The sequence below is a fragment of the Bubalus bubalis genome, chromosome 8 (assembly GCF_019923935.1).
Source record: "Bubalus bubalis isolate 160015118507 breed Murrah chromosome 8, NDDB_SH_1, whole genome shotgun sequence".
Lineage (NCBI taxonomy): Eukaryota > Metazoa > Chordata > Mammalia > Artiodactyla > Bovidae > Bubalus > Bubalus bubalis.
In genome coordinates this window covers 46146810-46250017 of record NC_059164.1, presented here as the reverse complement: position 1 = coordinate 46250017, position 103208 = coordinate 46146810, and the positions used below count along the sequence as shown (strand labels likewise).

General features: G+C 40.5%; 3 protein-coding genes and 1 long non-coding RNA gene across 7 annotated transcripts; 3 read left to right on the top strand and 1 right to left on the bottom strand.

Moving 5' to 3' along the window:
- The first annotated feature begins 1949 nt into the window (after window positions 1-1949).
- Window positions 1950-24839, top strand: EFCAB10 (EF-hand calcium binding domain 10). 2 transcript variants are annotated; one of them, XM_044947161.2, is made up of 4 exons: window positions 1950-2146; window positions 14683-14847; window positions 14955-15042; window positions 24773-24839. In XM_044947161.2, exons 1-4 carry the CDS (start codon window positions 2038-2040, stop codon window positions 24822-24824), a joined length of 414 nt encoding a protein of 137 aa, XP_044803096.2. In that variant the 5' UTR covers window positions 1950-2037; the 3' UTR covers window positions 24825-24839. The 2 variants fall into 2 exon arrangements, with proteins under 2 accessions (XP_044803096.2, XP_006070200.1); XM_006070138.4 differs by lacking the exon at window positions 24773-24839 and adding an exon at window positions 16146-16223 and having other exon boundaries at window positions 1966-2146.
- On the bottom strand, window positions 16315-40358 carry RINT1 (RAD50 interactor 1). Of its 3 annotated transcripts, none has more exons than XM_006070137.4 (15): window positions 40176-40358; window positions 39686-39731; window positions 33895-34079; window positions 32140-32381; window positions 29745-29918; window positions 29497-29646; window positions 28792-28948; window positions 26860-26970; window positions 26538-26763; window positions 25663-25800; window positions 23413-23612; window positions 19385-19599; window positions 17939-18119; window positions 17747-17865; window positions 16315-16528 (listed from the first exon to the last, which is right to left on the bottom strand). In XM_006070137.4, exons 1-15 carry the CDS (start codon window positions 40215-40217, stop codon window positions 16336-16338), a joined length of 2379 nt encoding a protein of 792 aa, XP_006070199.3. In that variant the 5' UTR covers window positions 40218-40358; the 3' UTR covers window positions 16315-16335. The 3 variants fall into 3 exon arrangements, with proteins under 3 accessions (XP_006070199.3, XP_025146856.3, XP_025146857.1); XM_025291071.3 differs by lacking the exon at window positions 40176-40358 and adding an exon at window positions 40028-40152; XM_025291072.2 differs by lacking the exons at window positions 29745-29918; window positions 32140-32381; window positions 33895-34079; window positions 39686-39731; window positions 40176-40358 and having other exon boundaries at window positions 28792-28953; window positions 29497-29619.
- On the top strand, window positions 40340-41725 carry LOC112586476. The gene is made up of 2 exons (XR_003110920.3): window positions 40340-40548; window positions 40729-41725. It is a non-coding gene; the product is annotated as an uncharacterized LOC112586476 (long non-coding RNA).
- Window positions 41726-47174: 5449 nt separating this feature from the next.
- PUS7 (pseudouridine synthase 7) lies at window positions 47175-102077 on the top strand. The gene is made up of 16 exons (XM_006070135.4): window positions 47175-47432; window positions 57253-57673; window positions 58550-58634; window positions 58768-58869; window positions 65940-66084; window positions 72229-72340; window positions 74423-74500; window positions 88601-88729; window positions 89395-89520; window positions 92900-92961; window positions 93817-93977; window positions 95242-95368; window positions 96561-96662; window positions 99192-99321; window positions 100292-100383; window positions 100971-102077. The coding sequence occupies exons 1-16, from the start codon at window positions 47306-47308 to the stop codon at window positions 101105-101107; spliced, it is 2136 nt and encodes a 711-aa protein (XP_006070197.3). The 5' UTR covers window positions 47175-47305; the 3' UTR covers window positions 101108-102077.
- Window positions 102078-103208: the final 1131 nt, after the last annotated feature.

The following is a 103208-nucleotide window of genomic DNA, read 5'->3' as shown; positions in this document are numbered from 1 at the left end:
GTTCTCAAGGAGATCATATATGTTGAGCTTCGAGCACAGAGCAGAATCCCTGTGTCCAGGACACCAACATGGAGTCCTCAGATTTTTTTTTAATGTATTAAGTACTGCTGCTGCTAAGTCATGTCAGTCGTGTCCGACTCTGTGGGACCCCATAGATGGCAGCCCACCAGGCTCCCCCATCCCTGGGATTCTCCAGGCAAGAACACTGGAGTGGGTTGCCATTTCCTTCTCCAATGCATGAAAGTGAAAAGGGAAAGTGAAGTTGCTCAGTCGTGTCTGACACTTAGCAGCCCCATGGACTGTAGCCTACCAGGCTCCTCCGTCCATGGGATTTCTCAGGCAAGAGTACTGGAGTGGGGTGCCATTGCCTTCTCCAGTATTAAGTACATATAAGGTATAAAAAATCATAATCCATTGAGCACCTGTGTACCCATGACTCAGGTAAAGAAAATTACCCTTATCTTCCTCAGGATATTGCTCTACAAACCCATTCCCTTTCCTCTCACCTCCAAGGCAAATACTAAGCTGAATTTTTGTGTATTCCTTTGTATTTCTTAATTCCTTTGTATTTCTTAATAGATTTCCTACATAGGCTTGAATCTGTAAACAACACATTGCTTTGTTTTGTATGTTTTTTAACTATATAAATTGATTCATACAGTTTATATTTTTGAGACAATATTATGTTTTTGAGACTCATCCATTTTGTTGCCAGTGGCTACAATCCATTCCTGCAAAGCTTTATAGTATTCCATTGTGACTCTATCCGTTTTTTTAATCCATTCTACTTTTGATGACCTTTGAGCTGCTATGTCTTCTATCATGAACAGTGCTCTTCTGAACATTCTTGTACTTATCGTGGTACAGGTGTACAAGAGTTGCTGTAGGTGTGGAATTTCTGAAGCATGTTTACACTACCAAGATAATTCCAAGGTGGATGTTCTACTTTGGAAAGCTCTGATCATCACTGGTTGTTTTGTTGCACTATAGCCTTACCAGCAGTTGATACTGTTCAGCTGCCGTATTTTTACCAGTTTGGTAGATGTAAAATGGGCGTAAAATGGCATTTTCTTGTAGTTTTGTTTACAGGATTGCTGGAGAGGCTAAGAATATTTTCATATGTTTATTGGCCATTTGTCTTTTGTCTTCTTGAAGTGACTGTTCTGGAATAACTCTCTGGTGGTAGGTAAGGGCACTGATCTCAGAGCCTGGCCCTCAAGAACAGAAGTCCAAGCCTAGAGTTTAGTTTCTCAGGTACTTCCATGGCTAAGTAGAGGCCTCTCCTCGCCACCTTACTTAGCGACTCTCTCTCAAAACCACTGTCAAGTGGTCTCTTTCTCCTTAAGACCAGCTCCAAACCATCTAGTGAAGCAAACAGATACTTCATGACCGCACCATCCCGTAGAGAAAACGGCCCCTTCCAGCCTCACCACCAGCACTGCTCTGCCGGCTGCTCACATCAAAGGTGCTGCTTAGGACTCTCCACTGGACACCCCTGTTATTACAGAAGTTTCCCTGGTGGCTCAGATGGTAAGGAACCTGCCTGCAATGTGGAGGACTAGGTTCTATCCCTGGGTCGGGATAGGGAAGGAACTAACAACCCACTCCAGTGTTCTTGCCTGGAGAATTCCACAGACAGAGGAGCCTGGCGGGCTACAGTCCTTGGGCTCGAAAAGGGTCGGACACGACTGAGCGACTAACACATTCACACACACTGTGTATTATTACCACATGAGGCCCTGGATCAACAAGTACTGAGCTAGGTGCTAAAGACAGAAACAGGAAAAGATCATCAGGCCCAACCCTCAGCCCAGATGGGGGACAAGGACATCTTTCCGCAAGGGGCTGTGCACTAATCTCCCTCCTGCCTCCGCGTCTGCCCCATCCCACACTTCCCGTCTGCCTCTTCTGGATGAGGTGTAGACTTGGTGCCCAGGTCTCTGCCAGTCGGGGGCGCGTCAAGTAACCTGGCGGAAGGGGCGGAGCCGAGCGGCGGCGACGCTGCCTGGTCGCCTAGCAACAGCCCAGCTAGAAGCGATGGAGGCCCGCAGCAGCAGGGAGCTCCAAGCCAGGAATTATTTGGAAAAACATCGGATTATGGATTTGCTGACCTATCTTACCAGCGCCCTCCTCTTTTTCCGGCCGGGTAAGTGTCTTGCAAGTGTCTTGCCTACCACTCGACTTTCCGTCCCACACCGAGCGGTCCTCAGAAATTCCTCGTGTAGCCAGCCATCCTTCCACGCGTGCGTCTCGGGGGACGAAGGATAGCTTCCTTCCCGGTTACCACCTCCCCCACTCCGCAAACACTCTTTCATGCCTCTCGGCTAGTTGAGCCCTCCTGCTGCCCGTTAACATTGTGGCTTTCAATTAAACAAGACTTAACGCAACGGCCTCTTTGTGCCTGCCTCTTGCCAAGTGTGGCGGGACTCTGGCCGGTGAGGGTTGTCGCGGGTGGAAGAGAGGCTCCGGGGTTCAGTAGTCTGGCTCCTGGCCCTATCCCTTAGTACTTTGTGACTGGGCAAGAGCCTGAATTCCTTTCCCCTCTTCTGGAAAATGGAGACTATAATAGTACCGATTTCATGGCAACGTGGAGAAGATTAAATTAATAACGTATAAATCATCCTTATGTCTGCAACCAACAGATGTTCCCAGTATTACCCCTGCCCTCAAAGAGTTTTTAATCTGGTAAAAAAAACAGTTGATAGGGTAGAACAGAAGGATGTTCTTGAGACAGATTTTTCTGACATTTTTAATACACTCGATCCCCATATAAAGTTTGAATCATTCATATAAAGTTTGAATCATTTCATAATTTTTATGTGGCCTGTAAATTTAAAAGTTATATGTAGGTGAAAGTGAGTTGATGTGCTTCTCCTCAGGGTGGAGAATGGTAGCTTGCCTCATATGGAGTTTCCAAAACGCCAAAATTGCCTATTTGCTTTTGTATAAGGAAATGTAAATAGCCAACATTCCAATTTTGTCAAAAACCACCCAACCAGTATGGTCATGTATAGGGTGATCAAGTTCTTTCTAGTTGTTTTAAGACAATAAAGCAGTAAGAACTCTGCAACAATTAAAAATAGATAGAAAATTTTTTAAAAATACAAAAGGAATGCACTTTTTAATGCACTGGGGAAAAGTTGCTATCAAACTAATTTTTAAAAACCTACTTTTTAAAAAAATGACTACTGTTTCTTGCTGGGTTTTAGTAATAGTGGTGAAAATAATCTTTTGCTTTTAGAGGCAGATGTGTGTGTGTGTGTGTGTGTGAAAACTTCAGAAAAAGCAGAAGTAAAACCAATAATCACCATTGTGCATACACCAAAAAGACAGTTTGTAAACCAGGAGGACTCAAACGAGAACAAGGAATGAGGCTCAGAGGTTTATTGTTAGAAAGCAGTGTATTGTGGTGAGAAGGCAGTGACTATTCTTCACAAAAATTGGTTAGAATATTAGCATCTTTGTAAATGATAGGGAATAGGTTAATGGTTACCTCAGATCAAACTTGGGAAAGTTTAAAGTTTATGCTTACGCTTGCCAGAGGCAGAAGCAAACAATGACCCAGGTCAAGATAATGTTGCAGAAAAAGCAAATTAAGCTTTGCTTGTATGACTTAATTGGTTTTGTCTGTCCAGGGAATTTTTCAAGACTGGTCTCCATTTAATCTTGATTTTAACAATCCACCTCCCCACCCTGCCTCCTGCTTTTGGTCGTTCTCTCTTTGGGCTTAAAAGTATGACCAGCCAACATTACATTATTCTCCGTTACCCCCATTAATGTAGTCAGGCCGAAGAATCTCATACACACCGTTTGCATTAGTTGAGTCCTTAAGTGGGAGAGCCATGTAGTCGTTGTGTTCATCTTTCACAGGGTTATTGTTGATTTTGTCTGGTTGTCGGTTCCTGATGGATGCCATTTGGCACATGAGTAGCTGGCACTAGAGTATACAACACACTAGAGAGGTCAATATGCTAACTATAAGGAAATAATAGCCGGGGATTGAAAAACTGTCCAGAGCAGAGATTCCCAGGAGCCAAGAATTTAACAAGTTAAATAATTCAAATGGGTTATAAGTTTTTTAAGTTTTACCTTTCTAAGTCTACCAACAGGTGTTTTTTGTATTATGTGCCATTAGTTTTAAGTTATTTATATAGGCACAGCCTGTGTATCAGCAACCATGTAGCCTCATGATCCCTCAAAACAGGATGAAGTGAAGATGTTTTATTTCAGGAGGCCAGTGTTGCAGGTCAGAGAAGGCAATGGCACCCCACTCCAGCACTCTTGCCTGGAAAATCCCATGGACGGAGGAGCCTAGTGGTGGGCTGCAGTCCATGGGGTCGCTAAGAGTTGGACACGACTGAGCGACTTCACTTTCACTTTTCACTTTCATGCATTGGAGAAGGAAATGGCAACCCACTCCAGTGTTCTTGCCTGGAGAATCCCAGGGATGGGGGAGCCTGGTGGGCTGCCGTCTAGGGGGTTGCACAGAGTCGGATGACTGAAGCGACTTAGCAGCAGCAGCAGCGTTGCAGGTGAACTTTCACCTCAATGAGGCCTCCCTGTGCTGTGAGCCATAAGGTAATTTATAATTTAACAAGACGCATTTCTGTGGAAACAAAAGAAAAACAAAGGCTAATAGTCTGAGCAAATTATACATTCAGTTTCTGTGTTAAAGAGAAGCCATTTGAGAACATTTTTAGATTTGAGTTCGAAGCATCTCCAGATGGTGTAATGAGGCTGGCAGTTACAGTCCGATGGATTTTCCTGGCTTGCAGTTTGAATGTATCTTGTGACCTTCTGGGTGGCCACATAACAGCAGGCCTGCAGGTTGCCCACATATGAGCTGTTGTGATTTCTCTGAGGTTTACATCAAGTTGTCCAGCTTATCCAAAAGATATATTCTATTTTCCTTACTACTTTTCATACACTGTTTTTTTCTTTCACCCTTATTGTTGCTAGCAGTTTTATTTTTACATATGAATTATAAATTTTAACTATTTGTAATCTTTGCTTTCCAGTGAAAACTAGGAAGCAGGCAATTGTGAACTATCATATGTTAATATCCTGTAGTGGATTAGCAAATTTATAAAGACATAATCATAACATATTTTTTAGAGACATGGTTTTTTACTATACCATTTGTAATGTGGCAGAAGACATATTAATAGACCCAAATATCCTCTGTCTCTGTGTAAAAATTAAAAAGCCAAAAGTAAATAAACTTATGTTTAGCAGTCAATGTCTTAGTACATTATCTTCTCTGGAAATGATCTAGATATTCAATGAATGTCATTATTTAGTTTAACTTAGTATAAACTTTACATTTATTTAAAACACTTGCCTTTAACAATTATACCTGGATTATCTTAAAGTTCAAAAGCATCAATTGAACATTAAGATAATCCAGGTATAATTGTTAAAAGCAAGTGTTTTAAATTGATGCTTTTGAACTGTGATTTTGGAGAAGACTCTTGAGAGTCTCTTGGCCTGCAAGGAGGTCAAACCAGTCAATCTTAAAGGAAATCATCTCTAAATGTTCTTTGGAAGGACTGATGCTGAAGCTGAAACTCCAATACTTTGGCCACCTGATGCAAAGAACTGACTCATTGGAAAAGACCCTGATGCTGGGAAAAATTGAAGGCAGGAGAAGGGGACAACAGAGGATGAGATGGTTGGATGGTATCACCAACTCAATGGACATGAGTTTGAGCAAGCTCTGGGAGCTGGTGATGGACAGGGAAGCCTGGCATGCTGCAGTCCCTGGGGTTGCAAAGAATTGGACACAACTGAGTGACTGAACTGAATTGATCTTAATGTTACTTGCTGGCAAATTCTGTAACAAATAGCATGAGCTTATTTGACTAGTAAACCTAGATAGAAAAAGTTGTATGTTTGCCTTACATTTAATATTGACTATTCTGAGAAGACATGCTTGTTTTTATTAAACCAACAAACTTAAACAATAGCTTTTATTTATCAAAGATCATTTTATTTATTCTAGATCATGTGAACTTTAAAATCATGTTTGTTTCTATATCTCTGAGAGTTTAGGAATGCTTAATTAATAATAAGCTCTAATTTTTTTAGGGCTTTCCTGGTAGCTCATCTGGTAAAGAATCTGCCTGCAATGTGGGAGACCTGGGTTCAGTCCCTGGGTTGGGAAGATCCTCTGGAGAAGGGATAGGCCATCCACTGCATTCTGGCCTGGAGAATTCCATGAACTGTGTATTTCATGTAGTCACAAAGAGTCAGACACAGCTGAGCGGCTTTCACACATTACATCAATCTTTTAAGCCAGTTAAATTGAATTTTTTTTAAATTAATCTTGGCAGTACCATCTGAAAGTAATAGAAAAATGCCACATTTACATAGACATACATATACATAAACAGGCAGACACAAACAGAGATCTTATAGCCTTCATTAAATTTTAGCCATATCTCAGGTACTGTAGGGGCTTCCATCATAGCTCAGTTGGTAAAGAATCCGCCCGCAATGCAGGAGACCCTGGTTCGATTCCTGGGTTGGGAAGATCCCCTGGAGAAGGGATAGGCTACCCATTTCAGTATTCTTGAGCTTCCCTTGTGGCTCAGTTGGTAAAGAATCCACCTGCAATGTGGGAGACCTGGGTTCAGTCCCTGGGTTGGGAAGATCCCCTGGAGAAGGGAGAGGCTACGCACTCCAGTATTCTGGCCTGGAGAATTCCATGGACATTATAGTCCATGGGGTCGCAAAGAGTCGGACAGAACTGAGCGACTTTCACTTTCAGGTGCTGTAGGGGCTTCTCTTGTGGCTCAGTGGTAATGAATCTGCCTGCCAGTGCAGGAGATGCGGGTTCATTCCTTGGGTTGAGAAGATCCTCTAGAGAAGGAAATGGCAGCCCACTCCAGTATTCTTGCCTGGAGAATCCCATGGACTGAGGAGCCTGGCAGGCTACATACAGTCCATGAATTACAAAAGAGTTGGACACAACTTAGCAACTAAACAACAACAAGTATTGTAATACAAAACTCCAAAGAATAGCTGGATCCACACTGTAATTCTGATAGATAAACTAAGATTACCTGCTCACATGGCCCAAGGTTTCTCACTAAAGAGTTTTGATTTGCATGCTATGCTATGCTATGTTATGCTAAGTCACTTCAGTCGTGTCAGACTCTGTGCGACCCCATAGACAGCAGCCCATTAGGCTCTTCTGTCCCTGGGATTCTCCAGGCAAGAATACTGGAATGGGTTGCCATTTCCTTCTCCAATGCATGAAAGTAAAAAGTGAAAGTGAAGTCGCTCAGTCGTGTCCGACTCTTAGTGACCCCATGGACTGCAGCCTACCAGGCTCCTCCGTCCATGGATTTTCCAAGCAAGAGTACTGGGGTGGGGTGCCATTGCCTTCTCCGTTGCATGCTATAAGGATCCTATTAGATTTTGGAGTCATTTTGTCTTTTAGAAGCTTCTGCATACCAACCAAAGAACACATTTTGTTGTCTCTGAGAGGTTTGGGATCCTCTCTTTTATGGGTGCCCCTTAAGTGGATTTACCTAAGTTAAAAATTTCCCACAGTAGCCACCACAGTTCCAGAAATGCACACACGTGCGTGCACACACACACATACACATTCACACCTGTTCCCAGTCATTCTCATCTTCCCAATAAAGTTAGAACACAATTTTGATATAATCAGTGTTCAGAATTTATATTATTAGTATTAGGCAGATATCCACAACTAATCCATGTAGTATGTTATGACTATATTTCCTTTGTTTTTTTTCCCCTCAAGCTAATAATGCTACATTTTAAATGTTTGCTTCAGTTTTCTGTGTAATTATCACTAGCTCACCCATATGCTCTTTTTTCACAAGTACAGATCTCATCTCATTACATTCATCTCATTTACATTCATCAGGTCATCACCATCCCCACCCCACCCCCTCAACCCCCCTGCTCCAGTCTGGACTGACCGCTCACCTGCCCTGCTATGCAGTAATTATCCAGGGATTTCCCTCACTCGCTGCATGGGTGTGCTCTTCAGTTTCCATCCAAGCCCTCCTAATGGCAGAAGAAAGGCAACTTGTACCCTTAGCGTCTGAGACCTCATCCTGATGCTGCATACCAAGCTTCTTTGAAGTCACTTGTTTTAGCTGAAATGAATGTTTTGTTCTCCTACAGATACATGAATGTCCTTCCTTATGCACAGTTTTGCTTTCAGCAGTTTTGGTTCCCTGCAGTAAGCTGCAGTATGAAAATATTGAATGGAAAATTTCAGAAATAAGCAATTGATAAATTATAAATTTCACACTCTTCTGAGTAGTGCTGATGAAACCTTGAACCATCCTGCCTCAGCCTCGAATCATCCCTTTGTCCAGCCTGTCCACCCTGAGTCACTTAGTAGGCATCTCAGTTACAGATTGATGGTCACGGGACTGCAGTGCTTGTGTTCAAGTCACCCTTTGTTTTACCAAAAAATATTTACAGATTTTACCGAATACTGGACCCAAAGCACCAGACCAGTGATGAAGCTAGTTTGGGTATGCCAAAGAGAAGCTATAAATGCTTCCTTTAAGTGAAAAGGTGAACATTCTCAACTTAATAGAAAGAAAAAAAGTCACAGAGTGCTGAGGGTGCTAAGATCTTTGGTAAGAATGAATCTTCTCTCCATGAAACTGTGAAGAAGGAAAAAGAAATTCCAATTTTATTGTTGTACCTCACACTAAAGAAGTTACAGCCACAGTACATGATAAATGCTTAGTTAAGATGGAAAAGGTATTTGTTGTTGTTCAGTCGCCAAGTTGTGTCCAACTCTTCGTGACCGCATGGACTGTATACAGCATGCCAGGCTTCCCTGTCCCTCACCATATCCTGGAATTTGCTCAAGTTCATGTCCATTGCGTTGGTTTGTATAATAAGGTATTTTGAGAGAGACCACATTCATATAACTGTTATTATGGTATATTGTTAAAATTGTTTGATTTTATTATTGTTGTTAATTTCTTACTCTGCCTTATTTATAAATTAAACTTTATCATAGATACATGTATGTATAGGAAAACACATAGAATATATAGGGCTCAGTACTATCTGGTTTCAGACATCTATCAGGGGTCTTGGAATGTATTCTCCATGGATAGGTAAGGGGGAAACTTCGTATATCCATTTCTTTTTCACTTTTTAAAAAATATTTTTTTTAGATTTTTTGGCTGTGCTGGGTCTTCATTGCTATGCCTGAGCCTTCTCTAGTTACAGAGAATGGGGGCGCTCTCTAGGTGTATTGCACAGACTTCTCATCGCAGTGGCTCCTCTTGTTGTGGGGCACAGGCTCTAGGTGCGTGGGCTTTAGTAGCTGCAGAACGTGGACTCAGTAGTTACAGTTCCCAGGCTCTGGAGCACAGGCTTAGCAGTTGTGATGCATGGACTTAGTTGCCCAGTGGCATGTGGGATCTTCCCAGATCAGCAGTTGAACTGTGTCCCCTTCATTGCCAGATGGATTCTTAACCTTGTGGCCACCAGGAAAGCCGCTCCATTTCTTAATGTTTCCTATTATTCACTGTTGTAAGAATGATGCTCCTACAATAGTGAATAATAAGAAGCATATTTACTGTTGTCTGAATGATGCTCGGGCTTCCTTGGTGGCTCAGATGGTACAGAATCCGCCTGCAATGCAGGAGACCTGTGTTCAATCCCTGGGTGGGCAAGATCCCCCGGAGAAGGGAATGGCAACCCATTTCAGCATTCTTGCCTGGAGAATCCCATGGACAGAGGAGACGGGTGGACTACAGTCTATGGTGTCACAAAGAGTCGGAGATGACTGAGCAACTTACACACGTATGAATGATGCTCAGAAAGAAATGGTGTATCTTTATCTTGGATTTTTGCAAAGCTCCTGGCATTATGATATGTATCTCAGTTTGAAAACCTTGGAATTGTAAGGGAGTTATGGAAAATAAGACAGGACAGCGTGGCTGGGCTGTTACTATTGTGACAACACATCCATGATCCCATATCCTTGATCCTCAAATTCTGGAATCTCTGAAAGCCAGTAGATTTTCATAACTCATTTCACAGCCAAATCTGACATAACCTGAATCATTTGGTAAGAAAATCTGGCCTTTCCTAGGCTGTATTGGGAAATACAGCCTCTAACTGGGCAGCCCTTCCCAGTGGCAATTCTAGGCTGTGGAAGGAGGGAGTGTGGGGGATAGCATTAAAGGGGATAGCATTAAAGAAATCAGAATTTTTTTTTAAAGTAGTTACCCAGGTAAGAGCTACTGCTTGGGAGTGGTGAAGATAGGATGAATTTGAGAACTATCGATAAAGACTTGGGAGAGAGCCTCATGACTGACTAGGTTTGGGTGTAGCAAATGCTTCTCATGTGCTTTAAGTGTGGTAGAGGCCAGGAGCTGTGGAAGCACACTGCCTAAGTTTATACAGACTGTGTGGCCTCGAGCAAATGACACTTGGGAGGAGGAAATGAAGTTAGCCACAGAAAATGCTTAGTGTAGTACCAGGCACATAGTAAGGGCTCAGTAAATACTATTAGTATTACAAAGTTGAGCTTGAAGTTTGTGTCCCTTGAAAAACTGATTGTCATCATCAACTGACATGTATGTAATTCAGGTGGTTAGTAACATTTGGCTCTTCCCTTTGTGTTTTAAAAAAACTTATATCTTATTATATATACTTCTGTTTACAAGCATTTTTCAAAACATTTTTAGAAGCAGGTGGAGTATAAATTATAGACTCCAAATATGGTGGTGCTAGTGGTAAAGAACCTGCTTGCCAATGCAAGAGATGTAGGAGACCTGGGTTCGATTCCTGGGTTGGGAAGATCCCCTGGAAGAGGAAATGGCAAGTCACTCCAATATTCTTGCCTGGAGAATCCCATGGACAGAGGAGCCTGGCGGGCTATAGTCCATGGGGTTGCAAAGAGTTGGACATGACTAAAGCAACTTTGCACTGTTAAGTGGAAAATTCTGAAAGAGATGGGAATACCAGAACACCTGATCTGCCTCTTGAGAAACCTATATGCAGGTCAGGAAGCAACAGTTAGAACTGGACATGGACCAACAGTCCGGTTCCAAATAGGAAAAGGGGTACATCAAGGCTGTATATTGTCACCCTGCTTATTTAACTTATATGCAGAATACATCATGAGAAACACTGGGCTGGAAGAAGCACAAGCTGGAATTAAGATTGCCAGGAGAAATATCAATAACCTCAGATATGCAGATGACACCACCCTTATGGCAGAAAGTGAAGAGGAACTCAAAAGCCTCTTGATGAAAGTGAAAGAGGAGAGTGAAAAAGTTGACTTAAAGCTCAACATTCAGAAAACTAAGATCATGGCATCTGGTGCCATCACTTCATGGGAAATAGATGGGGAAACAGTGGAAACAGTGTCAGACTTTATTTTGGGGGGCTCCAAAATCACTGCAGATGGTGATTGCAGCCATGAAATTAAAAGACGCTTACTCCTTGGAAGGAAAGTTGTGACCAATCTAGATAGCACCAACCTAGATAGCATGTATTAAAAAGCAGAGACATTACTTTGCCAATAAAGGTCCATCTAGTCAAAGCTATGGTTCTTCCGGTGGTCATGTATGGATGTGAGAGTTGGACTGTGAAGAAGGCTGAGTGCCGAAGAATTGATGCTTTTGAACTGTGGTGTTGGAGAAGACTCTTGAGAGTCCCTTGGACTGCAAGGAGATCCAACCAGTCCATCCTAAAGGAGATCAGTCCTGGGTGTTCATTGGAAGGACTGATGCTAAAGCTGAAATTCCAATACTTTGGCCACCTCATGTGAAGAGTTGACTCATTGGAAAAGACCCTGATGCTGGGAGGGATTGGGGGCAGGAGGAGAAGGGGACGACAGGATGAGATAGCTGGATGGCATCACCAACTCAATGGACATGAGTTTGAGTGAACTCCGGGAGTTGGTGATGGACAGGGAGGCCTGGCGTGCTGCAATTCATGGGGTCACAAAGAGTCGGACACAACTGAGCAACTGAACTGAACTGAAGCATTTTCAAAACATTTTTAGAAGCAGATAAGAGTATAAATTATAGATTCCAAGTATAAGCATTATAGCACCCCATGTAGTCTAAAGGATATACAGCAAGAAATCTTAGTAACACAGCAAGTTCCATCAGCATTGTTTATTCTATCCTTAAAAAGAAATATAATGAACTGAAATTCAAACATTGATGTTTTCTGATTTTGAAATACAGTTAAGAAAGAAATGACGTAGATTGCATATGTGATTGCATTAGTAGCCTATTTGCTGCTATAGTGTATTCAAAGTTGCACCAAAAGGCAGTATATTAGATTAAAAGTTCACCTACTTCTATTTTCAACACACAAATTCCAAGGAAGGAAATACATGGAGGAGAAACCTATGTAATTAAGAGAGATTAAAAACATAACCTATCACAGTGAGTGGACTTTATTTAATTAGTGATTTTTAAAGAGCATTTATAATTTATGAAATTTGTGAGACAACTGGAAATTTGCATAATGTCTGGCTATTTGCGAATGTTAAGAATTTTGTTAGATGTGTAAATTGTACCAAGATGACAGTATTGTAGTAACATGAAAAAGGAGTCCCTCTTCAAACAAATGGTGTTGGGAAATATGAGTAACCACATGCAGAAAAAGGAGACTGGACCCCTGTCTTAACACCATTCACATAAATTAACTTGAAATGGATTAAAGACTTAAACCTGATACTGTAAAATTCCTAGAAGAAAACATAGGGAAGAAGCTCTTCGACAATGGTCTTGGCAACGACTTCTGGATATGAATGACACCGAAAACACAAACAACAAACGCCAATATCAACAAGGAGATTAAATTAAACGGAAAAACTTCTGCACAGGGAATTCCCTGGCAGTCCAGCAGTTGGGACTCAGCGCTGTCACTTCCAGGGACCCAGGTTTGATCCCTGGGTTGAGGACAAAGATCCCATAAGCCACATGGCACAGCCAAAACAAACAGCGGAAGCCCTTCTGCACAGCAAAAGAAGCAACAAAATGAAAAGGCAGTCTGTGGAATGGGAGAAAATATGTGCAGATCATATAGATGATAACAAACGAACAATTTGATTTAAAATGGGCAGAGGAACTAGAGTTTTTTCCAAAGAAAGACATCCAAAGAGCAACAGGTACATGAAAAGATGCTCTGTATTATTACAAATCATCAGGGGAATGCAAGTTAAAACCTCAATAAAGTATCAACTCACACCTGTTAGAACAGCTGTCATGGGTGGGTACTGAGGACATTGGACTAAGTGAAATAAGTCAGAGAAAGACAAATACTGTATGGTATCACTTAAACGTGAAATCTAAAAAAGCCAAACTTATAAAAACAGAGAGTAGAATGGTGGTTCCCAGAAGCTGGCGGGTGAGGGACAGGAGAGATGTTGTTTAAGGGTACAAACTTGTAACTAGTCGATAACTATAAAGTCCTGGAGATCTAATGCACAGCATAGTAATTACAGAGAACAATGCTGTATTATAAGCATGAAACTTGCTGAGACTAGATCTTAATTATTCCCTTCACAAAAGAGCAGTGCTCACTGTGTGATGTGATGGAAACATTAACTAGTACTGCCATAGCAGCTTAGATGTACAACACCAACAAGTTGCACACCTTAAACTTACACAATATGTCAGTTATATCGCAACCAAAAAGAGGGGGTTCTAATCTTTTAGAAATGCACACGTACATATTCACTAATGAGAGATGATTACTGTGATTTACATAAACACAAGAAGAGGGAACTAGATGGGATCATGGTAAAATAAGACCAGCCACAAAATGTAACAGTTGAAGCTGGTGATGAGATCATTATGCTTTTCTGCTTTTATAGATGTATGAAATTCTTAATGACTTCAGCTTTCTTTTTTTAAGACTCTGTCTATCTCCCGGGATTGAATGCAGTGACGGGGCAGGGGAGGCATTCCTCTTCTGAGCCACACCATGTCTATACTTCTTTTAGATTTATTATCACAGCTTCCCTACATTATTTCTACAGAGTGAATTGATCTTGATTTTTCATATTTAATATTGTTTAGATGAAAGATAGCCTATGTATCTAAAATACTGCCCTTATATTAGGATTGAACATTTATGCTTTCTAACTGGAGGACCATATTAACCTAAATGTTTGTTTTTGAAAATCTATTCTTTACCCTTTCTTTTAGTTGATTTTCTTTCCTATGTTATGCACAAGTCTAATCTCTGGACATTTTTTTTTTTCTGTCTTTGGTTCCATCTCTTGATTTTTATTTTTTTAAATTATGAAAGTATGATTACATTTATAGAGACTTGGAAAATACAAAACAAGGTAACATATAGTTCCACTGTAACAACTATTAAGTAGATGAATTAAGTTTTTAGTTGGGAATTTTAATATCAAACTCTCAGAAATTACTAGAATGAATATACAGAGAAGCTGAAGGATACAGTAGACCTGAATGGGCATTTTTATTCAATCATCTGGAGTAGAGCACTTGTGTATATAATTATTTAATTGTTCAATGTCTTGCCTTTCCTGTAAGCAAGGCCTATATTCCCAGTGCCTAGTACAGTACTTCAAACATAGGTATTTAGTAATTGTTACACGACTATTTCCATTTATGACAGACATATTTTAATTTCTTATCAGAAAGCATTGGAACTATTCTTTTACAGAAAGACCAAGAGAGTATTTAATATCTATACTGGAACGGCTGAGAATTGCCAAACTATCAGGCGTGGCTCTCCCTTTCTTTATGGATAACTCTAATATTGCATCTATGTTTGAGATGCTGGACTCCTCGAATAAAGGATCCATATCATTCGTACAGTATAAAGAAGGTCAGTATCTTTTACAAACTGAGGTAATTTGTAGTCATTACATAAGTTTCCCTAGTTGAAACTAATTCTCACTTTGTAAAGTTTTCTTGTTTCATATTCTCTTACAGCACTAAAAACCCTGGGTCTGTGTACTGCAGATGAAGTTTTAAAAGATGATGGACATGGAGTAACTTTTGAAAAATTCAGGAATGAAGTGTAAGCTTATTTTTAAATGAGTTTATTTTATGTAAATAATGTGGCATGATGTTGACGTACAATTCATACATTTTAAAACAGAGGGTCCTACCTTTTGATAGAAGCATTTCATTCCCTGGAAACTTTCAGCTTTCTGTCTACAAAGTGAGGACAGGAAGGGCTGACAGCAGTCTCTAAGCTTGGGGGGAGGGGAGGAAGGGGATGCTGGGGTAAGGAGGTTCCAGAGGCCGCTTCATTCTGTTCTCAATGGGAACCCCCAGCAGTTCTCAGAGAATGAGATAGAGAAGCCTCAACCAGCCAGAAGAACAAACAGAAAAGCTTTAAGCACAATATACTAGTTGGAAAATCTCTGTATATAGAGTAATGAAATTTTTCTCAAAATGATTTCTCACAAAGTAAATGTTTATCAGCAGTACAGGCTGCATGCCAACCTGACAGTTTTGGATTTGAGGTATTACAGCATGAACAGTATTAACTAAATGCTAAGTCAGGAAATAAAAAACCATGGGAATGAAACTACTTACAGAAAGAAGCCTTTAGCTAAGCTAGCTCAATTTGTGTTTAAAAGTCTAATTTAACATAGTCCAAGGCCAAGGAAAAGCTGGAAGAAAGTTTTAAGGTTCTCATCTCATTACTTACATAGATATTCAACAAAAAATATTTAATTATATTCCCTACCTCAGAGCAGATGGCAGCAGCACAGTGCTGCAGTTAAAATGTTTCATCCACAAAGCAAAGGTTGCCCACTGTCACGTGGAATGGAGCTAGGAAGCATTCTAAATAGAAAGACATTTGTGGAAAGAGAGCAAATTCTATTTCAGTCACCATCTCTTGTGTTTTCTTATGGGAAACAGTGAATTTCCAAACTAGATACAGGAACTTCAATTAAAAACATACATTTTAAAGTGATTTTTAAAAAAATTTTGTTATGTTAGATTACCTGCAACAGTCTTCTCTAACTGGCAAAAGAAATTAAAAGTTGACTGTAATTTATTATCTCTGCTCCTGTATTTTATTCAACAGACATAGTCACTGTGTATATTTGTAAATGGAATTACTCTGAATTTTCGTGGCCTCTGAGCTTTCTGTTTTTGTTTTCTTAGGAACAAGAGGACTCAGGAAATATGGTCAGCATTTTAATAACACTCTAAGTCCCAGATAATAAATGATTCTATAAAGTTTTCAGTTGTCCAGTTTCATTAATTCAGAACTTCAGCATATAACTTGAAATCCAACTGGCTTCCTTTTTGTTAAAACAACAAAAACCAAAAATCCCAAACGAAAAAAGACCCTTTATTTTCCAGTGTTAGGCCAGTTTGTCCTCAAATTAAGTAGAATCTCAACATCTTGCTGAGCCAGTTTATAAATCCCAACTTCATTTAGTGCTGCTGTGGCAGGAGGTTGCCCTGAAGTTGACTGCAGGACATCTCTCAGAAGTAAGGCAGAACCAACATTCAAATTCAAAAGAATGCAGGCTTCTTTTACACTGTTTAAAAAAAAAAGAACAGGAAGGAAATGAGATCTCCATTATCTATATCATCCCATATTGTCCTGTAATGATGTCATTTAGAAAAACTAAACAGCTACCCTGCATTGCCAGATCATAAGCCCTCTGTAAAACTATGGATTAACTACTTGGCTCTTTCAACATGTGTGGACTGTATATGTACAGACTTTATATTTCATTAGATTACTATAAGGTAAAAGGATCATTGTTTTAACACATATTTATTACTTCCCCAAATATGATATTTGATATTAACAGTATATTAAATGTAGGTAAAACTTTAGGATATGGGAAAAGAGAAAATTAAGGGACAAAATATAAGCAGATAGGTATACAGAATAAAACAAAAAAAGCAGAAATAAGTATCATACCAAAATGAGCAAAAAACCTTTCATTTTATTCGTTTTAAAGGAATACTTTATAAGCTCAAAAATCTAAATAAGTTTTATACCAATTTCTAAAAATACTTCTAAGAATTCTTCATCTATCATGTTAGTTATGCTGCTACTGCTGCTGCTAAGTCGCTTCAGTCGTGTCCGACTCTGTGCGACCCCGTGGACAGCAGCCCACCAGGCTTCCCCGTCCCTGGGATTCTCCAGGCAAGAACACTGGAGTGGGTTGCCATTTCCTTCTCCAATGCATGAAAGTGAAAGGTGAAAGTGAAGTCGCTCAGTCGTGTCCGACTGTGCGACCCCATAGACAGCAGCTCACCAGGCTCCTCCGTCCACGGGATTTTTCCAGGCAAAAGTACTGGAGTGGGGTGCCATTGCCTTCTCTATAGTTATACTTAGAACCAAAACTAATATCAAATGTTTAAGAAAACAAATTTTAATTTTTCTTCAGGCCCGGCCTGTTGTTCAGTACTAAACATTTTAAATTTCTTCTATTTATTCAATATGACAGGAGTGCATTTGCTTTCATATTCTATTTATTTCCAAGTAATAAGCATTAAACCAAGTGTTAGAAAACAAAGCTCGACATATAATTTATATCCAACTCTGGTCAACTTTTGGAGGTCATGGGTCACATTTTATCATCACATCTTATGACTATTTTAAGCTGTTAATTGATGAAAAGGGATAGGCTACTCACTCCAGTATACGTAACATCACTGGAACCTTAAAGCTGTTTAAAAAGTAAACAACCTCCTCTAACAATTTGATAACATCAAAGTTAATTGTTAAATATTGTGCTTACTGTTTAAAGTAATTTTCTGGCCTCTTGCAATAGTGAGAAAACAAAGGGAAAAGATTCCGAGTCATGTCAAAATGCAGCTGAGCAGCTCCTCCTTCATTGAAGTGATTGGCAAGAATTATCTGAAAAAAAGGACAATTCATATAGGAGTTGCCTTTATCATCACAGCCCAAAATACAGTCTGCTCTTACTTACTTCTTGGTAGATGTATATGTCCAGCTTCTCTACAAGCATTTGCCAGAAAACTTTAAATAGGGAGAAGCAAAGCTGCTGCTCTAACTGAAGTAAACGGTCTCGTAAAGTAAGCAGCAAGGGGCAAGCTGAACTGGACAGGGACATCACCGCCTGTTCAGACTGCGATGGCAAGGACAACCACCTGGAAAAAGCAGAAACAGCACTGTCTGCAGCATATTCATTTTTATTATGAAATTTTTCATCATTCTATATGTTTAAGATTTTTTACTTATTTTAAATCTGGGGAAGTACACTTTTCTGGGGCATCTGGATAAGAAAAAGTGTACAGCCCAACATTAAAAGTGCTCTCAGAAAATAAATGTACCTGTTTGTTTATTTTATGTTATGTTATGTTATTTTTGGCCATGCCTCACAGCTTGCAGGATTTTAGCTCCCTGATCAGGGACTGAACCCAGGCCTCAGCAGTGAAAGCCCCAAGTCCTAACCACTGGACGGCCAGGGAGTTCCCTGTACCTATGTTTATACTTTTTGCTTCCCTTGTGGTTCAGCTGGTGAAGAATCTGCCTGCAATGCAGGAGACCCCGGTTCAAATCCTGGGTCAGGAAGATCCACTGGAGAAGGGATAGGCTACTCACTCCAGTATTCTTGGGATTCCTGGTGGCTCAGCTGATTAAGAATCTTCCTGCAATGCGGGAGACCTGGGTTTGATCCCTGGGTTAGGAAGATCCCCTGGAGAAGGGAAAGGCTACCCACTCCAGTATTCTGGCCTGGAGAATTCCATGGACGATACAGTAGCAAAGAGTCAGATACAACTGAGCAACTTACACTTTCTTTCATGTTTATACTTTAGTTCTCAATGAAACACTCTTTACTTAAGCAGGATGATAAAATTTGTAAACCTCCACATTTAACATGACTTACTGACATAAAACAGTTAAAATGTAAAATGCATTAACATTTAAGACATTAGTTAATTTTACACTGTTAATTTTCAGCAAAACCGCAGGGACTATTGACACTTCTAAACTGATAAGTCCTCTGTGTGACACGGCTGTGCTAGGACAGACACTGCCTGTGCTCAAGGAAGCCCGACATCACAAGGAATCGTGGGCAGTGACTACACGACAGTGCGGGCGTGCACAGGTGCCGCAGCAACACCTGGCTTTGTCAGTGGGTGACAGGCTAGGCCATTTAAGCCCCTATCAGACACCAGCCCTCTGGATTTACAGCCACATCTGAAGGTTAAGTTATTATCCATTTATTCTGATTAAGACTGTCAAAACATATTTTAGAAAGATTTCCATCAAAAACGGTTAAAAGTTGGGAGTGCAAAAGGCCAAACTCCGTGCTATCTATAGACACTTTGGAAATCTGACTGCATGTTATCTGTTAACTTCTATAAACTGGAGTTGAGAGTTGACTTATAAGAAAATACAGAGGACTTACCTCTCTTTTTTATACAGTTTTGCAGCATCTTTAACTTCTCTAAAAACATGGTCTACTTGCCGGGTCAGCATGTCATGCTTTAAACGCTCTAACAGGTTAATCATGTCATCAAAGACAGAGCTTTCCATAGAGGCTAGCTGTCCTAGCTGGAGTTTACTCAGAGTGTTATTCTCTGCAAAGACTTCCAGTGCTGCCTGTTGAAGCTGTAAGAAGAACTGAAAGCAAAAATATGTTAACATGTTTAAGATACTCTTTTTTTTTTAACAGCTTGAGATCTAACTCATATATAATTCATTCATTTAAAGTATACAGTCTCTTGGTTAAGACTCTATGCTTCCACTGCAGGGGGCACGGATTTGATCTCTGGTTAAGGAACTAAGATAACACATTCTGCGCAGTGTGGCCAAAAAATAAATATACAGTTCAGTGGCGTTTCATACATTCAGAGTTGTGCGTCTATCAGCAGTCAGTTTTACAATGTTTTCATTACCCTAGAAAGAAACCCCACTCTCTGCCATCATCTCCCAATGTCCTCCTCATCCCCCACCCCTAGGCAACCACTCATCTTCTGTCTCTAGATCTGCCTGTTCTGGACATTTCGTGCAAATGGACTCATATAATCTATGATTCTTTATATAACTAGCTTCTTTCACTCGGTATAATGTTTCAAGGTTCAACCATGTTGTAATATGTATCAGTTTTCATGCCTTTTCGTGGCCAAATGATATATCCTATTTATCCATTCATTAGTTGACAGACATTTGGGCTTGTTTCCACTTTTTGTCTTTTATGACTAATATTTCTATGATCATTTGTGTACAAGTTTCTGTGCAGATATATGTTTTCATTTCTCTTGGACATATACCGAGGAGTAGAACTGCAGGATCATATAGTAATTCTATATTTAACCTTTTGAGGAATTGCCAAACTATTTTCCAAAAAATAGTTTTGGAAAGCAACTCTACCATTTTACATTCCTATTGGTTGTATATAAGGGTACAAATTTCTCCACACTGCTTATAAATGATACTATATTATTATTATTATGGCCATTCTAGTTTGTATGCAGTGGTATCCCATTGTGGTTTTGATTGCATTCCCCTAATAGCTATGGAGAAGGCAATGGCACCCCACTCCAGTACTCTTGCCTGGAAAATCCCATGGACGGAGGAGCCTGGTAGGCTGCAGACCATGGGGTCGTGAAGAGTCGGACATGACTGAGCGACTTCACTTTCACTTTTCCCTTTCATGCATTGGAGAAGGAAATGGCAACCCACTCCAGTGTTCTTGCCTGGAGAATCCCATGGACGGAGGAGCCTGGTAGGCTGCAGACCATGGGGTCGTGAAGAGTCGGACATGACTGAGCGACTTCACTTTCACTTTTCCCTTTCATGCATTGGAGAAGGAAATGGCAACCCACTCCAGTGTTCTTGCCTGGAGAATCCCAGGGACGGGGGAGCCTGGTGGGCCGCCGTCTATGGGGTCGCACAGAGTCGGACACGACTGAAGTGACTTAGCAGCAGCAATGGCTAATCTTATTTTTTCGAGACACAGATTGATAGCTATAGTAAACCTAACAGATACATGAGTTAAAATAATTAAAATATAATTTTTTTACAGTGTTGTTTTAGGTAGAATTAATACTCTTTTTTCTGCCTTATAGGAAAATAACACTGTGGATAATTAGTAAAACATTAAAAACCAAAAACCTAAATGTCTATTAGTAGGGGACTGGGCATGGCTACTGGGGATTGTTCAAAGATAACATGTGAGAACCCGCCTTGGCATCTTTGCTCAAGCTGTCAGGGTAGTAGCACTGTCCTTTTGAGACTATTCATGGGCCGTGGGAGCCTAGAGCCACCTATGGCCACATTTACCAGAACCTGCCTATGAGTGAAGCCAGAAATGAACAACTTTAGAGCAGCCATGCCTAATCCTTCCAGTTACACAAACAAGTTCCTCACCTCATGCCACCCCACTCCCCAAATCAGGCCAGCATTAATCTGGGTTTCTGCCACCTATGACTGAAGAACTCCTAATTCTGAATGGGCTGGACATGTCAGGCTTGGCACAATCTGGCAATGGTCAGACAGCTGTTAGTACGGACTCTAATGAATGGAAGCTGAACTCTGTCTATTCTTCCTATTTTCGGGTAATTCAAGAGCTTACATGATTTTTATTTAGTGTATTCACAAGCTGAAGGACTATGAATGTGGTTAAATGATATTTGGTGTTAAACAGAATTTGTACCATAATAACATATCAGACACAAAATTCAGTCATGATTTGAAGAGTCAACTCTAAAATTTGATTATTTCTCTGTTGACAGAAGGAACCAGTTAATTCAATATCAGATTATTAATTTTCTAAGGACAGGGATGATAGCCAGTTCATCTCTGTTAACTGACTACAGCACTGAGTAAAGTAGTTAATGATGTTCCACAAATATTTCACTGAAGCTAAAAATGTGCCCCGGAATGAGTCTCTTATTAAAGCATTGGCACAAGAAGCAAAAATGACTGTTTTATGAAAAAGCTAAGCAGAAAATGGAGCACTGTGGGGGTTGGTGGGGGTGAGTGAATAAAGCACCTACTAAAATTAGGAACATGACACGTAAAAGTACATAATGAATATATTCTGACTAGGTGACTTTATAAAGACAAATGCATTGATCATTACATTCCACTAATATTCATTTTATGAAATAATTATTTTCCTTGCTCAGCAGAATGATATCATGCACATGTATTTCAGTTAACATTTCTGTAAAAAAGTCTTTAAATAATTACTAAGTCCCAGCCGAAAGGCCTAGATTAAAATAAATTATGATTGTGTTTATCAGCTATTTATCTTGTTTACATCTATTATTAGTATATTTGTTTCCTGTTTTTTGGCTGATTATCCTGGATTTAAGATAAAGACTTTCTTTTTTTTTCTCTCACAGTAAAGGAATACATTTTTTTCTATATGATATGCTAGCAGTATAGTATAATATTTTGTTATAAATTCATAGTATATTGGGGACTTCCTCGATGGTCTAGTGGTTGAGATGCCATATTTCCAATGCAGGAGGTGTAGGGTCAATCCCTGGTCGAGGAACTAGGATCCCCACATACCACGCTGCTTTTTTAAAAAGAGATTCTTATCTTTTAGAGGTACATATGGAAATATTTACCATGAAATATATCTGAGATCTACTTCAAAATAATTCTATATAAGCAGTAGAAGAAAGGCTTAAATGAAACAAAATTGGTACTAGAAGATGGGTGAGAGGCATATGGGAGTTCATTTTACCATTCTATTTACTCTTGAATATGTTTCAAAAAAACAAAATATTAAACAATATTTTAATGTATGAAATATTTAGGTTAAAAATGTTTCTATTTTTATGACTCTTCATAATCTGTCATGTTTGAAGGCACTCAATAGGGACTTTCCTGATGGCTCAGACAGTAAAGAATCCACCTACAATGCAGGAGACTGGGTTTGATCCCCAGGTCAGGAAGATCCCCTGGAGAAGGGAATGGCAACCCACTCCAGTATTCTTGTCTGGAGAATTCCATGGATTAGAGCCAGGCGGGCTGCAGTCTACAGGGTCACAAAGAGTCAGACATGACTGAGTGACTAATACTTTCACTTTTAAGAGGTATCAAATGTTATTCTTTTATTTTCCTGAAAGTTCTGAATTTTATTGATTTTGACGTCATTATACAAGCTTAGCTTTTTCTGAGATGGCAATTACCATTTAATATATTTCCCAAATTTAAAATCTATAAAGGAAAGATTTACTTTATAAACTACAATTTCATGAAAGGATGGCTTTCTTTTCCAATGATTAAAATATCAGTATGATTTAACTATACAAGACTTAGATGAGAAAAACATGTACTGTAATCATACCTCCTAAGTTTGGCCCAGTTTTGATTCTGTCTAACGTGTGTTATTTCTACTTGCTACAGATTCAACATTTCAAAAGGTAAAACTGTTCAAATTACTAATATATTACTTAATATAAAAGATTAACTTACAACATTGTCAGCCCAGTCTGCTAGCACTGTTGAGATATAGTTCACGGCATTAAGAATTGCACAGTACCGAAAGCCAAGGGAAGCTCTAGTCTCTTCTTTCATCACCTGAGTTAATCGTATCCTAAAATCATCTACTAAGTCCTTCTGTAACTCCAGGAACTGCAACTTTCTGGAAGCTGTGGGAAGATTTTTATACCTGTCTGTGGAGAAAATTAACAAGACATATGAAGGTTTATTGCCTTCCCAGGTGGCGCTAGTGGTAAAGAACTTACCTGCCAATGCAGGAGATGTAAGAGACATGGGTTCAATCCCTGGGTTGGGAAGATACTCTTGAGGAGGGCATAGAAACCCACTCCAGCTTGCCTGGAGAATTCCAAGACAGAGGAGCCTGGCAGGCTACAGTCCATAGGGTCGCAAAGAGTTGGACATGACTGAAGCGACTTAGCACACACGGCACGTGAAAGTTTATGGTATCAGATCGGATCAGATCAGTCGCTCAGTCGTGTCCGACTCTTTGCGACCCCATGAATCGAAGCACGCCAGGCCTCCCTGTCCATCACCAACTCCTGGAGTTCACTCAGACTCACGTCCATCGAGTCAGTGATGCCATCCAGCCATCTCATCCTCTGTCGTCCCCTTCTCCTCCTGCCCCCAATCCCTCCCAGCATCAGAGTCTTTTCCAATGAGTCAACTCTTCGCATGAGGTGGCCAAGGGTTTTCCTATTGGCTAGCTTTGGTGCCTTTGTCAAAAATCAACCAACCATTCAAGTATGGATCCATTTCTAAACTCCCTAAGGATATGTGTTTCACAAGTACTGGTATTTGTCAAAACTCATTGATCTATATATACTGATGACCTATGCATTTCACTGTATATAAGTTATGCCTCTAACACAATGTTGTAAATCAACTGTGCTTCAGTTTAAAAGTTATGACTCAATTTTTTTAAAAGGTATATGAGAAAATCATATACAAAAATTATTCCACTTCTTCAACAAACGACATTTTTTAAAAAAGGAAGGAGGAAGTAGGATAGGTTAAAAGAAACACGTAATTAAAGATTTATAGGTGAAAAGATAAGATGTCTAAAATGCTCTTTAAAATACTTCAGGAAAAAAATCTGTATTTTGGGGGGTGGGGGAAATGCATAATAGAAAAGCGATAGTTTTTAACCTTAGGAACAGATAACCTGAGGGTTTGTTATGCTGCTTTTATATATATATATATGAGAAAATTTCCATAATTAAAGATTTTTAAATCAGTTTTGCTAAATATTTTTGTATTGTAGTGTTTTTCATATTTTTCTTATGAATTATTTACTGACTGGGCTGGAATGACACCTCTTCTGGTTACCGCACAGGCCCAAGAAATGGACAAGACACAGAAGGACCATGGCAGTGACAGCTCAGTAGCACCTGGAGAACCAGCAGGTCTGCAATGCCCCAGGGGCAACATGGACAGGAACAGACCAACCAGGGCTAGAGACAGCTGGGCCACCCTCCAGCCAGAACATTCTTGGACCATAGACGTTCCTGTTACTATTCCGACTTTGCCTTCTCCAGGGGATCTTCCCGACCCAGGGACTGAACACAGGTCTCCTGCATTGCAGGCAGACTTTTTACCATTTGAACCACCAGGGAAGCCCCCATTCTTGTCCTTAAAGTTACTTTATTATTTTATTGTTCTATAAGCTCTGATAAATCAAGGTGAAGAAAATAATATTTAAAATTTGGGTCAATCACCATTTACTGAAGATACTTGAAAAGTTGAAAGACAAGGGAATTCAGGTAATAAAATTAAATTCTTATGTGTTTTTATGTAACAAATGAGGAATTTTCCCCTCATGTGAACTAATGTTTAAGGTCTTAAATTACAAAAAATCCAAAAGCTAAAATACTGTGCTAGAGTTTTGACCAAAATAGAAATTGAATTTGAAGATACTACAATAATCACTATATGGTATTTTGTCAAACTACTTCAAAAGTACTGAGTGAAGAGTCAGTACTTTTACTTACTTTTTAAAATTTTATTGAAGTAGAGTTGATTTACAATTTGTGTTTAATTTCTGCTATATAGCAAAGTGACTCAGTTATACATATATACATTCTTTTTCATATTCTTTCCCATTATGGTTTATCACCTAATGGACTCCATCCCTCCACTATTCCCCTTCCCCCTTGATAACCACAAGTCTGTTAAGAGTCAGTACTTCTAAAAAAAACAAAGTTATATCTTTAAGACTATACTTGCCAGTTATAACCAAGAGTAGTGTCATAAAAGTTTCTGCACAGTCTGGAACTTTCATCTCATCCACATCAGTGATATCCTTATATTGGGATATCCAGGCAGCTTCTGATGAGAGCATTGAGTCCATTTTTTGAAGAGCAACTGGCACACGAGAAAGACTATGTCAAAGAAGTAGCTACAGATTGTAATTCCTAATCTTTCAACTCATCATTTCTTAGGAATGATCATTTTTCTGTAAAAAAGTAAATGTACACCCTCCTACTAGTTGCACTATATATAACATGCTCTATTTTAAGGTTAAGTAAGATCTTTTACCTCTGCCCGCCACACCTACCCAGAATCTTCCAAATATCTTCACTGACTAGAAAAGCCACATCCAGAATGATTCCATAAGAGCAGAAATACTATATGTAAAATCCATAAAACAGTTAACTCTGCTGGCTTACATTTTTTTTTAGTATTTTTATTTATTTGGCTGTGCCAGTCTTAGTTGCGGCACTCAGTATCTTTTTAGTTGTGGCATGCAGCATCTTGAGCTGCAGCAAGCAAACTCTTCGTTGCAGCATGTGGGATCTGGCTCCCTGAGGAACAAACCTAGTCCCCCTGTATTGGGAGCACAAGTCTTAGCCACTGGAGCACCAGAGAAGTCCCTGGCTTGAATATTCTACCCTAGAAATACGTAGAGTACAATTGTGGGAACAACTGAAGCTTGATGGGGAGAAAAGAAGATAATCTCTGAAGGCAACTTGATAAACCTCAACCGAGAAAAATTTAGATGGCTCTAGTTTCTACCCAGAATTGGAGAAGAATAACACCTAAAATTTTGTATTCACAATAAGAGATATCTCTCCCCAGCCTACGGCCATATGAGCACTTACATTTTCTCTCCACAGTCAACCATCTCTGAAAACAGGTCTCCTCTGATAGAATATGCATACAATTAGCAAAAGTGCTAGGATAGCCATGAACGCTGTGTAGTTCTCTTTCAAACAAAAGCACCTCATCCACCAAATGACAGAAGAGATTGTCGTCATAGAGCAGACAAGGAATATCAGCAGCTAACTTCTCAAGAATCAGCATCATAAGGCCCCGAGAAAATTCAAGCTAAAAAAATATAGAAGCATAAGGTAATGAAAATGACAGCTTATTCATGGACACCTGCAACTCTGAAACTGAAATGCTTTGGACTGAATCTCTTACCCTTGCGTTTACCGAAGAGCCCACTTTGTCCAATATTGGCTGAATCTTCTCATCCAGAAACTGAGTGTGGTTCCCGATCCACAGAAGAACCTGAGCCAAGTACCATTCAGGCTAAGGAAGAATATGAACAGTTTGAATTCTTAAGTCATTCCAACTAGAAAGTTAGAGTTAGTTAAATGTTTGTATACATAAGAGCACAATTTTGACTCTGCACTTTACATTCATGGAAGGCTTAACAATCAAATGTTTCCCAATGTACTCCCAATAAATTTCAATAATGTGGCTTAAGTCAACTAATGAATTTACAATACCATAAATATTTAAAACCTAGCACTTTAGAAATATGTAAAAGATAAGTATCACAAAGAATGATGGCCTTTATATAATTTTTTTGGAAATAATTTTCCAAAATAATTTTTAAACATGACTTTCTTCTTCTTTTTTTTTTTTTTCAAAAGCTACATTAAGAAAAATTTGGCTGGTCTGCATTACAAAAAATATAAAGACTTAAAGCAGCTGCAATTATAGAAAAGTAATGTAAGTGTGCAGTTTTTTAAATTGTCACTAGAGGTGATTCTATAAACCTAAGTTTTGTTGGACAGGAACTCTAAAACATTTTCTGAAAGGTAAAACCCTGCTGGGTGCTAGATGCTGGGAATACAGAAATGAAAAAGGGGCAGGTAATCTCAGGGCCTGCACAGTTCAGGCTTTGTGTCCCAGTACTAGGACCACTGGAACTACAGTTTAAAAAGCAACCAACAGAACTAACAATTTTCTTACCTCAAATCATTACTGCCTCTCTACAGTTTAGACTTCTTTTGTGTCACTTACCACTTCCTAATTGGTTCTACTCTTCTTTCCACCAACACCCCATCCAAGAGAGGAAGACCCATGAAGTACAAAAGAACAAGCTGAATTTGAGAACCAGAAATTCACTGTCATCCCACTCTTCCCTACATAGATATAACTGCCTGTCCCTTGATTCCTTTACAATTCTATAAAGCCTGTAAACTCATTTATATGTGACATGTACAATGTCTGGTGTAATCAGGCATTTAAGATCATTTAATTCAAAACACTTACTGTAGGACTCCTTTGCTACTTGCACCGCATCACATGTAGGAAGACTTCAAGGATAAACAGTATCCACCCACTAGCAACTCCCAAGGTTATAATTCTCAACACATTCAATCAAATTTCACTGAAAACAGTTGTCTCTGATTTTCAGAGCAGATTAAAGAAAAAGTCTCAACAGGATGTCCAATACACATGGGTGTGGTCCCTCAACTAAAATGCTGGTGATAATTTCCTCAAAGTCATTCCTGTCACTTATCCCCATACTCTCTCTTGTATAGCTACAAATCATTTTATATTTTTTAAATTATTATTATTATTATTTATTTTTATTTTTTGGCTGTGCTGCATGGCACATGGGATCTTTGTTCCCTGACCAAAGATCAAACCCATGCCCCCTATGGTGGAAGCACAGAATTTTAACCACAGGCCCACCAGGGAAGTCCCACTACAAATCACTTACACATCAGCACTTCCATTCAAAAGCTAATGCTCTACTATCTTTTGACTCTCACTTCTCTTTCTGATGTATTTCTAAACCTGAAGGAGCAGTTTGCACAGTGGAACACATGTGGATCCAGTTGTAAAAAAGTACCACAGCAAATGCTACAGCACACCCCAGAAGAAACTTGAGGAAGAGGTCAGATGGTGTGTTAATGAGTGCACTGATTCTTAACAACATATCAACACAAGTCCCAAGTTATATCTGTAAAGGGCAGTGACAAAACTGGAATTTAGCTCTTTAGAGAAAAAACAGAAATGTGGATAGAATCAGAATTTAACTTAAGCCAGCAAAAGTACAGAAATCCTTAGTATTTGCTATTAATTAAAACCAGGGCAAGAAGCAGCAAAGCACACCTTGCTTATAACATTAGTCTGGCGGTTCCCTCTGAAGTGATACCTGAACCTCTTCTGAAGGGGAGTCAGCATAATCTGGATGGGCAGGATGACAGAAGGGGATACGGGAAGAGAGTATTTTTCTGGAAGCTGTTTTGGCTCAGTAAATAATTCATCTCTGACATAGTAAAGTCAAGGAAAAAGAAAAGCATATATGTATAGATATAGGTATGTATACACACAGAACATTTTTCTAGCAGATATATATGATACTGAGTAAAATTACAACAGATAATATGTACTCTCACTTTAAATTACATATGACTTAAGTAAAAAGTCCATTAGACATGTTATTAGAATTAATCTTTCCTAAGATAAAGGATAATAGGTAAGGAAACACATTTGAATAATCATTTTATTAAATTAACACTAAGTTACTAAGGCTTCCTTCCAATTTTGCCCAGTTTTTTGATTGTCCCAAGAGACCCATATATGATGCAAACTTGGGTCAATCATGTACTTCAGAACCCCTCACAGCCCTTCCACCCACACGCAGTTTATTTGGAAGGAGAACAGCACCCCCCACTACATAAGCACACACAGGTAAGTCCCAACCTAGTACTCCTCCGATTTCGCTTCTTGGCCACTTTCAGAAAGCTTTCTTTTTTGGTCCAAATCCACTCTAGAAAAAAGAAATTTCAGTAAGTTTTACCCCCCAAAAGATACGAGGTTTGTAGTTTCAGAAGCTGACAGAACAGTGTCTCCAGGTTACTGTGTATCTCAGGGGCACTGGCTGGTCGACTGATGCCAACAGTTTGAGACTGAGGGGGTGTGATGAATGGCCAGTGAAGCTGTGCTAAAATTTCCTCAAAATCACTGTAACAGAAAAGTGAGAGAAGTATTGCTATCAAACCCAATGAACATGAAATAGCCATCTGAAAGCAATTACCATGAAATACAGATAAATTCCTTGCCTTGTAAGCTTGTCCTTGAGAATTTTATGCCAGAATTTAACTGTGGCTCTCATGAAACCAAGAAGATGAGTACAGGACGATTCCTGAAGCTTGATGTCAAGTTCCGCCATAGACACCAGAGTAGAGGCTGCCTCTGGGACATTATTGGTCATCAGATATTGCTGAATGTTATCACTGAAAGACAAGGAATAACAAAGTTGAAAGACACTTTGTTCAGAATAATTCCAAATGTGGAAAACTGCTTCTTCCTCCTGCTTTACATAAAGCTACAACCAAAAGAAGAAGGAAGCACCAACTTAAAGTGTTTTGTTTTTTTTAACTTGATACCCCAGTCTTTAGGAGCCTGGAATCCTCAGCATCCTCCTAAGAGCAGTGGGCTGTGTTCAGGACATCTCCCTCCACCTTTGCCTGCTCAGCTCTCCCAATAGGACAGACTTGTCCTCTGTCACATTCCATCAGGCACCCCTCATTTCTAAGAAATCTATCAGGCACCCCTCATTTCTAAGAAATCTGTCTTTTATAGAATCATAATCCAAGGGGAGAATGTGGGTGGCATCTGGTAAGTCAAATATGCCAGTCTTCAATCTGTATCTACTTTGCCCAGATGAACTTGACTATAGGGAACTTAGGGAGGTGGCACCTCAGAGTCGAGTCCTTTCAAGTTACTGCCAAGATGCACATAAAATTTAAGGCAAGCTCTATAGCGAGGGTAGCAAAGTCAAATGCCTAGAAAGGCCTGACAGGCAAAGTAAATTAAGAAAAGCAAAGTGGGGCCAAGTAAAAAGCACATACCCCACCCTAAGGCTCTAGCCTAGGGCTGTCACACTGGAATGTAGGTCTAATGTGGCCAAATCTTAAACATTTTCAGGAGAATCAGAAATCAAGATTTCCATGTAAAATCAAACTATTAATCAAATTCTTTGAAACAAGCCAAATACAACATGTGTTCAGGACTAATTCAGCATATGACTACCATTTTGCACACTGGCTCAAAGAACATTTGAAAATAAAATGCTTCTTTTGATAAAAATCACATTCCATATCTTAAGCCAGAATAAGGAACAAAAGTTAACCTTTTCAAATCATTAATCTCTGTTCAGAGGTCATCAGGAAATTGGAAGGAAGTGCTCTCTCTCTAGGCAGCCTGTGTGCATTTTACCAAGGCTTGGCTGAGGAGCTGGAAGCTGACTATGAGCTGGGTTCCCGCAGCGCGTCAGTTCCGCTCCTGGGTGGGCACAGCGCCCTCTGTGGGAACAGGCATGCGCCGCCGTCACCCCGCCCAGCTCCACTAGGCACTAGTCCTTGCTCCACACCTTTGTTTTCCACTGGCTCTGCTTCAGGCAGTAGCTCACATTTGTATTGTTCTGTACTTTTGACAGCGCTTTGGCCTTCCCCTACTCTCATTCTCTCATTTTTCTTTCTTCCCCTTTTCTAATCATTAAGTTTCCTAACAGATTTTGTCTTTTATAGCTATTTTCATAATTGAAATTATGAAACCAAAACATCTGCAAAATGTAAGCAGAAATGTTAATTCAGCTTGTTTGAAAGGCAATACCAGACATAATCAATCAATGATATGTATTCAATTCAAAAAGAAGTACAACAGACCCTTGAACAACATGGGTTTGAACTGTAGAAGTCTGCTTATAGAAGTAGAAGTATGGGCTTCCCTTGTGGCTCAGCTGGTAAAGAATCCGCCTGCAATGAGGGAAACCTGGATTTGATCCCTGGGTTGGGAAGATCCCCTGGAGAAGGGAAAGGCTACCCACTCCAGTATTCTGGCCTGGAGAATTCCATGGACTGTATAGTCCATGGGGTGGCAAAGAGTTGGACACGACTGAGCAACTTTCAGTCTGCTTTTAAGATGCATGCAGACTTGCCATTGGAGGAGCTCTGGTGCTCCTAACCTCTGCTTTGTTCAAGGGTCTACCATCTTTTTTTTTTCTCCCTATTCAAAAGTAGGAGGGCTTGTTATTCATCTAATAATACACTATGTAGTTCTTCCTAGGTGATATCCACTAAAAAAAAAATTTGAATCATAGATAAAGCAATCCATTTCATTAAGTGACCACCTCTAAAAGGTAAAAAGAGGAATATTACTACTCTGATGAGCTGTTTTATTAATGTGGCATTATAATTTTCATTGTGTGTGCACAGTACAACTATGGGACTTGAATTTTTTACTTGGATTCCTTTCTTTTAAATGCAAATTAAGCCCCTGAAAAGTTTATGTTCATTCACAATAAAGGAATCATTATCATAATGCTATTTTCATAACTGGTAAAATCACATTATAATCTTTAATTAACTCAATTATTTAATGGCATCCATGTACTCTCTAAGACAGAGTCTCAAAGGAAAATAATAATTATGAGAACAAAGAGGCTTATTTTACCTTAGTTCTTCAATTTGTGAAATCCATTTAAGGTAAGCAAGATGCCGTTCAATCTCTTCAATTTGGTTAATCATGGCTCCGAGATCTTCCATCCAGGGCTGTGCAGTCAGCAAATGGCTGTTAATGGAACTGAAGAGATGGGTTTCTTGCTCCAGAAATTGATTAAGGAATTGCTTTGATTCTTCTGCCTTTTTTAAGGCAGTGTGAATTCTTTTAGGGATTTCTGATGAAAATGTAAGTACCTGACCATACCAAAAATAAAAACAATAAAAAACAGCAACTATCAGGTAAGATTCTCAAAACCTTCTTTATTAGTTACCTTCAAAATGCATGTATGTTCTAAACAGAAATAAAAATTGTCATTTAAAAGCTTTAAAAAAAATAAATAAATAAATAAATAAAAGTTTCAAAAGAAAGGCTGGATTTCTGCATCCTATACTACCCAAGCCTCAACATAAAATGCTGATGTGGAGGTGTGTAGGGAGGGCCCTGGTAAACAGTATGTATCTTTGGGTCTACCATCACAAAGCACTTTCAGAGGGTCCAGTGAGAGAACATTTACCTGCTTTCCCCACTAAAGATTTTCCTTCAAAAACAAATGAGACTGTGATGATAAAAGTCTGGGTTTCTGTATTTTGCAAAAGTTTGCCAGGTGATTCTGATTTAAGCCCCGGTTAAGAACGAACCATTGACATGCTTGGTAAGATAGCCAGGTAATGTCTTTAGAAATGGTACTTTATTAAATGGATTTTTCTTATAGTAGATAGAAACACATACAAATATCAGGCATCAGTACAATATGGTAAGAATATATTAGAGGAATTCCAATTTAATCAACACTGATGATACATTTATTCTACACCAGGCACTGTGCTAGGGACTGATAAATTAGACACAGCATCTGCCCTTAATCTCAGTTGTTATGAAAGAAAGATGCAGACACATCTTCAATAGTGGGATTAGTGCAATGAAAGAGATGCCAGGTGTAATGGTGTACTAAGGTGGTGTTTCCCAGACTTGAATGTGCATAGGAATCACCTAGAGATATACAGTGCAAATTCAGACTCATCGGGTCTGAAGTAGGGACTGAAATTCTGCACTTCTTACGGGGTTCCAGGCAATTGTACTTGCATGACTCATGAACAGACCTTCGTAGGCTGGGTGGAAATTTTTAGGAAAGTTTGGAAGGCAACGGCATTTCAGGCAAAAGAAACAGCTCAGTCATGATCAGAGAAGAGCAAAATGGGGAGGACAGCACAGAATCCAGTCCAGAGAAATGCAGAGAGATGAGCCGAAATAGGTAGGGGGCATCTTGGGCATTACAAGAATACCTGGCTTTTTCCAATAAGCAATGGGATGCCATGATGAGTTTTTAATAAAGGAATAATTCAGTGGGATTTATGATTTAATATAACCATGTTTATTTTCATATTATTTATGATAAAAACTGGGAATAGCAAAGAGATCAACCAATAAGGGTTAACTAAATTATGTACAGCCACATTTGAATACCATAAAACCATTAGAAGAGATCTATATGTATTGATATATTAGTTGTATTTACATTACATTATAATGTGTATCGGAGAAGGAAATGGCAACTCACTCCAGGATTCTTGCCTGGGAAATTCCATGGGCAGAGGAGCCTGGCAGACTATACACAGTCCTTGGGGTCATGAAGATTCAGACACAACTGAGCACACAGCACATAATGAGTATACTACTGATGTCATCTCAGTGGGTTTTAATACTTGCCTGTTCTTCTAACTGCATTTTATTTTCTGTCATCTGTTCTATGAGTTTATCAAGTTTCTTTAAAGATTTAAGGTCATTTCCGACTTCCTTTTCTATAAATGCTGACACACAGGAAGGGAGATCACCATTATCTGTATCTTCACAGACTTGTTCATTTTCAACAAGAGCTGCAATACTTATGTCACCTAAAATGAAAAGAGTAACAATTACTCAACACCACCAACTACTATAGAGTTAAAGGAAATGCAAATGATATATAAGGCAACATGTCTACTTTCAAAAGTTAATAAACACTATATATGGCATTTTGTTTATATACAGTATTTGTATGTATATGTGTATATATACATGTTCACAAAAATACCCAAATGACTATAGTGTGTATAAATGAATATGAATATATGTATATATATACACACTATATCTTATATATTTATATATACAATCAGCCCTCCACGTCCATGGATTCAACCAACTGCATATAAAAAAAATAGTAAAAAGAAATCCAGGAAGTTCCAAAAATCAACATAAATTTGCCATGCTCCAATAATTATTTACATAGCATTGACACTGTATTAATATGTACACTATTATTATTAGCATTAGGTATTATAAGTAACCTAGATGATTTCAGAGAAGGCAATGGCACCCCACTCCAGTACTCTTGCCTGGAAAATCCCATGGATGGAGGAGCCTGGTAGGCTGTAGTCCACGGGATCGCTAGGAGTTGGACACGACTGAGCGACTTCCCTTTCACTTTTCACTTTCATGCACTGGAGAAAGAAATGGCAACCCACTCCAGTGTTCTTGCCTGCCTGGAGAATCCCAGGGACAGGGGAGCCTAGTGGGCTTCCGTCTATGGGGTCGCACAGAGTCGGAAACGACTGCAGCGACTTAGCAGCAGCAGAGATGATTTAAGCATACAGAGGATATGTGTAGGCTATATGCAAATACTGTGCCATTTTATATAAAGGACTAGAGCATCCAGGGATTTTAATATATGCAAGGGTTCTGAAAGCAATGCCCCATGGATACCAAGTGATGACTCCATATGCATATATATATGTTGTTTAGTTGCTAAGTCATGTCCAACTCTTTGTGACCCTATGGACTGCAGCACATCAGGCTTCCCTGTCCCCCACTATCTCCTAGAGTCTACTTAAATTCATATCCATTGGGTTGGTGATGCCATCCAACCATCTTATCCTATGTCGCCCTCTTCTCCTTCAGTGTTTCCCAGCATCAGAGTCTTTTCCAATAAATCGGCTCTTCGCATCAGGTGGTCAAAGTATTGGAGCTTTAGCTAATTCAGGTATGATCTCCTTGCATTCCAAGGGACTCTCAGTCTTCTTCAGCATCACAAATATGGGTATATATATATATGTATATAAATATACACATAGACAAATACCCAAATGAATATCTATAAAGCAATTTATTGATCAAGTATACTACAAAATGCTTAAGAGATGAGGCAATTCAGAGTGAAGGAAAAATTACTAAATTCTGTCCTAGTAACCAGAGGTTTCAATAGATGTTGGCATGATAATGCAGTTACAAACACATTAAATGTTTCCAGACAACTGTATCTTAAGAATCTATTTTGTTACTGGAGAGGAAAGGTCAAATCTGATTCTACTGATGCAGTTTCTATTAAATTAGTAATATATTTTCAAAATTTGTAAAGAACCAGATGGTATAATCTAGAATAACATCAAAGGAAGACTCTGGTTTTAAAATGTTTAAAAAAGAAAAATGGCATTGAAAGATCTCAAGTGTATGAAAAAAATCTGAAAGGGAGACCAGTGAATAAAAACTCCTCCTTATGTAAAAGAGTTTTAAGTTTCAAATGCAGTTGTACAAAATTGACCATTTCAGACACAGGGAAAAAAGGAAATATGAGAGAAAACACAAATTACCAGGAAAAACTAAAAATGGCTAGCATAACCACTAAATTGTACGATCTGAAATGAGATTGTTTCCATGGCAAAAAAAGTCAATGATGTCCTGTATTTCACAAGCCAGTTTTTCACTATGCAAGACTCTATACCTTCTTCTATTCAGAATATTTAAGGCATAATTAAGCAAGTTACCTTGAATCTTTGTAGAATGAAGGAAGATTCAAGTATTTCAGTTTTAAAATTCTGATTTTTATTTAAACAAAACACTGAAGAAAACAAATTTCTAGTTAAACAATTCACTTCAAAGGCAATTGTTTTCCTAAATTTCTGGACCAACAGCACGGCTCCTCTTTTCCAGATGATGTCTAGCTATACCTTTGTGATGGTCTACACCAGGACGGCTTTCTGAATGTGCCCTGAACCTGACAAACCCAAAGGCCCAGAGCAGCTTCTTGGCAAAGAAGGTAGGAGCGTCACCACCCACAGCTGATACCCTTCTCCTCCTCCACCCCCGTGTGCTAAGATGAACTGTTTCCCTTTGAAGTGTGTTTCCATGTGTAAGCGTCTCCTTTTGGTTCCTTGTGGTTTCCCTCTTGCAGAAGCTTAGGAAACCCAAAGTTTGGGTCAGACTTTATACTGGTTAACACCATCATGTCACTGTGCAGCCATTAAGCTCCCTGATACTAAACACACTCAACTCTACTGAGTCCACAACTTGAATTATTTCATTTACAGGGTTTAATCTCTCTAGATATAAGTTGTACCTAGAAATTTAAAAAACAAAACCCAAGAAATGAAAAAATTTAGAGGACTAGCCATTGAACTCCAAATGAAAATAAATACTATAAAAGAAGGCCCCAGAGAAAGAGAGAATGGACTTCATGGAAACCAAACATTAGAATAAACCTGAACATACCGTGCATTTCTTTACTCCAGGTTTGCCTGAAGGATTTGGTCTTCTCTAAATAAACCATTTATGGTTTGTTAAAAGCTTGATTGTACTAGCACATATTTCATTACAAAGACTATGGCAATTTCTTAAAAAGCAAAACCATAAAGCAAACAAGGTATGCGCATAAGATAAAGCTGGGGGAACAACACAGAGCCTCCTGGGAAGCACTCCTGGTTGGACTTCACCTGTTCTTCCTTGGAGTTTAACCTTGTAGAACTGGGCTCTTTACCAAAAATAAAGTGTTCTTCTTTTTTTAAGTATAGTTAGTTGCTGTACAGAAAGTTACATGTGTACAGTACAGTGATTCACAATTTTTAAAGGCTACATTCCATTTATAGTTATAATATATTGGCTATATTCCCCATGTTGTACAATATATACTCATAGCTTTAAAAAATTTTTGTATTGTAGTTGATCTACAATGTAGTATTAATTTCTGCTGTACAGCAAGTGAATCAGTTATATATATATATCCACTCTTCTTTAGATTATTTTCCCATATAGGTTATTACTGAGTATTGAGTAGAGTTCCCTGCTATACAGTAGGTCCTTTAGTAGTTATCTGTTTTATATATAGTAGTGTGTATGTGTCAATCCAAGTCTCCCTCTTCTCCCCCCCACCACCAACCCCAGGTAACCGTAAGTTTGTTTTTCACATATGTGACTCTACTTCTGTTTTGTAAATAAATTTATTTGTACCATTTTTTTAGATTCCACATATAAGCAATATCATAGGATATTTGTCTTTGCCTGTCTGACTTATTTCACTCACTGCTTATTTTATACGTAACAGTTTGTACCTCTAGATACCCTACCCCTGTATTGCCCGTCCACACTTACCTCTCCTCATGGGTAACCACTAGTTTGTTCTCTATATCTGTGAGTCTGCTTCTCAAAAATAAAGTTTTAAAGAAACAGCAATGATGGGCAAGAAGTTATAATCAGCCTCATGAGAAAACAACAGTCACTTCTGACAAAATGAAAGAACATCTAAATAAAGATATGTGTGTGTAAAATGTAACTACCAGCAATTAACATAATATATGCCAGTGTTTAACACTGTGTATATTCCCCTCCCCCTGCCCATAAAATTTTTTTTTCTCCTTTGTTCTATTCAATTTATAAGAATTAAATGCTTTTTCACATACTATGAGAACCTGTAGCCCACTGATAGGTAGAAGCAAAACTAATAAAAGTCTATGCCTCAACTTCCGAACTATAAATTCTAACATTTGCCCAGCCTACATTTAAAAGGTTGTAAATGGGACTAAAATCCATGTTTTCTGACTCTTAACATGATATTCTTACCTTCTTCTTCTTCAGATATGATCAGAATTGGCTGGACTACATCAAACTTTATTACTACAGGAATCCATATACTATTATGTACAGGAGTCTCAATGCCATGTCTTTTCATTTATCTTACATAAAACATGTAAGTTTGTGTGATGTATCTGCAGACACAGAGGCAGGGCTATGGGCAGAGGGAATGTTTTGTGAACTCTAAGCTTGCTGTAGCTTACAGAGTAAATTCTATCTTCACTTTTTAGAAAAAAATTATACTCTTTTGATTTAACCATTTAAATGCACCATAGTACATTCTTATTCAAATAACATCCTTTAAAATGACCCACTGGTGATTTGCAGGGGTGAGGAGGGAGGGGTTAATGTCTCTCCTCTACTTTTTGTAAAGCACACTTTTAACTGCAGAGAAATTGACCAAGCCACCAAAGGAGGGGCAAAGATAAAATCTACAGCTCAGTGGCATCAACTTCCCAAGCATATGAATGGGGGAAAGGTAGAAAGGGAAGGGTTTAACTGAATGGTATGAGATACTCTCAAATCCTTTGCCTTTAGGTAAAAGGAGCTGAGTTGTGGCAGCTGTGACTGCCAAGTACTATGAAGTGCTCCTAGTTTGCTTTCTGAGACAGACTGTAGCAACAGGACATGTTAAGGGCAAGTCTAAGTCCTAAAGCAATATGGTAACATGGGCACCCTTTCTGTTACCACTATTCATTCCCAGACTATTTGCCATGGTCAGAAGAACCAAAAACTCTTTGATGGAACAGCTGCTTCCATGCTTCCCCCTTCCTCTCCCCATAAATTTCACTTCAAAAGCCCTTGATGATTCCTTGCTTTCCAAAAGCTTGGCACATTTAGCTCATTAAAGTAAAATGCCAAATGTTCACAACCCTGGCATGTGCCCCTGCAGGTAGTAAACATTGACCTTTTCCCTTTCCTTGTCCAGTTCAAGGTCCCGGAACCAGGTGATCTGTTGTGCTCTTCCCAGATCAATGTTAACTGCAAATTCACTGAAGGTAGAGTACAACTAAACAACTATTATTTGACTCCTTTAAATGCAACTACAATGATGGTCATCTCTCCTAGATCATTAGCCCCTCCAAATTCCTGATGCTTAACAAGTTGATGCTTCATTAAAATAACAGGCAGGCCCCAGTTATTTTGAACCCAGTGGAAGGGCAGCACTGGAGTGAAATCACACCAGTCCTTGTACTAGGTAGGGATCAGGAAGTGCTAGTCTCCAAATTACCCCACATATTACAGTCTTGAAAGTTAAAAATATGTGCATGATAATTAGTATTTATTACCATGCAAGACTGAAGGAAAACGGAGAGGAAGGCAGCAGAGGATGAGATGGTTAGATAGCATCACCGACTCAATGGACATGAATCTGAGCAAACTCAGGGAGATAGTGAAGGATGGAGGATCCTGGCGTGCTGCAGTCCATGGGGTCTCAAAGAGTCGGACACAACTGAACGACTCAACAACTATGCAACCAGGTTGTACAAAAAGGAAAAAATGATACTTTATCTAAAAGATTAACAGGCTAACAAGATCCTTCTGGATGCAGACCCGAGGACCGAGTTGTGGAGAGATGGCTGGGTGGAAAGTGCTAAGGTGTTTGGAATCTGCTTACTTTTCTCCTTGAGGTTCTTCTTTTGGTCACCATTTTCAGAGCAGCACTAGAAGGAGAACAGGTAAGACAAACACATTAAGACTGACCTGACAGGTGGAACTCACACAGAGCTCTCAGGGGGCATCCAGTGGAGGACAACTTCTCAACTTCCTGGGAGGCCAGAGTCTGGAGGTTCCCAAAGGGCCACGTCCCTGGGCCCACCACTGTCACATCCCCAGGAGAGCTGGGGTTACCTTGCCTGGCCTCCAGGGGCACATCTCCAGAACGATCTGGGTCATATCACCAGGGATCGCCAGAGCTACGGCATTGGGGCCACCTCCCCCGGGAGGTCTGCCATCTTACCAGAGCAGCAAGGGCCATCTCCCCGGGGTCATGGCAACCGCGTCCCCAGGCCGCCAACTCCACCTCACTGAGACACTCTCCCCTGGAGGTCTGTGCCACCTCAATGGGCCACCAGTGTCCCCTCCCCGGGTCACCAGGGCCACCTCACCGGAGTGACGGGTGGCTCGCCGATCTCGCCGGCCGGGAACATCCTGCTTCCGCACGAGTCGTCTGCTCCTTGCGCAGCCAGCGTGGCCAGTGGATTCTGGCTCCGGCCAGCGATCAGAGCTGAGCCTCGGAGACCGTAGCGCCGGACGCCACGGCAACTTCCTGCACCGTCTCTCTGGTTTCTTCCTTTCCTACCAGAGAGGCTCTGCCAGTGCAGCCGGAGGCCGTGTGCAGAGGCTCCCCCTGCCGTCCGGGGGTCGGATCAACCCCTCTGGAAGGAGAAGCCGGGGAGAGGAGGGGCGGTGAGGAGGTCTTTCTTAACCTCGGTAAAATCTTCTCCACTGCATTGAGGTCGTTAATGATGGAGCTTGAAGGTACCCCTCCCTCCACACCATAAATTCCATTTAAGTCATTTCAACTTATATTTCCGATGATATACCAGATGTTCTGAGAGTGTGAGGGGGCTTGTCGACTGGCTTTAATGTAATTTGGTCGGACTGTTTAGCTGCGGAATTTCCAATGTCTTTTATCTTTGGATACTTCTTTTACCGCAGATCAGATACACCTAGAGGTGACCCTCCAACTTTCTACCTGGAGGGTGCAGATCACATTCCGGAAGCTGAAAGGAGGAAAAGGACTCGGCATCTAATATATACTTCGCCAACTGCAGAGACCAAAGAAGCCTGTTCTTTGCTAGAGAGGAGAATTAGGACTGCCATCAAGAGTTAAATAGCGAACCCAGGGATTTGACGACTTCAAAACAAACGTGCAAGTGTTAAAGTGGAGACTGAAGCAAGCAGGGGGAAGGGAAATAAGCAACCCTTAGAGAAAACAGAAAACATTCAACGAGGAGAAAACTTTATTTATATCCTGAGATGCGTGACCCCCATTGCAACCATAAAGCAGTTAACAGTCTACTATTTTAAAAGGAGCATTTAGAGACAAAAAATATAATAGTAGAAATGAAAATTTCAGTAAAATAATTTGAAGATGAATGTTGGGAAGTATCCTGGGGCGGGGGTGGGGAGGAGGGTGGGAAGCAAAAGATCAAGTAAGTAAAAAATAGGAAAGAAAAAATAAATTAGAGGACCACTCCAGGGGGGTTAAAATCCAAAAAATAAGAGTTCTAAAACAAAACAAAACAAACAGCGATTAGGGAAAGAATAATCACCAGCAAAATAATTAAAGAAATTTCTCCAAACCAAAGGTCAAGAGGTTTCAGATTGAACTGGGACCCACTGAGAGCCAAGCACAATGGATTACAACCTGACTCATCCTGTGGCTTGTCACTGTGAAACTGCAGAACGCTGAGGTCAGAAAGACAATCCTAGGCTTCCAGAGAGGAAAAAAAAGAGATCATTTAGAAAGGCTCAAGAATCAGTATATCATTCAATTTCTCAATGGTCACAAAGAAACCCAGAAGATATTAGAGCATGTCTGTCAAACTTCAAAAGAAAATTTATTTCACACTGAAATTCTGTACATGACTAGTAAACTACCAATCAAATGTGGATAAAGAATAAAGGTGTGTTCAGACATTCAAGACCTCAACAAATTTCCCTTTCGTTTATTTCTCCTTCAGGAAGCTACTGGAGATGTATGTACTCCATTAAAATGAGGACTAAACAAAGGAAAAGAGTGCATGTGATATGGGAAACATGCAGAGGAGAAAAATAAAGTGGGAAGCCCTAACAACAACTGTGCACTTGAGGTAGGTGGTACAGGTCAGAAGGTTCCAGAAGAGATGCCTTTGAAAGATAAGACTGATAGAACTCCTTGTCTGTCAGACTCTCTGGAGAGAGAGGTTTAAACAATCATTAAGAAGGCAGGGCTTGGTTTAATGATGAATAGTAAAACAAAATAAGACCATTATTAACTTCAAGAAAAACAAAAACTGTGAAGGGAATAGAATTAATCAAAGTATATTACTTTGCTCAAGATGTTTGCCTAATCATAATGAAGTTAACACAAATCTGTTTTAAAGTACAATATAATGATATCGGGCACATAAAAAGGTGGGAAGTGTGGTGGGGGTTGGGGAAGAGCTAAGGGAAGGAAGAAGAGATGAACCCTCATATTTCATTAAGTGAAGTCAATAGATAGTGCCTAACAACGACATAGCAAGAAATAGAAATGTAAACATTTCATAGAAATGAAGGTAAATATTAAAATAACCAGTGGAAAAAGGTGAAATGACGTTGAGGAAGAAGAAACAGGGAAGGAGTAAGGTGGGAATATAGTCTCTGCTGTTTCATTGCAAAATTTACAGGATTTTTGCAGAATTGACTCTAACTCATGTATAACTCTGATAAAAATTTTTAAAAAATAAGAGAAAAAAGATTACTCTAAACCCAAATTTTTGCCTCTGTAGAATTCTCAGTCTGGTGAAGGAAATAGACATGAATATTAATTTAAGATTGAGTGCAGGTAAGTTCAACAAGGGATATGTTTGCATTGATTGAGGGAGCACAAAAAACAATTAACTACTATCTGGAAAATGGAAAGAGGCATCTAAGATGGGCAGAATATGAGACAATAAGGATGAAACAAGAGATAAACTGTGTGTTTAGGCAGTTAGCAATCCATAGTGCTGTGCTTCGTCATTCAGTGTGTCCAGCTCTTCTCAGCCTCATGGACTGCAGCCCGCCAGGCTCCTCTGTTCATGAGGATTCTCCAGGCAAGAATACTGGAGTGGGTTGCCATGCCCTCCTCAGGGGATATTCCCCACCCAGGGATGGAACCCAGGTCTCCTGCATTGCAGGTGGATTCTTTACTGTCTGAGCCACCAGGGAAGCCCAATCCATAGTGCTGATGTGTAAAAGCAGGATCCTGAATATTATACATAATATACATGTTCAGTTCAGTTCAGTCGCTCAGTTGTGTCCAACTCTTTGCGACCCCATGAATCGCAGCACGCCAGGCCTCCCTGTCTACCACCAACTCCTGGAGTTCACTCAAACTCACGTCCATCAAGTCGGTGATGCCATCCAGCCATCTCATCCTCTGTCATCCCCTTCTCCTCCTGCCCCCAATCCCTCCCAGCATCAGAGTCTTTTCCAATGGTCAACTCTTCGCATGAGGTGGCCAAAGTACTGGAGTTTCAGCTTTAGCATCATTCCTTCCAAAGAAATCCCAGGACTGATCTCCTTTAGAATGGACTGGTTGGATCTCCTTGCAGTCCAAGGGACTCTCAAGAGTCTTCTCCAACACCACAGTTCAAAAGCATCAATTCTTCAGCACTCAGCCTTCTTCACAGTCCAACTCTCACATCCATACATGACCATTGGAAAAACCATAGCCTTGACTAGACAGACCTTTGTTGGCAAAGTAATGTCTCTGCTTTTCAATATGCTATCTAGGTTGATCATAACTTTTCTTCCAAGGAGTAAGTGTCTTTTAATTTCATGGCTGCAGTCACCATCTGCAATGATTTTGGAGCCCCAAAAAATGAAGTCTGACACTGTTTCCACTGTTTCTCCATCTATTTCCCATGAAGTGATGGGACCAGATGCCATGATCTTCGTTTTCTGAATGTTGAGCTTTAAGCCAACTTTTTCACTCTCCTCTTTCACTTTCATCAAGAGGCTTTTTAGTTCCTCTTCACTTTCTGCCATAAGGGTGGTGTCATCTGCATATCTGAGGTTATTGATATTTCTCCTAGCAGTCTTGATTGCAGCTTGTGCTTCTTCCAGCCCAGCGTTTCTCATGATGTATTCTGCATAGAAGTTAAATAAGCAGGGTGACAATATACAGCCTTGACGTACTCCTTTTCCTATTTGGAACCAGTCTGTTGTTCCATGTCCAGTTCTAACTGTTGCTTCCTAACCTGCATATAGGTTTCTCAAGAGGCAGGTCAGGTGGTCTAGTATTCCCATCTCTTTCAGAATTTTCCACTTTATTGTGATCCACACAGTCAAAGGCTTTGGCATAGTCAATAAAGCAGAAATAGATGTTTTTCTGGAACTCTCTTGCTTTTTCTATGATCCAGTGGATGTTGGCAATTTGATCTCTGGTTCCTCTGCCTTTTCTAAAACCAGCTTGAACATCTGGAAGTTGTTCATGGTTCATGTATTGCTGAAGCCTGGCTTGGAGAATTTTGAGCATTACTTTACTAGCGTGTGAGATGAATGCAATTGTGCAGTAGTTTGAGCATTCTTTGGCATTGCCTTTCTTTGGGATTGGAATGAAAACTGACCTTTTCCAGTCCTGTGGCCACTGCTGAGTTTTCCAAATTTGCTGGCATATTGAGTGCAGCACTTTCACAGCATCATCTTTCAGGATTTGAAATAGCTCAACTGCAATATACATGTTAGGATATAATTTTAAAGTCAGGGAGGGAGGTGGGAGGGGAGTTCGGGATGGGGAGCACATGTACACCTGTGGAAGATTCATGTTGATGTATGGCAAAACCAATACAATATTGTAAAGTAAAAAAAAAAAGAAAAGAAAAAAACATAAAGTCAAAGAGAACATTAAGCTGTCAAATGTTTATTAAAGGGAGTTGGAATGGGGAAGAAGTTTTGAACATTCCCGTGTTATTTTAACTATAAAAGCCAATAAAGAACTGCCTTTTTGGAGAACAAAAAAAGTAAAAATGCATATTTTACTTGGATCTTGTCTAAGGCAGCTTAGGCTGAATTGCAAAGAGGGTAAGTTTTGACCATGGAGTTAGTTAATATACAAAGTAATGTGAACATTCTTTCCTCCATATGTGTTTGTAAAGAGTTGGGCCACAGTTTCAGAGAAGATACTTCTTAAAGGACAGTTCAAACAACAAAAGTTTGAATTACTCATGTCCACTTCTCAGATTTTTTTCAATAAATATATACTTTAGTACTGTATCATCCACGGTTAGTTGAATCCATGGATGTGGAACTGCAGATACAAAGGGCTGACTATCAAGTTATACTTGGATTTTCCACCAGACAGAGAAAAACATCTACTTCTGCTTCATTGACTATGTAAAGCCTTTGACTGTGTGGATCACAGCAAACTGGAAAATTCTCAAAGAGATGACAATACCAGACCAACTTACCTGTCTCCTGAGAAACCTGTATGTGGGCCAACAGTTAGAACCAGATATGGAACAACTGACTGGTTCAAAATTGAGAAAGGAGTATGACAAGGCTATATATTGCTTCATTAACTTATATGTAGAGTATATAATGTGAAATGCTGGGCTGGATGAACAACAAGCTGGAATCATGATTGCTGGGAGAAATATTAACAACCTCAGATATGCAGATGATACCACCGTAATGGCAGAAAGTGAAGAGGAACTAAAGAGCCTCTTGATGAGAATGAAAGAGGAGAATGAAAAAGCTGGCTTGAAACTCAGCATTCAAAAAACGAAGATCATAGCATATGGTCCCATCACTTCATGGCAAATAGAAGAGGAGAAAGTGGAAGCAGTGACAGATTTTCTTTTCTTGGATTCCAGAATCACCACAGACAGTGACTGCAGCCATGAAATTAAAAGATGCTTGTTCCTTGGAAGAAAAGCTATGACCAACCTAGACAGTATATTAAAAAGCAGAGACATCACTTCTGTGACAGAGGTCCATATAGTCAAAGTTATGGTTTTTCCAGTAGTCATGAACTGATGTGAGAGTTGGAACATAAAGAAGGCTGAGCGCCAAAGACACAACTTAGTGACTGAGCAACAGCAAATGACCAAAGAGTCGGTGCCCCAATCCCCATATTGTTCTAGGTCAACCGTATGGGAAAAATTAAATTTAGATTGAATTTCTACTGTGTGGGTGTGGTAAAAATATTTGCAGTTTGCTGTCATTAGGACATTAACCTATGAACTAACCACAGTTCAAGAATATGTGATTGTACATGCATTAGGGACAGAAAATTACCCGAAGTACTTAACTGAGATGAATAATATAAGAGGAAGGCAGGATAGAACACTACCAGTCTGCATGAATTACCTATAATGAACTAACCAGATTCCCACATGTAAACCCAGGGTTTGAAAACAAGTCTACAAGAAAGCTAAACACCAAAGAATTGATGCTTTTGAACTGTGGTGTTGGAGAAGACTCTTGAGAGTCCCCTGGACTGCAAGGAGATCAAACCAGTCCGTCCTAAAGGAGATCAGTCCTGAATATTCATTGGAAGGACTGATGCTGAAGCTGAAACTCCAATACTTTGGCCACCTGATGTGAAGAACTGACTCAATGGAATAGACCCTGATGCTGGGAAAGATTGAAGGCAGGAGGAGAAGGGGACGACAGAGAATCAGATGGTTGGATGGTATCACTGACTGCATGGACATGAGTTTGAGCAAGCTCCCGGAGTTGGTGATGGGCAGGGAAGCCTGGCATGCTGCAGTCCATGGGGTCGCAAAGAATCGGACACGACTGAGCGACTGAACTGAACTGAAGTGCTGCTATGGAAAATTATATGGGGGTTAGTCAAAAATTTTTAAATTACCATTGTTGTTCAGTCGCTCAGTGGTGTCTGACTCTTTGCGGCCCCATGGTCCCCATGGACATAATTACCATATGACACTGCAATTTCTCTCTGGGTTTATAGCCCCACCAAAGTCCAAGCGCGGCAGCCTGTGCGCTCCTACAGTGAAAGGACCACAGTGAGCTCCAGCCCCCACAGGTTTCGAGGCCAAAAGATGGCGCGCGCGATGCCTCCCCAGGTCCAAGAAGCAGCAGCAGGATGAAGCGGGTGAGACCGCCTCCCCTGATCGGTTGCTGCTGCTGCTGCTAAGTCTCTTCAGTCGTGTCCGACTCTGTGCGACCCCATAGACGGCAGCCCACCAGGCTCCGCCGTCCCTGGAATTCTCCGGGCAAGAACACTGGAGTGGGTTGCCATTTCCTTCTCCAATGCATGAAAGTGAGAAGTGAAAGTGAAGTCGCTCAGTCGTGTCCGACTCTTAGCGACCCCATGGACGGCAGCCCACCAGGCTCCTCGGTCCATGGGATTTTCCAGGCACGAGTACTGGAGTGTGGGCAGGGCCAAAAGCGAAGCCGGCGGCTGAGGGCAGGCTCCGCCCTGAGGGGAGGGGCCGGCAGGCAGCGGCGCGTCGGTGCGCCGCACGTGTGCGAGCGAGGCGGCTGTGAGTCCGCCTGAGCGCTGCGGGGGCCTCGGCGTAAACCGAGCTCGCTGCCTATGCTGGCCTGCTCTCGTGGTTGGTTCTTCCGAGTGGCCCTTTCCTCCGCCTTCCTCCTGCGCCCGGAGCAGCGTGCCTGCCTTCTCGTCGCCCGGCCTGCGCCGCGCGCACGCTCTCAGGCCCCGGGTAAGTGTGCGGCCTCCCCTCTGCCGCCTGGGCTCCGCGGCCAACCTTCGGCCCGGCGCCCCGGCCCGAAACCCACCCTGGAGGGGCAGCATGGACTCGGAAGGAGTCCCGGTCGTGTTCTGAGCCCGCGGCGCGTCCACAGCGCCTCCATTACGGATCGTGCCCGCGGGAGCGCGGCTGTAGCCCGGCTGCTCTTGCGCCTCGGCGGTGCCAGCCCCGCCCCTCCTTGCTCTCCGGGCGGGTCCTAGCGGCCGCCGCGCCTTCTCTCCTCCCAGCGGCGCTGTCAGCGCGTGGATCCCTGTCCCACTACTCCTCTTCTTTGCCCCCGAGGGTTCCTAAACTCTTCTTCTTCCCGGAAGAGACAACCCTCCTTTATCCTGAAGCCCTTTACAGCGCTCCCGTGCACCGCTGGGCCCGCCCACGTTCTTTCATCCTCTTATGTATCTCATTACTAACAGCGATCCTACTATGTTCGGGGCAGGCTCTCAGGTGACTGCTTTATAGACGTTTTCCAGTGTAGGAGCAAACCAGAGTTTTTCTCGGTCAGATTTAAATGAGTGGATGCAGCAGGGGTTGCTGGGCGTGTTGAAATTAATCCGCAAGGTGTCTTTACCGCCAGCCCTGCACCGAGAGATTTAAAAGTACACTCTCATTGCATAGGTATTAGGGCCTGCCAAGAAATAAGGTTTGGAGAGTTTAGTCTTTCACATATTTAGTTCTGTTGTCAGACCTACAAAAATTCCTATTTTCGGAATTTTTTTAATTCCGAAAATATAGGGTAACTAAAGATTGGTTTTTGTTTCAAGTCTCTAATCATCCGTGAATCGGGCATGCCCCATCTCCTGGGGCTGCCTTGGCAATTGAGGGAACAGTCAAAAATCAGACTACTGTACAGTCATACTGAAAAGGGACTGCTGGATATGCAGTGATTTTGGTCAGTCATTAGGCAGAGTAGCCAACAGTTCGTATGTATTCATTTACAACTCCTTTTGAACTTATATTTTGGTAGAAACAGGTACAGTAGAGCGATTAGTAAAACATGGCTTGTGGCCCCAGATAGGAGAGAGAAATGGAGAAGGAAATGGCAACCCACTCCAGTGTTCTTGCCTGGAGAATCCCAGGGATGAGGGAGCCTGGTGGGCTGCCGCCAATGGGGTCACACAGAGTCGGACACGACTGAAGCGACTTAGCAGCAGCAGCAGGAGAGAGAAATGACAGTCCAGCTGGTCCCTTGACCAAGTTTGCTCCCATCTCAGGTCCTTTGTTGGCCCTGTTTCCACTGCTTTTCGTGTCTAGTTCTTCAAGCCTTTGCTCACAAGTCACCTCCTTAGACTTCACTGAAGAGCACCCCTCTTATTCTCACTGTCCTTACTCTGCTTGATTAGTGGCTTTTGCAGATGTGTGTTTCCTGAGATTGTTTTAATTTTTTTCTCTTATATGTAAGCTCAGTGGGGGCAGGAAATTTTCTTTTCCCCAGTGCCTGGGACCGTGCCAGACAAATAAGAGGTGCTCAATAAATATTTGTGAAATAAACAAATCTAACGGATTTCATTACTTCACATATTAGAGTGTAGTGTGTGCCCTGCCGTAATGAGAGGGCTCCTTATTGTGAGAGCTGGAGGGCTTCTTGATGGTTCGCAGAGGAGGAGGAGAGAGGCATTTAAAAAGGATAAGTTGTGGAGGGTTTTGAAGTACAGATGAGATTGAGATTAATATTGCTGTTTTTTCAACGTTCATTTTGCAGGAAATAATGTTAAGGGACTATCAATGTTGCATAAAAATTTTGAAAATGCTAAACTTGATTTTTATTGTGGATTGTAGAGGAAGCTTATTTGTGAATCTAATTTCTTAATGAAAAACTTAAAAACTGTTGAAATTGTAAAATTTCTAATCTCATTTGGTTCATTTGGAATGTTAAAAGAAATAAAATCTATTACTTTAGTATTTCCTGTAATGAATTGTGTAGGACTTCGAGTTCATGTGTACGTATCAGTGGATTTCATTTTCTTCCCAGAAGCATCAAGTTTCTGTCTCTAATAAAGATTGCTTGACATTTGAGATGCTGTCTTACTATTTTGGATAGTGTATTTGTGCAGCTTTATGTTTTTTGAAAATTTTTGAAATGTTAATACCATTTTAAAAACTCATAAAGCTAGGCCTTTTACTTCCCACCCCTATCCACCCCCGCTTTTTTCCCCCTCCCTTTTTTTAAAGCCAGTCGTTTTTTACAGCTTTGCCATAGAAGACTTGAATATGTATATTTGGATTTTTCTGAATGCAAACTCATTTCCTTAGAGCAGTTGAATGGGGGCAGTCAGGGTTGTTCCATCATTCTGGTTAAATTCTTCTCAGCCTCTTGGATATTCACATGGTCCTCTCTCATTTAGGAATTATATTTCATTTCAGTCTGATTGTTTTATGTATTTTCTGCTTAAGAAATTGATGCTGATTTTAGTTCTGCCTCTCTTGGTCCAGAAGTTTGTCCAGCTGTTCTAGTAAATATATTCTCAGCTTCTAGGCCCACAGACAGAACTTAGCAAAATATATATTAAGTGATTTATAATCATTTGTGCTACATATACCTTAATAATTAATGTCTGTATTAGGGCCATCGGCTAAAACAAATGGAAAATAATTTTGTTTAATGAGCTTGTCTTTGCAATTAAATGTAACAAGAAAAAGAGATCAGGCAAGTGTCCAAAGTATCAAGAAAAAGACTGCCAAAAAATACTAAAGGCCTGTTTATTTGGTGCTCTTGGCAGTGCTTTGAGGGTCTCTTAAAATTGAAATGATGTTTGAAAGAGAGAGCCATGCTTAACCATTAGCCCAGAAAACAAAAGAACCATAAGAAGCTTTGATTTTTTTCCCAGACTCAGCAGCACAGTTCTGCGGTGGAAAGCATCCATAATAAATATTAATGACCAACAGTTGAATAACAACAGCTAGAACAGACCTTTGACCAAGTCATCATTTTTCTGCTTTCCAGAGAAAGGAGCTGAGACTTCAGAGTGGTGGCTCACTTGATAAAGGGCACAGCCTAGATCAGACTCCAAGTCATATGCCCAGACTGCCACTCACCAAACAAGAGTTGACACCAGTGCTTGATACTTCAGATCCAACATCTGCTAATATCCTCATTCCAGGGATGTTAGGTATAACAATCCTGTCCTAAACCTTCTAGAATTTCATTCACATGGGGAAGATGAGGGGATGGAGTGATACACGTATTTTGGCTTAGGTGACTGGTAGTTTGTTGCTAAGATTCTTTGAGGTAAGAGATGCAATTTAAATGAAATGCATTTGTGGTGGGAAAAGATGAGATCACTTTAGGGCATGTTGAATTTGATGTTTAATTCCACCTCTTACTAGCTGTGTGAACTAGAGCAAGATACTCTCTGGGCTTCAGTTTTTTAGGGGCTAAGGTGGGAATGATAATGACACATAAGTCACAGGGCGGAAGAGAGGCTTAAATGAGCTCAGTGTGCACATTCTGTCATTGTTTAGCTGTTGTTCCCATTGCCTTGGACCCTTGAGTGAACAGGGAGTTGGAGATGGGTCTTGGCTGGAAAACGAGACTGAGAAGGAATCAGGACTGGGGAAGGAAGCCGGGGAAGCCAAGTGTAAGCTGTAAGTTGAGCAGGAGGGGAAAAGAGCACCTCGAGATGCAGGAGAAAAGCATGGAGTAGAAGCCAGATCTTCCACCTGAACGTAAGCTTCATGCTGGTTGGGCACTTTATTTGATTTGCTTGTGCGTCGTGTTGTGTCGTGTATGGTGCCTGGAATAATGCCTGGCACAGAGGTGCACGGTGAGTGTTTGCTGAGGGGATGAAATACGGGTACGAGGAGTGAGTGAGTGTTAAAATGAGTCTGGACCTCTCTTCAGAGGGCTGCCGTTGTTTGGCAGTGGTTATCATAAGGGGTTTTGTGACTCTGCTGGTAGGAGGGGCACTGCCTGAGGACCCCTGTTTTCTTGGTGAATGGTGCACAGGAGTTGGAGGGATGGCAAGACAGCCTGGAGGGTTGTCATGAGAGGTCCACTCACCTGGCCTTGTGTTCTCCGGCCAGGAGCACAGGTGGAGACAGCAGAATTGGTCTTCAGTTGAGGTTTGACAGGGATCTTGCAGCAGGACTAGTGAGCAAGAGTGTTGAGTATTGGTTAGGAGTTTGCAGTTGTTGAGCTTTGGAGTACTTGAGGAAATGAAGATGGAAAAAGTGGTATCTTGGAACTGGAGGTCTTGGTGTGTTTGAAGAACAGGTGATGGGAGAGAGGGAGCAGTAGAGCTAGAAAGAGTGGTGGTTTGATGAGGGTAGAATAATTAGTGTATCTTTTTATACCTTGAGCTTTTATAATAAAACATTTCAGACATGCACAGTAGAGAGAATGACGTCATGACATCCCCATGTTCCCATCACCCAGTTTCAACAACTATCAACTCATGGCCAGTCTTGTTTTAAATCTGTACCCTACTCCACTTCCATTCACCACTGGTTAATTATTTTGAAACAAAGTCCAGACTTCATATCTTTTCAACCATAAAGATTTCAGTCTGTATCTCTAAAACATAAAGATTCTGTTTTTAAGTGTAACCACAGTGATATTGCTGAAGTTGAAGCACCAATACTTTGACCACCTGATGAGAATTGACTTCTTAGAAAAGACCCTGATGCTGGGAAAGATTGAAGGCAGGAGGAGAAGGGGATGATAGAGGACGAGATGATTGGATGGCATCACCAACTCGATGGACATGAGTTTGAGCAAGCTCCGGGAGTTGGTGATAAACAGGGAAGCCTGGCTTGCTGCAGTCCATGGGGTCGCAAAGAGTCGGACTGAGGGACTGAGTTGAATAGTGATATTGCACCTTAAAAGTTGACCATACTATCTTAATGTCATCAACTGTCCCCACTGTTTCAATATCCCTGATTGTCTCATAAATACATTTTTAACAGTTGGCTTGTTAAACCTGGATTCAAAGAAGGATCCAAGTTTATTCCTCCTTTTCCTGTTGCTATTCATTAGTTGAGGGACTGTCTTGATCCTTGTTGGGTTTTCCACATTCAGACTTCTGCTGCTTGCTTCCCTGTGCTGGTGGTGAACGTAACATCTTCTGTCTCTTTATGCCATCTAAACTAGTAGACATAGTTTCAGTCAGTAAGAACTTCATAGACAACAGCATGTCCTTTCAGGGGCCTGCAGTGTCTGGTTGTCTCTTTTTTGTGATGTTAGTGGCCATTGATGTCATTGCCCAGGGCTAGTATTTCATTAGGGAATTGCTACTTAGTGTGTCTTTGATCTCTGAAGATGGGGAAGAGTTTCAGCACCTGTTTCAGTACTTCTCAAAAATATCTACTCATGCTTAATATACTTCTCTGGATTCTCTGGCAGGTATTAGAGAGTTAATATCCTCAGAGAGTCTGCACACCTCTTGAAGGAGGACAAGAGACTAGCATTTATTTAGTTCCTACTGTGGCTAGCCACTCTGTGTTTGTCATCTCATTTCATTTTCACAACAGTCCTAGGAAGCGCATATTATTCATGTTTTTCAGCTGAAGAACAGGGGCTAGGAGAGGTTATTGACTCTGACCAGTTAAACAGCTGGAAAGTGGGGCAGGAAAGCCTGGTGTTTGGGTGCCTATATGGGTAGTGCACATGAAGGGAGGTAAAATGGGAAGACGTGGACTTAATAGAGAGGAGGGCATGGGATTTGGGCCTCAAGGTCTTCAGGTGAGTCTTAAGGACAGGTGGTGGTGGTGGTGCTCAGTCATGGACTCTGCAATGCCACGGATTGCAGCACACCAGGCTCCCCCATCCTTCACTCTCTCTTGGAGTTGGCTCAGTTTCATGTCCATCAAATCAGGTGAGACTAGGTTAATCTGAGAATACAGATATGGAGGACCTCCCACTGGAGAGAGTTCTGTGAGCAGTCAGGCTGGGATTGAGACCTGTGGGGGCTGGGCCTGAGTTAGAGGCGTGTGTGGAGGATTGGAAATAACACAGTGCTGGATCATGGACGGTGCCGAAGCAGAATGCGGAAGAGGAAGTAACTGGTGTTTCTGTCGAGGCTCTTGGCCCTCAGGTTGTTGAGAAAGAGCCTGATGAGTTCTCTGCATTCTGGGTAGGAGGTAGATGTGCTGCTGCTGCTGCTAAGTCGCTTCAGTCGTGTCCGACTCTGTGCGACCCCACAGACGGCAGCCCACTAGGCTCCCCTGTCCCTGGGATTCTCCAGGCAAGAACACTGGAGTGGGTTGCCATTTCCAGCCCTCCCTGAAGAGAGCAGAGTGCAGGACTCGGAAGGGTATCAGGACCTCCTGGTAGATCCTGTCATGCCAGCTGGGAACGTGGGGTGGGGAAGGGGTTGTTTCTTCTAGAGATGTCTGTGTCTCTTTTGGCTGGCAGGCTACTTGAGGGGAGTGAATTGGGACAAATGGGTGGCCCTGATGTCACTGGGTTGTAGGCGATTGAGAACTCGCCTAGCCTGTGTGGTCATCTCAGGCTTAATTTCCACTTGGTTGAAGGTCTTGCCATTGTAGATGCCCACTGTGCAGCCCACCACCTCAGGCAGGATGATTGCATCGTGCAAGCGTATGGCGTCTCGGTGGGCGGCGCCTCCTTCTTGGCTTCCTGCAGGCGCTTCTGCAGCCATGCTGCTCGCTCCGGAGGCCACGGTTCTGGGTCAGCAGCTCACAGGACGTGCTCAGACCCTGGCCGGGGTCCACACCGCCCCTGGGGAGCTGTTGTGGGTTTGGGGGGAAGACTGTGTGTGACACAGTGTAATAAGTGACTCAGGGATGTCTGCCAGGTGCCAGCAACATTTCAGACCTGTACATGTGCTTGTCTCCTCCCCACCCCCATGCCCCTGTGCCTCTTTCTGGGGTCCCCATGTCAGGAAGAGTTGCCCTACCCTCTCAAGTCCCCAGGATGGAAAACCCGAGTCATCCTATAGTATTTCCTCTTTCCTCCACATTGGTCACCCAGTCCTGTCCGCACCACCTCCTAAATGTTCCTGAACCCACTTCCATCTTCTGTTACCCTCGCCTCGGCCTTAGATCAAGCTGATTTCTTTCCTCAGTTGTCTTACCTAATCTCCCAGCCTAACCCCATCTTTCTCTTTGAAAAGATGCCATGAAATATCTCTGACTCATGAATCAGATGGCAGTTTGGTTTTTCAGCTGTAATTTCCTGCGTTCAGCCTGGTGTGGCTTTAACCAGCTCCCAGCCTTAACTCCAGGCTCTCTCCTTGTATGTTTTACTCTTTGTGGTGTGGGGCCAGCTTGGTGGGCTTCCTATAGCTCTCCGAGCCTCTGTGCATGCTGCACCACCTTCCTCCCCGCTTTTCCACAGCCTCTCTCTTACTCAGTCCCCAAAGCTTAGCTCAGGTGTTCACTTCTGGTCTTTCATTAGGAAGGGGTCTTCTCGGACACCCTCACCACCAGTGGCCCCGTGATCTTCTGTGTGTGGCCATGTCTCCAAGTAAGCCCCGGGCCCCGTCTGCCTCCGTCACTGGTGTACAAGCTCTGAGGGCAGTTTTGTTGAAATAAAATAAGAATGAAATAGCACCAACATCACATAAGTCAGTGTTCTCTTTTGCTATACCTCGCTTAGAACACATAAAAAATGCTTTCTTACTTGAATTAAGAGATAATTTTATAAATTGTACAACTAGTTGCAGTCCACTTCTGTTCCTGTTTCTTGGTTTCTTCCGTTTTCTTTTTTTTTGTCTTTCAAACAAAATTATTTTTGTTGACATTTTTCTCTACCTTCCCCCCCCTTTTTTTGTAGCTGTCATGATCCTTTTTTCCTTTTCCTTTTCTTTCCATTCTTGATTTTTGACAATGAGGCAAGATCAAACATGGATTCTTAAAATTTAGTTCATCATTATTGCTCTGCTGTAGATGCTTCTATGGATGGGATTCTGGCTAACCAAGAGAACTAGGATGTTCTGCTCATTTATGTTCTTTATGTTTACTGAGTTTGTATGTTACTTTAAGCATCTCCCTATATAATTAATATAGGGCTTCCCAGGTGGCTCAGTGGTAAAGGATCCACCCTGCAATGTGGGAGACATGGGTTTGATACCAGAGTTGGAAAGGTCCCCTGGAGAAGCAAATGGCAAGCCACTCAGTAGCCTAGGAAATCCGATGGACAGAGGAGCCTGGCGGGCCACAGTCTATGGGGTCACAAAAGAGTCAGACATGACTTAGCGACTAAATAACAATATAATTAAAATAGAAAAAAGCCTTATCCCTGTTTCACCTAGAGCATCAAATAAAATCAAATTAGACAGGCACTTGCAGTCTTAGATATTAATAAATGTGTGCTCTGAACTGCAAAGTATATATGGCTTCCTAGACTTTTGCTCAGTAATTTGTGTACTAGCTTTAAATGATCTGTATTTTTTTAATTGTGGCAAAATACACACAACATCATTCTGACCATTTTTAAGTATATAGTTCAGTAGTGTTAAGTTCATACACATTGTGTAGCCAGTATGTAGAGCTCTTTTTTATCTTGCAAAACTGAAACTCTGTACTTAAACAACTTTTTGTTCTCTTTGCTTTTTTTTTTAAGTCCATTTTTCACTTTTTGGCTGTGCTGAGTCTTCACTGTGTCATGCAGGCTTTTCTAGTTGTGTACCCAGGCTTTGAAGTGCTCGGGCTCAGTAGTTGAGGCTCAGGCTTAGTTGCCCCGAGACATGTGGGATTTAGTTCCTGACCAGTGATCGGACCCACATCCCCTGCATTGGAAGGCTCTGGACCACTAGGGAAATCTCATTCTCCTTGCTTCAAAAAGAAAAAAAAAATGAGTATGTGTTCATGTCAGTAAATGTATGTATACACTTTTATCTTAATCAGTTTTTCGAAAAGATAGCAAGATCCACGAAACAAAAGTTAGATGATACAACTGTGGTATTCAGTGAAAACAAGTCTTTTGCTGTCCCCAGTCACCTGTACCCTCTCCCAGAAGTAACTGCCTTTTCCAGTTTCTTTGAACATTGGTTTTACATATTGTTTAGCTTATGTACCTTAATGTCATTGTTCTTAATTTTTTTTTTTTATGTAAAAGCACTGAGATGAGCATCCTTACAGCTAAAACTTGAAACACTTTAATTAATTTCTTAGGATAATACCTTAAAGAAGTGTTTCTGGGTCAAAAGGCATACATATTTTAAAGGCTTTTGATATCAAATTCCCTGCAGAAGTGCTGTACCATTTTTTCTATGCCACTGAAAGCACATTTGGAAGAATTATTTTATTTTTATTTATTTATTTTTTTAATTTTATTTTATTTTTAAACTTTACATAACTGTATTAGATTTGCCAAATATCAAAATGAATCCGCCACAGGTATACATGTGTTCCCCATCCTGAACCCTCTTCCCTCCTCCCTCCCTATTCCATCCCTCTGGGTCGTCCCAGTGCACCAGCCCCAAGCATCCAGTATCGTGCATCGAACCTGGACTGGCAACTCATTTCATACATGATATTTTACATGTTTCAATGCCATTCTCCCAAATCTTCCCACCCTCTCCCTCTCCCACAGAGTCCATAAGACTGTTCTATACATCAGTGTCTCTTTTGCTGTCTCGTACACGGGGTTATTGTTACCATCTTTCTAAATTCCATATATATGCGTTAGTATACTGTATTGGTGTTTTTCTTTCTGGCTTACTTCACTCTGTATAATAGGCTCCAGTTTCATTGGAAGAATTATTTTAATAATTATACTTAGGACCTTAGGAACAAAGTTAACTGTGCCTCTGTTTGCTGAAACCCAATTCTGTATAGAAGTGATTTTTACCACCTACTCTCTTCCTTCTAAAAGGTTCTCTTACATGTTTTCTTGGATACTTGAAAATGGAGATGACAGAAATGACTAGTGTGTCATTGAAACGGGGGTCCGTTGCCATCGAAGATAATGACAGTGTGGCCCCAGCTGAGGAGGCCAAGAGACAGAAGGTCTCAGGATGCTGTCCAACCACAGGTCAAGATGGGCTAGAGAACAGCTCTCTACCCAGCAGCGAAAAGGTGTCTGGGCCTCCTGAAACTGCTGGACAGGGTGAAAAGAACTCTGAGGTTCCGTCAGAGGAAGAGGAGGAGGAAGATGGCCTCTCAGAGGAGGGTGAGGAGGAGGAGGAAGCAGAGAGCTTTGCAGACATGATGAAGCATGGGCTCACTGAGTTGGATGTGGGCATCACCAAGTTCGTAAGTTCTCACCAGGGATTCTCAGGAATCTTAAAAGAAAGGTTCGTTTTGTTTTTATATCGTTATTTTTGTTTTATTAATTCTTTTCTTTAAAAAGAAATCAGTCTATTTTTCCATTTTTAGTGTTCTGTCCCCAAGGATTTTTCACACCAGTGGTCAGTCAGGAATAGGATGAAGGAAAGCTGCCCAAATAAGTAAATGAAACTATTTGAATATAAAATGAGTAAAAAATAGCAATTTCCCTGTGGCCTGCTTTGTTAGTATGTGAATGGGTATTTCCTTAAAATATATTACTTTCAATGGTAATTAAATGGTTTCGAGTTTTCCCTTGAATTGGTCTTAAAATCTTAAACTCTTTTACCTGAATGGGCCACATCGACAGGAGAGAGAAGGTAGTCTTTATAGCCAGGTGGATCTGGGTGTGAGTGTAGTTCAGCCACTTCATAGTTACTTAACTCCTTTGAGCCTCAGAATCCCTGTCCAAAAAATGGGTCATAATGCTACCTGGGAATAGTTAATAGGACTTTAAATAATGTATGTAAAGTATTTAGCATAAAGGTAAGCTTCAGGGTGGCTCAAGGTAGATACACTAGCTTCCAATTTAGTTAAATTTGCTGTGTTTCATGATTCACTTTAGAATGAACTATATAATCATAGGGCAACATTAATAAGCTTTGACCTAGGCATTTTTCTGGAAGAGTGTTCTAGAAGCTCAGAAGGTCTTTTCTGTACCTGGTACCAGGCCAAGATGTGGATTAGACTTCATCATGAAACCAGAAAAAATAACTACATGACTTTGCACTGAGAGTTTTTATTTTTAATACCTGTTTGCACAATAATAAGGCTTACTGTTGACAAACTTTCTCCTAAAATTAATAGGCAGCAAAATGATAATGCTCTGATTTTCTTTTCCTCAGATACTCTGACTTTGTCGTTCACGAAATAGGAAGAGATGGACAAATCAGCCATTTGAGTGACTTGTCTGTCCCAGTAGATGAAGAGGTAGGAACAGCTCTCTAGCAAAAGTCACCTTCTGTATAAAAATAATATTTCATGGAGATCACAGAAATACAGAGCTTTGACAGCCTCAAATTCTGTGTGTGACTCACTGAGAGTTCTCGTGGTTATTTTAAAGGATCCTTCAGAAGATGTATTTACAGTTTTAACAGCTGAAGAAAAGCAACGTTTAGAAGAGCTCCAGCTTTTTAAAAATAAGGAAACCAGTGTTGCCATTGAGGTAAGTAGTGCAAAAACACATGAGAAGTTTTTTTTAAGGTTTTCATTGCGTCTTTTTGGGTGGATGTTTAATAAGTGTCTTCTGGAAGAATTACAGTAGTTAACAAAAGGATGGACTTGCCCTATTTGATCTGAAAGAGCATTGTGTTAAAAAATGTTTTTTATCAGTGGCAGGTAACAAGTATTCAGATAAACTATGACCAAAAGAAAAAAAAAGTTGTTTTTGCTTAAAAAAATTTTTTTTACATGACCACAAATCGACAAAAAAAAATCTGCTGTTTGGAATTGTAGAGTGACCATTGTATCACATAGCGTCTGCTGCGAAGGACTATCACAGCCTGACAGAGTGTGGTCCTGACAGGGAGGCCATGGCCCAGCTCCAAAGGCCTCCTGGTCTCAAATGAGGCACTGGAAGGGAGGGGAATTGGGGGAAGGAGGTAAGGGAGTGTTGCTTTGCTTATCTTGAGACTACTTCTGTTCATAACAAAAAGAGCTCAGCTACTAAATAGAACAGTAAGTGCCTTTTTTACAGTTGTTTGTTACGGAAGTTTTACTCTTCTCAGTTAGTGCTGTCACTGGTGGCTAAGCCGTAAAGAATCTGCTTCCAATGTAGGAGATGTGGGTTCAGTCCTTGGCTTGGGAAGATCCCCTGGAGAAGGAAATGGAAATGGTAACCACTCCAGTGTTTTTGCCTGGAGAATTCCATGGACAGAGGAGCCTGGTGGGCTACAGTGCACAAGCTCACAAGGGTTGGACATGACTTAACAACTAAACTACCACCTCCATGATCCTGTCCAGTGAAATTGTGATGCAAGACATGTTTTTAATTTCAAATCTTCAAAAAATGTAAAACAAGCAGGCAAATAATTTTGGCAGTATATTTTATTTGCCCTACTATTTTCAAAATATTTCAGTATATAATCAGTATTTTCAAAATTACTAATGACGTGTTTTATTTTCTTTTTTTCCTACCAAGTCTTCAGAATCCTGTGTTACTTTATACCAGTAGCACATCTCATTTCAGACTTGCCATGTTTCAAGTGCTCAGTTGCCGTGTATGGCTAGTGGTTACCATAAGGGACACAGCAGCTCTAGGTGATCTCTGTAGCAAAGAAAATACTTCACAAGATTCTAAGAATCTTGTAGCATAAGACTTTTAGAGTTGTAAGTTTGTGTTAAATTCATCTTGCACTATATTTTGATGACTTGCTGGATTTCGGATTATCAGAAATTGCCACTTCCATTGCTCCCAGGTAGAAAGAGTTTACTGTAACTTCTCAGAATTTGGGGGGATTCCCTCATGGCTCAGACAGTAAAGAGTCTGCCTGCAGTGTGGAAGACCTGAGTTTGATCCCTGGGTTGGGAAAATCCCTGGAGAAGAAAATGGCAACCCACTCCAGTATTCTTGCCTGGAAAATCCCATGGACGGAGGAGCCTGGCAGGCAAAGTCCACAGTCTCGCAAAGAGTCGGACACGACTGAGCGATGTCACTTTTGTTTTTTTCACTTTCAGAATTTATTGTTTGCCTTCAACCCTCTTCTCCCCACCAAAATTTCTCAGAAGTATGTACTATTAAAATTTTCAATTCAGTTCAGTTCAGTCGCTCAGTTGTGTCCGACTCTTTGTGACCCCATGAACTGCAGCATGCCAGGCCTCCCTGTCCATCACCATCTCCCAGAGTTCACTCAAACTCACGTCCATCGAGTCAGTGATGCCATCCACCCATCTCATCCTCTGTCAGCCCCTTCTCCTCCTGCCCCCAATCCCTCCCAGCATCAGAGTCTTTGCCAATGAGTCAACTCTTCGCATGAGGTGGCCCAAGTACTGGAGTTTCAGCTTTAGTATCATTCCTTCCAAAGAACACCCAGGACTGATCTCCTTTAGAATGGACTGGTTGGATCTCCTTGCAGTCCAAGGGACTCTCAAGGGTCTTCTCCAACACCACAGTTCAGAAGCATCACTTCTTCCGCGCTCAGCTTTCCTCACAGTCCAACTCTCACATCCATACATGACTACTGGAAAAACCATAGCCTTTAATGACTGAATTTACTCATAGACAAAATAGTCAACAATGCTAAGAAGAAAATTCCCAAGAATTGGTTTTGAGAGCACTCTAGGAGGATGGTCCAGGCAATGCAGTGATATATTATCTCTATAATATGTTTTTTCCTACAGAGATGGCAAGATTTACTATCACCTTAAAAATTATAGTTATGCCATCTACTGAAAGATTTTACCTTAAAGAGCATGAACCTTGGGTAGGTGTCCTCATCTATAAAATAGAAAGATAAACTTTCTGAGTTTTTGAGGTCTGAATATGTATTCACTCATACATACAAACTATGGTTCCATCTCATTGCTTTCAGTGAATTCTAGGTCTAGACTCAGGTTTTTTTTGGCTGTACCACTCAACTTGCAAGATCTTAGGCACCAAACCTGCAGAGTCCTAACCACTGGAGCACCAGGGATTTCCCCTAGACTCACTTTTCAATATGGAAAATGTCTTATCTATATTATAATGTATTTTTCTTTTACATACGTATTCATTTATATTTTTTATTTTGCTAGAATATTCTTAGGTTTAGCCAGTAGTAGTTATATTACATCTTATTAGCTTACAAGTTACAGTCCATCAGTGGGTCATGAAATTAGTGTACTGTATCTTAACCAACATTATTTTTTTTTAATTACAGTGTTGTGTTATTTTCTGGTGTACAGCAAAGTGATTCAGTTTATATATATATATATAAATTTTTTTTTTTTTCTTTTTTCATTAGGTTTGTTTGTTTCTCTGTGTGTTTGGCCTCACTGTGGCCTATGGGATCTTAGTTTCCCCATCCAGGGATTGAACCCACGCCTACTGCAGTGGGAGCACAGAGTCCTCACCATTGGATGCCAGGGAATTCCCCCTATTAGGGTTTATTATGAGATATTGAATATGTTAGTTCCCTGTACTGTACAGTAGGACCTTGTTTTTTATGTTTTTGTATATAGTAGTTTGTATCTGTTAATGACAAACTCCTAATTTATTCCTCTCCCACCCTCTTTCTCCTTTGGTTACCTTTGGTTTGGTCTCTGTGTCTGTCAGAATGTTTCTGTTTTGTAAGTAAGTTCATTTGCATCATATTTTAGACTCCACATATAAGGTATATCATATTTTATTTGTCTTTCTCTTTCTGACTGACTTCGTTTAGTATACGTATCTCTAGGTCCATCCATGTTGCTGCAGATGGCATTACTTCATTCTTGTTTATGGCTGAGTAGTGTTCCATTGTATAAATACTTCGTCTTCATCCATTCATCTGTCAATAGATATTTAGATTGTTTTCATGTCTTGGCTGTTATAAATAGTGCTGCCATGAACATGTATCTTTTCAAATTATGCTTTTGTCCAAATATATGTCCAGGAGTGGGATGGCTGGTTCATATAGTAATTCTATTTTTAGTTTCTAGAGGAACCTTCAGATTATTTTCCATAGTGCCTGCACCATTTACATTCCCACCAACCGTTTAAAAGTGTTTCCTTTTCTCCATACCCTTTGCAGCATTTATTTGTACACTTTTTAATGATGACCGTTCCGACTGGTGTGAGGCAGTACCTCATTGTAGTTTTGATATGCATTTCTCTAATAATTAGCAGTGTTGAGCATCTTTTCACATGTCTGTTGGCCACCTATATTATCTTCTTTGGAGAAATAGCCATTTGGATCTTCTGCCCAATTTTTGATTGGGTTTTTTGTTTGTTTGTTTGTTTGTTTTTATTTATTTTTTAATTATTATTATTTTTTTTAGTAATCAACAGTTTTTTTTTTTAATTTTTATTTTATTTTTAAACTTTACATAATTGTATTAGTTTTGCCAAATATCAAAATGAATCCACCACAGGTATACATGTGTTCCCCATCCTGAACCCTCCTCCCTCCTCCCTCCCCATACCATCCCTCTGGGTCGTCCCAGTGCACCAGCCCCAAGCATCCAGTATCGTGCATCGAACCTGGACTGGCAACTCGTTTCATACATGATATTTTACATGTTTCAATGCCATTCTCCCAAATCTTCCCACCCTGTCCCTCTCCCACAGAGTCCATAAGACTGTTCTATACATCAGTGTCTCTTTTGCTGTCTCGTACACAGGGTGATTGTTACCATCTTTCTAAATTCCATATATATGCGTTAGTATACTGTATTGATGTTTTTCTTTCTGGCTTACTTCACTCTGTATAATAGGCTCCAGTTTCATCCACCTCATTAGAACTGATTCAAATGTATTCTTTTTAATGGCTGAGTAATACTCCATTGTGTATATGTACCATAGCTTTTAAATAACAGAAACAATGGCTAAATAGTTTCAAGTGTTTGCTTCTGTGGAATAGAAATTAAGGGTAGAAAGAGTGTGGGGCAGAGAAAAGTTTTTTATCATCAGCATTTAGATTTCTTAAACTGTCTGCCTGCTGCTGCTACTGCTAAGTCGCTTCAGTCGTGTCCGACTCTGTGCAACCCCATAGACAGCAGCCCAACAGGCTCCCCCGTCCCTGGGATTCTCCAGGCAAGAACACTGGAGTGGGTTGCCATTTCCTTCTCCATGTTTGTTTGTTTTTATATTGAGCTATATGAGCTGTTTATATTTTGGAAGTGAATCTGTTGTCAGTCACATCATTTGCAAATGTTTTCTGCCAGTTGGTAGATTGTCATTTTTGTTTATGGTTTTCTTTGCTGTTCAAAAACTTGTAAGTTTGATTAGGTTCCATTTGTTTAGTTTTGCTTTTGTTTGTATGCTGTACCCACTTTGGTAAGAGTTTGTATCATGAATGGATGTTAAATTTTATCAAATACTTCTTATGCATCTATTGAGATGATCATATGGTTTTGTCTTTTGTTGATGTGATGTGTCACATTAATTTTTTTTTTTTTGGCATGTGGGATCTTAGTTTCCCTACAAGAGATCAAACCTGTGCCCCCTGCAGTGGAAGCACAGAGTTTTAACCACTGGACTGCCAGGGAAAGTCCCTCACATTGATTGATTTGCATGTGTTGAGCCATCCTTGTGACCCTGGGATGAATCCAACTGGATTATAGTGTATAATCTTTTTTATGTGTTGTTAGATTCAGTTTGCTAATATTTTGTTAAAATTTTTTACATCAAAGATAATATTTTTCTTTATAGTGAGTGTCTTTGTCTGGTTTTGGTATGGGATGATGGCTTCTTAAAATGACATTGGGACTGTTCCCTCCTCTTAAGGGTTTGAGAAGGATCAGTGTAAGTTTCTCTTTGTATGCTTGATGGAAGTCCCCAGTGAAACCATCTGGTCTTGGACCTTTGTTTGCAGCGAGTATTTTTTATTACAAATTCTGTTTCATTTCTAGTGCTCCATCTGTTCAAATTATCTGTTTCTTCCTGATTCAGTTTTGGTGGGCTGTATGTTCTTGAAACTCGTCCATTTCTTCTAGATTGGTGAAGAAACTTTATTGGCGTGTAGTTGTTCATAGTATTCTCTTATGGTTTTCTGTATTTCTGTGTTATTGGCTGTTATTTCTCCTCTTTCATTTCTTATTTTGTTTATTTGGAATGCCTGGCCAGAGATTTGTCGATTTTTGTTTACCTCTTCAGAGAAACTGCTCTTGCTAACCAACATTTTTCTAACATAATGAAATGAAATAGGAAATAACAGTGCATTGCACATTATAAGGGTTAAGTACTGTTCTGTACATTTTTTAAAGATTTTTAATAAGGTGCATACGCATATTAATATATTGGAGAAGGAAATGGCAACACACTCCAGTATTCTTGCCTGGAGAATCCCATGGACAGAGGAGCCTAGCAGGCTACAGTCCATGGGGTCACAAGAGTTAGACACGACTTAGCAACTAACCCATCACATATTAATATATATTGCTGGATACTGAATCCAGGTATGAAATGTATTTCTCAGTGTAAGATACATTCAGAAATTGAAAAACAGTTGTATAACTAGTTAGTTTACATTTTCTTGATGTAGATTTTTCTCTTTTAGTAACAAATATACTGGATTGTCATTATAAAGTTTCTCAGTATAGGGCAGGGTTCATTTGACTCAGGAGTAGATTAGATTGCATTATTCAGGGAATCGAGTTTCTGATATCCCCAAACACACAGCTCACCTGCTTTTCCATCTGTGAGCCCTGAGGTGTTCATTGTTTAGCTGAGTCCCTGAAAGGGAGCGTCTGTGATGGGTGACTATGGAATTGGATGGCCTGGAATTCATATCTGGCTCTGCTCCCCTCCAAATATATAATCTTAACTTCTCTCAGCCTCACTTTCCTCGTCTCTAAATAAATGTGCTGGTGGCTTGATAGGGAACTGATGGGGATTGAATAAGACAGTGATTGTAAAATGATTGGTAATAGTACCTGGCAGCTGGACAAACTCAGTAAATGGGTTCTTATGATTTGCAATTTGTAAAGGTCTAAAAGATTTCTGATATGAAAGGCACCTAAATATCCTTCAACAGATGAATGGGTAACTAAGATGTGGTACATATATATGCTGGGATCCTACTTAGCCAAAAAGAATGAAATAATATGCAGCATGGAGGGAACTACTAAGGGAAGTAAGACAGAGAAAGATAAATACTATGGGATACCACTTATATGTAGAGTCTAAAATATGATACAAATGAACTATTTGCAAAACAGAAACAGACTCACAGATACAGAGAACAAATTTAAGGTTACCAAAGGAGAAAGGGGTGAGGGACTAATAAATTAGGAGTTTGGAATTAACTGATACAAACTAGTATGTGTATAGTAAACAGTAAGGACCTACCATATACCACGGAGCTATCTATATTTAATATCTTGTAATTATGTATGTATAGTTGAATCACTTTCCTCTACACCTGGAACATTGTAAATCAACTATACTTCAATAAAAAAATAATTAATTAAAGAAAAAAAAGACTTCTGAAATTGTACCCTTCTACGTTGGTTACTTTATATCATTATTAAGATAAGTAGTGTTTTTACTAATTCTTTAGTATTATTTCCTTTATTTAATGTTTGTTAAATTAGTATCATTATCTGTGTTTTTAATAGGTTATTGAGGACACCAAAGAGAAAAGAACCATCATCCATCAAGCAATTAAATCTCTGTTTCCAGGATTAGAGACCAAAACAGAAGACAGAGAAGGGAAGAAATATATAGTAGCCTATCATGCAGCTGGAAAAAAGGCTCTGGCAAGTAAGTGGGCTTGTGACCGGGCGTTTCTTCTGCCTCCTCATTCTCCCTGCCTGTTCACACTCAAGGGTCATTTTGCAGTTGTTCCGAGATGGATATTGACCATATCATTCCTTCAAAGAAGGTGAACAGTCTTTCAGATGCTAAAGCAATCCTGCATCTGAGATCACACTCACACTAGCATGTGTCTGGTAAAGGGGGCAGCAGGTCTTACATGTGAGGGCGGGTTTGCTGTAGTGATAGTGGCGCCAGAGAGAGTCGTACGTAATTCAATACGTTCCCTAAAGAGCAGAGCAGGCCGAGTGGTAAGTCAGGGAGAAGACAGAAGAATATTGCTCATTCTGTCCTCTTAATGGAGGTAAGAAAGCTTTCAGATGAACAGAAACTGCTTGTCACCTCTCCCAGTGGCATATTCTGCAAAGTCCCTATATTGACAGTGCCGTTGCTTTCCAATTGTGAGTACCTTGTTGACTACGCATGAAAAACATGGAATATATAGAAAACCACCCCTTCACCCAAGCCCATGGTTCACTGAGTAGCATCTGTTTGAAGTGGGTGTGTTGTCAGTGAACCCTGTTTATTTACGTGCTATGTTCTACAGCCACGAAAATAACTATTTGCATATAACCTTAAATATTGGATGATAATTTTTCTTCTTTTACCTGTCAGATCAGTAGATAAAATTTTTATGAAAATTACAAAAGGGAAAATTCCTCACCTCCTCCCTGACCGTTGATGACGCCTGTTAGTGAAGAGTTACTTCTAGGTATATTTGTTGGAGTAAAACTCCACAATTGTTATATAACAGAAGATTGTCCAAACCATCAGTGCTTTGTCAGTATTCTCTTGGGATAACCCTGTGAGTGGATGAAGCCTTAATTGTCTATAACTGTGGTTCTAGTGAAAGGAGAGGATGTGAGAAAAATGGGAGCAGAAATAAGATTTAGCTGTGCCTGAGAAAACCATGTCATCAAGTCAGTAGATCTGGATAGTGATATAGAAGTGAGAATCCTTGAGCAGTGGGGAGGAGAAAGTGGAGGTTGGAGGTCGCTTCACAGCAGATAACCAGAAAGGGCAGGGAGAGGATATGTTCTGGGACTGCTTGAGGGCGTGAGTTGTTAATCACTTCTCAGTTCAGAGGCTCATGGCTTGAGTGCTCTATGTTTCTTTGATGTCTGAGTGACAGTATAACATATCACCTTGAAAGCTGTTCTGCAGCTAGGGTTGTCCAGGAGGATTAAGCCCAGTGAGGAGTGAGGTGAGTGTTTTTTCTATTCTCCCACTTATCTAGCAGTAGAGGAGAGGTGAATTCCTACATAGATGATTTGCCGCATTCAGTCTTAATTCTCTCAGGAAGCCGGGTTGAGAAGGGCTGCTGTGGAGAAGTTCTTGGAGAGAAGAGGCAGTCCTCATCGGTCAGCCACCTTTTTGCAAAGGCAGGAGGAAGAGGCAGGGTCTTGTTCTGACAACTGTGGTCCTGAGGAAGCAGATTGGAAAAGGCGAAGCCTGTGTTTCTCAGACTGGTTGCTTCTTGGAAATGGTTGCTCCTCCTTGGAGGCAGCCAAGTTTTGTGATCTTGGTATTTGCAGGCCACAGTGGCCAGCAGTTTGCCCCTGAAGTGAGTGGTGCCGGATCCCTGGTGTTCTGTGTTTATCCACCTTTTCTGTGCTTACGCCACACCACACCTTCCTTTTTTTCCCCCTCAAATAAAAAATTTCCTTAAGGTTTTCCAAGTGAGGTACTGAGCTGTGTGACATGAACCACCCCTTTCCCTTCTCACATCTTCAATAAAATATTAATTTCTCACTATGAAAAAGAAGCATGAAGCAGGTCCAGTTGAATCAGTGTGTGGATGAAGATTGGGCCCTTTTGGGCTTGAGGGCCTGTGGCATTTATTCAGAGATGGACTAGAGGCCTGCTCTCTGCATGTTCTCTACCACCTCCTCAGAGGCCTGACTGGCACTGGAGAGCCTGTGAGCATCTCCAGGTCTGACCCCCACCTGCGAGCTGGGGGCCACTTCAAGTAGGCAACACTGGGAACGTAGGGAGAGCTGGTGTCTGGAGATGGCAGTTCTTGCCTATACAGACAGAACCCAGAAACAGTGACAGCTCGTCCTCCTAGGGCACCTCGCCTGGCATTTGAACAGATTAGCTTTTAAAGCCTCATTGCAAAGCTAAGTTGGAATGTTTTGAGCTCCCTTACTACCAAACCCTGACGTAAGTTGTTATTGGTGGGTCATGCACCATGTAGCAGGTTTGCAACATTCTTAACCTCAGATAGAGCCACGCAGCCTAAAATACAGGCATGATAGATTCTAAATCATGGTGGCCAAACACAAATTATTGATACCAGGTCTTTTAACCCTAATGTTATTTGGTGTGTTAATCCAACCTGATAGATAGGGCACGTCGATTTATCTACCAAAGTGAAGTTATGGTATTTTTCTGAAAATACTGTATAATTATCATACACCATGTACTCAGGTAAATTAACTTATATTTTGAAATAAATAGTGTACATCTCCAAAAAACTTTTTAAGGACTTAAGTTTAAAAAAATTTTTTTTTTTTTTTTGCCATGTACTATCTAGAGATAATCCATTCTATGTGAAATTAATGGTTTCCAGGGGCATACCTGTATCTAGGAGCCTGCAGAGACTAAGGAGGAAGAGCCAGACAGATTTAAAAGTTCATTTTCTGGGAGAGACTGCTGTTACGGAATCCATAGGAAGAGGGGATTTCAGTGATGGAGTGATTAGCCATGGAAAATATTCCAGACAGGTCCAGCAAGATAAGAACTCTGAAACACACCCACCGATTTTTAGGATCTTGGGGATCATTGGCATCTTTGCCAAAGCAGTTTTATTGGAAACCAGTTCACACAGTAGGTTAGGATGGAAGATAATAAATCCACCATAAAGATAAGGACAAAGAAAAGGAACATGCTTAAGGAGAGGGAGACGTAGGTTTGACTAAAATGCAAGAGCCAGCCCTGAGCATATTGATATATTGAAGGGGAAGAGCTGATGGAGAGGGAGCTGGGTAATGGGGGCTGGAGCAGGACCCCAGAGGAAGCTGCAGGGTGGGTGTGCAGGGGTGCAGCAGGGGAAATTGTCTTGAATGAGAAGGAAAGAATGTTCTGCATGCTACCCATCCTGTCGTCTTTCTCGAGCTACAAACGTTTTTCCTTCTTTATTCATGTGGATCTCTGCTCAATACAGGAATCTTCCTGAATGTAGTTTTCTTTTTTTATCTGGATTCTGTTTCTCCTCTCCCTGGGGCTGCAGTATCAGACCATCAGAAGGTTGCTTCCTAGCCTGAGAATTCGTTGCTTTCGCATTTTAAGTCAGCGTGTCTCAAAAATGTGTGAAAGTTATTTTAAATTCACTTAAATTGCTACCTAGCGTTCCAAGGATTTGGAGTTTTATAAAGTCAAACAAATCGCCCAAAGGAAATTGAGACTCACTGATTTTCCATTACTCAAAACATTTCCAGTTAATAAATACATATGCTTATTAACAGTTTGTGTACTGAGTGCACTTAGAAAAAGAATCCTTGTATGTTATTTACCGAGGAGATAATTGAATGCATGCTCACTGCTTGGATTTGCTAATACGATGCATGTTTGTGAGCCAAACTCATATCGGTTGTCATGGTTTCTCGTAAGGTGTAATAGCACTTAGTGTTTTAGTCTTGTGGTTTCATTTGTTTCTTGTCACTAGATATACCAAATGGGTAGTTAGAAGAAAATGTAGCTTACACTTCATCAGCTTTTATCACAAAATTTTTTTAAAGTTTTTATTATGGACATTTTCAAACATGCAGACAAGTAAAGGAAGTAGTATATTGAACCTCTGTGTACCATCAACCATCTTCAGTATTATTAACATTTTGTTGTTGAATCTGTTCCTCCCACTTTTTTTCCCTTCTTGAGATGTTTTTAAAGAAAATCCTATGTAGTACTTAATTTCACACGTAACTACTTCAGCATATATCTGATAGAAAAGGACTAAAGCCCTAAACCATTATCACCTCCTGACAAAATCAATAATAATTTCTTAATATCTCATACCCAGTGCATGTTCGGTTTTCCCCTCATTGTCTCAGAAATGCCATTTGCATACAGAGGACTCGTTTAAATCATGATACAGACAAGGTCAGAACATTGCATTCGACGAATGTCTCTTCAACCTCTTTTTATCTATTGGTTTGAAAAGTGTTTTCCATAATTTTTGCATTTTTTTAAAATAATAAAATCAGTGCAGGAAATTCATGAACACAGAAAAGCACAATACAAAACAGTCATCACTTGCAGCCTCAACAACCGGAAGATAATTACGAATAGTGTTCTGGTACACGTCTTCCCATTTTTAAGAAAACAAATCTCTGGATGGGGAGGCATTTTGCATCCAGTCTCACACCTTTCGCTATGTCCCGTGGGCACAGACAGTGCAGCTTTGAGGATCAATGAACAGGCCACTGTGAGGGCATAGACAGGGAGGCTTGAACCTGTCGGTGAGTTTTCTGCTTGTTCACTGTTTGCCTCTGCGACATTCCATTGTTAATGTCTAAATCGCTGTCAACCCACCACATAACCACCAGATGCTGTAGGAGTTCCTCGGTAGCAACTTCCTATGCGATCATTTGCATGTTCACTTCTAAAGCACTTTAATGTTATTATAAATTAAATACTGCTCTCTTGTGCTCTTTATGCTGTGCATTTGGACAGAGGTCAGAACTGCAGCAGGTAAGAGCGGTTGGCGTTTCATGTAGGTAAAATGAAACGCCAATGAATTTTGTCACAAGTACTAAGTATAGACAACTTGGCTTAAATGGAGGGAGCTGGAAGGAAAACCAAAAATAGTATCCCTGTTCACAATTTCCTGAGGATGAGTTGTAAGGAATTCACACCAAGAACCAAAGAAATACTTGCAGTGCTTTTTCTGTAATACTTTAAGCATACGTGCTGTGGCAGTTTTCCAAATGGCTTAACTGGTCAGGTTGTTCTTTACATTGTAGCTTACATAACTAACCTGTCAAGCAATGCTTTTTGCCTTGGCAAAGGCAGGTGTATAAGTAACTTGAGTACCGGAAGTTTCTTATGTCTCTAAAGATGAAGAATTCATGACTTCATGCTAAAGGGTTATTTTAGGCACAAAGAAAAAGGAACATTTCTAGAAGACAAAGACTTTTCTAGGGATTGTGTGAAATATTTTTTCAGTCTGTTTCTTTCAACGAGTTAGAGAAGTGAAGTGAGTTAGATGCATTGTCAATAGCAGCTGCACCTGTGTGTCACATGAGACTCATGGACATTCTTGTACAACATCTGGGAAGTGCAGTTGTGGCTTACACATTTTCCCCAAAGTGTTGATTTTTCAGAACACCTTGCAGCAATGAAGTCTAAATCCTGATGTTGTTTGAATAGATGTTTCTAGTAGTATAATTTAAATGTTTAAAAGAACAGCTGTAAAGTCAGATTCTCCAAAGTCTTGAAATGTTTGTCAGTTTCTTAAAAGTTGGGCAGTTGAAGTAGCAATGGCTCAGACTTTTAATTTTTAAAGTCTCCTCTTGCCCGAAGATTGACAATTAGGTATTGAATGCCAGCTGCTCTCTCTGTCTGGAGACCTTTGTAAATGACATAGTATTACCTAAACTTCTGTGACAGAAGTGGCCTTTGGAAAGTCTCACCGTGTCACCAAGCCAGCTTGTTGCGGGAACACCTAACTGGCGAGACAAGGCAAGGTTTGTGGGTTCCTCCATGACTGCTGGTGCCCCCCTGGCCTGCTTATATTCTGGAGAGCCCGTTGATCCCCTTTCAGACACCTGTTTAGCAACTAAACCAGGGGATGGTTGGACTCCTCTGTGTTTCTGTATGTGAAGATTGTTCATTAGGTTTAATGACTTGTCATATGACCTGTACTTCTTGCTTTTGATTTCAAATAGAGACAGATGAGTATGCAATCAGAGAATTTAATAATGCCTGTGGTCCACACAGCTATAACCATCTAACCTGTGTTTCTTGTCAGTCCGGATCTGATTTCTCGCTCAAGGATTCTCGAGCAAAAATGATCTTGTAGAGTTTCATGAGGAAAAATTCAGCTAACGTTTATTATGGTGTACATAACATTTAACTTTTTTTTTTTTTAAGATCCAAGGAAACATTCTTGGCCAAAATCTAGGGGAAGTTACTGTCACTTTGTACTGTACAAAGAAAACAAAGACACCATGGATGCTATTAATCTGTTGTCCAAATATTTAAGGTTAGTATCTTGTTCTTGTGCCTATGCAAAATCAAAACACAGAAACGTTTTTTCTTTCCATGCTGATGAAAAGGGAATGGGAAAATAGGCAAACAGGTAGCAAACGTACCTCCCAGGTAGTCTTTTTTATTGTTTTGGCTGTGCCTTGTGGCTTGTGGGATCCTAGTTCCCCAACCAGGGATTGAAACTGGGACACAGCAGTGAAAGTCCTGAGTCCTAACCACTGGACTGCCAGGGAATTCCCAATTTTAGTTTTTGTAGATAATAGTTGAATTAATTTCTTTTAACCTCCTTGCATATGGTCACTGATTCAAAAATGACAATTCTCTAAGTAAATGGTTACATATAGTAGAGAGTTACTAGTCCATCCAGCTGCAGTAAAAATGAACTGGACTTCCCTGTTGATCAGTGGTTAAGAATCCACCTGCCAGTGTAGGGGTCATAGGTTTGATCCCTGGTCCAGGAAGATCCCCCATACCACAGAGCAACTAAGCCCCTGCACCTCAACTTCAACTGTTGAGCCTGTGCTCTAGAGCCCAGGAGCTGCAGCTGAGGAAGCCCACATGCCCTAGAGCCCATGCTCTGCAGTAAGAGAAGCCACCAGTCAGAAACCTGCACACCACAGCTAGAAAGTAGCCCCTGCTCGCAGCAACTAGAGAAAGCCCACTTGCAGCAGTGAAGACCCAGCACAGCCAAAAATAAATATTTAGGGAAAAAAAAAAGAAAACTTAACTGTCTCCCCTGAAAACTCATACTTTGATGTGGTTGCAGAGGTCTGCTACTAAATCTGAGTTCTGAACTCCTAGAAATCAACTGGACTGGAAACCTGAGACCAGTCAGATTTTCTCATAAGAATGCAATTGTAATAGAATTTGGGTCTCTAAGGATGGGCCAGGTTGCTGTTTTATTTTCAGAAATGGATTCAGGTACCAGAGCAAATCTGTACACAGTGGAAATGTACTTTCTGATATGTGTTTAACCTGGTTTAAACATACTACATAGTGTGATAGTTTGCTCTGACAGCCTTAAGAAGATGCTGTGAAGCGAGTGGCTTCAGTAACAGCCCTTCGTTTTCCTGGTTGTGGGGGCGGGAAGCCCCCAGCTGTGAATGCTAGCAGGTTTGGTTGTTTGCTGAGGCCTTTGCCTGTTGCAGGTGGCCGCCACCTCTGTGCCCATGGTCTTGCCTCTGAGTGTGTGTGTCCCAGAGGCCTCTTTGAGGCCTGGTTTCCTCTTCTTATACCAGGACACAAGTCTAATCGAATGAGGGCCTCGTTTTAACTAATAACCTCTTTTATGGCTCTGGCTCCAAATCCTGTTGGGTTAGGAGCTACCAGGAGTCAGCCTCAATACAGAAATTTTAGGGGAGCGCAGTTCATCCCATAGGACACGGTACCTAATAAAGCAGCATTTTATTTACTGCTAGCTTTCTCTCTCACCTTGTCTGTCCCTGAACCCCAGGAAGAAGACAGTTCCAATGAAAGAATAAACGGTTGGGAAGGGAGTTTCTCTGAGATCTGGATTGCTCAGAGTTCAAAAATCCTTCCTGTTTCTCTCCTATTCATGTGGAACAGTTTTTATTAAATTCTTCTTAGTTATCTAGCTTATTTGTATCTTCATATTAAAACTATTCTGTTCCCTGTTGTAGCATTTGGCTTTATACAAAGAAATAGCATGCATTTGTGGAAAATTCATATAATATTAACTTTTGGAAATTGAAAATACAAAATTTTTGAAATGATACATGATAGATCTAGGATGGATAGTTTTTTACCTTCAGTTATGTAATTATATGAATTGCATGAAATCAACAGGAAATTTGTTGAATGTGTCAGAAATTTCCTTTTCTGACACATTCCAAGTCACACAGAGCTAAGGAGGGAATTGTCCAGGCATCATTTAGTGTCTTAGCTTTTAAGAAATACTAATTTATGTTTTCCTGGATGTATTTTTAAATAAAGTTTCTCCTTACTTTTATTTTACTCTGTTACTATTTTAAGTATATTTATTTTAAATCTTAAATTATGAGAAGCGTGATTTCCTAACAGTATGTGACTTTGTATGGTTTTGTTTTTGCCTCATCAGAGTCAAGCCAAACATATTCTCCTACATGGGAACCAAAGATAAAAGAGCCATAACCGTTCAGGAGATTGCTGTTCTCAAGTAAGTAGGAGTACATACTGGGGTTCATTCTGTAAAAATCCTAGCACTGTATCTCCAAGTTCTAGGATTTGCTTTGTGGGGTTTACTTCTTCCGTCTTTAGGTAGTGCCTCTGTCTGTTCAAAAAACTGCTTTTCTATTTGTTTCTTTTCTTCTTGCTTATCTGCATTCCCTAATGTTTTCGCAGCAAGCTGGTATTATTTATGTCATTTTTAAAGGATTTGTGTGGTTAGTAGAACCAAGAGAATATGTGCTTCTTTATCTTTTGTCTCTCTTATTCATTGATTGTTAAATATAAGTTATTTAAAGTTTAATTACAAAACAGTGAAGAGCCCTTTTGTTATACACTGAAGATCTGCAGAGGAAAAGGTGGTCTTTGCTTTTGAAGTAACTATAATGGAGCAGGCAGGTGAATCAGAACTTACACACAGTGATGTAAATGCTAGAATAGAGGTGTATTTGGGGTGTTAGGGAAGACCTGCTAACAAAGTCTGGCACTCATTGTGGGGGCAGGCCAGGGAGGCTTTCACAGAAAATGGGATGCTCGGGGGTTTTTTCTTTGTTTAGTTTGGCTGTGCCACTCGGCTTCTGAGATCCTAGTTCCCCAACCAGGGACCAAACCCAAGCCCTCAGCGGTGTAAATGTGGAGTCTAACCACTGGACCACCAGGGAATTCCAGTTTTAATCTAGACTGGGCTTCTCTGCCTCTTCACTGCTGACACTTTGGGCTGGATAATTCCTTGTTGAAAGGGCCATACTGTGCACTCTAGAATGCTCAGCAGCAGCCCTGGTCTCTCTGTACCACAGGATTTCAGTAATTTCCCCCTATTCATGTCAGCACTGTGACAGACAAAAGTGTCTCCAGACCTGGCTAAATGTCTCTCGAAAAACAGAATAGCCCTGGTTGAAAACCACTGGTCTAGGTTCTAGAAGGATGGGTGGCCAGACAGACTCAGGTGTCCATCCTCGATTCTAGAAAGCTGGGCGGTCAGACAGGCTCAGGTGTCCATCCTCAATTCTAGAAAGCCGGGTGGTCAGACAGGCTCAGGTGTCCATCCTCGATTCTAGAAAGCTGGGCGGTCAGACAGGCTCAGGTGTCCATGCTTACGCACCCCTGAGGTGGGGGATGGTGGGGGGGAGAAGTAACGGGGCAGGAAGAAATGGGGGTTGCAGGTGCTTGTTGTGAGTGCGGTGATGGTTTCACAGGCTTATTCACATGTTAAGACGTGTACATTTTGCATATGTACAGTTTATTGTTGTTGTTCAGGCACCCAGTCCTGTCTGACTCTTTGTGACCCCATGGACTGCAGCACCCCAGGCCTCCCCGTCCCTCACCATCTCCTGAAGTTTTCCCTAGTTCATGTCCATTGCATCAGTGATGCCATTCAGCCATCTCCTCCTCCGACGCCCTCTTCTCCTTCTGCCTTCAATCTTTCCCAGCATCAGGGACTTTTCTAATGAGTCGGCCGTTCTCATCAGATGACCAGAATACTGGAGCTTCAGCTTCAGCATCATTCCTTCCTACGAGTTTTCAGGGTTGATTTTCTTTAGGATTGATTGACTGGTTTGATCTCCTTGCTGTCCAAGGGATTTTCAAGAGTATTCTCCAGCATCACAGTTTGAAGGCATCAATTCTTTGGCGTTCTGCCTTTACTGTCCAACTCCCACAACTATACGTGACCGCTGGGAAGACCAAAACCTTGTCTGTACGGACCTTTGTCAGCAGAGTAATGTTTCTGCTTTTCAACACACTATCTAGGTTTGTCATCGCTTTTCTGCCAGGAAGCAATAGTCTTCTGATTTCATGGCTGCAGTTACCATCCACAGTGATTTTAGAGCCCAAGAAGAAGACATCAGTCACTTTCACTTCTGCCCTTTCCCCTTCTATTTGTCATGAAGTGATGGGCCCGGATGGCATGATCTTAGTTTTTTTAATATTTAGTTTTAAGCCAGCTTTTTCACTCTCCTCCTTCACCCTCAGCAAGAGGCTCTTTATTTCCTCTTTGCTTTCTGCCATTAGAGTGGTATCATCCTCATATTTGAGGTTGTTGATGTTTCTCCTGCCTGTCTTGTTTCCAGCTTGTAACTCATCCAGTCTGGCATTTTAGTTTACCTACTTGTTAATTCTAAAGTCATCTATGCTTGCTATCCCCACTTAAAATAAAGGCATGTATGTGCTTGTAATTCCCCTGTCTTTTCATAAAGAAGTTGAGGTAGCACCTCCTCTTCGCCCCCCAGTCCCCTGCCATTTGGCTCCCCTCCCACCTTTTGATTCATTTGAGATAGTGTCAGGATTGAGTTCCCAATTGCATCCTAGTGGATTTTCCAGCCCTTGTCTTCCTTGACCTTGGACCCTGGGCATGAGGTCGTGGTAAAGGCAAAAAGGCAGGTCAAGAACATCTGCTATCTACAATACGACTTCACTAGCAGTGGTGTGCGTGGTGCCGTGTCTGGGGCAGAGTGGAGGTGACGCCTGAAGATGCTGGCACTCCCACCTGTTGCCCTGGTCTCTTTGTGCCTGAGACACGTGGAATGTGGGGTCATCTGCTGAGAGTGAAGGGGATGGGAGTGGGAAAGGGAACTTGAAAAGAGTGGGAAGATTTGAATAGCCTGTGTGGGTGATGGGCTGGTCAGCAGCTCCTGAGAGCAGGGGCCTGGCAGTGGCTCAAGGGGTCAGCCTTTCCCGTACTCTGGATATGGGGCACAGAAGGTTCTCGCCTTCTCTTTGGTGTCTGCCACAGTTGTACTTCTTCAGATTGCCTTGTTCACGGCTTGATGTATTTTTTGTGGAAGAGTTTTTTTTCCTAAGTTTTCTTTAGTTTATTTCCTAAAACTAAAATATTTACATAAAGTGTGTTTTTTCTTGCCAACAGTAAATGATGTACATCTTTCCCTGTTAGCATGTAGCAAAAGATATTTAAATATATGTTGTTGTTCTTCAGTTGCTAAGTCATGTCCAACTGTTTGCAACCCCATGATCTGCAGCACACCAGGCTTCCCTGTCCTTCACTGTCTCCCTGAGTTTGCTCAAACTCATGCCCATTGAGTTGGTGATACCGTACAACCATCTCATCCTCTGTCACCTCCTTCTCCTCTTGCCCTCAATCTTTCCCAGCATCAGGGTCTTTTCCAGTGTATCCTAATTTATGAGCTGTTACTCTGTTTTTTAATTTTACATGGTTTTCCATTTCTTGCTATTATAAGCAATTCCATGATGGACATATTGGTAGCTAAATCTTGGCACACATCTGTGATAACTTCATTAAGATAAGCTTAGCAAAAAAAAAAAAAAAAAAAGATAAACTTGGAGTAGAATGTGAAATTCTAGGTGTTAGGTTTTTGATCCAGAGTTTAATTGCCCTGTAGAAAAGTGGTACCAGTTTATCACCTTTATTCTTCTTCAGAATCCTTCCTGACACATTTTAATCTTAAAAAAACAAAAAGTATTTACTAATATTGAGTGTCAAAACAGGGCATCTCCTTATTTTGTATTGCATTTTATGATGTGACATCTTCAAAGAATGAAGGTATTCTTCATTAGTCAGCCACCAGGTGTCATACTTGATCACACTGTGACTGTCTTCATAGACCTTTGCTGCCTTTATCGTCTTCCTGTTGACTTAGTAAGAAACCATATTAAACACCTAAACGTTAGCCTTTGGAAAGCACATAGCACTTATCTCACGGATGCAGGCTACACCCTTCGTTTGCTTAATGGATATGTGGGGCCGAGTGGATTGGCCTTTCCCGTGAGAACTGGTAGACAGGATAAACCCACTCTGCCACGCAAGGATTTTAATTACTGCTGAATTGATTAGTGTTTGGGATAAGTAGTTTCTCAGCTTCATGTAACTCTCCAAAGTCGCCTAGTAGTTTTCACAGGATCTCAAGCAGGAACAGCCTCATTCAGCATGATTTGTTTCTCTTCCTGCCTCTTCCTGCCAGTCTCCTTTCTGAGCCTGGGCCAGTATTTCCCTGGCTTTGTTAATAAAGGCATTTTGTGCAACATGCTGCTTAGGTTGGCTCCTGGTGTCTAAAAGTGAGATTTTGGTATTCCCAAGTTACTTACAGGATTGCTATGAATTTACAACCAAAGAGCTTGATCCAGGATCATCAAAATTAAAACTGTGAACAGTATCATGAAAGGTATTGTCAGCTTCATCCCATCAGTTCTCAAGGAGCACCCACACCAGCAAGAACTGAGTGTTGTCTTACTTTCTGCTATGCTAGTAGGATTCACAAATACATGTTTTTGTGTTCAAGAATCAACTGTAGAATTTGATTCAGCCATGAAAAAGAATGAAGTACATGTGTTATTTGCTCAGTGGTGCCCAACTCTTTGCTACCTCATGGACTGCAACCTGCCAGGCTCCTCTGTCCATGGGATTCTCCAGGCAAGGGTACTGAAGTGGTTTGCTATTTCCTTCTCTAGGGGATCTTCCCAACCCAGGGATCTAACCCAGGTCTCCTGCACTGCAGGCAGATTCTTGATCAACTGAGCCACCAGGGAAGCCCTGATATATACTATAACATGAATGAATCTTAAAAAAACATTATGTAAACTAAGGGGAATCATACACAAAGGGCCACGTATTATATAATTATGTTTGTATGAAATGTCCCAGATAGGGAGATCTGTAAAGACAAAGCAGGTTAGTGGTTGCTAGGAGTTGCAGGGAAAGGGAAGGGGGTTCATGGTGTGTGGTTTCTTTTGGGAGTGATAGGAATACTCTGGAATTAGATCATGGTGACAGTCGCACAACACTGTGACTATACTGAAACCCCCGGAATTGTACACTTTATAATGCTTAAAATGGTAAGTTTTATGTTATGTTCATTTTAGCTCAACTTTATTAAAAAAAAAGAACAAAGCTGTCTTTCATGGCTGTTGGGAAGCAGTCTCCCTAATCTCTTTCCAGAACTGCCAAGCTGCCTATCTGATTCCTTCTTTCCTCTTGACTCTTAAATTTCCTGTCCATTTCTATAGCAAGAGCTACTGACCGAAGAGGGGCTCTGTCCTCCCTTTCCTCCCACTGTTCATCCTGATCCTCTGCTTCCTGGACTCTTTGGGATACTGTTTCTGGATTAATTGATGCCCTGTGGGTCTGCCGTCATCTCCATATATCTAAAGTCAAGGACGTGGTTCCCCTGAGCAGCTGGCCCAAGCTGGTACAGATGCACTTCACACCTTTTGGTACTTGGGTTGGACAGGGCATTCAGGGTCAGGAGAGAGGGTAATGGAATGTGAGGTTTGCCTGCTTCTCTGGCTAGCTTCCTGCGTTTTATAATAATTAGTGGACAGGGACTCATCTTATTTCCTTAAGAAATTTGGTCAGGCTGCTTCTGCACATATTGAACCAGGAAAAAAGTTGATTGATAATGCATCAAGAAATTGATTGCCTTCAGGGAATATGGCTAAATTTTCAGCAAGGAAATAAGAATTCTCTGAGATGAAATGCAGACTGGTATTATATGGTGGATTTTAAACAGTTTAACTCAGTAACAGTGTATTTTTAATGAAGAAGTAGAATAAAATTTCCCCCGTAATTTTTCATGTAATGTTGGGACTTGGGAGGCTGCACAGGCCCCTGTGGGGCAGCTTCAGTAATTAGGGTCTGAGTCTAAATACGGGCCTGGGTCTTAAGACCAGGCACTTAGGGCAGAATAGCCTCTCATGCAGGCCCAGGGCCCAGGAGCCACATCCAGACCTTCCCAACCCCTGTAGTTACTTCCTGCCAAAGCTGGAACGTGGCTCCTGGCAGTAAGAGCCATTAGGAATGCGCTCAAGGGCCCACTCTGAGAAACACCGTGCAGTCCAGAGTCATAAAGAGAGAAGTGTAGTCAACAAAGTGAAGCTCAGACACCCTTTGTTCTGGTAGTTCTCAGCTCTTCAGAGGACGCTTGAATTCAGAAAAAAGTTAAAACCACTTGCTGAGGCACAGTGATGTACTGTGTAGCGTTATTTGTAGCTTTAAAAAATTGTCAACAACCCAGGTGACCCAAATTGAAAAGTCTTAAATAAAATGAATGACTAAGTAAATTACAATTGATGAGTTATTTTTTACTATGCTATGCTAAGTCACTTTAGTCGTGTCCGACTCTGTGCAACCCCATAGACGGCAGCCCACCAGGCTCCCCCGTCCCTGAGATTCTCCAGGCAAGAACACTGGAGTGGGTTGCCATTTCCTTCTCCAGTGCATGAAAGTGAAAAGTGAAAGTGAAGTCGCTCAGTCGTGTCCGACTCTAGCGACCCCATGGACTGCAGCCCACCAGGCTCCTCCGTCCATGGGATTTTCCAGGCAAGAGTACTGGAGTGGGGTGCCATTGCCATTAGATTATTTGTAATTTTTTAAAACTCTCTTTGCTAAAGTAGAGAAAGAGGAATACTAACATAAGAAAATGTGAAAATATTTTAAAATGGCAAAATGTGCAAGTGAAAAACCAGACATCTTGTTTACCCATGAAATATTAGAGCATTTTATTAGAACTGAGAATAAAATGAAGATGACCACACTATTACTACTACTTATCTTTGTTCTTGGCATTCTATAATACAAAGAATAATTAGGAAAAAGTGATGTAAAAATTAGGAGGAGGCCAGACTGCAGTTTTGTTACTGACGTATGATTGTTTCCATTCAAGGAGTTGACTGAAAGTTATGCAAGATAGAAAAGAGTATGTACAAAAATCAGTATTCAGATGATAGCCTATTAGAAATTATAACAGAAAAAACTCTTTTACACAGAAGAAGGTAAAGAAATGAACATACCTGGAAACAAAAATTTTTGTAAAGTGTAAGATCTCTCTCTGTGAAGAAAACTTTGAAATGCTATTGATAGATGTAAAAGGACTTGAGTAAATGAATGCTGTAATCTGTTCTTGGATACATATAAATGTTCTTTAATGAATAAATATGTACATTTATGCTGATACTAAATGAAAATACCAACAGAACGTTTCAAACTAATCAAGCTGATCGTAATGTGGGAAAGAATCAGAACCATAAAATTTAGCCATAAAAATTCTGAAAGAAATGACTAATAAAGGGGGATTAGTGTCAAAATATATAATGAAATATATATATATATATATATCATTTAAAAATATTTTTATTAAAACAGTCCCATGGTGATTTTGGAGTAAATTGTACACTTAGATTACTAAAACATTTTTACCACACTCTCCACTCTAAGATGTTTCTGGATTTATAATAATCTGTTTCTTTCACTTATCACCTGTTTTTTTTTTTAGAGTAATTTACTTATTTTTATTGAAGTACAGTTGACTTACATTGTTTCAGATGAACAACAAAGTCGATTTTATACTTGTGTTATATGTTGTATGTATAATATAAACATATTCTTTTTTAGATTCTTTTCCATTATTGGTTCTTACAAGATAATGAATACAGTTCCCTGTGCTATGTAGTACATACTTGTTTATTTTATATATAGTAGTGTATATATTCTCACATTCCAAATTTATTCCTCCCTCCTGTCTTTCCCCTTTGGTAACCATAAGTTTGTTTTCTCTGTGCATCTGTTTCTGTTTTGTAAATAAGTTCCTTTTTTTTTTAAAACCACATGTAAGTGATATCATATATTTGTCTTTGACTTACTTTCCTTAGGATAGTCATCTCCAGGTCCATCATGTTGCTGCAGATGACATTATTTCATTCTTCTATGGCTGAGTGATATTCTATTGTATATATATGCCGCATATTCTTAAGCCATTCATCTCGAGATGAACATTGAGGTTGTTGCCATGTCTTGACTAGTGCTGTAAATAGTGCTGCTGTGAACACTGGGGTGGGTGTATCTTTTTGAATTAGGGTTTTCCTCTCTTCTGGGTGTGTGCCCAAGGGTGGGACTGCTGGATCACGTGGCAACTCTGTTACTAGTTTTTGAGGAATCTTCCTACTGTTCTCCATAGTGGCTGTGCCAATTTACATTCCTACCAACAGTGTACAGAGTTCTCTTTTTTCCACACCATCTCCAATACTTATTATTTGTATTTTTTTTTTTAATGTATATTTGACTGTGCTGGGTACTTGTTTTTGTGCAGCCCTTCTCTAGTTGCAGTGAGCAGGGCTGCTCTCTAGCTGCAGCGCATGACCTTCTCACTGTGCACGGGCTGTAGGGTGCACAGGCTTCAGTAGTTGCGGCTCAGGAATTGAACCATGTCTCCTGCATTGACAGGCGGATTCTTCACCATTGAGCCACCGGGGAAGCCCTATTTGTAGGCTTTTTAATGATGGCCATTCTGACCAGTGTGAGATGGTACCTTACAGTAATTTTGATTTGCATTTATCTAATAATTAGCATTATTGAGCATCTTTTCATGTGCCTGTTGGCCGTCTGCATGTCTTTTTGGAGAGACGTCTGTTTAGGTCTTCTGCCCATTTTTAAATTTATTTATTTTTTTCTGCCCATTTTTGATTGGACTGTTTGTTTTTTGATAATGAGCTGTATAAACTGTATGTTTTGTCAATTAAACTGTCGTTGCTTGTATCATTTGCAGATACATTTTTCCCAGTCTAGATTGTTTTTTTGTTTATGGTTTCCTTTGCTATGCAAAAGCTTTTAAGGTTAATTAGATCCCATTTGTTTATTTTTGCTTTTGTTTCCATTACTCTAGAAGACAGAGTTATGAAAATAATGCTGTGATTTTTGTCAAATTGTGTTCTGCCTGTTTTCCTCTAGGAGTTTTATAGTTGTTGCTGCTAAGTCACTTCAGTCATGTCCGACTCTGTGTGACCCCAGAGATGGCAGCCCACCAGGCTCCCCTGTCCCTGGGATTCTCCAGGCAAGAATGCTGGAGTGGGTTGCCATTTCCTTCTCCAATGCATGAAAGTGAAAAGGAAAAGTGAAGTCGCTCAGTCGTGCCCGTCTCTTAGCGACCCCATGGACTACAGCCTACTAGGCTCCTCCATCCATGGGATTTTCCAGGCAAGAGTACTGGAGTGGGGTGCCATTGCCTTCTCCAGGAGTTTTATAGTATCTGGTCTTAAATTTAGCTCTTTAATCCTTTTTGAGTTTATTTTTGTATATGATGTTGGAAAATGTTCTAATTTCATTTTTTTACATGTGATCGTCTAGCCACAGTATATTTTAAACCTATTATAGAAATATAGCAGTTAAAGTAGTGTGATACTTACACATAAATGGGTAGAATTAGAATAATTACAGACCCAGATATGTCCACAGTTAGTGTGTAATCAAAGTAGCATTTAAAATCAGCAGAGAAGAGATGTTCTGAGCTAGTGAATTTGTGAATATTTATTTTTTGTAGCCTATCTTTGATGTAGTGTTTATACTCCATAATCTACCTTTAAAAAACAAAAAAAGTCAAAAACAAAAAGGAACATGTGATGCTATTAATTAAAAATGCAGAACCAAAGCCACTGAGCAGCAGCTGACAGTTACTGGCTTGTGTGTGAAAAACTTTGCCCTCTTTTTTCCTTAGTCTCCTTGTTGCCTAGGATGAAAAGAGTCCATAATTTAAAGCCAGGGGAGAGAGCATGACCTCATCCCCCTCCTTTCTAAATGAGCCACTTTTGGCATCAGCAGTTGACTGGGGAGAGTAAACAGAAACTCCCAGTCAAAGCCCTGGAACCCCAGTGGCTGGACTTCTTTCCTTTTTTGCTGTGGCCAGTGTAAACTTTTGTAAAAGACCAGTAGTGAAGATTAGTGTATTAATGATTGCATGGAGGCCAGCCCTGCTGTAAATGAGACACATCACTACTGTAAGCCAAATGAAACAGAAGAAAAAGTATCCTTTTTACTCTAAAACAGCAACTGAACAAGTGTAAAAGTACTACATTGTTTGTTAATCGGCTATACTCCATACAAAATAAAAAGTTAAAAAAAAAAGGCACTCTACTTATACCTGGGGATACTGTTTAAAAAAATAATCTCCAACGAGGAACACCCTTTCTAAGTAAACCTTTAATCCCAGAGCTATTTGTAAAAACTCGCAATTAAGATTTTACTGTCTCGTCCTTGTTTGTAGTGTGTCAGCTGATACAGGAGGGATGGGGGGCGGTTAAAAACACCCTTTCACAGTCAGCGCAGTACTGTTTGCGCCTGCCAGCAGCCATCCTTAGGCACCGAAACAGCTGGCTGAAAGACAGTGGGGAAACAGGATAGGCACAGAATTTTTAAATGGCACCCCACAGGTTAAAAATTTAAAAAGGAAAAGGAGAGAAAGGTACCATTTTGCTGTGATACACTGAAAAGGCCACAGCATCACCTGCGTGACACTCCCACCAAAATGTGGGAGTTTTTTTGTTGTTGCTCAGTCACTCAGACACGAGTGTCATGTCACTCAGACACTAAGTTATGTCCAACTCTTTGCGACCCCATGGACTTCAGCATCCCAGGCTCCTCTGTCCTTCACTGTCTCCCAGAGTTTGTGCAAATTCTTGTCCATTTGAGTTGGTGATGCTATCTAACTATCTTCTCCTGTGCTGCCCCCTCTTCCTTTTGCCCTCAATCTTTCCTAGCATCGGGGTCTTTTCCAGTGAGTCGGCTCTTCACATTAGGTAACCAAAGTATTGGCACTCCAGCTTCAGCATCAGTCCTTCCAATGAATATTCAGTGCTACTGAGGAGCAGTCCACATCCAAACTCACCCAATTCCTCCCAGTAATATCACTTAGATTTTTTTTAAGCTCAACTTCAGGATCTAATCAAGAACCAGGACAATCATTGTTTCCTCACAGTAAGATTTTGAGCATAACCTATGGGAATCTTACTGTTGAGGAAATAATGATTGTCCTGGTCTTTGATTAGATCCTGAAGTTAAGTAGCATTAAAAATCCCTGGTAGTTCAGACTGTAAAGAATCTGCCTGCGATGTGGGAGACCTGGGTTCGATCCCTGGATTGGGAAGATCACAGGAGGAGGGCATGGCACCTGCTCCTGTATTCTTGCCTAGAAAATCTCCATGGACAGAGGAGCCTGGTGGGCTACAGTTCGTGGGGTCGCAAAGAGTCGCACACGACTGAGCTACTAAGCACACACACACACAAAAATCTCAGTAATGTTATTGGGGGAATTGGGTGAGTTTGAATCTGGACTGCTCTTCGGTAGCACTGAATTCCCGTAGCCTCCCTGAGGGTTACCAGTGGTGAGTAGCTTGGGAGACTGCTGTTCTTAGGAGACACACTGCACTCTCTTTAAGGGTGAAATGTCCCCAGGCTGCAGCTCACTCTCACGTGGCTCAGAATGTGTGTGTGTGTGTGTGTGTGTGTGTATCTGTGCATGTATGTGTGGTATGGGGGTGTTCATATGTCTAGAAATACATGTAAAGTGTAGTGGGAAAATGTTAGCAATTGGTAAATCTGAGTGTAAAGTGTAAGACTTCGTTACAATGTTACCAGTTTTTTTTTTAACATTGAGTTGGGAAATTTTCCAAAGTATAAAAATATTAAAAAGTGAACTTACAAAATGGGAGATAATATTTTCTCACTGTGTGGTAAAGGGTAGATTTCCTTAATCTCTGGCAACAGAAGAGTATTAACAAACCAATAGAAAAAGGTAGTGGGAAGAATAGGTACTCCACAGTCAAGATAATGAAAAAATGTTTGATTCTCTCACAGTAAGAAGCAGGTAAGTAAAAATGAAAATAGCATTTTAAATTTTGCCTGGCAGAGCTAAAAAAGGTTTATAACATGCTATGGTGAGGAGACGGACATGAGACAGTAGGCACTGACATATTAATGATGGGAGTGTAGATTGGTATAACCTTTTTGGAGGACAGTAGGGGTTAAAATTTAAAATCTGCCACTTCTCCTTTGATATGAACACATCTAAATCATTCACCTATGTAGGTGTACCATACAGTGAAGTCTGTGTGAGGATGTTTGTTAGAGAGTACTTTATAGTAATAGCAGAAGATGGGTAGCAATTTAAATGGCCATCCCAGGGGACTGGTCAGATGAAGGCCAGAGAAAAGATCCAGGCAGTGCAGCAGCCACCCTTTGTGCCTGCACACAGAGCGAGGCAGCTTCTGAAAGGACTCTCTGGGTAAGGCAGGTCTCTAATGCACAGTTTTCCAGTTTTCTGTGAATAAAGGAAGATAGTAAACAATTTGTAAATGTAACAAAAATTGTTTTTTAAAAGGGAGGATCTGGGTGCTGGTTACATGGTTGCATTCACTTTGTGAAAATCTGTCAAGCAGATCTGTCCGTATAACATATATTAGAAGCTTACTGAGAAATTCCAAAGAGAGAGAAGATAATAGGAACACTTATGTGTACAGAAAGTGTTTCTAAAAAATGTTCATGTTGGCTGCCAGTGGAGCAGGGTATTGAGGGACATACAGCAGAGGCTTTCTAGTATTGTACTTCTTTTTTTCCACTGTGGAAAATTCTGAAAGAGATGGGAATACCAGACCACCTGACCTGCCTCTTGAGAAATTTGTATGCAGGTCAGGAAGCAACAGTTAGAACTGGACATGGAACAACAGACTGGTTCCAAATAGGAAAAGGAGTACGTCAAGGCTGTATATTGTCACCCTGCTTACTTAACTTATATGCAGAGTACATCATGAGAAACGCTGGGCTGGAAGAAGCACAAGCTGGAATCAAGATTGCCGGGAGAAATATCAATCACCTCAGATATGCAGATGACACCACCCTTATGGCAGAAAGTGAAGAGGAACTCAAAAGCCTCTTGATGAAGGTGAAAGAGGAGAGTGAAAAAGTTGGCTTAAAGCTCAGCATTCAGAAAATGAAGATCATGGCATCTGGTCCCATCACTTCATGGGAAATAGATGGGGAAACAGTGGAAACAGTGTCAGACTTTATTTTTTTGGGCTCCAAAATCACTGCAGATGGTGACTGCAGCCATGAAATTTAAAGACGCTTACTCCTTGGAAGGAAAGTTATGACCAACCTAGATAACATATTGAAAAGCAGAGACATTACTTTGCCAACAAAGGTCCGTCTAGTCAAGGCTGTGGTTTTTCCAGTGGTCATGTATAGATGTGAGAGTTGGACTGTGAAGAAGGCTGAGTGCCAAAGAATTGATGCTTTTGAACTGTGGTATTGGAGAAGACTCTTGAGAGTCCCTTGGACTGCAAGGAGATCCAACCAGTCCATTCTGAAGGAGATCAGCCCTGGGATTTCTTTGGAAGGAATGATGCTAAAGCTGAAACTCCAGTACTTTGGCCACCTCATGCAAAGAATTGACTCATTGGAAAAGACTCTGATGCTTGGAGGGATTGGGGGCAGGAGGAGAAGGGGACGACAGAGGATGAGATGGCTGGATGGCATCACTGACTCGATGGACGTGAGTCTGAGTGAACTCCGGGAGTTGGTGATGGACAGGGAGGCCTGGCGTGCTGCGATTCATGGGGTCACAAAGAGTCGGACACGACTGAAGTAAACTGACTTCTTTTTTTATGTGTATTGCTATTAAAGAAGTTAGTGAGTTTTTCATGAAAACTTTATACCTTTTAAATGATAGCAGGAAAGTATAGATTATGGTAATAGAATTCTGACTAAATATATGTAGTCAGTTAAAGATCATATACATATATCTGATGTGTGTTTAAGAAAAAAGACTAGGAGGAAATTCAAAGTTAGATACTAACATTTTTTTTTTTAGCTGATGAGACTGAGTTTTACTTTCTTCTGTATTTCTGTACTTTTTCAAGTTTTCTGTAGTGTGATTACAATATTTTTCTGACGGACGAAAATGAAAATATGATTCTTTTTTAATGCTTAGTAAGAACTTTTTTACCTTAGGAATTGCTCTCTGCTCCCTTTCTCACCCTTCTCCCCTCACAAAAAGTAGAAAATTTCAAACAGAATTGTTCCATTATCAGTATACAAGTAACATGAGACTCTTAAGAATATAACGATGGCCCAGGTTACATCATTCCAGTAGGAACAGGTGTCCTCAGGCTGGAGGAACATTCCAAAGGCGAATGAAAGATCCAGCTTACCCCACTGGCCTTGGTGCCTCTCATTTCTGCCTTCACAGATTCTAGTCTCATTTTAAGCTGCCATTTTCTGTCCTAAACTGTCTTAGATCATGTTAGCCAGGCAACATGTCATGACCATCTTTCTGCTCCTTTTACATTTTGTATTTTTTAGAATAACTGCACAAAGACTTGCCCACTTGAACAAGTGCTTGATGAACTTTAAGCTGGGGAATTTCAGCTATCAGAAAAACCCTCTGAAATTGGGAGAGCTTCAAGGAAATCACTTCACGGTCGTCCTCAGGTAAAGAGCTGCAGTGGGGAGTGCAGACCAGGGAGGATCTTCTTGGGTCACCTCGAGTCTCTTCAGAATGGTTGTTAATTCCAGTGAGCTGGCACCAATGGTCTTGACGGCCCAGGAAGGCGAGGTGGGGTCCGAAGGAGCTGGGAGAGCAAACCCAGCTGTAGTGTTTGTGCCAATACAGCCACCCCTCTACTCATTCAGCGCCACCTTTGGAATGAGGCCGTCTCCTTGAAATGCAAAAGACAGCTTACGCTTCCACCTACCTAGAATAGGCAGATTCATAGCACAAAAAAGTAGAATAAAGGTTACCTGGGGTGTAAGGTGGGGAGATGAGTTACTGTTCAGTAACTGGAGTTTCAATTTGAGAAGATGAAACAGTTCAGGAAGTATATAGTGGTAGAGGCTGCACAACACTGGGAATGTACTTAGTGCTACCATATTGCATACTTAGAAATGGTAAAGTTAAATGGAAAAGCTAAAATGGTAAAGTTTGTGTTGTGTACACTTCACAGTTTTTAAAAAGACAAAGTCCTTGGGAGGTAGAGAAAAAGCTTCATGGAACAAGCGAAAAGCACAGGAGCCAAGCCATGTCACTTATGATTTGCATCCCTGAGTGTGTTTGCCTGTAAATTTTTTTCTCTGGGTCATTTGGCCCCCCCACCCAGAAATATAACAGGAACTGACAACCAAGTGGAACAAGCCATGAACTCTCTCAAGGAGATTGGGTTTATCAACTACTACGGAATGCAAAGGTTCGGAACCACAGCTGTCCCCACATATCAAGTTGGAAGGTTTGTATTTAATTTCTTAACTTTTGTCTGAAAGAACTCAGTCATTAAAAAAAAAAAAAAGAAGCAGGATTTTTTTTTTTTTTAATCAGTGGTGTTTTTAGTTATTTCTAGATTTCCTGGAAAACTTGGTCAAACGAATCCTTTTAGATGACCAACTGAGCCACAGCCTCCTTCTAAGTTTTGTTCTGTTTTATGATAGTTCCTGTACAAGGTGAAAAAGTAAGTCAGGGTTCAGAGAGCTTTAACCTGATGAGTCAGTTTACCTCTCCCACCTAATAGCCCATCCAGGGATTCTGTTTTCTTTTACACAGATAAATCTTGGCTCAGTAAGTGACCCAGCAGTAGCAGTTGGGTGACTCAGCCCCAGAGTAGCCTGAAGGAGACGTGTAGTTTATGGTCTCTGTTAACAGGTGCTTCCTAATTTCTTAAACTGGTACCTGCCCTTCCCTCACCCTTTAAAGAACGTGGTGTAGGATGCAGTTAGCACAGAAAATTTATTTTAAGAACTCTCTCATCAGCTTTGTGATAATAGGAAACCCCTCTAGGTGAGCTGGGGTGGGAATCCCATCCGAGTAAAGACTCAGTTTATAAGCTTACTTACACTGTCGTGCTGTCCGGCGCATGTTGCGTTACCTAAATGATTATTCACATGGCTGTTAGGATTGGGAAGCTTGAGTTGGAAGTGATCTGAGAGATTATTTCGTTCATGTTCTTCCTGGCACTTCAAATTCTTTGCTTTAGCAAAGGTGAAATTCGGGAGGCAGCTCGAGCTCACTGGTTTGTCAGTGCAGTCCTGAGAGGAGAGGGGTCTTCTCAACTTCAGTCCATGATTTCAGCGGCTGACTCTATGCAGTTGCATTTGTTCACGCATCCTTAAGAGCACAAAATGAAAATATCATGTAGTATTTCCTCTGCCTCTCTGAGGCTGTGTTGTGAGGGTAAAAAGCTCAGGCAAAAGGGGGAAATTCTTTGGCAGTCCAGTGGTTAGAACTCTGTGCTTCACTGCCAAGGGCCCCGGGTTCAATCCCTGGTTAGGGAACTAAGAGCCCATACGCCACATGGAGTGGCAAAAAAAATAAAAATAAAACAAAAACCACTCATATAACTCAATAACAACCAAAAAACCTAATTTAAAAATGGGCAAAGAACTTGACTATTCCCCAAAGAAGATACAGGCGACTAATAAACACACGAAAAGATGTTCAGTACCACTAATTATTAGGGAAATGTACATCAAAACCACAGTAGGATATGACTTTGTACCCATTAGCATGGCTGTTATTTAAAAAAAGAACAAAAAGGGAAAGAAAATAAGTGTTGGGTGTGGAGAAATTGCAGCCCTTGCACACTGCAGATGAGAATATAAAATGGAACTGCCATTGTAGAAATATGGACAGTTCCCAAAAACTAAAACACAGAGCTTCTACTATATGATTCTGCAGTTCCATTTCTGGATGTATACCCAAAAGAAATAAAAACACTCAACAGATATTTATACACCTATGTTGAGAAGAGCATTGTTCACAATAGCCAAATGGTAGAAGCAGCCAACTGGTGTGCATTAACAGATAAACTGATAAACAGAATGTCCATAGATGCAGTGGGATGCAGCCTTAAAAAGGAAGGCAGTTTGACACAGGCTACAGCATGAATAAACCTGAAGGCTTTTATGCTAAGCGAAATAAGCCAGTCACAAAAGGACAAACACGATGTAATTCCTCTTATCTGCGATTCCTAGAGTAGTCAAGTCATAGACAAAGTAGAATGGTGGTTGCCAGGAGCTGTGGGGAGGGGAAAGAAGGAGTTCCTGTCTACTGAATCCTGAATTGGTCATGAAAGATTGAAGAGCCCTGGAGGAAGATGGTCCTGATGGTTATACGACAGTGTGGCTGGACTTAATGCTGCAGAACTGTCCACTTAAAAATAGTTGAAATGATAATTTTTATGCTATATATACTTTACACGGTTTATAAAACAAAGTGAAAAAAGGAAAGATACTAGTAATGTAAGAAGTCTCATAGTTAAGCAGCTTTACATTATACCAAGTGTTGGCACGCTTTTTCTGTAGAGGGTCAGGTCATAAATAGTTAACTTTGTGGGCCGCAGAGTGTGTCCGGCAGTGCCTCAGCACTGTTGTTACAGGGTGAAAGCAACCAGAGACAGCACATATGTTAATGAGCATGGCTGGATTTCAGTAGAACTGTTTACAAAATCAAGTGGCCAGCCAGAGAACAAAGGTTTTTGCACACAGAAGTTTTTTTTTCATGGTATTTGGTGCATCACCACCTAGTCCTGAATTAGCACTGTGCTCTTTTTGGAAATATTACTGAAGGCCTAGGCCAGCTGAATACTGTTTTACTCAGGAGGGTGTTTAAAGACTGTTGGAGCATGGTTTGTTCCAGGACTTCAAGAATGGCCAGCGGTGGGATGTCTTTTAGAATAATTCATTGCACTAGTAGGTTAAAAATCTACTAACTAGTTAGTAGATTAGTTAACTACTAGTTAGTTAACTAGTAGGTTAAATATGTGATCTCATTAGTGTATACAGTAGCATTTTACATAAAACACAAATATCTCATATAGATTAATTTAAATGTGAAAGATAAAAACCCTAGTTTAGGAAAACAGAAAAATTAATAGGGATTTCTGTTTTCTGGTGGTAAGGAAGGGCTTTCTGACTCCAAGCCCAGAAATCTTAATGAGGAAAAAAAAGTTCAGATATGATACATGAAATATATCCTTTGTGTGGCAAAAGATAGTATAATAAAAGTAAAGGGAAAAATAGCATACATGTAAAGATCAAGCAGGTCTTGAAATCTATACTCTGAAGTGTTAACAGTGTTTGTTTTTTACAGGTTAGATACCAGGTAACCTCCTTTGTTCTGTACTGTTTAATTTTATAGAAACATGTATAACTTATAATCAGCAAAAGTAAAAATACTTCCATTTTGGTGAGAATTATAATGCAGAAAGATAAATTGTATTTATTCTCTTTACCTAGGCAAGAATTTTTTAATATAATGGAGAAATTTTTTGAAAGTTTCAAATAAATATTGGTATGTAAAGACTAATTTATATAGATAATACCATGTAAACAGCTTAAAGCATGACTAGGTAGTATTTTAAAAATCAGATGTATTAAAAATGTATAGCATTTTAAAAAAGAGATGATAGTAAATGATATAAATGTTATATTCTTAATTTTCTTCTCTCTTTTTAGTTCTTTTGACATTTACTTGTGTCATATCAATATTAGTTTTTCTGCTTTTAAGTTTAATAAAATATATAAAGTTAACATGATTTGTTCACTCTACAAATTTGGGCAGATAAAACTCATCTTAATACAAAATTAAGTAAAATAAATGCTGTTTAATTTTAGAGCTATACTGCAAAATTCCTGGGCTGAAGTCATGGATTTAATATTGAAACCCCGTTCTGGAGGTGAGAATAAAAATAATCTTAAGGAAAAAAAAAAAAGGAATATATGACTTGATATTCATGAAATTGCTTTGAATAAAAGTATAGGTGCAAATTACCATCATTATTTCAAAATTTTTGCATCTTTATTTTTGTACAAGTCTTATGTATATATTAGAGACTTATAATTTATCTTTTATTTTCAGCTCTTTAGCTCAAGCTCATCTAATTTATTAACTCATAAATGAATACATTCATTTCTTTGTGCACTACAAAATCTCTGAACATACAGGAATCCAAACAGATTTCACTGGTGGTTAATTTGTTATAAAAACAGAGTGTAATATAATGTAAAAACTTGGAGAAAGCACATGAGAATTTTTGTTTGAAGAGTTCATTAGAAATTCTAATGTCATACTGTATTGAAAAAGGATTTAAGTATCACGTTATAAATCACCAAAATAATTATGTCCACTGTGGATGATTATTCATTTGCACGTTAAAAAGAGATAAGGTGGTCTAATTTTATGGAAAGTAACCCATTACATTCAACAATACAGTAGAAAAAGAGAGGGAAGGAAGAAAGGGCTGCTTAGGTTTTGTCTGATGTTGAGTCGGCTTGGCAGTCCTCAGTGGTTGGCTTTAAGTCCTGAAATGGTAGCATGAAAGCCATCTAGTTCTGTAAACTCTCTGCCTTTCCTGTCTTTTCATTTCTGATTAATAATCAGAAATGCTCTCAGGTGAGCAGAAGCTCTTCCAAGTACCTCTGTCCCAAATAGCAGTTCCTAATTTTGTCTTCTCTGGGAAATGTTTTAAGTTATGAAAGTCTGTCTTTTGGATAAACTGTTTAATCACAGCTTTTTTTCTCCCCCACTCCAGCTGAAAAGGGGTACTTGGTTAAATGCAGGGAAGAATGGGCGAAGACCAAAGACCCAGCCGCTGCCCTCCGAAAACTACCTGTCAAAAGGTGTGTGGAAGGGCAGCTTCTCCGAGGACTTTCAAAATACGGAATGAAGAATATAGTCTCTGCATTTGGCATAGTGAGTGCAATTTGTGAAGTCAGGCCCTGACTCAAGGTCGCTTAATGCTTTGAAATTTTTATCTTTAAATTTTACTAAATTTCGAAAGAACAGAAGGTAAATAAGGCTCCCTTGGTGATCTCTGAGAGCTGTGCTACCTGAGTGATCCCCGTTTAGACCCTGGATGGTGACCAAGGAGGGCGACGGGTGCAGACAGTGGAGCGGTGATGATTAACATGGAGGGCTTGAAAAAAGCATCCATGTGGGAAATAGTAGCTATGAGGAAGTTTGATTTAAATAAAGTATTAATATGAAGTATTAATGTCTTGGTATTTGAGACATCAGAACCCATCATAGAGGTCATTTCTTGGTCACTCTCCAGCATCAGAATTGTAACCTGCCTCAGTGAGAGGGTTACACAGTAAGTGGTCTAATTGACTACATTTTAGTGTGGTTTCTCTGGGTGCCATCTTGGTGAGTATAGCCTATATTTGTGTTTGGATACTGTAATCCCAATAGACTAAAAGTTTAACTTTTAATTGTTAAGTCTTGCTTGTTGTTCCCTAGATTTACCCCCCAAAAATAAGGATTCCTGTTCCAGGAAATTAGTGGTCAGTCAGTCATATAGGCTTTTGCTTCTGTACAGTTAGAAAACACTTAGCTCTATGATTGATGTGTAAGTTCCTGGAGTTTGAAGTCTGTGTCTTTGATTTAGTGCAGGGGTCCCCAGCCCCTGGGCCACGCACTGACACCCGTCTGTGGCCTGTTAGGAGCCAGGCTGCACAGCAGGAGGTGAGCAGTGAGTGAGTGAGAGATGCTTCATTTGTATTTACAGCCACCCCTCTTTTCTGGCATTGTTGCCTGAGCTCCACCTCCTGTCAGATCCATGATGGCTTAGTAAGCATAATGCACTTGGATCATCCCACCCCTCCCCACCCTCTGTGTCCGTGGAAAAATTGTCTTTCACCAAACCAGTCGCTGGTGCCAAAAAAGTTGGGAACCGCTGATATAGAGTATGAATTCCAAAGCACTTGTTTTCTTCACATTCACGTCTGCACTGTGTGGGTACGAAACGGGAGCTGCTGCTGACTGTGAATACCTTGCAGCCTGAGGGGTTCCGTCTCTGAAATACACTGTTTCTGTAAGCTCTTAAAAAAATCGGAGATGGAAGTTAGGAGTTTCTTACAGAAGTGCGCCATTTAACAAATGGGATGTCTTGGCAAGTACAGTTCTTCAGTATTCAGAATTTTTTTTTTCTCTTGCTTGTTTTTTTTCCTCCCCTCAGATACCAAGAAACAATCGCTTAATGTACATTCACAGCTATCAGAGCTACGTGTGGAACAACATGGTGAGCAAGAGGATTGACGAGTACGGGCTGAAGCCTGTACCCGGCGACCTTGTTCTTAAAGGAGGTAAAAGGCAGACACCATCCTTACTCAGCCCACCTTGGGGTCAGTTGTTTGACACTAGTGCTGAAAATCCAGCCTGGCTTCTGGTTAAGATAGAGAGCTTGTGTCTGGTAAGCTTGAGATGAAAGGACAGTATAAGCTCAGACTGACTGGTTTGGATCTGTTATCTTTAAAGAAAAATGCTTCTGAGTTGAAAATATGCACCTTAGTCTCCATTGTCTTAACTAGGATAAGATTTGGAATAAGTGTTGCCTAAAATCCCTTTCCAGATCCTAACCTGGGTCTGTCAAATACTTCTCTACACCTCTGAATGTACTTCAGCCTCCCTGCTGTTCTAGGTCAGCCTTAAAGAGTTTCTTTTAGTCAACACAAGACTGGAGCTCCCTTTGCTTGGGGGCTGTGTTGTGAGTACTCACTGCCTGACATGTTCATAAAATGTGCCGACAGCCCCGTCTGCTATTGACCCGTACTGTGTGCCAGGCCTTCTAAGTAAGCCCTTTACTTTAAAGCTCACAGGATTACCATGAAGTATGCTGTTTTTCAGACGAGGTTCAGTCACTCACCCTACGGTTCCACAACTGGTTTAAAAAAAAAAGAGAAATCGAACTAAGTCTGTCCATTTCCAAAGTCCATGTTCTCCTGGTGTAGTCTGCCCTGAAACTGTCTGGGGACAGAGCCTGCTCATCTGTAGGTGTGCCCAGTAAATCCGCTAGAGCTTATAATTTGTACAGAAATTTTAATTAATCTTTTCCTGATTTAATTTTTCCTTATCCAGTATTGGTCACATCTGGTGGGTTTTAATGTCCCCTGTGCCACCACATTTCATCCTCTAAATACTGACTGGGTTGTCTTTTTTCCCATAGTTATTCTTCTAGCAAAGTGCACTCATTTGTGATAGCTTTCAAGATTGTGTTTTGTAGTATTATTTGAGGAAAAAGCTAAAAGGATTCCTAAAACATGAAGTTGCAGCTGAGAAATAGTTTACTTTAAGTTTTCTGTTTTTTCTATATCCATATCTGTTTCTTAAATAGATAAATAGAAAAGACAGAAAAGCATATATTCCAAATTAATTTCTTTAAGCCACTGAACCTGTATCAGCTTGCATTTCTGATTGCTTAGATGTATATAATTTTAGCAGATTGGGCTCATGAAAATCCTGCCCATATTCTTAATTTATTCATTGGTGTATTTTCAGCCACAGCCACCTTTATTGAGGAAGATGATGTTAATAATTACTCCATCCATGATGTGGTAATGCCTTTGCCTGGTTTTGATGTTATCTACCCCAAGCATAAAAGTAAGTTCCCTGTGTGGGGAAAATAGTTAAAGTCTAACATAATTAAGCCACTGGCACCCAAGAGTACAGAGAGAGGAAAAGAAAATCAGTATTAATTTCCATCAGACTTGAAAAAAAATGTTTAGATTTCAAATATATGTAAGCCATGTTTACTTGTAAAAGTCTCCCTTGTATGGATGCATTCAGATGGATGATTTAAATCAAGAAACCAGATCGTGGAGATTGTGGTGGTAGTGATAGTGTTGGTATTATTATTGTTGTTGCTGTTATTGTTGGCACTGTTATTTAAATTTCTGAAATTTGCTAACTCTTAATAATAATGGAAGAATTTGGAAAGCGTCATTGAGGAAGTGATTGAATAATTCTACTTTGTGGTGGTTTAGTTGCTAAGTAGTATCTGACTCTTTACAACCCCATGGACTGTAGCCTGCCAGGCTCCTCCGTCCATGGGATTCTCCAGGCAAGAATACTGGAGTGGGTTGCCATTTCCTTCTCCCAGGGATCCTCCCGACCCAGGAATCAAACCTGGGTCTGCTGCATTGCAGGCAGATTCTTTACAGACTGAGTTGCTAGGGAAGCCCCAATTCTACTTTAACATTGCTTTTTTAAAAGCTTTTTTTTTTTTTTTTTTTTAACCATATAAGTAATATCTGTTCATTGGGCTCAGAAGTTTATAAACTGGAAACTTAGAAATTTCCAGAAGCTTAGTTTATCAACTAGAAATTCCCTACCCTTATTTCCCATGGCCCAGAGGCTGTTGAAAATTACTTTTGTACCTTCATGGATGCCATTGTTGGGGGGTGGCGGGGGGAGGATGGTTGTTCAAGGATTCAGAACTTGAAAAAAAGGAAGCAGCCCTGAGTGTGGGACCAGCTTGATGAAACTGACCCTGAAAGTTTACTCCTCGCCCGGGCTGGTCTGTAGGAGGTGTTTTCCTGTTAAAAATCTTTTCTCTTGAGAGGGCAGAATTAGTTTACTTATTGATGTTATATTCCTTGAAGTTACAGAATGCTTAGGATTAGCACCCTTCTTTTATAAGGCAAATACTTAGGAAAGAGTTGAGTGGTTATCCTCCATTTACATGTTGACTTAATCACATTGCTGTGTGAAGTTGGCCTCATGGAGGGAGAAGGATTAGAGAAGAGCGGGAGAATGAGGAAGGGAGGTGCATGCCCGAGGGGCGTGGCCTACCTGTGCTGTGTGGGTGGCGGGAGTGGACCGGTGGGGAACCCAGGAGCTGGAGAAGGCAGGCGCTGAGGTGCTCAGAGCCACACTTGCCCTCTTTCCAAGAGAGAAAAAGAACACATTCTTTTCTTCTTTCTGGTACCTCTTGAGGTCAGAAACGGGTTAGGCAATATCACTTACTCAGCACAGCCTCTGACAGAGCCTCTAGTGGAGACTTCGTGGCCAGGGCAGGGGCTCACAGGCTGGCTGGGTGGTGGTCCAGGCATGTGGATTCATGACATAGGCTGTTGATGTCAGCGGCGTTCAATCAGAGATCCCAGCTGTCCTCATAAGTGGGTTGTGAGGTCTTTCCTTGACCCTGGTCTACCTGACATTTTTTTACAAATGACTTGAATAAGAAATCTGATTAGCATGTTTGCAAGTAGTATTACCCAAAACAGTTAATTATATGAAAAGTAAGTATTAAAAAGGTATTTAAAGTACCACAGAGGGCATTTAATACAGTTAAATGTAAATTCTCACATTTATGTTCAAAGATCAAATGTATAGATGGAAAAGGCTACTTTGGTGGTAGTCTTCATAAAAGCTATCCAGTGTTACATACAACATAAACCTGTTAGCCAAGGCAGATTAGGACTCTGTGGAGACTACAGAACATTTGGGGGAACATGTTTGTCTAGAGAAGAAATGGCTTAAAGTCCCAGTACTTAAAAATGAACACATGTGGAAGGGAGCAATTAATCTATGTCCAAAAGCAGACAACAGAAGTCACACAAAGAGTATTTCAGCTTGGCAAAGGAAGATCTTTCCAATAATTGCATGCTTCACGAGGTAATAGCTCCCTGTGGATGGCAACGTGCAAGCAAAGGCTGGGTGCCCGTCTCTCTGTGGTGTTATAAAAAAAGATTCTACATCAGGTGCGAGGGTGAGCCAGATGGTGTTCCCAGGTCTCTTATTTTTATACATTTATTTATAACTACCTTCTTCTGGAAAGAGTTTGAGGCTCTGCATATAGTCTCTTCTAACTCTGAGTACATGTAAGTTGCAGTTGAGTAATTTCTGATGAAATGGTCGTTTGTGCCTGGCTTGGGAACCTTATACCCAGATACTGTGTCTGGTGGGAGAGATAATCTGCAAGTTGGAAACAAACCTAAAGTGGACACACCTAGTACCAGTTAGTAAGGCAGTAAATTGTAATTCCAGAGAACAGGTTGGATTATAAGTTGATGTGACTAATTTTGTTAAGGTGATCTAACTGAACTTTTGTTACCTTCTTTGTAGTCAAGCTCAAGATAGCTTGCTGACATGCTGCGTTCCACATAACTTTTTTGTGTTTTTTATTAGTTAGTGAAGCCTACAGGGAAATGCTCACAGCAGACAATCTTGATATTGACAACATGAGACACAAAATTAGAGATTATTCCTTATCAGGGGCCTACCGAAAGATCATTATTCGTCCTCAGAATGTCAGCTGGTGAGTAATAGTCTTGAATGAAATAGAACTGAATTACTGTGTGAGATTTTAAGCTTTTGCATCACGTAAATATTTTTCAGTGCTTACAGCCTGGTATATGAGTGTTATTGTTGTTATTAAATAGTATTCTCATAACTACTACTATTCAGTATTTTTAAAGTTATCAGGTGAAAAAAAAAATAAAGTTATCAGGCGATAAATGAATTCAAATATAGTGAAAGTGGCTAAGTTTACATCTTATTGACGTTGGTAAATTATTGAAGAGATGTGCCGAGAATGAACTTTTTCCGTTTCTAAAGAGACTTGATATTTTCTAGTTCTTACTCAATTAGCTGTGAGTTCCACACTCTTACAATTGTTTCAATATCATGTTTCTAAAGAGAAAAAGACATTTGTATGAACCCATTTTAAAATACCTTAATACTTAGTATTATATAAAGCTGTATTTGATAATTAAAAACTTAAAGCCTGGACCAGTTGCCCACTGTCAGGAAATTCTGTCATTTCCTTCTCTGTGTCTCCTCTTCTCCCTCTGCGTCATCCCACCTGTTCTCTGGATTGCGGGAAGAGGTTGGCAGAGTTGTCCTTGCTCTTGCCCACTCTGGAGAGCAGTTTCTCAAAATGACACACAGTGTTGTTAGTGGTAATAACCACTCTGGAAAAAAATGTAAACGCTGTGATTAATTCAGTCGCATCTCTGCCAAGTGAAGTTTACTACATATCAACCACATACAAAAGAATTTCCATCCTAGGGGAAACATCTCTTGTTTTTCACATAGATTGCCATCATCTTTCACTTTGCTGTGTAGTATTTGTATATAAAATCTAGCCTTATTCTGTTACTGAATAGTCTCACCTAGAATTATCTACACTGTGCCTCTGTGTTTTTCTTAAGCAAATGGTGATGAGCAACCTAGTACCTGTTATAGAAATTCACATTCACACTTTTCTTTCTTTATATGTTTTGAAGGGAAGTTGTTGCATATGATGATCCTAAAATTCCACTCTTCAACACAGACGTGGACAACCTGGAAGGTAAACCACCACCAGTGTTTGCTTCTGGTAAGTTTACTTAGCCATCAGTTCTATGTCAACTTGGAGATGTTTTCTCATACAGAAACATATTTTTAAAAAACTTACCATCACTGACCACCTCCCAACCCACTCTGTGATTTCTATTTTGCGTTGTGTCATTTTAGTTTTAAGATTATAGCTGGAGGTCAGTGATTAAAGCAGTGTTTTACACTGAAAATGAATGAACATTATAGAAGGTTATAATGTCATGTGATTGAATATCCTTCCCCCCACCATAGAGAGTTAACAAAGATGAGTGAAAATCCAGCAAGAGAGTCTAAGACATTGTCTGCCTTCTCACCATCAAATTTTTGTTGCCTTTTCTTTGTCCAGTTTCGCCATGTGGTGAAAACATTGTACATGGGTTTCCTCGTCTGTCACCCACCCTTTTTAGAATTACTGTAGAGAGTCAGCTGGATCCTTTACTCACAGATCCCTTTCTTCCATGCTCCTTCTCTGGGAAGCAGGCTGGGGAAAGGACCACAGTTCTTTCTGTATGGAGATTACGTGACTCATACCAGGCAGTCTGCAGCTGCCTTACTTTTCTGTCTGTTGTCTCCTTTCTTGCCTGGCAGAAGGCAAATACAGAGCTCTGAAGATGGATTTTTCTCTCCCTCCTTCTACCTACGCGACCATGGCCATTCGCGAAGTGCTTAAAATGGATACCAGCATCAAGAACCAGACCCAGCTGAACACCACCTGGCTCCGCTGAGGCCTATGTCCCGTGTTAGAAAATGCAGACTTGTGTTTGCTGGCTTCCTGTTCATTCCCCTCTGAGTGCAGGCCTCTGTGTGGATTTGGGATCTTTGAAGTAAAAGACTATTTGTATTTTTCCAAGTTTTTATTAGCTTAATTTGCAATATTTGTACATATATAGAAATCGTGAGGATCCTCACTCTAGTTCAGAGAATATAAATTGGTTAGAATATATTTCAGGTGCTTAAATCATAGCAAAATGTCAGCTTTTATTGGCTTTATAATCATTTTAAAGAAATTTGGTTTAAGGTAGCAGTTTTACATTTTGCTACATTCTTGAAGGGCAATAGGAATTTTTAATGCACCTCTGAATGTATACATAACAATGCATTTTAAGAGAAAATGCAATGAAACAAATATTGACTATGGATAATAATTAGTGACACCCCTCCCCTCAAAAAAAGCCTATAAATATAAATAACAGTACTTACGCTCATATTAATGGTAGTAAAACATCCACAGGTTTATAAACACAAAAGTGATTGTCATTATCCATGAACCAGGTTCAACTAAGTGTATATAGACTTTCCGGTTGCAATAGCTTTTGCATTTATTATCATTGCCTTGCAGGAGAGTTGCATCAATAGGGCTTTTTTTCTTTATGTAAACATGTGCAGCTATTTTCAGTTAAGGTCTACTTTTTACTCCAGGTGCCTTTTATGTTAACTCGTTCCGCTGGACTGACATTTGCCCAAAAATAAATGATAGAGAAGAAAACTTTTGCAAACTTAACAAGGGCTCCTCCTATCAGCAGCATTCCCTTTGTTACCCATGGCGGAGGTCTTTCCAGTTCTGGCCATGCATCAAACTGTGCTCTGGTACAAAAGCATAAATATGCCTTTCCAAGGGTGTGTGACATTATTGTATCAATTTTTATTTTCTATCATTTCTAGAACCAAATATAATAAATCTTTTTTAAAACTCTGTCCCACTGGTAATATTAATAAATGACATAAAAACCTAAACCTGAATGCAAATGAGAATCTTGGCCCTGCCAAAGGCAAAGAACCAGGTAAACAAGGGCTCCTCAGAAAGGGTGCGTCATGACCGAGTGTGGAGTAATGACAGCATGTGGAATTGTAGGGCTGACAGACCCTGTGAAACTGGAGGCAAGGTGATTTTTACAGTAGCATGACTCACTCGCCTTCCAGCGTGCTTTCTCGATGGAAGAGACAGGGATGGAGAAAAGCTGCCCAGCCAGGAGCATCACACCAAGGGAGTGTGGATGTTGTTCATCCTCTGTCTGGCAGTGGAAACAAGGTGGAAAACTGTTTCTATAGCACTGGCATTTTAATGATGTCCTTCACATTGTAGAGGTTAAAAAGGTTAGAACTCTCCTGGTAAATTAGCCTTTCAGCTGGCTAGTTTCTGAAGAATCTTTTGCCTCACAAGGACCACAAGTGTTAAATGTATATTGGACTGTTTGTACTTTCCAGTGCTAGCAAGTTATTCTTCATCAAACTGATTAGTGAGAAAGTGTTTATTATGGGAACCAAGGTCCATCTAGTCAAGGCTATGGTTTTTCCTGTGGTCATGTATGGATGTGAGAGTTGGACTGTGAAGAAGGCTGAGCGCCGAAGAATTGATGCTTTTGAACTGTGGTGCTGGAAAAGACTCTTGAGAGTCCCTTGGACTGCAAGGAGATCCAACCAGTCCATTCTGAAGGAGATCAGCCCTGGGATTTCTTTGGAAGGAATGATGCTAAAGCTGAAACTCCAGTACTTTGGCCACCTCATGCGAAGAGTTGACTCATTGGAAAAGACTCTGATGCTGGGAGGGATTGGGGGCAAGAGGAGAAGGGGATGACAGAGGATGAGATGGTTGGATGGCATCACTGACTCAATGGACGTGAGTTTGAGTGAACTCCGGGAGTTGGTGATGGACAGGGAGGCCTGGCGTGCTGCGATTCATGGGGTCGCAAAGAGTCGGACACGACTGAGCGACTGATCTGATCTGAACTCTACATATTGCAAGTACATTCAATACTTCTGCATTTATAAATTTACATTACCCCCCAGAAAAGAAGTGAGGCTAAACTTATGGTTTCTTCATTTTTG

Coding starts and splice junctions, on each gene's coding strand:
- EFCAB10 (XM_044947161.2), top strand. CDS start 2,038: ATGGAGGCCCGCAGCAGCAGGGAGCTCCAAGCCAGGAATTATTTGGAA. Junction 2,147..14,682: donor CCTCCTCTTTTTCCGGCCGG/GTAAGTGTCTTG, acceptor ATTCTTTTACAG/AAAGACCAAGAGAGTATTTA. Junction 15,043..24,772: donor GAAAAATTCAGGAATGAAGT/GTAAGCTTATTT, acceptor GTTACCGCACAG/GCCCAAGAAATGGACAAGAC.
- PUS7 (XM_006070135.4), top strand. CDS start 47,306: ATGCTGGCCTGCTCTCGTGGTTGGTTCTTCCGAGTGGCCCTTTCCTCC. Junction 92,962..93,816: donor ATTGAAACCCCGTTCTGGAG/GTGAGAATAAAA, acceptor CCCCCACTCCAG/CTGAAAAGGGGTACTTGGTT. Junction 95,369..96,560: donor CGACCTTGTTCTTAAAGGAG/GTAAAAGGCAGA, acceptor GTGTATTTTCAG/CCACAGCCACCTTTATTGAG.
- RINT1 (XM_006070137.4), bottom strand. CDS start 40,217: ATGTTCCCGGCCGGCGAGATCGGCGAGCCACCCGTCACTCCG. Junction 34,080..39,685: donor GAAGAACCTCAAGGAGAAAA/GTAAGCAGATTC, acceptor TTTTCATTTTAG/GTGACATAAGTATTGCAGCT. Junction 26,971..28,791: donor AGACTAATGTTATAAGCAAG/GTGTGCTTTGCT, acceptor ATTCTTCCTTAG/CCTGAATGGTACTTGGCTCA.